At 39.1% G+C, this 103,432-nt stretch overlaps 2 protein-coding genes across 2 annotated transcripts; both read left to right on the forward strand.

The window, feature by feature from the left end:
- The first annotated feature begins 34,609 nt into the window (after positions 1-34,609).
- Positions 34,610-53,502, forward strand: RIPK2 (receptor interacting serine/threonine kinase 2). Its single transcript, XM_088537015.1, has 11 exons — positions 34,610-34,793; positions 36,943-37,096; positions 38,155-38,310; positions 40,575-40,732; positions 42,857-42,906; positions 43,244-43,405; positions 46,819-46,904; positions 47,087-47,182; positions 47,813-47,918; positions 51,405-51,596; positions 53,134-53,502. The coding sequence occupies exons 1-11, from the start codon at positions 34,618-34,620 to the stop codon at positions 53,457-53,459; spliced, it is 1,662 nt and encodes a 553-aa protein (XP_088393141.1). The 5' UTR covers positions 34,610-34,617; the 3' UTR covers positions 53,460-53,502.
- Positions 53,503-60,231: 6,729 nt separating this feature from the next.
- Positions 60,232-78,336, forward strand: LOC104568342 (Y+L amino acid transporter 2). Its single transcript, XM_088537012.1, has 11 exons — positions 60,232-60,316; positions 60,454-60,548; positions 65,662-66,179; positions 68,467-68,592; positions 71,141-71,285; positions 72,228-72,351; positions 73,077-73,180; positions 73,447-73,543; positions 75,026-75,175; positions 76,050-76,233; positions 78,002-78,336. The coding sequence occupies exons 3-11, from the start codon at positions 65,678-65,680 to the stop codon at positions 78,091-78,093; spliced, it is 1,524 nt and encodes a 507-aa protein (XP_088393138.1). The 5' UTR covers positions 60,232-60,316; positions 60,454-60,548; positions 65,662-65,677; the 3' UTR covers positions 78,094-78,336.
- Positions 78,337-103,432: the final 25,096 nt, after the last annotated feature.

Below are 103,432 nucleotides of genomic sequence, written 5' to 3' on the forward strand. Positions count from 1 at the left end.
AGCAGTTCTATGTTGTATTCTGTGTTGCATTTTTCATCTAAAACACTGTTTACCTGCCGTACAATTAGACTGTCAGATCACTGAAAGATAAAACATGATCATAACTAGAGATGGAAGCATAGATCCAAGTCCAAAATGCATGTTTTTATGTACGAGGCTGGTATACATACTTATTTATCCACTGCCTGGATAGCTTTATACTGTAACTGCATGATTTTAGATATGATTTTACAAAGCTACAACACACTTGTAGGCAATACTGCTCAATCCCATTGTTTCAGTTCTTCACACAATTGCAACTCAGTCATTTATCTATGAGACCGATGATGGCTTCTACACATCAGTATTACTCAGCTCTCCCTTACTCAACTTTGCATTGGATTGAGTTACTAACAGTTGTTACAGACCTCGCTAGAGTCCATTCAAGACTTGCTGACTTCAGTGGGCAAAAGAAATCAGGCTTTAGACTATTCTGCATTTTTCAAATAATGAACTCCACCCTACAGAAAAAATTCTTAATAGGCTTCAAGTACATCAGTTTGTACTTTGTGTTCATTTACTTTTGAGGATGTGCCCGGATTATCTTTAATCTCTGCTCTTTCATTACTGTTTAGTGGTCTCACTTATGCTTTCCTGTTCTCTTTTTATTTACACAGCTGAAGAACCTTTTGCTATTTGTTTAATTTCCTTTGCAAGGTCTGGCTCAGACTGACTTTTGGCATGTCTCATGTTATCCTCATACTTCTTGATCTCCTAAAGATAATTGCTTTGCTGAGCAGGACTTTTTCCTGTTCCTGGTGGGGTGTCTACTTACTCCTGTGATTTGCTTTGTGGTGCTTATTCATCCAGTGAGATCTGGAGTCCTTCCCTAAAATTTTCCCCGGAGTTCAGAATATAAATTCCACACAGTTTTTGTGCTTTTGACACAATAAGATTTCAAACCTCCAGATGCTAGTCCCTGATTTTTTCAGTGCAGCTGACTTCACACATCTTAACATGCTCATTCACACCCCAGATGCCAACCACCATGATATTTCCTCAGCAGTCAGAAAACAGCTTCTGCCCTCACAATCAATCTAGAAACTTAGTACCTTCCAACAAAATTTATGCACCAGCCCACTAAACACACAACTCATGTTCCAGTTCTTGGCATTGCCCACTGTGAGTAAGATTCACCTCATCTAGCCTGGCTTCTTTGGTAGTTTTGAACAGCTCTCATTGATGTCAGCCTTTTACTGTTCAGAAAGGGATCCATAGACCCATAATTGAAGCCTGTTCTATACTCACTTATGAATCTTTCTTAAATCATTTACATATAATATCTCCCCTTTTGCTGCACAATATTTGCAACTCTCCTTTCTCTTAACCTTTGAAATATAAAATTCATATTATTTATAGTTTCTAAGTCATGTCAAAAACCAGAGATTTTAATGATGAACTCATGTCATCCAAGAGAGCATTTTCTATTCATATACATCCTATCAGCAGCCAGCCAAAGAGGAAAATTCATCATGCTCACAAACCACTGACCCATTTTCCTGAGGATCCCTAGGAAGTAGACAGTAGGTCATAATAACTTAACTCATGTTAGGGAAACAGGTCGTGTTATCTGTCCTTGGAGACCCATTGCACCAGGACTGCTGTGCACACACATCCCTGGCAGACACCAGGGTTTTGCTAGAGATAACTCATTCATTTTCTGCCAGCAGCTGCTTCCTGAACTTTCTGATAAAAATGTAAGTGTGATGAACTTTGGCCTCTTTCATTGCTGACGTTTTCCCTGAGCATGATGTTGCCTGTTCTTGGTTTGATCAATGTTTCCTCCACCTTTTCCTGCCCTCTTCTTAGGTTTTCAACCAGAAGTCTTTGTACTTTGTGCATGGAGGGCTTGGTACTTGCCAGCCATCCCCGGCTCATGTCCATGGTCCCTGGCACGCTCCAGGGACCAGCCAGGGTTCTTTTGGCAGCACATCCCTGAGGTGCATCTCCATAAATCCCTCTCTCTCCTAGGAAATGGTGAACACAGGAACAAGTCTGGCCACAGCCAAAGCAACACACGGGAGTGAACTGACCCTTAGTTATTTCAAACAATGTGTAACAAGCACTAGCTGACACTTTCAAAATGAATTGCAAATCATCTTGCAGGGCAGCTGGCAAATGGCACTTCCACAGCATTACACTGACTGTAACCACTCAGGAAGGATGGACACCAGAGGCTTCAATGTTTGCCAAGTTTAGATGGACTGAGGGGATGCATCTAACCAGTCCAGTGCTCTGTAAGTGATGTGGAGGAGATATAAGTTCTGTCATAAAGAAGCGGCTGAAGGGAAGAGTGGAGACAGTCACGTGTGCAAATTTCATCTCTGTGATCCTTGTATATCTGCATATCTATATACCTCTTGATTTTTCCAAAGAAGGCAAGACAAGGTTGCAAACCAAGAGATTTATTTTATGCTGTAACAGAACAGTAGAAGGAATAGCTGGAGAGGTGTCCATGCCCCCAAAAGCAAAAATTGTGCAAGATATTTTTAAGAAGTCTTCTCTCTGCACATATCGCTGTTTGGCAAAAGTATCGAACAAATCTTGCCAGTCTTGGTTAAAATGTCACTATCTTTAATGCAAATGGATTTACTTAGTGTATGACCTCACAAGAAGTACAAAAGTAGATTATTGACTCACAGAATAATCCTAGTAAACTTTAAAAAGCAGCAAGGGCATTAAAAAAGAAAGAAAATATCACTGTAAAAATTTCATTAAAAACAGTATCTTCTCAAAATGTAAAATATTTTGAACAACAAATACTGAAAAATTTTCATTATCAGTGCCATACTTACTGCTTATGCTGTATAATTATATTTAAGACTCTAGAAAAGCAAATAAAACTTCTCAGTGAAACTATTAAAACAGCAACAATATTTGAAAAGCAAATACTAACAATGCATAAAAGTAAATCTCATAATAATCTCATAATAGGAGAAGAACTCCTATTATTTCAGTATATGCAATACAGGCATGTGGTGTAATTTAACTTGAATCCCACAGGTCTATCAGGCCAGCCAATGCCCTGAGTAGCTTCATAAAGTATGAGGAGAACAGATGCAAAATAAGATCACTCAGACAGCTTGCTAAAGTTTCATCTGCCAATGGGACCCACTTTGTACAGCCAGAGCCACCTGCCAAGTCTGCTTTCTCACACTGTATGGATGGCTTTGCTCCAGTAGCAGTGTTCATCTTCTATCCAGCTGCTACTCATGCACACGCTCTTCATCTCAGGAGGAGAAACCATATTATGGAGTGGCCCACAAAGAATAAGAGGTCTTACTAAATGTGCCTCTGGAGATCATTCAGCAGTTTGGTAAGTCCATTTAGTCCTGGTGACAGCAAAACCCAGCTTTGTCCCCTTGGTCATGGAAATAGCCCAGGGCAAAGTGAAACTTGAGCTCGAAAGACTGTGAGGACTCAAGAGGAGAACCCAGGTTTAGGATTTATTAATTTCTGTTTTTTTAAATAGAAACCTTGGGACATGATATAAATACAGGTTTTCTTAAAAGTAGCTCTTGAAATCATTGGACTTCTTTGTCTCGGGTATGATATTGCAATTTTCTTTAGAAAATTTTATTTTTTTCTACATGCCTTACTGCAGAGACTTAATTCTTCACTTGGGTTACACCTGTAACACTAGTCTACTTCGAATGAGCCATCCAATGTTCAGGTGTGATGGACCTGCTATCCTTTGTCACGTATGATGTCCTTGATCTGCTATGAGCAGCTGAATGGAGCTCAACTGCTCCATGGCAGTCGTCCCTGGATGCACTCGGGCTCTAGATCCCGCTCATTCTGCACTGTGTTGCGTTGCATTGCACTTCATGGCTAAGTGAGAGCTATCCTGTGTTCCCAGCGTGGTTTAGTGTAAAAATTCACAGCCACAAGGAGAGGCTGCTCAACTGGCTCCAGGGACTTCAGCCTACTCACTATGGCTCTTCCCATAGCCAAGAAAGCAATGGCATGTTTCCTTCCCTTGAACTTACTCAGAGCTGGTGCTGCGCCCTCCCACCGAGATTTTTGTACAGAATAACCCTCCAAACAGCACAATCCACACTCTGAATCCTGCCCTGAGCTGTCAAAGAGGATAAGGAGAGCTATCTGCTGTAGCACACACAGTGCTACACAGGACTGGGAGGATGTGAGGGAGTCCAGATAGCACAGTGCCACGTGGAAGGGGATATCTCAGAGTTTATGACATGAAAATGACTGTGCAGGTTTATTATTGTATCCCATAACTATTCGGTATAAATGAATCTTCCCCCTTTTGTATCACCCAAAAATTGTTCTTCTCACTTACTGGCTCTATGCCCCAAAAATTTGCATTTTCTTTTTATATATGCTGTGCAAGTGATGCATACCTTGCAGTTTTTCTATTTCCTTATTAATGCTGTGATTATTTCTGACATATCTATAGGGAAAAAATCAACATTCGACTAATTTGGAGTAATTTTTTAAGCCAAAACATAATAAATAATGTCTCCAAGTGAAGAAATAATGGTGTAAACATTTATAAATCATGATTTTTCAGAGACATTTGTAATTTATGAGTCTAAAACTCTCAGAAAGTTACAGAAACTCTTTTTGTATTTGTATTAATAAACAATTTTCTCCTCCTTACTTTGGCTTCCAAATGCTTTTAAAAAGTGTAATTGTGAAATGAACCCTTTAAGTGCAATACATTAACCTCCATCAACAAACAGCCTTTTGCTTAAGTAATAGCATTATAACCAAAGACTCCACATTTCCTACTGCAACAAGTCAGCACTTTTGTGACATGCTAATGAAGAGTGTACATGAACATGTAGATCCCATCAGTTATTTTACCAAAAGAAAAAAAAAAAAAAAAAGGCAGCACTTGAATTTCAATTTAGATTTACCCCCCTCAATGAAGCTAATCAATTTCATTTATTGTTTTGGGTTTTTGTTTTGTTTTTGTTTTCTGTGGAGCTATATGATATACTGGCAAAAAAAAATATTGCCTTTTATAGAGCATGAGTAGGGCAGTTTTCTCTGTAATATGATCTCAAAACAGAGCTGAAAGATACTGCTTATAAATTTAGTCTGGTGAATTTAGTGAAAAAATTACTTCTATAGAGAGTTTGGAGTCAAAATTTCTGGATTATGTTCTTGGAGCTTACTAAGTTACTCACAACATTTTTTTTTTTTAATTACTACCAGGGTAAATTATGGTGCAAATAAAGGAGCTTCTTACCAAATCTCTCACAACAAAAAATGTTCACTTAGTCAAAACTGAGATCATTTTCAAACTGTAGCTTCCTCTAATCGGGGATCAACTGATTCCAGAAATACAAATGTTCTTGAGTCTGAATATAAATGCAGAAAAAAACTTAGAAGTAGTTGGGGCAAAATATTTCACCTTGCGAATTTTTTAACACTAACCTAGACATGCCAATGATATTTTAATGTCCTTATAGTAGGATGCAGAGTGAAGTCTAGCACAACTGCACATGTACCGTAAGTGTACAAATGTGCCCTATTCCCTGCACTGTTTGATCTCAGTCTAGAAGAGAAGTAGAACCACATTTAATGACTCCTGCAGCCAGAATTTCAATTTAAAAAAATCCTTGAGGTCTGTTGTTCTCTGCAATATGAAACTCTGCTCATGTACTATAGCAGGACCCATGCATTAAATCACTGAAAGGTAATTCCCACTTGAAACCAAATTCACATGAGTTTGGGATGGTGTTGAATGTTATTCATCTACAGACTAGTGCTAAAACAGAGTAATGTAGAAATTAAGGCTTTTTAGAAGCAACTCCATGAGCTGCTTTATATGTCAATGTCCATAATTGAAAGTGCTCTAAGGATATCATCAAGTGGCAAAGTACTAAAGACACTTGCCAACATCTTGCTTACAAGATCTGCAAGGGAGTATTATTATGGACTACTCATGTGCTGTACCACTGTCACCAAATGTTTTTTCTAGTATCGATTGGTCTATTTCATTTCTTGAGGTGAATACCAGACTCTCCTCTTCCACAAAGTACTCACAATTTCCATTTAAAAGAGAAGCTGATATTCTTCACTCCAATACAAAAAGGATAAACATATCTTCTTTTAGAACCTGATCCTAGCTCCACAGAGAAAAGGGGTCTTCATACATATCCCCATGCTGTGGCAGTGAGGTGAGAGCACAGAAGCAATAGCCCCTTCAGCTGCTCTTCTCCCAGGAAAATCACACATAGGGTAACAAGGGACCAGGTGACAACGTGAGACCCTACAGAACTAGTCAAGAGAAGAAGATAACTGATTTCTAGGTAAGAGGATCCTGAGTATGAGTTTGGCAATAAAGAAAAGATAAAATTAGTAGAGTTTGTAGAAACTGAGTAAAGTAAAGAAAATCAGGTTATTTAGTCAAGCAAAGCATGAGAAATGAGTGAAAACTTTAACTGAGACTCTGTACATGTCAGTCAAGAAGGAGAGTGATGCTACTTTGCTGTGATGGAGCATACGGGCTCTAGTCACAAGGAGTCTGCCTATTTTTCCTGTTTAGCTTTCCTCACTACTTATCTTTGCTTCGTATTTCTTTTCTTCAAAAGGTAGATGACACCAATTTATACTATCGCGAACCTATTTCTGCTATATCCATTCTACAAGTACTTACTTAATTTGAAATGCAAAAGTATTTCTGATTCCAGGACCTAAATAGATAGGTACATGGATGTAGATATTTGCAGTGTATCATGTGGTCTGTGATTTACAAAGCATACAGTGGTAGGTAAGAGCTAACCAGTTGTCTTAACTGAATTTGAAATTGCAATTATAACATCCTTTAAGTGTGGTCATCTCTGGTTGATAAAGATAAATTACATTTCCTGAAACTCCCTGGTGAAGGACTGTGGTTTTCAAAGTGTGGTAGCTTGATTATATTTTGCAAGGAGGGATTTCTGGCTCTGTCACATAGTGAGATAAATCACACTTCATGTATGAATGCATCACTTAAACTCACATAGGTTTATGGCATTCTGTGATAGTTCTTTCTCTCTAGAGTCTGCTGGTAGCTGGATAATGATCCCAGACCTTTTGGTGATTGACCTACGGGGGACATGTACAAGCAAATTATGTTTTCTAAAAATAATAGGAAAAAAACTTACATGATGAAGATAAATCTTCATTTGTTACTAACAGAAGAAAGTGGTGAATGTATCCTCAATTGCTGATACACAGGGAATTTGAAGAACTAAAAGGTTATTTATGCCGCAAAGTGCTGATGGAAAACTGTTTTGGCAGCATGTGAGGAAATGAGGAAGTTATAAAAAAAAAAGACAGAGGATACAGTGCGTGTAGTATTTCCTGTATAAAAATCTTGCATCAATCTTCCTACCTCTATGGAAATTACAAATTAAATGTTTTATCTCTCAGTATTAACTAACTGAAATTTATAAAATGTTTCCAGAATCAAATAGTCATTTATGAAAAAAAAAAAAACACAGCATGAGGACAAGTGCCATGTCAGTGTGACATTGGTATGATCTGATTTGGAATATTATATACAAACCTGCTCAAAAAATTATACTAGGAGGGCTGCAGAAACAGTCTAGAAGGTTGATTAAGTAAATGGAAAAAAATTAAATCATACATTGTAGTGCTTGGGTTGTTTAGCCAAGTAAAATAAGAAATGGATGAGGATATGAGGACTACTTAGAAATATTTCTGTGGATGAATATCGAGGAGTGAAAGAATGGCTTAAGCTAAATAAAAATATTTTCACAAAATCAAATTATTATAAATTGGTCATGAATTAAACTTTTATGGAAATTTCTAACATCTGAGGAGCAGAATTTTTGAACTATTTATATAAAGCCTATAAGAGAAATTTGTTTCAAGATGAACTGTTTGTGGATAGAACTGTAAAACTGAGCAAGAAAATGTCTAGGGACATTTCTGAATGAGAAAGAGCTGAGAGCTCTTTTCAGTTCCCCAGACATGTAGACTGGCATGTAGTGCCAGAGAAGCCCTAGGATATTGCTGGGATATTCCCCCAGCTGCCAGTCCACAAGAGTCCAAGAAGCCCTTCTGCAGTATTTCCCATACGGTGCAGATGTTTCAGCTAATTTACGGCGGTTCAAATGGTGCTTCTCAAATGGTTCACCTCACAGCGTGACTGTGTTTGAGCAGCTATGGAACTACAGGTAGGTCCTGCAGTGCACACCCTAGGAATCTTGACCTCTGTGAGCTTGTATTGCCGCAAGACTTTTACTTGTCACACTGAAGGCCAGGGAAGATCTCTGTTAATAATGCTTTAATTTCTTGGAGAGACAGTTTTTACCTTTCCTTGAAGGTGAGAAGGTTCCCCAGAGCTTCAAGGAGCAAGTTTACACTGTATACTTGAAAGTCATATTGTTGATGGTCAAGAGGGCATTTTTCTCCCAAATCCAAGTGGAAAAAGTCATTGGGACTTTTTTCCTTGCCTTTTTGAGTAGTGAAGAAAATGGACTGTCTCTCAGGGAGCATTTTTTATTTTTATTTTAGCAAATTCTTTGCCAGTAGAGAGATTGGAGATACTCTGCATGTCTCTCTTCCCATGGCACAGCTGCGACAGTTACATGAGTGTAGGAGAGGGTCCTGGGAAGTCCTTTGCAGACTAGGCTATCAGGTGCATATCAGGTCTCTGTAGGCCTTTTAAATAGACATTTTTGCTTGGTTGCTCAGAGTTCTGAGGACTTTGATTCAGATGATCCAGACAGACTGAATACTGTAACACAGATAATCTCTTCCAGTGGTACGCTCCTATTTTTCCCTCCATAGCAGAGTACTAATCCATAAGTAGCTAAATACTGAATTCAGGGAGAAATTGCATTACACTGCCATGAGTTTTCTGCAAATTCTGCCAGTATGTGTTTTGTGATATGTGATAGCTATCTCCTGTCCATCTTCAGGACATATTTTTCCACATGTCAGCATAAATAATTGTTGTCTTATTTTAGATGTTCTCTGCCTTTGCTGTGGACTGGTTGTTCTCATGAAACTTATATGTCAAATGGAAGGATTATTTATTTTTAGGTTTTTAAATAAAAGTCAAATACATGTTGGAAAGATTTGGAAATTTCTCTGGAAAGTGTTGACAAAGTTGAAGATTTTAAAGTTTTCATGTAATTGTGAGTATAAAATGGCAGTATATACAAAGAATGAAACCCACACTATATTAATTTGTGAACATTTTGTTTTATGTGCCACCTAAATACTGACTGTTCTACCACAGCCATCTACATGATTATGAGAAGACAAGTATATTTATACTTAGAAAATAACTTAGAAATAAAACATCTAGAAATGAAATATTTCTGGGAAAAAAAAAATCAAGATACTTACTGCCCAGGCAATTAATGGGAAAATGCATACCTGGTTACCTTTTCCCAGAAAAATTAAAACTAAGTGGTCAAGCTCAAAATGGCCCTCAGAAGAGATGATTTTGTGGAAGAGGGACAACTTTACCCCCAAGGTCATAGCTGCTTCAGGAGACTGAAATATGAGTCCACATGGTCACAGGAATGCAGTGCTGAGTCAGAGCATCCTTATGGGAAGTGTCCTAGTTTAGGATGGCTCAGAGTTTGGGCACGGGTCTAGAAAGGGGAGAGCCTGCACGCAAGCCATGACGCTGAAGCACCGTTCTCCTCACATGAACGAGAAGGAAGCAGGTCAGCATCCAGGTGCAGAGCTGCAACCTTCCTTTCCTGTGGTAAGTCATTAGTCACAGCTGAGCCCTGGGGGCTGACACCATGTGAACCAGGCCAAAATCAAACATGCTAAAATCACACATTGATAGGAATACGCTAAAGGAAGCAGGGATGCAGCAGCTATCATTTCTCAAGTTTTAGTTGTCTCCTCCCTGGGAACAGAGGCGGCTGAAACAACCATCAGCAGATGGGAATTCTTCTCTCTGCTCTACTCTGTCCTTAAGGCACCTTCAGGAGTAGATTCAAGGCCTCCTTGACCTTGTCCTGAAATGGTGCTTACTGAGGTCACACAGGAGAGGGGTCCCTATGGCTGTCTCCTGTTTAGCCTCCAGTGCTGAGCTGAGCAGAAGTCCCCTGAACGAATCCATATGGCTGAATCCATATGGCTGGCCTTTGTGGCCCATGACATGCCAAATCGGGGTTCAAATATAGTTTTTCAGCAGGTATGTTAATGACTGAGTATGGACTTGGACTTCAGTCATATAACCATTGCAGCTGTACCTGATACAGAGAGGCAGGGCCAAGGAATGTGAAGAAGACATTATCTGGCAAACAACTGGAGAGTGTCAAGGACTAAGTAGGCGTATTGCAGTGACTATAATGTATGGATTATTTTACTGCTGCTTTATTATATCATGCAAAGTTCCTGCGAGTGGTATCTTGGAAAGGCTGTTGAGTCACCGCCTGTTCCTGCTCACAGCTCGCAGGAGCAGAACAGCAGGCACTGAGCTTGCCGAGGCAATCACAGCTTAGCAAGCAGCAGTACGAAACCTGAGCGCTCTTCCAGCAGGGGAGGAGACGCTTGGTTTATTTCAAGATAAAAGGACCTCTTCTAGGGTCACATTCAGATGGGGCAATGGGTTGGATTGCATGGAAGTCTGTTTTCCTTAATTTCAGATGTCCTTTTAATTTCAGGTTAGAAAGAGAATAGGAACATCTATATTACTCAGGCTCAAATCCCCCCTTTTATGGATTTATTCGATATTTATAAGCTTTGGTGACTCTTTAAGGAAGCCAGTGAGATCTTTTTCTGCCTTTTTCTTCATGTTAGTTACTTCAACTTTAAAATTACATGATTAAAGACCATCTCTTTAGCATCATTCCCAGCTACAACAAGAACTTTCTGTTACTTAATCTCTCCAGGGAAAAAAAAAAGTCTCCTGAGAAATTAAAAGGTTCACAAAATTGTATCTAACTTCAGAGCCAATGCAATAGGTCTTTTTATGCATTCATCAAACCAAGCAGTGCTATCCTGTGGTGATTCACACTGTACTTTGCTGAAAACACATCCAATAGCAAAGTTCCCATCCTTTCAGGAATCCAGGGGTAAAAAAAAAGAGCTTGTTTGGTTTCATTTTTGTTTGCATTTTTTGCTTACTTTTTTGTTTGTTTTGGTTTGGGTTTTTTGTTTTTCCAAAAACAGGTGCTGGAGACAAGAATAAACTTGATTTTGTGGAGGTATTTCTCTTGCCTGGGAAGACGGGAGCCAGACCACCGGTAGAATTTGTTTCTCTGACTGGCTCCCCCAGTTCATTCTGTACTTTCTATAACATATCAAGAAAATGGTATGTAGCTCCAGATCCGACAACACCGTGTAAAGCAAAAAGGGGAACAAAAAGCAATAGGGAAAAAAAAAGGTTTTGGATTTTTATTAATAGACATAAAAATGCCATAATTGATGTAACTTCAAGCGATTAAGTCAAGGGCCTAAACTCTTATGTTTCAACTTTTTTTGGGGGGGGGGGAGGGAGACTGGAAATTAGGCCATTAGGGATCTGAGCATCAGACTGTTTATGTGGGTATCATCAGCTTTCAAGCTTTATTCTTTCAAGGCCACAATAGTCTCCTATTTTCATTTTGATTTTTATATTAGCGCTTTTCATTATATCCATCGCCAACCATGAGGATAAAGGCTTGATTTCTGGAAGGCAGAATTATGAAGGACAACCCATGGGGAAACCTGAAAGTTTGTGTTTATTATTAGTGTTAGTTATTTATTTTGTACTTAGCTAACAAATCTCATAATGACAAAAGCAGTTTTCATCAGACAAGCGAAAGCGAGGGAGATCTGTCTCAGTCTTCAGTGGTAGCATGTACTCATGCCACACATGGAACAGACCTGACAGCAAATGCCTTGATCTAGGTTGCATCTCGGTTGATAGGAAATGCCTGCGTCTAGCAACATCTACCTTGCACCTTCTGCAGAATTATAAAGAATTTACATTTGGTGAAGGTGAGGTGATGGAGAATGTTTACTTTCAGATATCAACAACAACAACAAAAAAAAAACAGATGCACAACTACAAAAGGGAAAAAGAGCTCATAATGAGGGCTAACTTTGGGCAGCTCTTGATTCCTGTCTCAGATCTCTACATGTTCGCGTCTCCTTTGGAAGTTCTTTTTCAAGCTCAAACAAATTACCGAATTTAAATCATTTAAGCTATATCTACCTTGTCAGGCAGTGTGTTTCAAGAGGAAAGAATCTGTAAGGCAGAACAGTTGGTGTCGTGGTGCACCTGATGTCCACACGTAGTTTAAAGGCTTTGGTGAAAACTGGTCACACTTAGTGTGATCCTGCTCATTCAACACCCATTAGCAGCCAGTGCCCTCCTGCAGCATTTCTTTCAGTTCAGCTTCATAGCAAAGGACTCCAGCCTACGTGCCCCAAGACCATTTCACAACACAGACTGTCCTACGATGAGGACAGTGGGGTGATCTGCAGGCATCCTCCCATCCCAGTGCAGATAGGCACATCCACAGTACATCCAGGTGCCACCCGTCTTTGGGCAGCTACATCCCAACCTGCCTCAATTGCCAAGATACAATTATTGACTATTATAACCCAATAGCTTTTACATTTCTTTGGTCTTGGTTTTACTTAAACTAATAAAACTGAACCATGTTTTCCTTTTTGCTAAGGGCCTGACTGAAAGCTTACTAAACTCTGTGAAAATCTTCCTGCTGATTCCAAGCAGTCATGGACCAGTCACCAAGTAAACTGCTCATTCATCCAGTTAACTGCATGATTTGGATTTTTACATAACTTTAATTGTTATTCAATAGTGCTGCTTTATCTTAGAATTGATGCAAGACCTATTTTATACTGGCATGAACAAACTTTCCTTCTGCTGAGAAGGCAGAATATGGTACAGTGCCAACTACAGTTTCTGTAGTTCCAGTGCTTTTCCAACACCTTCCCTTGCCTTGGCAGCTGCTGCTGTAAAATCTGACCTTAAGCGCAGTATCAAGTATTACATCTACTGCTGCCTGCAGTAGCATCTTTTTCACTTTTACTGTTATTAATTTAGGCATATTTTGTATGGCTTATTTTGTATCTCTCTCTTTCTCTAATAGCCCAGTTTTGATAATAATCTAACTCCATAGCCAATATTAATAATTTTTGCACTTAACAAAGAAACAAAGCCCACAGTTACCTCATGTTTAATATTAGTCTATCTAATGCTTTTTTCTTCCGTGTCCATATTTTTTCCTCCTCCTGTGTCCACTTTTTTTTTTTTTGCTCCATTATAAAATAAGGCATACAACACAATAAAGTATTGCCAGCAAAAGCCACATCACTGTGAATGGAAAATATCTTTTTTCACTCAGCAATTTTCCTGCTGGGTATGGTTCATATCCTCTAACTGAAAAACAGGTCCCTAGAGGAAAATGCCTGCTGTTTGTGAAAATACACTGTCAGACAAAAATGATGCATTCATCAGTTTTAATGTTTAATATGATTCCATGATCACCCCCAGCCCACATACCAGGGACTTCTAACCTAGGCGATACTGGGAGACAAAGAGAATTACGTAAATAAATGTTCTTTTTGTTCAACAAGACACTCCTTATATGTTCTGCCATCGGGCTCTTTTATTGACGAGTTGGTTGTTTGAAGTAAAACTCGCAGTCAATTTTCTGATAAAATAATTATTTTTCAAAAACTGCTGATGTATCAAGATAGAAAAGTATCACAGAAAAACACAATCAATCGTGTTACTTTTAAAGGACAAGGTTTTCTGGTCAAACTCAGACGGAAGACAGATGGTCACTGACCTTAAATGATATTCGAGCAGTTACATGGGAATAGGAACCCAACCATGCAGTTCTTGCTTTACTTATTTCAGCCCATGGATCTGAACCTCACACTCCCACACACCCAGCAGATTTTCTGCTCTGTGGACTATTAAGTCATCATCCCTTATTCTCTCTCCGAACAGAGATGGAGTTATCTATGCCAAGTGGAATATCTCTGTATCACTGAGAGAAACCAAGAGGTTTACTCAGTAATGTAGTTCAAGCATTTGCTTAAAATTCCAGAGCTCAAATATCTTTTTCAGTAAAGCCTACAGAAAGGTAAACACATCAAGTGAAATTCAGGGAGAAACAAACAAACAAAACTTTATGATGGCAGCCAGAAGCTCAAATCACTCAATGTGACCAGACAAAGCAAGGACTTTCACAGAGACCTGGGTCTCTGCTGAACCACAAGAATGTCTCAGTTACATGTTACAGGATAGATAGACTCTCTTCTCTTTTTTTTTCTTTTTTCTTTTTTTTTTTTTTACTAAAAATACTGAAATGTGTTAACACTATTAAATGTAGAATATCAAAAAATATCAAAATTCATGGGGAAAAGGAAAAAAGATTATTTTCACTGAGGTCTTGTTTAACTAAAGCCCTTCTGGAACACAGTAATGGGGGAATCGGGAGTGCTTTGTACTTATATGATCCTTCAAGATCTCATATTCTCTTACAAAAGTTAGTAAATTCATTCTTACGGCATTTTTTGAGATAAGGAGGTAATATTATCCTTGTATTAAAGATGAGAAAAATGCAGTTCAGAGGTAATAAGTTCTCAATATCAAATAAAAAGTCAGTGGCAGAACTGCAAAGGGAACCTAAGTATATAACTCTCAGTCTTAACTATAACATTACCCATTTCCATAAATTGTTCTTTCTAAAGGTATCATAGTCTGAACTAAAAGGTGAGATGCTCTTTCACCTCATCATTATCACTCTTTTTTTTCCTCCTATTATATGATATGGGTTGAAGTCTTGCCTGTGAAGCAAGGTCTGAGAAACTACAGAATTTAACTCAGAGGTGCATGTCATAGAGATATGAATCACGAAGCACCAGGGCAGGAATCAGAGAGACTGAGAGATTTGCAATTCTTTAAATAACCTCTATGCAAACAGCCATAACAGGAGACCCTAAGAAAGCCAAGATTCACTCTTGAAAGATACGCTTGAAGTACACAGCACAGATGTCTTCAAAGATTTCTTCTTCATCATCTTCTGGAACAAGGATGATTTCAACCTATATTTCAGGTGTACCCTCTAATTACATGAGCCCCAGGATTTTGGAGCTCTCATCTCTTTTCCTAATGTTGAACAGAAACTCCACTGTGTACTGGAGAAACTCTTTTATTTATAACAAAATCTTCATTACTGCCATCACACTTACACAGACTACTTCAATGAAGCAGGTTATGTTTAGAAATTTCTAACCTCTTTATTTTGAGAATAAGTTAAAAACCTGGACCCCAACCTTGGATTCCTTCCTGAGGCATATTTCATCTTCTCTAGGATTTGATCTGGTAAATGAATAGTTTTGGGAGTAGGCCTAGGAATAAAAATAGTTATTGCTTATATTCTGTTAGCAAAGTAATTTCATTCATAGTGGAAGCTGCTAGGAACTTATTTTTGACCGCAGTGACATCTACTGGTGCCCAGAAAATTTTCTAGTTATGAAAGAAAAATACACATGCAAAAGGACACTAGATATGAGGATTATCAAATTGAACAGTTTTAATTGTATCTAGGAGAGTAGAAGTAATCAAGCCTTACAAAGCTCACACGTTCCTCCAGGGTTTGCAGGCCTAACTTGCTTCTCTTTCTTGAATAAGAGTGAAAGATCCAAGTGAAGAGCACTCTAGTTCAATAGAGTATGTCAGAAGGGGCAGAAATTTGATTTCTCATACATGGAGAGCAGACAGTTGTTCACTTTCTATTCCAGGGTGAATAAGAAGAAAGGTAAAGACTTGTGCTGCAGGTAAGAGCTCAAGAAGGCAGAAAAGGACTTCTGGAGTTGTGGAAGTAGTGCTACAGTCAGAGTTATCAGTAGGCTAACGACTAGAGCTTTCAGACCTTTCCCTGTCCGTGGCATTGAAATGAAACACAAATACAGGGAAATTAACATTATAATAAGTCGAGGAATTGAAATCCAGCAGAGATCATCCAGGATCATTCAAAACCCCGTCTGCTGTCCTCTCTGCAAGGCATCACACATAAGCATTTATTGCCTCCCCTGTAGAAGGCAGGATCCTGGACTACACAGGGGTTGTCCACATCCTCTTGCTCTTTATTAAATATCTCCAGTTTGGTCCTCAGCTTCTGAATAGAGATCAGGAGCTAGAGCTGCTCTTAAGGCAGTCTGATACTGCTGTGCATGAAAGACACAAATGCTGGATATGGAAAGTGGGTCAAGGGAACAGCTAGAAAACTGATGCTATGAAATGCTTCTCTATATTTTCTAGCTGGCTGACTAGCTCTCCTTCTACTGTGAGGTCTGGAAAGGGACAAATGATTTGCTCCAGCATCACTGCCAGACACAAGGCTATGAATGACAGGGTGCCTGGTCTCTGGCCATTGCTTTCAGGGCATTGAATCAAGCTGTCTGTAAAATAATGTAGGGTACCAAACATGAGCCTGGGTATTAGAAAAAAATGCAAATACCAAGACTTGTGCTACATCATAGTCTCCCAAAGAGTGGAATGGGAGCAAAGAATTAAAAAAAAAAAAAAAAAAAGTTGTGAAACAAAAGCAAGTTAGCAATGAAAAATCACCTGTACAGTTTAGTCCTTCACTCAGGAGATCTTTTAAATAATTTTGAAATTCTACTTGCATTCTCAGCCAATGCCTTGGGTGTGTTTTGTGGCTTTAGGTGGGTCAATAACTTCTTAGTACTTCAGACTCTCCACTGTAAGATGATAATAGTTATTTGTATTTTCTGTGGAGTCTTTGGGGATTTACTATATGTAATAGCTAGGGATTTTGATAAGATACTCTGAGAAGTCTTTTTAAATTCTCTCCTTCAATGACCAGTTACATTAAGTTTACCTGTAAGGTCATAAGGAAAAGTATATAAGATATATTGCGCATATGAAACATTTGAGGGATGCCTTTGAAACACAATGTACAATAACAGATTGAGTAGTTACTTATACATATGGATTTTCCTTACTTTTTTTTATCATTTTTTTTTATCATCACAAAATTTTGTGTCTTTTCATTGTAGGTGCTCTATTCAGTAATATGCAGTGTGGAAAAAGTATTTCAAAATGTGCCCTTTTACCAGAAATGCAGAAAAAACACACAAAGTATTCTGAAAATCAGTACTGAATATGTTCAGAATTTAAATGCTTGACCAGTCCTTCTGAAAGGACTGAGAAATGTATCAAGAAATATTGTTCAATAGCAATAATTTAATGCTAGTCTGAGTCATAAAGCTGCATTGTCTAATACATTAAATTATTTTGCTCCCATGTGCCTTTCAGTTAAAATCAGGAAGATGTACGCTTATAAGATACTGGGCCGTCTCTCTGGACTTTGCAACCATCCACATTATACATGAAACTATCCTGCAGCCATTTGGAAAAGCACTGGGAGCAAATGAGTTATGAGTCATGGGAAGAAGAAAAGACATGTCACAAAAATTGAAATTAAATGCAAGGGAAAATGACAAATACTGAAACTATGAGCTGCCTAGCAAGCGACAGATAGTAAAACAAGGCAAATGCTGGAAATGGCAAATGCTAGAAGAGAAATACCAGGAAGAAAACACAATAAAGTAAGGGAATGAAAACAAATACAGAATTAATGGTCTCATTGATCCTGAGGATTTTGGAAAGCATAATGAAACAAGCAAAGCTCTGGGGAATACACTAAACTTAAGGCGCAGTACTAAATACCTTAGAAGGAGATCAAAATATTCACGTAGTGGCTAGATCTGAAGCATCAGCGCTGTCACTGATGGACTTTGGGACTCTTTCTTGTTTTCTGTGCAACTTTGGGATACTCTGTCTTTTGGCAGATATATTCACAATAGATTATTTTTTCAGTATGGTGGAAGATTTTACAAATATTGCCAGATATTGACCATTGTTTTAAACACGGTCATCCAAACTCTGTTCTGATTTACACCTTAAATAGTCTTAAGGACTTGCAGAAAATACTTGCTAAGCAAGGCAGACATTTCTCCATGTTTGCTTATTGATTGGCTTGTTCCAGCCAGTTTCAGCTGGGAAGTATGGGTGAAGCTAGATGGGCTTCTGATTTATTTTATTTAGGAAACTAATTTTGAAATATTGCCACTGTGAGTGAATTTCAGCTGATGGCACAGTCTCTAGAAAACAAATTTGTAATTAAGAACACTCACTTTAACCTAAAAGGCACCTAAGCTAGGCATCTGCTCTGAATCATACTCTGTGCCAACTTTAGAAAGCACTAAGGAAAAATACAGCAATACTGAAAAGGCAAAGAAGTAGCTATTCCAAACATTTATGGAAAAGGTCATGAGAGTAGAAGGAAGAGATAAATATGTGAACACTGGATATCTTAAGAAAAAGGCAGAAATGAACTTTTCCTACTCTCATGACGAGCTTGTCTGATATCTATAGGAATAATGATGTGAATAAACTGAGAGTGAAACTTCCGTCCTTTAATAAAAGTTGGCAGCACTATAGAGCCTTGTTGATTTCAGAAGACAGTAATAAAGCATGCTAAGACCTGAATTTTCTATCTTAATGCTGTAGTTATGCATCACTATAGCTTCATATATATACATAAAACTAAAAATTTATTTAGGTGTCCAATGGAACAAGACCTAGAACTGGAAATTCAAACTTTTTTTCACTTGCATTGAAGACCATTTTACATTGCTGTTTTGTATTTTCAAGGGACCTAAAGTGAAGACTATTCAAAAGGTACCATCAAAAATACTTTGATGGAAATGAGAATCATGTCCTACGTGTAGTTTATCAGGAGACACATCTCTTTATCCTATTTTAGTGGGACTTTTAGAGTCTTGGGATACTCATCCCAAACCCATATAGTTTGTCAGTTGAAGTACAAAATCTGCTAGGATACCTCACTAGTGTTTTTGAAACACGCTGGTGAGGCCACATCTGGAGTATTGTGTCCAGTTCCGGGCTCCCCAGTACAAGAGGGATGTGGAGCTGCTGGAGAGAGTCCAGCGCAGGGCCACAAGGATGATCAGGGGCCTGGAACATCTGCCCTATGAGGAGAGGCTGAGGGAGCTGGGCCTGTTCAGCCTGGAGAAGAGAAGGCTGAGAGGGGACCTGAGCAGTGTCTATAAGTACCTCAAGGGAGGGAGTGAGGAGGATGGTGCTGGCCTCTTTTCAGTGGTGGCCACTGACAGAACTAGAGATAATGGCCACAAACTGAAGCACCAAAAGCTCCACATGAACTTAGGGAAAAATTTCTTAACAGTGAGGGTGACAGAGCACTGGAACAGGCTGCCCAGAGAGGTTGTGGAGTCTCCTTCTCTGGAGATCTTCAAAACCCACTTGGACACAGTCCTGTGCCACGTGCTCTGGGTGACCCTGCGTGTGCAGGGGGGTTGGACTAGATGATCTCTAGAGGTCCCTTCCAACCTTAAGCATTCTGTGATTCTGTGATTCTGTAATTTCTGTCATTTCCATGTTGCACAAGCCCTTGAAATTATATACTTAAAATGGGCTGCAAAACTACATCTGAGAAGTTGCTACAGCCTAATATTAATGTATTCTGAATAATGATACTGATTTTCCATTCAATGACATGCTTTGAAGAGGATAAGTATATATAATATAGAAATGGATTATATATGTGTTTTAAAATCAAAACAAACAATGCTATGTTAATGCAAACCAACAATACTTTATGTAGTGCTTCAAATACTGTGTCTCAGATGAATGGTAATAAAACCAAAGCTTTGCAATCCCCTTAATATTTCCTTGTGGAAAAATTCACATACAGAATTAACACCACCAAAACCAAGGATGGCGTATAAAGATAAAATCATTTGTACTTTAGGACCTCACTCTTTAGGGATGGAAATCACAAATTTTCAACATAATATTACTTTGCCTCTTATCCGAAGATCTTGATGTGCTTTATAAACTTTAATTAAGCTTCACAGCATGCCTAGCAGTCAGGTAGAAACTGTATCCTTTTCAGAAGTATGGCATGGCCTTTATCCCTTAGGGCTGCATTCGGATAAAATACTGCATTTTCTCCTCTGCAATATACTGTGGAAGAATACATAATAGCAAAACAAAAGCTCCCAATGTGCCCAGCTCCTTTATTCAAACTCTCTTTGCTTTGCTTCATTACTTTTTCAGTAATACCTTTCATAAACTGTTGAAGTTTTTAGCTTTATTAGTGAATATGAAAGTATATAAGTATGCTTTACCTGCATTTATAGCTGTCACCTCTCCTTTCTTTTTTTAATTAGAATGAGTTATAGGTTTTGCTGCATTTTTCCCTAGAATCTAGTATGAAAAATATACCTTGGAAAGGCAAGCAAAGACTGTACAGATTTGTAAATGAACTGCTATGAGAGCTGCACTGTTCAAAATAACCCATACAGAAGAGTCCAAGAATGAAGAGAAGATTATTTCAACGAACTAAAAGACTGTAAACTGGCGACGGGTTGTCTGTTGAGCAGGGCATGAAGGTTTGAGACACAAAGACTGGCTTCAGCCAGTGAGCAGAAATGTAGCAGTGAAGGAATCACAGCTCCTCAGATCTTCATCTCCCCTCCTGCACGTTGCTGCTGTCTTGTCAGGTGGAAGCCGTGAAAATTTCCATTGGGTTAGCATATCTGATTGAGCTCGAGGAGGCTGAAAGGACCTATTATGAAAAAGGTCATTTTAATGCCAGGTTCCTTGTTAGACAACAGCATGGACTCTTGCCTCTTCAGCAACCACTTCCAGTCCACACCAGGCCAAGTAGAGCTGAGAAACAACTTCCACCATCACACAGAGCCATCAATCACGCTCAGCTTTTCCACATGGCTGATATACAGAATAGACATCTCAGACAATCAAACCTAAATCAGAACAATTTACATTATAATATTAAAATTGTAATAAATTTAACATCTGAAAATTAAGGAGAGGATACTAAACACTGTGATGTGAATTTTCTTGCAAAACTAAAACTAAATCCTATAAATCCCAAGGAAAAGACATCTAACCAAAAGAGGCTGAAGTATTTTATATAAAGATGATAGAATATACTCTCAGTTTAGTATTTAAGGTCAATATAGAAGATATTAGTATTTAAAATTTATATAGAGGAGTGTATGTTAAATGATCATTAAAAAGTTAGCTGTAAGGATTTTTAGCTGACTTGTAGATATTGTTTTGTCTTCTACAGAAGCAAATGTATGCAGATGTGTGCCTGTGTATTTGTGTGCTTTTGTTATTTTTCCCTTTTTGATTCTATAAGAAAATGTTATTAAAAAGTCATGTCAAAATGCTGATTAATATCATCTTAAAACTTTATGATCAATAACTTTAAACTATAATGACTAAAGTTTATTTTTATAAAAGAGGTTATCTATAAAGATAAATGTAGCCATCAATCACACACAACTTTTCCACACAGGAGGAGACATTTGGCCTCAGTTTTGTTATAATGGAGCAATATCTATGAAGTATATAAATTTCTAGTGAAGCGGAGAATATATTTATGCATCCATGTGCATAAATCTTGTCACTTACAAGATTTGCTTTATAATGGAGTCTACTAACAAGTCTCAAAAAAAAATCTTTTCTAATTTTTCAATTCTAAATTTTTATAACCTCAATGTTTTCTTTCTACAGGTCTGTCTCATATGATACAGCTCATCAAAATATAATTTTGTATATGCACATTCATGTTATTTAAAAATCCTTCTCCATGCTAACAGAAGAATTAAGATTTCTTAAGGGTCGAAGAGTCCAAATGGGGACTCTGTCTCCAGATTTCTAGGTACCCTACCTACCAGGTTAGTCTCTCTACATATTCCTGAGGCAGTTTGTTTGCCTAAGAGATCATAAGAAATCACTGGCTTTTTTAATAATCTGCACAATTTAAAAATATTTAAGAACACGCTGTCATGGTAATAAGTACTCATGCAATAGCAGTTCCTAAAAATACTCCTGAATTCATTACATGATTAGCATATACGTGATTACTAAAAGAAGCATTTTATAAAGTAATCCATTTAACAGGCCATTGCAAGTGCATTAAATTTTTTAGTGCTATAAAATGACTGGGAAAAAGGCTTTTCTTATGAATGCAGATATTTCCTTTTCAGTCAAGGGTAATCTATCTCATCTACATGATCAAACTATATTTGACTCATATGATGAAAATCTGCTACCTCATAAATGATGGAATATGGTAGTTCCCTGCATATTGTGTTGTATCAACAGCAGAAATGTTACTCTTTTTTTTTTTTTTTTAACATTGCCTTTATTCAGGTCAGACTTTCAGTTTCCAAAATGGTAGACTCAGCTTTTGATTTCGAATAGCTTTTATTTATTCTTAGGTTAATTTTCAGGGATTTCTGCAATCTTATTGACATGTGGAGGTGAAGAAAAAATTGAAATCTCATCTAAAAATTGGTCTCCAAGGAGGTGTTCTGAGATTCACCTAGAGCAGCATTGCATAATTTAAATGTATTTTTTTATATGTGTATATAGGACTTAAGAGCAAGACATATGACTCCATAACAAATCATCATGAGTGCTTCACTTGTAAAAAGTTGCTTGCCTGAGCATTGTGTCAGTAAGTTAGTTATGTTCTTCTGCCTGACAGATGTGGAATAGTGTGAAACACTAAAAGCAAAAAGAGATCGTCATGATGGAGGCTTACTCAGCATTTTTCTGGTGGTAATGTGCATTAAGAGTTGTCACAAAGTATCATGACAAGATCAATGCATAATAAGATCTGTGAGCCACCGGAGAAATTGCCTACGCAGGCACTGTGGATGACTTCTTGTTGAAATGAAAGCCCCGGCGCTGTTCCAATAAGCTGTTCAGGCTTGCAACATTTTCTTGTTGACATCAGAGCCAGGATTTCACCCTTAAACTTGTAGCTTGCATCACCTCTTAATTTAATGATGAAAGTAGCTTTCTTTTTCCTTTTTTCGTTTGTTTCTGACAGCAGTGCAAAAACAACCCTATTAAAGAAGATCCACCCAGATCCTTTCTGAATCTGCATCATGAACTGTAAGAGCTCTTCATGGGCAGCAGAGAGATTGGATCATAGTTACTTTCATTTCATCAAGGGCAGCAGTTAATAAGAATTCTATATGTGGGACATGGTTAGGGAAAAGAAGCCTGACTTGACAAATTCAGGCAAGGTCTGGCCATACGAGCCAGAGGGCTGAACTGTGCATGACTCTCTTGCCAGACGGAAGAGAGAAGGAGGCAAAAGGACTGTCTCGCTTGGTGACATCTCATTGCTGGAAGCCAGCTGCCCCAAAAATGGATCCGTCGCCTCCAGGAGGCATGAACATTCAGCGGCAGAAAGACATGTTTTCTGAGAATATCTATAAATAGCTACTCTATATTCTTTGAATCAAAAAAACCCAACAACAACAACAAACAGCTTATCCGGACTAATCACAGTCCATTCGCACAGCATTCTCCAAGCAGGATCCTCAGCACTCGCCAGTTTTGGTCATGCTGTGCAAATGGGTTGGAGCAGAGAAGATCCCTCCAGCTCCATATTGCTTGTGGGTTACCTTTACAAATGGATTTGTAATACAAATAGCTCTTTACATAAGACTGAATATTTTAAAGGGATGCTATGAAAAGAAAAAGAGAAAGAAAAAGAAAAAGAAAAAGAAAAAGAAAAAGAAAAAGAAAAAGAAAAAGAAAAAGAAAAAGAAAAAGAAAAAGAAAAAGAAAAAGAAAAAGAAAAAGAAAAAGAAAAAGAAAAAGAAAAAGAAAAAGAAAAAGAAAAAAGAAAAAGAAAAAAAGAAAAAGAAAAATTAAAAAGAAAAAAGAAAAAAATGCAGCTCAAAAGCTTTGATTACATTCATGTTCTGCAAGTACCTGAGGTACATGCAGAAAAAAATCGACCCTGAGATTGTTTTAAACAAGGATGATTATTTATGCAGCTGTTTGAAAAGATGGGTAATGCCATCTACCTGAAATGTCACATTCACGTTCTGATATTAAAAACCAGCTAATAAGGCTTTTTCACCTATGGATTTGAATGACAAGAGTGACATCAAGTGGCAATTGTTGTAAATTCCAACTGTGTATTGATATGAAAACACTGCTGATGCTATCCCTGCTATAAAGATAATGCCGATGCATAAACTCCAAATATAGTGCTAATTCAACTGGCATTCCTTGTACAGCAATTATAGAGGTGATATCACCATATATATTAAATGCACAGTGTTTCACAGTCAAGTGATTTAAATACATTCCTATGCATGATGCAGCAGAGGCCCAGAAGTACTGACAGAAGTGCAAAGGCAGTAGGATGGGAGCGTCGTGCGCGTAGTGCCCTGGTGCCCTCAGCAGGCTCTGGGCACAGGCTTGCACGGCCAAGAGGGCTTTGCTGGACAGAAAGAGGGAAAAGATGAGTTCCCAGGGACACACTGAATGCTCGCGTGGTTATTTTGGGTGTGAATCCCAGGATCTTCCTAATCTGCTCTCCGCATGCCCCTCCCTATGCGCAGGACTGAAGTGTGACATAACTTCCCCCATCTTTTTCAGTTCTCTATTACTTTTTTAAACAGTTTGCTTCCTTTTTTAAAGTGCCTTTGCCCCACTGCTCGCTGCTCAGGCTCTGAGTGCTAAGGCTGAAGGCTTTGCCGCAGACAGGTATGTTCTGGCAGTAACAACGTGTCAGAAAGCCATGCGGGTGCACATGTGCGGTTCTCATGCAGAGCACCCCAGATTTGACACAAGTGTCCTCTCTCTGTATCTAGCATACGGACAGGGGACAACATGTAAAACTTTTGAAGCAAAGGGAAACATTTGAGAGAGAGAACTCCGGTTTTTAGCTTTAAAGGAGGGAGTGGCGTGTGTGAGGTGCAACCACTGCAGCACTCGGCGTGAGACTTCATGGGGACTTGGAGGGCCAGGAAGAAAAGGAATTTTTTTATATGAGCTTAATAGTAGCAGCCCATGTGGATGAGCGGCTGCTCCACTCAAAGACACAGTGCGTAAAATGTCCAGTCTTGTGGTTGTGCTCATGTCCACGAGTCGTTACTCACCTGTGTGAGAAGAACCCATTTACACAGCCTTTCTGTAAGAGCAACAACTGAGCATCACAGCAGTGGATAATAACAATGACCCGTAACCTTTACAATCCCTTGGGTGAGAAATGCCGGTGTGCTTGGGTACGGACATCGGCAGACTGAAGCCCTGGGTGTCCCTTTGTGACCAAGAGAGCTCTCTCTTCTTTCGGTTTTCGTAAAGGAACGGAAAAACGACACATGTAACGAGGCTTGTCTCAATCTTCCTTACCAAAGGGACACAGCACATAAGAGCAGTGACCCTCACGCCTAACGCAGCAGCCCTCAGTGAATTTCACACCCTCAGCCTGGAGGCTCCTGTACTCCCCTTCCTTCCTCTTTCAGTCTTTTCACCAGTTTTGTCATGGCTTTTTTAAGAAAAGGGAATTTCCTTTGTTTTGCTTTTATTATTGCAAGTACAAATATTTTTAACCTCAGTATCAGACTAATGATGATAAAAATAAGTGTGTCCCAAAGATAATAATGAATGTAATTTCCTAAAAGAACTTTGAACTTAAACCCTCCCACCCTTTCAGAAGAGGTTAGATAAAGATTTTTAATCTCATTTTGCCTCAGAAGTTCTCACTGAAGGAATATTTAAGCAAGATTAACTTCCTGTCTGTCACCAAAGGTGTAACAGCAAAACAAACTTCTTAATCGTTTTAAACTGCAGTAGTTTCTGATTTAAAATGGTAACTATTTTTCAGGAACTGAAAATGTTTTAAATCATACAATCTTGATGATTGATGATGTTTTGGAAATCTTTTTTGGGAGCAGCTGCCAGGATGTCAATACCAGTATATTGACAACCTATAGTTGTGCTCTTGGCATCTAGAATTTTTTTCTCTATGCTTTTATAATGGGAGCAAAAAGGATTTGCATCTTGCCTAGTGCTGCTTCTGGTAGTGTTTTTGTGTTTTAAGCGTTGGTACATCAGAAATACAACAATATAAATTGTGTCAGATTCAAGGTCAAATTGTAAACTAACATTTTATTTGATGATCTTAAATATGCTTTTGAAAAACTTTTGAAGACTTTTTTTTTTTTTTTTTGGAGAAACACGTTTGGGCCCCACATACTAGAGTTCCTAAATGTGTCTCTTTGTCATTAAGGACCACAAGGTGGCATGTGAGACACAGAGCAAACATACCACTGGAAAACATGCAGAGGAAATCTAGGATGCAATTGTACTAGGATGACCATTATCTGAAAATTCAAACAGTTTAATATGCAATCTACTTTTTTTTTTTTTTTTCAGGAGGGGCGAGAAGGAGAGGGAAGAGGTGGGGAGAGGAGTGCGGAGGAAGTCTTTTCCACTGCAAGTTCGCTACATTGGACAAGAGACCATCATTCAAGTAAGTTTGTGAGTTTTCAAGGGCAAAGGCAAACAATCAAGGGACATCTGTAATGACTTCTTCAATGTATATTATTCTTCCAGGAAAACACTGTGGAGCCAGCTTAGACCTTCTAAAATCTTCATGTTAATATAAATGTGTATTTGAGCATTCTAAAACAGACACTGGGATTTATTACCCATGGAAGTAAAGTTCAGGACAATCAGTGAAAACTTCAGGAAATTTATTCCATGAGTTCCACACAGTGGCTATAAGAATGGCCTATAGTTTATGCAACTGTGGTGTGATAAGCCTTCATTGAAAAAAAGCTCTTATCCTCCAGCAAAAGTCTTTTGTTCAACATTAAATTATATTTTTAGATACAGTAATACGGCATCTGGTATTGTGCTATATAGCATGGAAGGTCTGAGCCTGTTTACACAAATGTGCATCTGTGAAAAATCTTTCACTCATATCATGATCTTCTGAATTCAGCAGGAGACTTCTGTATGTCTAAGACATTAACTTTTTGAGAGTGTTAACTGCCAGCTGTTGGAGTGTCTTCTTGTAGGCTTTATCCCAGATGATAATATCATCTTTCAGCCTTTACTAGTACATAGAATTGCATGTGCTGTTATGTCTTGTTTTCTGAGTTGCACTGTAGGAAAAGACTTTTGTTCTTCGCATCATCTCAGATGCATTTCCAAAAGCAAGAAATGTCTTTTGTCCCATCCTACTATTATCCCAGCCTGTCTGTGCCATGTTTGCTGTGTAATGACAAGCTCTGGTGACCCCAGGCCTCTTAGATCCTTCCAGACGTGCACAGGATAAGTAAGTGGCAGTAAGCTGATGGAAGACTCCCACATAATAGGTCCATGTGCCCTGGCCAGGAGACTTGGAAAAGATCAATATTATCAGTATGGATACTATTGGTATTTATAGGCATTCAGGCAATTCAAACATGTAGGACTTGTGTTTGGTAGCCGTGTATGTGGGCATTCTCACTTAATAGCTACTTTATGTATATACTGTTCATAAAAACATCCACTCCAATTTTTGAAGATTTTTTTTTGAATTTGCTATTACTATTGTGCTGAAAATAAACCTTACGTCATTTGAGGATGACACATGCTAATTACATATACAAACAACGGGCCATGTGTGTATCTCCAGAAGCTAAGGAAATGATTAACAGGGCTGATTCATTCTGGTTTACTACATATTTCTCAATACGTAAGAAGTATTATTGCTAAAACCATGGACTGTTCAGCAGAACAGTTGTCAGGAATTACCTTTTCCTAAATGAATAAGAATGAACCGCACTCACTAAAACAATGGCTAAGATCTGGGCTGTCAGCGTATGGGGCTGAACATCATAGTCCACATCCTTCAGGCTTTTTACCTGTATTTTCTAAATAAAGAAAAGTGCCGGCATAAATACTATTTTTGTTGTTTTTTTTGGGGGGGCCATTTATAAGAAAAATGAGATTTCACTAAAAGTATCTGTTGGAGGCATCTCAGACTCACAAAATTTGCACCAGGCCCATTCAGTCTTGTGCAGTACCAAATACGTTCAGTTTGTATGAGTCTTCATATTCATCCTTTATGAGTCTGTAATGACTGACAGCTTGACAACTATTTGGGTAGAACTGTAGCTATTCAGGTCACAGTGCAGTTTTGTACTTCTAGGAACTAGAATTAAGGACCTGGGCAACTTTTGACCTGGAAAAAGCTTTGCATCAAATTTTCAACACTTGTGCAAGAGTTTAGATTTCAAAAGAAAATGGTGGAGAAGAGAAAAAAGAAAGAAATTTTGTGCTAATGCACCACTGAAAGGACATTTTTCAGTCTAATATTGTTAGGTCATTAAACACCTTTTGTGGAAACATCTAAAGCAATGGCATTTCAGAGACTGAAAATGAAACTAAAGGTTAAAACTGGGGAAATTTGTGGAAATACCCAAGCCTGAAAAGTAAACATAGCCTGATTCTGAACCTAGCAGACAGCTGAGTACTTTACCCCCATGTTAGTATGTTCAAAGGCATTAGGGAACATTTTCAGCTGCTGTAACACGCTCCTTTGTACAACCAAGCTAGCGCAATAGCCCCTTTTGGCCAATGAGAAATATCACTCTCCTAAAGAATTCCTATTCATGGATTCCTGCAGAGCAGGCACCTGGAAAGGGAACTGGCTTCAAAATTGCTAGCCTCTCATCAGTAAGAGGAAAGTAAAGAAAGCTGAGCAAAAAGCAAAGGAAAACCAAGACAACTGAAGTGTGGTGTGTTAAACTGTTGCTACTGAAGAGAAGCATCGTTTGAGAGCACTCCAGATTTCACCCTGACATTATTCTTGTGATCCTGCATCACCATCACGGCTGGGGCACAACGTGCAAATACTGGGCGACTCAGAGGTATTTTACTCCCAGTGCCCTCCCTCCTCCCCTCTCTTCTCCTTCCAAATTGCCAGAAAAGCTCATAGCAGCCCTGACTGTTTATTTAGTCTTTTGGGTGGTATCGGTATGTTGCAACAACCAGATATATGTACATTTATGCTTTTCTTTCTTTTTTTTTAAAATGGAAAATTGTGTAAATAGTCGAAACAGTAGAAAAACATTTCCAAAATAATTCAGACCATCCCAGGAACAGCCCTGCTACTGTTTGGCACAGGGCTTATGTTAGATTGCCTCTGCAAGTGCCTGCAAAGAGCCCTGGCTTCCACACTGGTCCCCTGCTGCAGCTCTCATCACCAAGAGATCTGAGCACTGAGAACAATTTCTCATTGATGAGACCACGTGAAATTAGTTACTATCAAATTCCTGGTATGCTGACGGTGCAAAACATGCAGAAAAAAAAAGTATTCTTTAACCTATTATAAAAATATGTGCATTCTCTTTTCATGTAACAGCATGGAAAATACACAAAAAGCAAGGAGAAAGGTGTTGTAATTATCAAATGAAAATTCATTTCTGTAAAGCATGGTGGTATTTTCCTTTTATTTAACTCTAAATAGACATATAACATCCAGGCACCATCAAGTAAGAGAAGAATATCAGAATATTTAAAATATAGGTAACAGGGTCTGTCATGTTTGAATCTAACAGTAAAAATATAATGAAGTCATATGAGACACAAAATGGGCAAATACATAAAAGACCTTATTCTAACTATCATCATGCTTTGGTATAACTTGACAGGCTTATGCAAATAGTTTTATCTAAGTGACACGGATTAGTGTATTTAAGATTAGCATTTTCTTGTCCTCAGGTTAGTCAGAGGCAATAAGTTTTGATAAGGAATATTAAATAGTACAAGTTGATAGAAAATCATATTAGTGACTCTGCACAAGTGTTGAATTATCTCTGTAAGACATAAGCACCTTTGCTATTTGATTTTAAGTGCTTACCATTAGCTTTATTGCTACCTTGCTAAAAAGATAGCAGCTTGCTACCCACTCCCCTGCCAGAATTTTGTGGGCAAGACTACAGATCTATTTTTGCTGGGCCTGTCATTTTAAAGCCAGCCACAAAAGCAATGCCATTTGCAAAATATCTGTAAATACTGCAAAAAATGAAGCTGCCTAAGAAGTAGAGAAATGTGAAGACATAGCCAAAGTAAGGCTGCATCCATAAGGCAGGACAGATGGTGATCGCCACAGTCTCCATGCCACAGGGTGTTGAGAGCTATTAGTAGATCTCCTTTCTGAATATTGTATCACTTTGCATGGAAACAAGAACACAGCAAGACGAGGCAAGAAGAGGGAGATGATGCTGCCCATGTAGAGCTCTGTCCAGGTTTTTTTCCAGGTAGGTCACAGCTGGGTGACGCATGTAGACTGAGCAGCTGGGAAATGCTTGTTGGTCCCAAAACAGTCATAGCTTAAGCATCTGACAAAGCCCTCCAGTTTTGGGATCGAGATCAAGGAAAATCATTCAAGCGTCTCCTCTGCTCTTCAGTGTAACTCCTTCATTAAGGGTTAATATTTACAGACTATATACAAACTAGCAAAGAGGAAAAACCTGATCCATTCAGTCAGGGTAAATCGTATTTTGGCAACTAGGTATAAACCAGAAAGATCTTCTTTGTAAAGAACAGGAAACACGGAGAAATTACATTGGAAAAGAGGTATTTGAAAACATGACCCAGATTTAGCTAGGGAAAAAATTATCACTCTTGAGCAGGGGGGGGTGGTTTTAGGGATTACAACAGAAAACCATAGGTTTTTTAACAAAAAAAAAAGAAGGAAAAAAGTTCACTTATCTGTGCTCTTGTGGAATGGCAGTTCATCTGGTGAATTTTTACACAACACAACACAATACAATAGAAATTTTGTGTGACACCCATAAAAATGAAGGTTCTACAGCTCCGCTGGACGGACAAATTATTTCAGATTTGAGAAACATGAGTTTATCAGTAAAGAGATGCATGCTGTTTACAGGTTCATACATGCCTGTATAGATATGGGAGCATGCACTTAAGGCCAATCTTGTAATGGCAATAACCAGTTCCACAGCTGCACACTCCTCAAAAGAAAAAAAAAATCTGTATTTTGTACCCTCTTCTCAACATCTGTGTGAATATATTTACAACAGAAATCTAACACGTCTTTTCAGCTTACGCTATCCATAGAGAAGAAAGTAAGGAAAGAGATTTCACCTCAGTCTGGAAAACACAATGAATTTTAATAATAATTTTTGTTGATCTTTTATGAAGAGACACAAGGTGTGAAAATCATTTTGTATGTCCACATGTACTGAAAACACAGTAGTTGCTGGATTTCACAAGCTGTAAACTAAGCTCGTCAACATAACTGCTGTGCTTTTAAAATCAGTTTTACCAAATACTTCTTAAATTCAAGAAAGAGAGGCTTTTTTTTTTCTTTTGCGTTGATTATACTAACAATCAAGGCATGAGGAACATCACAAAACATGTGCCCTTGCTCATTACCTTCAGATCTTCAGAAATTCCCATTGAAGGAGGAAATCAGATTGGAGGCTTTTCAAGGAGAATGAAATGTCAATGACAGAGCCCACAGAAGGGGCAAGCAAGGGAAAAGCAAGGGAAAAATTGAGAGCAGAAACAAAAAGGCTGCTCTTTAATTGCCACCTAACCCAAACATCACTTGGAAACAGGATTTAAGAAAAGCTTTAGTTTTATCAAAATCCTGATTTACCTTGAGGATGCCCAAATGAGTAGGGATCCTGTCTATGTATGAAGAACTTTGGACCTTTTCTTTTAGTACAAAAGAGCACTTTTTTTTATTATTATGTCTGTTAGAGAAGAAGCAATGTGAAAGATGCAGCATGTTGTACCAGGTCATTTATCACCTGGCACCATCCGACAGATGGTGAATTACAGATTACATCACCCACTCATTCAAATGTGACAGCCACAGTGTCAGAAACAGCGTAGACTTAACTAGGCAAAAAAGAAGTATTGCACAAATAACATCAAAGTGTGATTATCAGATTAGCAGTTGTTTTTACTAGTGTTCTATTCGTCTTCTCTATTGCCAACTGCACATATTCAAATCACACTGTAATAGGCCTGTGTTTTGCTAAAGGCCTTTGCAACGAGAAGCAAAGCTGTTCTGATTTGGTCTGACAGGCAGCCCCAGAACGGCAAGAAAAATAAATAATCTGCTTGTCACCTTGCTCCTTGTGCTCAGGCCCTGAGATCTGGATTCCCGCTTTCTGATTTGCATTCTTTTATTATGTCGGGATTACTTCGGTACAATCAGATTAGTTTGTCTAGCAGTTCTGCTTGCTCACTGCTTTAGACCTTCCTACAGGTTTAACTCTTCAGCAAATTTAAAAAAAAAAAAAGTGGAAAAGGCCAATGCTTTGACAATTAAATAAGCTTATTTTGCAAGTGCACTGTATCCCAATAACTGCATCGCACAGGAATGCACAAATTAGCACAGGCACAAGCAGCTTGACTAGACACTGTCTCTAGCAGGGTCTGACCCATGAGGCTGATCACACTTCCCCTGCTTGTCAGGGACACACATTCGGGAAGTTCCACACAGGCTCCTCGCTGGATAGAGTTTATTCCCATGGGAATGAAGTTTGAGGTGGCACCGCTGTTGCATAAACAGCTACAGGGAGTTTAACATGCGAGTGCTTCTCCCCTTGTTCGTTAAAAGAGGAAGCAAAAATAATCAGTCAGCCATTTAGTTACAGACTGTCCTTAAACCAACTATTGATTTTTCTTGCAGCTCGCTTTGCACCTTGCACAAAGGGATCCTGCTTGTTTTTAAGGACACCAAAGAGGTAAAACCATATAGTATGAGAATGTTAAAAGTTTAGACTTTTTTTTATAAGTGATAAACAGCTGAAACAAGATTTGTAGTAATTGAGAAAAAAAAACAGTTCTGAAGGGTTTTTCTCAAAAAATAATTAATAGTGAATGATTAAAAAAGAAAAGCAACTGCATGTATTACGAGTGTAATCCAAGCCTTTGAGCTATGCCGCTGTGAATCAATTTACAGCTGGAAACACAGTCAAAAGGTGTTGCTACACGGCTTTCCCGTACACCATCAGTGTGTGCACAGACCTGACCTAACCTTAATTATGCAGACCTTAATTACACTAGAAATCCCAATACCAAACACAAAACTTGAGTTGACATTATGCTATCTTTAACTTTTATAATCTTAAATTTCAGCAGAATCTCAAATTAGTATTTGAAAGCTTTAATCTGCACTGCAAATATTTTATCAGCAATTTATGCCACATAATTATGAAATCCTAACCCACCTATAAAGCCATTTAACATATCTGGCAGAATACTTTTAAAAATACTGAAGAAAAATAAGGGGGTTTCCCAATGCCGTAATGTTTGGTTCTAATTTTCCCTTTCTAACCCTCTTTCTCTTGGGAATCCCAAGCCACCAATTTACCCTTTTTCTGGAACTTCGATTCAGTGTGTCAGCTCAGCACAGCGCAACATGACGGAGCTGACAATCCTGCGTGGAGTTCCTCTTCCCTTTCCAACCCTCCTGGTAAAACCACGTTTTCAAACTCTGGCTTAACTCCCAAGGACTCAAAGCAGCCGGTACTCGTCCTGTTCTCCTTTTCTGTGATGAAAATGAAGTTAATTCTGCTCACTCGGGTACCTGGAATTGATCCACTGCTGTGTGAAACCCATGTCACACAACCTGCTGGATGCCAAATCTACTGCTGCCTCTGGAAAGCAGTGGGCTCTTTAGAAACAGTAGAAGACATATATAAATTGCAAGTTGCAAAAAAACAATCTAATTATACATCTAAACAAGTTAAATAGAAGACTGCTCTGCCACCTCTTAAATCACATTTCCTTTTTTTTTTTTTTTTTGGTTATAAATATGAACTTAGCAAAAACATGTGACAGTCAAGTATGCAATTAACTTTCTGGAAAGAGTCTTACAGCTCCCAGGAAAGTGACATTCATGGGAGACACGGTACATACGGTGTCTTTGCTCAGTGTTTTTGTAGTATATGCCCACAGGTGGCGTGTACTGCGTATCGCTTTCTTTAAGGAAGGAAATCTTGCTTAGACATCAAGGCAGCGTAGTTAGTAATAGCACTTGTGTGCTCAGCAAAGACAGGGGCACGAACATCAGCTGGATATATATGTAAAACTTGTGCACCGCAGTGCATAAAGATCACTCTCCTGGGAACAAACTAGCATTTTTGAAGGATACAGAATAAAATTATGGCTGAATGTAGGAAAAGTGGAGACTTTTCTATATGAGTGACCAACAGAAAGTTACTAATGCTGTGGTATTGGATATTTAAGAAAAAATAGGGAGAAAGCGGGGAGCAGACAGCACGGATTTACAATAACGTCAAGCCTTGAAAGGCGGCGACATGTTTGGTGCACGGCGCCGTGTCGCCTCGCCCCTGTCACCGTGTCACGGCCGTGCCGGGGGCAGCGGGGAGATCTCCTCCTCCGGGCGGGCGCCTTGGCCTCCCCTGGAAACGGGAAGAGCCGCCGAGCGGCTTCGCTTGGGAGAAAAAGAAATAAATACTTGAATAAATGAGGGCGGTATCGGGAAGTGAGTCAGCGGCAGCTCCCCACCTCCCGCCGCCCGTGGAGGCGGCTCCGACTCGGCGGGGCCGCGGCTGCCGGGGCCGGGGCGGCCGCGGGCAGGGGCGGGAAGAGGCCGCGCCGCGCCCCGCCGCGGGGCCGGGCCGGGCAGGGCAGCGAGGCCCCGGCCGCGGAAGGGGCCGCGGCGCCGTGCGACCATGAGCGGCGGGCGGGAGGGCGCGCTCAGCTGCGCCCTGCCCGCCATCCCCTCCAACAAGCTGCCCGACCTGCGCTTCCTGAGCCGCGGCGCCTACGGCACCGTGTCGGCCGCGCGCCACGCCGACTGGCGGGTCCCGGTGGCCCTCAAGTGCCTCCAGGGGCCGCTGCTGGAGAGGTAACGGCGGGGCCGGGGCGCGGGGGCCCATGGAGGGAGGGCGCGGGCGGGCGGCCTCGCCGCGTGTGCGAGGGGCCGTGGGGTTGCCCTGGAAGGTTAAACATTTCGGGTAGGTTAGCCCAGAAAACTTGTGGGTTTTTGAGTCCATACGCTCAAGTGTAAGAGGAGCTGTTTGGAGTCGGGCGGCCTCTTGCTCCCCAGGTTCATCTCTGAGAACGTCATAAAATGAAGTGGAATCTCAATGCCGTGTTTCTAGTGGCCTTTTCCCTTGCAGAAAACTCCACTTATTTATTTGTTTATTTATTTCTTGAAATGATCTGCTTAAATCCCCACTTAGCAGGAATATAGTACTTATCCACCCAGCTTGGCTGGAGAAGAAGAGTAAATGCCATTTTGTGGCTTTGCTAGGATTTAGATCAGTGTGACACGAAATCCTGGCCACAGGGGAGCGGCGGCAGTGACGACAGCCCAGTGTTGTCAACCCGTGCGGAGCTCGGAGGCGCCACGAGAATAACCGAGAGCCGCAGGAAACGCGGAGCCCGAAGCGGCGGGAGCAGGAGGCCGCCCGCCGCCTCGCAGGCCGGGCAGGGCGGGAAGGGGAAGTTGGCGCGGGCGGCAGCTCCATCCGAGGACGCCTGCGCAGCCCGGCCCGGCCGCGGAGCCTGTTCGGAGGCCGCCGCGGCCCGCGCTGCGCCCCGCAAAGCTCGGGGTGTCGCAACGCGCTTCCCCTGGCGGCAGAAACTCGTGCGGAGCTGCCTCGGAGCCCGGGAAAACCCCTGCTTTCCCTAGCCTCAACTTTATCAGAGGGAGAGAGTTGTGCCCTAGGCTCTTCTTGAGGCCTGCCTTTTCGCTCTGATCATCTCTAGAGTCTTCTAGAGTTTTGTGTAATAGGAACCTATTTTTTGCCTTTTTTCCTATCTTGAAGATATGTTGCCTTCTGTTTCCTACCTGCTCAAGAACCAACAATTTTGCATAGCCCCATTATTTTTTTCCATCAGGAAAGAAGCAAGATTTAGTTCTCTGGGTTTAGTTCTTTTCTTTTGATTGTGAGGCCTAGATCTGCAGTGGCAGCTCGGGACAGGCTGGAATGCCTGTGCTCTGCATCCACATAACCCAGCTCTCGCCTCGAAGGCATATAACCATGGTGGCACAGGACTGTGCTGAGCACGTCCTTACACACATGCACTGTGTGCATCCAAATGGTTCATCTTGGATGTGCTCTAATAGTCCAGTATTTGGGTATCCCCGTGCCAGGCTCCAGTGATGTAAAATGTAAATCTTCCCTTTCTTAGAATTATCTTTCTTAGTCCAAGTATCGTTACTATTAATAACCTGTATGTTCCAAGAACTTTTGAGATGTAAAACATGCCCCAAAATGTCTTTATTATTCTTAGGAATATAACTTTACTATTACTTAGTTTTAAATAACATTTCAGCTGCTTATTTTCATACGCTGCAAGGTTTATTTACACCTCTGAAAGAGGCATCAGTTCACATTTATGAGGAGGCTTGGCCTTAGCAAACAACATTTACACCAGCAAACTCAGGTGTCAGCTTCAATATGCTCTCTGTATAATTAGGTAAAACCCAGTCTAAAAGAATATTTTATGTAACAACGAAGCATGCTTCAGCATTCCATTTCCTTCAGAAACGGAAACTGTATTCCTTTAGCTTATGTTATTTTAGTATGCATCAGTGTGCACTGAGTTAAAACGACTGGGGAACTGTGAGCTAAGTATTAAAATCTCCATTTTATAGTAGACTAACAGTCTGTGAAAACTCAGTGTTTGAAGATGGGCAGTAAAATGGGATAAAAATAGTTAAATGTTGCTGTCATTTTGGTTACGCAGGACGGTGAAAGTTGGAGTTCTGGTTGTGTCCTCATTTACTTGAAACATGGGTGAAACGTGTGGAAATGAGAGGTAATCGTGCAGTACAACAAAACTGAAGAAGCTATCGTGTGCCTGCTTGTGCAGATTCTAATTTGCTTTCAAGTATCTTGTTATAAAATTAGTGTAGTAGGAAGTAAATTTGGAAGGATGATCATACTGCATGCACCAATATAATTAGAGAAAGCAAATTTAATGAACCTTGCAATCGCTTTGAATTTTCTGGTGTTAGCACAGTAATCCCTCCTTTTCTTTTTAAGTGATAGAAACCACCTTCTGAAAGAAGCAGAGATACTGCACAAAGCCAGATTCAGTTATATCCTGCCAATTTTAGGAATTTGCAATGAGCCTGAATTTCTGGGGATAGTAACAGAGTACATGACCAATGGATCATTAAACCAGCTTTTACACGGGGTAAGTTTACTTAAAGCTCTTAAATACAATCCCTGGTTCGCTCAAATCGACTGAGATTCCCATCCTTAAGGAAAGGAATAGAGTAAAGTTAAATAGTACTTCAAATTAAAGAACAATAAGCCTCGGTTTTCATTGCTTCGAATTTCTGTTCTCCAAAAAGACAACTGAAACCTTTTATTATACTCTTTCATTTAATTCTCTGCTCTATAACAGGCTCAATGATGAATTATTATATATAACCACTTTAAAAATCCCTGTTGTTCTCCATTTTAAAACGGAAATAGCAACTTCAGTCTGTGTTTCAGGAATATCAGCCTTATAAACATCACAAAAAGATGTATTTTTTCCACTTGTTTGTTGACCTTTTTTAAAAAAATAATAGACTGTTTGACTCTGTATTTGCAAATCTAGGCAGATATGTACATTTCTGTTGGATCTTGCTCTCAGGAGGGTTTCAGCTTGTGCTGAGCGCTTGGTTACTTCTGGTGGTTTGATCTAAGCATCCGGTGTTCTAGGTTAAAGCTACTGCAGTTCTCTCCATAGCACTGTACCTCTTCTCTACCTTCAGGCAGTGCCTCGTGCCTTAGAGAGCTCAGCTGTGTAGCTTTCATTAAGTCATCACTGTCAACTTTAATGTATAAAATTCCTGCATTTTTTGGTGTTCATATGTTTCCAAAGCTAATTTTTTGGTTGGTTTTGCAATAGCTGGAAAAGACATGTAAATAAACTCAATAAATTTGAGTTGAGTTCTGCCTGTAGAGTGACATGTGGTGGGATTTTGGCCTAGCATGTCCTGTTCCCCTCCTCCCTCTATACCCCCCAGTGTCATCTGAATATATGATTTTTGCTTTCCTTTGGATGGTACTCGTGACTTGTCGGTCACAAACTTCCTGTGGGAGTTATACATCCCAGTTATACTTTTTAAGGAGTTGGCATAATGTGTACTTCAAAAGGTAACTGGTTGTGCATCTCATTTTCTTCTTATTTTAACAGTCTGTATTAAGTTGTTAGATGAGAACAGAGAATTATGTCTTGGTTCTGTGGTTTAATTTTGCTAGAAGGATGTGTATCCTGACATTCCCTGGTGCCTGAGATTCCGAATCCTGTATGAAATTGCTTTGGGAGTAAACTATTTGCACAACATGAATCCTCCATTGCTGCACCACGACTTGAAGACCCAGAATATTTTACTGGATGACGAGTTTCATGTTAAGGTAAAGCTATTTCATTATTTTGTTCTTCAGCATCCAAAATGAGCCAAAGTGTTTAACTATTGCAGAGGAGGAGCAGTAAGGACATGACTGTGTGAAGAGGACTTAATTATATGCCAGGGTTTTTGGTTCATCCTTGCAGACAGAACTTTCCAGTTTCTTTAAAAATCTCTGTCCTGCTCAAGTGTAGATTTGATCCATCTAAAAAGACAAAGTCTCCAGAATTTGGGGTTTCGTGCCGTAAAAGTGTCTGATACTCACTAGTAGAGACACTCTGTATGCACCCCTTCCAGGGGTCCCTTTCTGAGTAGAAAACAGACGTGTTGCTGCCTGTCAGATTTCTCCTGGAGGACAGTGGTACCAAGTTCTAAAGTTAATGCCATTTGATATTTACCATGCAATAAGTGCATATGCTGTTAGCGTGTAGTATAGGAGTATGTATAACCTAACTGAAACTTGAGCATCCTGTGTAATTTCTCTTAGAGCAAACAAACATGCATGGAGAAACAATGTTATTTTAAAAGCTTAAATTTGCCTTTTATACTCTCAGTGCCCTAATATGAAAAAGAGATCGAAAGTAACAGAGAGAAAATTCCATAATTTCAGTTTGAGGCTTTTGTTGTTTTTACATTTGTGACATGGAGAGATGCCTTGCGTTTGGTTTGTGCTTCAGTGGCTAACATCACCACGCGGGCTAGTTTGTAAGTCTTCTGAGCAAATGTCCAGTGCTGATTTCCTAATAGTAACTACTCAGAGGCCTCCATTCCAGAGAGGTTGTTCTTGGCAGCAGGGCAGCTTACGCAGCTTCCTCTGCACTCACACCCTCAGCAGGTCTCTCCTCCCTCTGCTGGCATCACCAACTCTGGAGCTTCCTGATAAACCTGATGGGGGAACCGCTCCAAGTCATTTTTTTTAATGCACATATTTTTTTTTCCATCCCTATTAGCACAGGTGCTATCCTGTACCTGCTTGACCGTGCATGAACAGCAGCTCTGCTAGAACAAAAGAAGGGAATTGGCTAACTCTGTGTACTTTTGTAATGAAAAGGAAATTCAAATTTCCTATCCTAATGGTTTCTACACATGAAACAAAAATCTCTGGAAGTCAGTTTTTAAGGTTCTGTGTGGGGTGAAGCAAGATTGTCTAATTTAGTACAGCTGACAGGACATATAAGGAAGATTATCATATGTGTTGTATGGAAAGAGGTGTATAAGTGTATAAAATTAATAACATTTTAGAGCAATTCTGTGTTCCACATCTGCTAAGGAGACCTGAACAGCTACAGGGAGGAAGTTACCCTGACAAAACTGAGTTGTAAAGATGAAAGTTTGTTTGTTACTATGGATTTTGTTTGCACACTCTCCAGAAGATTTATTACTGTCATCTTAAATATGGCAGTGCTCCCAGAGGCAACTTTGCTCAGAATCATTTTGCTCTTAATACATCTTTTTTTTTCCTGATATGCTGAACTCTTCACAGCTCACAGTGCTGGTTTATTCCTCCAGCTCCTCTTCCCTACCTTTAGCCTAGTGTGTCATTCTGCTCCCTGACTTGTTGATGTCTGGGAATGCAGATTAAGGTCAAGTAAGTCTTTATGGGGGAGTGCAGTAGGCCCTGTAGGAAGTGACAAAGAGATGGCTTTAGGAAAGCTGCAGAGCTCATCGTAAGCAAATGCTTTAGGTGACTTTTTACAGGCCAGAATTTCAGAATAACAATTTTGCTAATTCCAGATAAATGTTCAATAGTTTGGGAGATAACATCTTATCCCCCCTGACTGCCCTACCCTGAATCTGTAAGAGCAACTGTCTCAGGACGTCTGCAGGGTCAAATATGTAGGGCTGTTTTGATTTGTGCTAAATATGTGTTTTTTCCTCACAACCAGGGGCACTAGAAATGCACAGTGGCTTTCTGTTTACTTGTTTTTAATGAAAGAAAGTGATTTTTTTGGAACAGTTCTTCAGACAGGATGGAAACTCACAGTAAATTCTCCAGTGAAATCTTTCCTTAAAAGATCAAGAAGCTGGGGCAGTGTAGCAATAATAAATAAATAATGAATTGGGAATGTTTTCTGAATTGCAGGTAGTGTTTTCTGTTGCTAAGACAATGACATACTTATACATGTCAGGCTAAGGTCCTCAAACTAGTAGTTCTTTCAGGTGTTTTTTTTCCAGAATTAAAAAAACAGGCAAAGCAAACAAGCAACAGCAACAAGAAAATAGATTAACCCAGTTATCCTTCTTCTTGAACAACAGTTTTGTGTTTTCTAGATTGCAGATTTTGGCTTGTCAAAATGGCGTGTGGTGTCTATGTCACAATCACGCAGTGAAATGTCCTTGCCAGAAGGAGGGACGATTATCTACATGCCACCTGAAAATTACACCCCCAGCCAGAAAACACGTGCGAGTGTAAAACATGATATCTACAGGTACCTTGTGTTGCTCTCGCGTGACAACGTCGGGAGGAAAAAACCTTGTTTCTATTCACATACCCTTGTATTTAATGCACATCAGTGACATAATTTGCAACATATATTTGTGGGAAAGAAGAACATTTTTGGAAGGGAGTTAGAGGGGAAAAAAAAGCAAGTAATGGTGGTGGGGGATGTATAGTCAGATACCCACTAAAGGAATAACTTTATGAAAGTTTGGGTAGATCTGCTTCTTTCAGCTCTGCTGAGCAGTATCTGGAAGTAGTGGAATAGTGTCTGCTTCTATTAAACAGGTGATATTAGAGGAATGATCAGCTTATTTGAAGAGATTCAGAGAGCCCAGATGATCTGAAAAATCCTGCAGGGAGCTGTCATGGGGAGGTGGGGACTTAGCAGCCTAGAAGAGGAATATCGCTGTGACAAAGCATCTCTCTGTTGCGCTCCACTACCTTTAGATCCAGCTAAATTTGGCAGGATTGTATTTTAGGGAGATATGAGCCAGTCTCTCGGGGAGTTATTGATTGCTGGAAAGAGCATTAAGTCTTTTAATTATCACCTAAGGAGCACACAAAGGTCTTTGGCATTTCTGTCTGAAGAAAGAGGAGGTTAATATACCTGTTTTCCTCACATTTTAAGGAGAAAATGTGGTCTATGATGACATTGAAAAAGGCTGATGGTATGTCCATGAAGTGTAGTGTCTTAAAAGTCATCTCTTCTGGCTCTTGACTTTAGGGGATTTGAAGTATGGCTGGTGTGTTAAGGAATACCCCATACAGAGATGGGAAAGAGAAAAGGTTGGTTAGAAAAAAGTTGTGTGGAACTGAATGGGAAGAAGTAAGCAAAGATAATAGGAGGAATGTAGTAAACAGTTAAATCAGAAAGGAAAGAGATTATTTGAAAAGAGTGAGAAAAGGAATTAAGTAAACAGTATAAGGAGCTAATGACCATTCAGGACTGGAAGACAAATGGTTGTAGAGAGATAGTGAAGGAAAAGATTACCAGGAAAGTCATATAGAAAAATCTGTGCTTAGTAGCAGAGGGAGATGCTATGAGGAGGAAATAATAAAGGAGAACATGAATAATGTAAAGGGAGGTGATTTGCTGCAGTGTTGTAGAATGGAGAGAATCATGTTTAATTATAGAGAGATTTCAAACTGAATGAAAGACTGGATGGCCAGTTAACTGTTTGCAGCAAATAAAATCTAAATATTATTGAGATGTTATAACTACCTTGTGGGTTAGGATCTTTCTTAAGGAAAAAAATCTTTCAAAAATGCAGTATTAATACTTTTAAAAATAACAATTAGCAATGACAAATCTTTATTCTTGAACTTGTCAGGACTACATGAAAAACAGTCTTTCTAACAAGGATTAATTTTATGACACAAATCACAGATGATTGAATAAGTGATTAGGAAGGCTTAATTAAATGATTGATTTTAAGTGTGAGTTAAATTCTTTTTCTCACTAGCTCGTACTTGTTAAATTATACAAAGCTTTGAGACAATTAAATATAACCTCTACACAAAATTGGCATATAAAGCCTTTCTAAAGACACCTTTTGATTAATATATTGTGATAACTGAAGAGTGCAGTTGTTCTCCTAGAGGTGGAAAAGAAAGGCATGCACTGAGGCGCTTCCCACTGCAGCTGATGTGAGAGGAAAATTTGTCTCTATTTTTGTGTATGAGCAGAGGTGTCTTCACTCAGTCAGCTCCAGGTGTGGGTGCCCCTTCCAAGAGTTTCTTTGCTAAAGCAAATGCTGCGACATCTTTATCTGCGATGTGAAGTGACATCTTTATCTACTGATAAAACCGCATGTTGTGTATTTTACTCTATATGTAATTCACTGTGTGCAACTGAACAGGGCGGGAGCAGTTTTGGAAGGGGCACTTGGCTCCATGTAAGTTTCCTGTGCTTAAAATCTTGAACTGGTCCCTGTAGTACTCCGCGAGCTCTCGTGCATTTGGGCCATCATTGTGGCTAGCTGTAGGCACTGCAGGGTGTAACTTGCAGGATCATTTTAGTGGATTGTTTCTAGTAAAATGTAAAGTTGAGCTCATTGCTTTATCATGTTGCAATTTAAAATAATGTATTTTATACTTCTTATGCTTTAAACAGCTATGCAATTATTATGTGGGAAGTGATGGCAAGGAAACAACCTTTCGAAGGTAAGAACATATCCTTTAATTTATTTTCCTGGCCTTGCATAAAACTAATGCTGACACTTTGGCACCCAAGAACTTCATTTCAGGGATTGCTTTGTCATCATTCAGCTTCTAAGTCTGTTAAATATCAGTTTGAGTTATTTCTCAAATTAAATTCTCTAATTTTCAAGTGTCATATTGTTTCATAAATTCAAAATACATTTTCTTTTTTTGTAAAAAGGAACACTGCTTTCTTTTGCAAGCATAGTATTTATAGTTCAGCAATCTAAACTATTACTCCTGTAATAAACTATTTTTATTGCATATATTTCTAATGAACGCACGATATCTATTTTGACAGAAGTTATAAACCCCTTGCAGATAATGTATAGTGTGTCACAAGGACAGCGGCTAGATTTAAGTGAAGAAAGTTTGTCAGTGGACATTCCTCATCGAGCGCTCGTCACAAGACTGATAGCAAGTGGATGGGCACAAAACCCAGATGAGAGACCATCATTCTTAAGTGAGTTTACTTTGCATAATGAAAAAACAAAAAATAAGTTGCCAGATTTCTGACTAATGCATTGTTTAGGGAGCACTGTTGCAGACGCAAAAGGGAAATGGTAAAGACATCAAAAGTTACATCAGGACAGTCATGAATAAACGTCATGTGTTAAGATGCTTGTCTCTTTCCATATTGTCTGTAAACAGACATTTATGAATGAAACTGTGTATGTGCCATAAAACTTACTTGTTAGCTGCAGCCTTTTGCATTTGCTATGTCTGTAATTTCCTGTGGAAAAGTAACATGGTTTGTTTAACTACTTGAACTGCATGTTTTGTTTATTTTTGAAGGGCAGATTTTGTTCTAAGTGGAAAAAAAAGTGAAGCATAGAGTGAACACAGAGATTATGAGCAATCTGCTGAATACATCAGCAAATTATTGCTCATCAGACGGGCTATAGTGACTTCACCTTGCGTTTGCTTGGTGTTGGTATAATTTTTTTTTTGCTGATACTTAATCTAGAATGTTCTAAATTTCTATTTGTTTGATTGTTCTAACTGGTAATCAGCAGGATCTGTGGTTGAGCCCATAATACACTAAGCTTTCTCATATGCTTTTCAGCTTTCATCATAGAATCATAGAATGCTTAAGGTTGGAAGGGACCTCTAGAGATCATCTAGTCCAACCCCCCTGCACACGCAGGGTCACCTAGGGCACGTGGCACAGGACTGCGTCCAAGCGGGTTTTGAAGATCTCCAGAGAAGGAGACTCCACAACCTCTCTGGGCAGCCTGTTCCAGTGCTCTGTCACCCTCACTGTTAAGAATTTTTTCCCTAAGTTCATGTGGAGCTTTTGGTGCTTCAGTTTGTGGCCATTACCTCTAGTTCTGTCAGTGGCCACCACTGAAAAGAGGCCAGCACCATCCTCTTCACTCCCTCCCTTGAGGTACTTATAGACACTGATTAGATCCCCTCTCAGCCTTCTCTTCTCCAGGCTGAACAGGCCCAGCTCCCTCAGCCTCTCCTCATAGGGCAGATGTTCCAGGCCCCTGATCATCCTTGTGGCCCTGCGCTGGACTCTCTCCAGCAGCTCCACATCCCTCTTGTACTGTGGGGCCCAGAACTGGACACAATACTCCAGATGCGGCCTCACCAGGGCTAAGTAGAGGGGCAGGATCACCTCCCTCAACCTGCTGGAGACGCTCTTCTTAATGCACCTCAGGATTCCATTGGCCTTCTTGGCCACGAGGGCACACTGCTGCCTCATGGTCAACTTGTTGTCCACCATGACACCCAGGTCCCTCTCTGCAGAGCTGCTCTCCAGAAGGTCGGTCCCCAGCCTGTACTGGTGTCTGGGGTTATTCCTCCCCAGGTGCAGGACCTTGCACTTGGCCTTGTTGAATTGCATGAGGTTTTTCACCACCCAGTTGTCCAGTCTGTCCAGGTCCCTCTGGATGGCAGCGCAGCCCTCTGGGGTATCGGCTACTCCTCCCAGTTTGGTATCATCAGCAAACTTGCTGAGGGAGCACTCTGTGCCTTCATCCAGGTCATTGATGAATAAATCGAACAGGACTGGACCAAGGCCTGACCCCTGGGGGACACTGCTGGCCATTTTTTTTCGTTTGAAAGTGTGAGCAGCTTCTTAATTTTCCATTGACTTTTGGCTTGTGTTTGACTATTGAGTAAAGGTAGTGCCACAAATTGGCAGAAAGTAATTGCCAATCTTCAAATGCAAAATTTGCTCTTTTTGGTGCTGGTGTGATTCCCATATGTCAAAGCTGTGACATGTAACTGTCTAGCTGTGCTTGTTTAATTTGAAATGCTATATATTCATAATATTTGCCAAAATCAAAAAATGAATGTGTCATAATATTTACTTGGGCTTTCTAGTTTTCCTGTGTTGATTAACAAAAACAAACAAAAAATAGCCAAAGAAATACAAAAGGCTGTGGTCACACTGAAGAGTAATTGCCTGGGGTATGCAGTAGAGCGTTAGCTCTCTTGGTTTCTATGATTGCTACTATGTTTATTGGAATGGAACGTGAAATGCTTTTCCCTGTTTTTTTTTTTTTTTTCTACTTTACTCTCATAAAAAGAAAGTGGAAGTCAAGGTAGGTATTTAAGTTCCTACAGAAATTTTTGTAAAATTGAGGGAACTAAAGCTCACTGAATGGGAAATTTTGCAATTACCAAAACACAGTAAATAAAATACCCTAACTTTCTTAGATAAATTTTAAATAGTTTGGATAATTCATCTGTTCCTTTTATAAAAGAAGGGACAAAGAGTACCCTTCCTCTCTTTTACATTCCTCTGCATTCATTGATGACTCTAGTCTTGAACTTACATTTACAACTTGATAGTAACCAATAGAAATTAACAATACTTGTACTTCAGTATTGGATGTGGACTGCCAGACCTACAAACCTTGTTTTAGCTGATGCAAGAAAACAAGAATCCCACATGTCTTGAGAAATTACAGTGAAAAAATGTGCTATGGGAAAACTATGTTAAAATTAGAATAAATAATAAAAGCAAGTTACTAAAATTCCATTGTTATTGCTGCAAATGTATTTTGCAGGATTGCTGATGCTCAAGTGGTAGAAGTTCTAATAGCCTGTTAGCCTTTTTTAGATTTTCTTAGAGTTGAGCATTGTTTCTACAATAAGTCATCTTGGAATTGAAATGCTAGTTCTGTAAACGTTTAGGAAAGAAAGGGAGAATGCCACACTTTGCTGTTTGTTTACAGAATTGTCACATGCCCCCCTATGTAAATAGTTGTCTCAGTTCCTCTGTATACTGCTCTTGGTGAGTATGGAGATTGAATGCACTGGAGGTCATGTCACCTTGACTATCACTGTCTTTGTACCTTCCTAGCAGCATCTGTTCTGGATTTTGTTGTGTGGCAATCCTGTGCCACGTGCTCTAGGTGTCCCTGCTGGAGCAGGGGGGTTGCACTAGATGATCTCTAGAGGGCCCCTCCAACCTTGACCATTCTGTGATTCTGTTATTCTTTGCTTATTTATTTTTCTTTAGAATTCCTCTTCTGGAGGGGACACATAACAAGCTTCTCTGAGGTCTTGTACTCTTTTGTCCCAATTAGCAAATCGGGCTTGCTGGGTCTGCAAACCCATCAATCCATTGCAGGAATGTAAGGCTTGCAATATAGCACAGTCCTGGATCTCTTTTGGTATTGGGGTACCCAGGCTTCTTTGCAGGACAGGGTTTCATTTAGTGCTAGAAAAATTATTGCATTTTGAACATGTGAGAGCAAAAACTTCTGTTTAGCAACATAGGTACTTTGATGTGTGTCAATAGAGAAAATCATTTGTAAATTTAAGAAAGCACATTTTGAAATGTTACAAAGCTTTAGCAACATGAAAGCTTACTATCCACTTTAAATCATTCAGCAAATTATTCTTTTTTTTATTTAGAATGTTTGATAGACCTTGAACCAGTCCTGAGAACATTTGATGAAATAGCTATGCTGGAAGCAGTAATTCTGCTAAAGAGATCAAAGGTAAGGAGCTTTTGTTACAGTGATAGAAAATGAGTTGGTAACTTCTGTTTACTGCAGGAAAAGTTATTTCATCTGTCAGTTATTCCACATTTTTAGGCTAATCTTGTATCTAAGCACGTGCTTGTGCAGACCTGTCATCCTGTCTTGTAGCCAGAAGTTAATATAACACATGTCTCTTTCAGTCCCTGTATGAATCACGGTGTATTCACAAGAGTGGAAAGAAAACTAATGCAGATCAGACATTTCTAAATATACCCCTGAATCCTAATCCACAAGAGGTAAATATTTTACATGTTGTATGTGGTCTTTTCTTGATATCTCAGCATCACTGAAGAACTTGAGAGCTTTAAAAGGCAGCAGAGGAGGTTCATTTAGTACGGGGAATTGCTCTGCAGTTTATCTCCTTATGCGGTCAGGAAAGGCATAAAGTGCATTGGCTGAGTCAGGCTACAATGTAAGCATAACCATATAGATGGAAATAGGAAAGGGTGGGTGAAAAGAAATAAGAAGGCCATAGTCAGTATATTCTCAAAGTGTGAGAAAGCATGCCTTCTAAGAGGAGTGCAGCACACAGGTCTGCAATGTGCATTGCAAGAGATTGCCTTCTGCTTCCTTCCACTTTCCTGTACCTTGCTTATATAGGATCATATAGATTTATTTTTAAATTTTGATTCATCTTCTTGCTTCTCTTAATTCTTACTGATATTCCTATAACAGAAAATGGCTGTCAGCTTTGGAAAAACACAGATGTTAGGATTATGTGTAGTTTTTTTCCTGTCTTACTGTATTTTAGTTTTCCTAGCCATTGAGCACTGAAACTCTAGGAACTAAAGACAGTGATGGGAAGGTATTCTGTAAATCACTGCAATTTAACATATATTTTTATTATATAACTGGATTCATTTTAGGAAATGCATTCTGCTTCCATACAATATGATGGACTTCCTCTTCAGAGCATCCCTCCAGACGTATCAACATACAAGTCTGTTCCCAAGTACAATATCCTCTCATCAGGTAGAGACATTCATGACTTCATATCAATTAAGTTACTGTTGTGACTTTATGCTCCCATTTTGACACTGTGTTTGTGCATTAGATAGTTGGATTCCTGTTTATGTCAGAAAAGAAGTGCATTTCATTTCTGTAAGTTTAGTCCTCTGATTGAAAAAAAAGGAGTGTGTATTAGTTCTCTTTTTCTGTCACTTGGTAAATCCCCATGCCTCGCAGCTTCAGTTTTCATATTCAGGGTAAGGAGTGCAGTGACACTGTTTGCTTTTCCCTTCAGACTCTTTGTTTAGTTAGTTGTTTGTGAAGTGCTCCTGAAAATTAAAAGTCTAAACATTCTGAGGGGCTCTAACAGCTGAGTAAACTGAAAATTTCTAATAATGACCTCTAGATCATTTCTCTTTCAATAAATAAAAAAGATACAGTTTCAGAAAAGTATAGGCTCAGATCTTTTCCAGTTATTATCTTTTGTCCCAAAGGTTGAATGAAAGTTGGCAAAATTCCTAAACAAACTTAATTTTGAAGTATTGCTGACATCAGAGGATCAAAATACATGCCTCCATAGCATCAAGATGCAATGGGAAACAGATGGAACAGCAATGCAGTATGAAACTAAATGTGCATTTAACTGTTTCGTTTTGAAAGGATGCAAAGTTATATATTTCAAATAAATGAAACATCCTGTGTCACTGCAGCTCCTGTTACAACACATCTGCAATTCTGAGCAGATACTTAATGTATGAGAAAGATAAAAATGCAGTCTGAAATTCCAGGGAGAATACAAAAGATAAGAAACTTGAGGGATTTGAGTTAGTAAATGGCAGCAAGTAAGTGTACTGAAGTTCCACTGCCTTTCAACTCAAGTATTTATCAACATACATATCAAAAAAATTTTACTAATGAATCTGTTAAACTGTCACAAGCTGCTCATCTTTTATTATAAAAGCCATGATTTTGTCCACATACAAAATACATCAGTGGCTAATGAAAGGGAGCAGTTCTGGTCATGGCATTGATCTGTGATCTATTTCTAACCGCAATCAGAAACAATGGAATTGCCACAATGCCTGTGTAAGCCCTGTCAATTTTGAAATAGTTGACAAGAAGATCTTGTTTTCATATGAGTGCTGCCTAGAAAAAATATATGAGATTCTTTGTATAGTTTCCGCTCTTTGTTCTTTCATTGAATTCTTTGTGGGAGATCACAGAAGATAATATTCCATAATTTATTTGGTGGGACGCAGCTGTGCTGTCCTTGTTATTCTGGCCAATATAGTTAGCTATAGTTTGTCCTAAAAATTTTTCTTTCTAGGAAAACAGGAGATTCATGACGGTGACAATGAATCAAATCAAGTGTAAGGTGCAGATTGCAACAGTAAAACAGTGAACAGTAAAAATCAAAAGCTTGGAACTGTTGTCTCCTTTAACTGTTTAAATGTTGCGTGATTTGTTTCAGGTAGTACAGAAGAAGAGGTACCTCTGTGTCTCTGTTGTTACTAGCAAATAGTTCACTTGGACTCTTTATCTGCAGACTTTTAGCAGCATTCTAACTTTTTAATTTTTTTCCCTTATGTGAATCTTCAGAAATATTTTCAGCAGTTGTTCCAGAATAAAATCTGTTCCCAAGTGTTTTTTGGCAAGAGATGAGTTTGGCATGGCACCAAGGGAGAAGTTAATGACTATATATTTTAGTGGAGTTGTTTTTTTTCCTCTAACAGTATAAGGAAACGTTTTCAGGAACTTGTTTTTTCAGGATTAAAAACTGACTTGCAACTTCCAGCCTCTTTTTTTTTTTTTTTTTTTTTTTTTTTTTTTTTAGTCAGTTTACACCTACTTGGTTTTGGGCTTTAAGCTTGAATGGCCCTTGGTAATCCCTTTGTACCCTTTGTTTTGCCAGGTAAAAAGAACATGCTGTTCTGAAGTCCATTTGTAAAATTGGCTTCTTCAGTCTCCTGGTATCTTGCTGGTCCTGTGTATGTTGTAGCTTAGATGACTAAGCTAAGGCTTCCAGACCACTTAATATTATTAAAGAGGCTTTATGAAGTATTTTGTCATAAAAGTTTTACCTGAAACATATTGGGATTTTATATTTTCTTTCTCGCAAGCATTCTTTGTTGCAGAATACCTAGTTTGTTTGTCCCTCATCTCTATTTGAAATCATTAACCCCAACTTGAAGCAGAAATCTTGATCTTGTATTTTGTACTACCTAATTTCCACTTCTGTCTCTCCAGTCTTCTAGGTCAACCTGTTCTTTCTGAATAACCTCTGCAGTTTCATTAGTGTGTTTCTATTTTTTTATGCCACGGTCACTAGTCAAGGCTGTTCTTCCCTACTGGTACAATCTCAGTAGTTTTCTCTCTAATGTTTAGAGGTCTGTAGCAGTCTATCCCAGGCGAATCTTTTAAAATCCTTTTATGAAGGGATTTTTCACTCAGAGCTGTTCCTTCCTTTTCTCTTTCATGTAGTATATGTCATCTGCTGCATCATATGTATATAGTTCTGCCCCGCCGACTTATACTGGGGCTTCTGTTCCCCTTTTTAATAATCAGGGTGTAACTTATTTCACCTTTACCTATTCCCATTCCCACTTGTGGCCACATTCTTTCACAGGTCAACATCCTCATGTAGGAATCTACCTTCAGGTCCCCCATGAGATATATATATATATGTAACTCCTGAGTTGTGCATGGAGCTGCCTTTCTTCACTGTGTCTTTAGATGCTCATCTCAATTCCTATGTCTGCATCTCAGATCCCTTTTTTTTTCTGAAGCTCTTTAACAAGTGATTCCATGAGAGTCTGTAATGAAAACTGCTCACAGAATTAGGCGTATGCCATGTAATTTGTGGCTGATTGGCTGTTTGTCATCCCTTCTCTGAGTCATCCCTCCTGTTGCTTCATATCCATCATCACCTTTTTATGTGACCTGATCCTGGAAATAGAAACTACTAAACTTCCTATCTAATAATACTATTTTTTCCTCTTTCTTTGTCGAAGTTCACATGAAGTTTCCTTGAAATCCTGTGCTGTCTTGACAGACCAGTGAAAGCTTCTGTTGGCCTCCCACTGAATGTCGCTGTTGGCCTTTGTGTTGTTTCCTTCCACTTAGTCTTTTAACCTTTGTTGTACTGTCAAAATCCATCAAAATTAATTAGTCAGCTTTCACACCACCTCCTAGCTACCTCTCCCAATGATTTGAGAAGTCATTTTTGGTCTTCCAGTCCCTACAAAATCTTGTGTAGAGCAGAGCTTTTTAAAGTTCACATTTACCAGATATGTTTGTTCTTTTAAAATGAGGCAAAACATAAAGAGTAGCAAGCACTCAAAACCTGATAGGAATCAATGGGCAAAAATATACTCAGAATCTAAGTGCAAGGAATAATGTATTTGAAGAGAATTTATGTTGTGCAGGATTTGTTTTATGTAATTCTTCTAAATAGTCTCTGATGCTTGTATTTTATTTGAACACAAAAGTGATACAGCTCTTTCTTTTTAGATGGAAATTCAGGAGATCTTCACTCCCTCAGCAATCAGAGCATGGATGAAAATATTTCTGTTACCCAAAGCGCTAAACTTCTCGTGCATCCGTACACGGATTCGTTTACATGTTCTCCTTCATCTGACAGGAGTATTTCAAGTGCCTCGAATTCTGCTCCGTGCATGCTGCGCTCATCACCAACTCCCCCAGGTATAGCAAACACTGACACAGTTCCCAGGCCCACAGTATGTACCCCCTGATTGAATATATCCTTGTGTGAAATGGAAACTAAAACTGTTGTTATCTGTAAAGTGAAAACAGAGCATGCTTCAAATAAACAATGCACATAATTATGTCCTCAAAGCCATATATTCCAAAGTGAGTAAAATTGATAGATTATTTCACTTAAATACATGTACCTGTGTTCCTAACTTTTTTATTTGAGCAACTTTAATTACTGCTGCTTTGGTTCTGCTTTCTCCCATTCCGTTCACCAGTATTATTTTCCCTTTCTCCTACTGCTCTAGCAAAGCTGCAGTCCAGCAGATTGGGAAAGTAAGTTCACTAGAGATGGGTTAAACTCTCACTTACCTCCAGTCTATGAACTCTCTGGATCTGTGGACTTGTCATTTGCCTATTAATAAAGATGGAGCAAAGAGAAGCAGCAGCTGTCTCATCTGTAATGCTCTTCAGCATTAGTAGAGAATCACTGGACAGTTTTTCTGTGTATCAAATAGCCATTACAAATGTGTTTACAAAGAATGAAAACAAAAAGAAACTTGAGTGGATGCTGAATTATTCAGTGATTTATTTATTTATTTATTTTATGGGTTGCATGATAACTTTGTAAAGATCTGCCACATTAGCCCTCTTCTGAAAGTTACAGTTCTCAATAAATGTCTGTAATGAAATTTAACAGTCCTTCTTTAGAGCACTCTAAAGTTACTCTATTTGGTTCCAGTTTCAACAGTTAAAGGATTCTGTGATTTGGTCTTACATGCCTCATATTTCTAGATGTCTATCATGACCTAAATTTGCTCTTTGAAACTTGTCTCAGATGGAATCTGGAATTTTATTTTGTGAGAAGTGGCATATGCTTTGTTCCATTAAACAAGTTCCCTTCCCTTTTCTGTACAACTGCAGCACAAGAAAAGGAGATGTGAAAAACACACATAAAGTGTGTGGAACACTTGTTATATTTGGAGTCTTCATTCATATCATTACTAAGAGAAATTAAGATTGCTTTGGGCAGTTGAGAATATGGAAAATATTTGACTGAGACTGTGAGTGATTATTCAGAAAGGCACTCACTTAAAAAATGCTTTTAGAAAGAGAGCATTCTTCACTAGAAGAAACAAACGAAAAATGCCATGAGAAAGGACAGATGGTTTTTCATCCATCCAGAAGAGTATCTACACACAATCTGGAACCAGATGCAGGTCCCTATTGTGGTGTGGGGCTCTAGCAATATGAGGATCTTGCACTGTTTCACTGTATGAGCCCTCTGCTTGAAAAGGGTATAGAGGAATTTACAGAGACACTTTCAGTAAACTTCTCTTTCCAGTGGGATTTTTACTGAAATAGTTAACTTGTTTCTTTTTACTACCAAGCTGGGTATTTATCACCAAAAAAAATTTTCAACATTTTGGTTTTTTGTTTGCTATTATTTTTACATCACTATTAATTAACAGATGGTTACAGTGCTAATTACTAATTATTATTATTTTAAAATTTTTTACAGCCTCAGATTTTGTTTTGGAAGCCATGCAACCTAATGTAGCTCACCAATGGATCCAAAGTAAAAGAGAAGAAATTATTGATCAGATGACCGAAGCATGTTTGAATCAGTCACTAGATGCTCTTCTATCAAGATTTTTACTCATGAAAGAAGACTATGAACTTATAAGTACCAAACCTACAAGGACATCAAAAGTCCGACAACTGCTTGATACCTCAGATAGCCAAGGAGAAGAATTTGCCAGAATTATAATACAAAAGTTGAAAGATAACAAGCAGTTAGGACTTCAGCCTTATCCAGACATTGTACCTACTTCTCTGAGACTGCATCTTTGAATTTATTGCTTCTATATGAAGCTGTGTGAATATTTCTTACAAGAAGGATTCTTGTTTCTCTATGGTAGTTTTATATCTGTGCTGCTTTGTCTTTACTATGCCTTTGTCTGGTCTCAGCAGAGACACTGGGTCTACCTAGACTGCATTTGGTGAATTGCCACTTAGTCAATTGGAGGGCAACCATAAAGCCAAACGCTGCATAACAAAAACAGCATTAAGTATTCCCTGTTGTACTTTTTTTTTCGGTTTTTACATAGCCTTTCTTTTCAGCTGACATCACTAAAAAACCTTTCACAAAAGCTTATTTCCTATTTAGCACATCTTCTACAGAAACCACCACCAATGGGAACTGGTCATTCTCCTCCATCTGGTCTTTCCTTTGGAGAATGAGATCTAGGTATTCTATTTACAGGGGCCGGTGTGCTGTTTTACAACAGCTTGCTTTGTCTTAGGCATACTGAGCACTCCTCCCAAGACATCTGAGAACAGCTGCAGATGGGAAGAAGCATATGTTGATTTTACAGGATTTTTATTAATTTTATTAATTAAGTTTATTAAGGTATTAAGTTAACCATGAGTCAGCAATGTGCCCTGGTGGCTAAGAAGGCCAGTGGGATCCTGGCTGCATGAGGAGGATGTTGCCAGCAGGCCACGGGAGGGGATCCTGCCCCTCTCCTCAGCTCTGGTGAGGCCGCACCTGGAGTATTGGGTGCAGTTCTGGGCTCCCCAGTACAAGAAAGACATTGAGCTTCTTAGAGAGGGTCCAACATAGAGCCACGAAGATGATTAAGGGCCTGGAGCATCTATCTTATGAGGAAAGACTCATAAGCTGGGCCTATTTAGTCTAGGGAAGAGAAGGCTGAGAGGAGATCTGATCAACCTGTTCAAGTGCCTGATGGGTGATTATAGGGAGGATGGGGCCAGGCTCTTCTCTGGGGTGGCCGGTGACAGGACAAGAGGTAGTGGGTGTAAGTGAGCAGTTCCATCTCCACGTGAGGAAGAACTTCTTTCTTGTGAGGGTGACAGAGCCTTGGAACAAGCTGCCCAGAGAGGTTGTGGAGTCTCCTTCTCTAGAGATCTTCAAACCCCGCCTGGATGCCACCCTGTGCCACGTGCTCTGGGTGTCCCTGCTGGAGCAGGGAGGTTGGACTAGATGATCTCTAGAGGACCCTTCCAACCTCAACCTTCTGTGGTTCTGTTATTTCGTCTTCCCCATCTGGTTGCTAGGGCAAGCACTTCACTGCACAAGAAGTGCAAGTGTCAGTCAAAGGAGGAACACAGGAATCAAGAAGGACACAGAGCTGATTGATTGTCACTGTTGTGCTAAAAACTGATAGGTTAGAAAGAGTAGAGCCTGATTCGGTTACATCTCCTTAAATTGTTCTTGCAAATAAAGTATGATTAGATCAACATACAACTTGTAATGTGTAAGGGAGCCCTCATTTAGTGCCTGTTACCTTTGTGTCTCATGTAAGTACTTCATATCTCATTTTGCTAGATCAAACTATAGCTATGTGTTTGTTTGTTGTTGTTGCTGTTAGTATTTACAAGGAGCCACAGTTTGGGTCTGCAGAGCGAAAGTTACACTTTGGTGCACTGCCCCACCAGGTCAGGAGTAACGTGCGTGGGGCCTTCTCATGTATTGGGCACCACGGAGGTGGCAGAGGTAACGTTTCCTTCTGAGAGGAACCTGCGGTGTCCTGACCTGCTTTAATCCTCTTTGCACCCCAGTCACCACAACCCTGTTCCATCTAAAAGATGGTGGCAAAATGTTTAGCCACAAATGGGTCCATCTGACAGTTTAAAAAAAAAAAAAAAAAAAGTGTTTTTTTTCTTATTTCAGAAGGCTTTAACGATCTGACTTGGGTGGCTTTAAACACAATAAACAATTACTTTTTAATTTGCTGGAACAGAGCACACGCAAATGACTTACATTTTAAAGGCACTAATGAATAATCACAAATTCGGTTAACACTAGCTAAAGCTTGAGAATTTTCTAAATCTTGGAACAAGAAAGCTAATGTCTGCTCAAACTGTTTTACAAAAAGGAGTGTATAAGCGAGAAGTCCCAAAGGAAGGCTATTTGGAAACCAGTGGAGTAGTGAGATCTGTCCCATTTCAATATGAGTCAATGTTCACTATGTGCAATAGTGGTTACCAACAGCTTACCTTAGCGTTTGGGTTTTTTTTTTTTTTTTTTTTTCAATATCTGTCATAACTTATTTTGTGAACTGAATTACAATGATGTGTAATTTTTGGATGACTCCTTTGTAGATTTTTTTTAAATACGTTCTTGCACTAAACTGGGAATTAGCATTTTACCCTGCTTCTGTGTTTTCATCTCCCTTTCAGCCCTCAGAGACTGCAGAATTCCACCTGGAGTGCAGCCAGCTGAGGACAGGGCAATAGTGTAAAGGATGGGTCTGTTTTTGGTAGAACAGACTTACGTGGCCAGCAGGGAGCTTGATTCCAGGCCTGTGCATTTCATTGCAGAAAACTTGTAACATCCAAGCCATGTTCTGCTTATTATTAGTAACTGCCATGGCTGAAGAAAGATCTGTTTTATTCAAGGTAGTCTATCAGGTAACACTAGCAGGTCTAGGTACCTAGTGCAACTTTAACCAGAATGAACAGTGCCACTGTCTAGAAAACTGGTAGTTCAAAACAGGAGAAGGCACTTGCAAATGCTGAAATTTTTTGATTGCTAAATGTTATTAAATAATTAAGGATGTCAGAACAAGAATGAGGGAAAAGCAGTGAATGTTGTTTAATCATGTGTTAAGCCTCCTGGATTTCCCTTTTGCCAACATAGGTTTAAAATAACCGCAGACTGCTTTGCTTAGTGGTCTATAACATGTTTTTGCCTTCATACTTCTCAGGTGAAGGAAGGAAACTTTGATGGGGCTTGAAGTTGAAAAGCAAGCCAAGTATTGGCAAATTCAAAATCTTTAAATTTCTTCTTTCTTATCCAATTTACCATCAAAATTGATGGGTACTCTGGCCTCCTTTCCAGAAGGAGAATGTAGTATCTCCAGTAAGGAATTCAGGGGAAAAAAGAGCAACAAGGAAACTCTAGTATGCAAAGTATGCAAATTTGATGCAATATCACTTAGTTCATCTTCAAGCAGTCTGTCTAGTAAGGGTCTCTTCTTAGAATTTATAAATACTTACAGTCAAACTGTAATTTTGCAAAATCTCCTTTCTTAGGTGTTTTCTAAAATTAGCCATGCATTAAGAATTTCCCTACATTGTGATTGCCGGAAAAAACGGAAGCTTCTTTATGAGTATCTCTCTGAAAGATGATGCGTTGTTCTTGTAGTACTTGGTATCTTTCCATTTTAAATTATGCTGAAGAAGGCGAAGGTTCCCCTGCAATTTTAGAGAAAAAAAGAAAAAAAGTGACATCTGTTTGTGTTTCCTGCTGTTGAGCGTCCTGGTGCTGCTCCTGCGCCTCTTCCTTGCGCACCTTTGGCACACGCTGTGGCTGCGGCCACCTCGCCAGAGGTGTCACGCCGTGGGAGGAACCCTGGGCAGCAGATGGGAAAGATCCCAGTGCTGTTCCAGGTGCTTCCAGAGCAATTAGGTTAGTTGTCACCTTCCGGTCTCGTCATACGGAAAGGAAACATTAGGCATCAACTGGTAGGACCACACAGTGCTCCTGAGATCAACGGCGACGAACGCAGAGCCTCCACATGTGGGAGGCTGCCAGCCTCCCAGTGTCTGCAGGGAGGGGGAGCCTGCAGAGCAGGAGGACCTGTGGTCTTCCAGGGCCCGCTGCTGAGGGAAGAGAAGGTGCTGCTGCTCTCTGGAGTCTCCCCGCTTCTGCCTGTCTTCAGAGAACTGGTCTGGAGTCGGCCAAATCATCTACCTGCAGGTAGTCCCTGTTGGAACTTTCTGCAGGCCTTTGCTGGATGTGCACTCCTACTCCACGGGAAGCTCCACACGGGCCGTGGCTTTCAGCAGCTGCATGAACTATCCGTGGAGCCTGCACAGCCAGATCCAGGCATGAGGCTACCACAGCTCTTGTAATCACTGTGGGCAGCCCCTCTCCACGCGCCATCCCCTGGAGGTAGCACAGCTGCAGGAGCACTGCTGTCCTCAGTGCCAAACGAATGTACACCTGTAGGGATGAGTGCTGTGATCTGGCTGAAAAACAGCATTCAAGGAAACCCTGGGGGCTCTTAGAAGATTTTGGTGTCTTATCTCACACCTTTCTCTGGCTCCTGAACCCATCCGCCAGGAGGAAGTAGCAGCATAAACCTGCCCTCTCCCACAGGCCAGCACGTACAAATTCCATCAGGAATGAAATGAAGGGGAAGAGACAAAGTTTATGTCTGGAAAAATAAGGAAGAGGAGACAAGGAGAAATCTCCAAGGTAGCCGTGGGGAAAGGAGGATGGAGGCTGCATGTTTGAGCCACTCGGAGTGGGGGAGGACGGTTTGTGGAGGTGGTTACTGATACAAGTTAATAAGTAAAAGTCTGTCTCTGATGATTCTGTTCCTTAATTCCATTAGTGTGAAAGTGGAACAGAGTTTCTGTGCAGCTGCAGCCTTCAGCACCAGCTTCTGCCTGGGGCAGCAGCCCGAGGGGCAGGACAGCCATGCAGTTCGTACACAGCCTGGTAGTTGGGAACTCCACAAGTGCCAGGTTTGCTGCTCTGGGTCTGTGAGACATGGGACCCTCGTCCATGAGGACACATGAGGTTGATAGTGCTAGAGGAGACTGTTAGGAAAGGTGAGTGATGTCCCCCACTTCTTCCAACACACAGCTGTGTTTTCTGCACCCCACACTTCTTCACTACCAGGTTTTTCAGCTTTTCACTCCTAGGAGGACGGCTGCTACTGTCTTTGCTGACAGTAGGAACTCTTCTCTGAGTTGAAATAACTCATTGACAACTTTTTTGCATATACATTGAGGTAAATAAAAATATGTGACTTGCTGCCACTGGATTTCATAAAGCATTCTAGAATTCAGGCACTTAGTACTGCAACTTTTGTATTTGCAAGCAGCCTTAATTTTAATTTCCCTGAATATCTTGTCGGGTTATTATTATTTACCTCCTCCACTATACCTGTGTTCCTTTATAGAAGCTGGAACCCATCTGGTATTGGTGATAGGCTCTTACTCTTCAAAAGGAACATGGTATAAAACACTCTGTGCCAGTGCCAGCCTAAACTGACATGCCCATAGAGTGGAGAGAAAGAGCAGCCACAGCTCATTGCTGCTGTTGCCACATTGACCAAGAGCTGAGTCCTGTGCTGCTGGCACAGCGCCTTGCCGATCCTGTTATGCCTGAGCTAGCCTGTTTGGTACAGCTCTCTTGACATGTTCTGTGCCCCATAGTCTGTCCTGCATCAACTTATGGGACACTAATGTCGCAGACTTACTAGGCAAGCACACTTCCCTTTGCTCCAAGAGCAAAAGTGCATACCTGCAGCTATAATGCGCACTAGAATTGCTATGAGCACTAGGTTGGCACAGGAGATTCCTTATTGCAGAGGTACTGCTCAATTTCTGTAAGATTATAAAAATGAGAAAATATAAAGGAAGTCACATTAGCTAATTTATATGTATCCATCCTGCTTACTTAATAAGCAAAACAGGGATAATGATCCTTTGCAGAGGAACTGGAAGTAGCTTTTGTTCTCACAAAAGAAATGTTAAAGGAAGAAATTGTTTTTTGGTCTTTCTTTTTTCATACATGCTGCCTGCCACATAGAATCATAGAATGCTTAAGGTTGGAACGGGCCTCTAGAGGTCATCTAGTCCAATCCATGATTGCACAATGCTGATTTATGTGCTCTTACAGTAAAGTTGTGGGAAATGGCAAGTACTACAAAACCCGCAGAGTCCGACCAGTAGTATATGGGAAGCATTAATGAAGAAAAGATTTGTTTTGTGCTCCGACACGCAGCCTCTATACAGTGCAAACAACGGAGCGAAGCTGCTGCAGGATGCCCATGGCAGAGGCAACAGCAAGGTGCCCTCTAGCCCTAAGAGGAGGGACCCGTCCAGGAACAGGCTTGCTCCACATAGGGCAGAGTACACAGTCAAAAAAAACACCCTTTGTCCAAGATCTTAAACGTGACAAATTCGACACAGTTCGATTTTTTGAAGTAATTGTGCAGGCTTGAAAATAAGATCACAAACCTGTTTTTTCATCTATAGTCTATTAACGCTGCCTTAACAAAAGAAAAAAAAATCTTAAGGCAGCACTGCCTAAAGAATGTGGGACGCAGCCTCTGTGCTCTTCTAGCAGAGACTAACGTGCCTGCAAAACAATTCTCTTGCCAAAATGTTGCTTGATATATTGTAATGTACGTAACCACAGACTTGCAGGCAGCTGAAATTGTGCAATCCTTTCAGGCAGACTTAAGTGTGTTTTCAGGGATAAAAAACTCTTCTTTGTAGAGAAACAGCTTCTGAGCTACTTTATTTTTATTTAAAATAGTTGTCTCATGCCTGCTTCTAAGAGTGTTTTTAAAAAGCACAGGTCTTTCATGTAAATATGAAGTATAAACCTGCCTCCAAGAAAGCATGTTTTCACAAGATGTTACTTTAAAAGGCAAAAATAGGAGGAGCATGGATGTAATAGGAACTTTGGGGTTGTTTTTATTCTTCCTTTCTGTCACTATGGGTTACAGTATGGATCATGCGACATGATGCAACTCTCCTGCTTTCCCCTTGGATGACTGGGGCTGAAAGGGGGGGAATATCTGCACTTTGATTGAATTATTTCATTTTCCTATAAGGATTAGTGATTTTCATCTGAATCTTGTTCTCTACTGCCTCAACTCAGTCCGGTATTGAAGAGTCTTGATCTGCTGGATCAGCTCCTTCCAGATGCCCTTTGACATGTGAGTACAGATCTTTGCCTGCCTATTGGCCTCATACTTTATGGAAAACAAAAATTCCAGGTTAGTGCTCTTGCACTCATTAACTTTCTGATCTGTCCCCAAGACTTTATTTTCTGGATGTTTGCCTGTTTGGCTAGACATACTGCTGTATACCGTACTGGCCTGTGTTTTCCAAAAGTACTTCATAGAGAGGACCCTATATTATTGCAGAAGACAAAGCTGAGTACTTCGGGTAAGATCTTTCTTTATTTTTTCCTTTTTTATGTTATTTTTTAGAAAAGGTTATATAATAGATCTTTTTTACCAGATCAGCCTGTTTTGTTTATCATATCTCATGTCAGAAAGTATTAGACAAGTCATATATAGAGAATTGTCTGATTAAGAACAACAACTGAATTGATAGTTATTAGGTAAAGAACAGATTACACTGAAAAGAAAACATATGAAAAAGTAAGCAGATAAATACTAAGATACTTGAGATGAAATAATATCTGTATTTTCCATTTAGCTGTTTTCTTTGCTAGTTTCCACAGGAAATAACTCACAGTCGCTCCACTCAGACATTTTCTGCTTGGCCCAGTCATACTGTGAGAATAAATGTGTTCTGTGTGTACAGGATTAATGAAAAGTCTCACTGTGTCTTCTTAAATTAACAAGAGGAATTGGACTGCATTCACTCCAAGTTAAAGTCTAGGAAAAGGTTGTTGTTTTCAGTGATATAACATGAAGGAATATGGATTTCTTTAAGCCCTCCTTTCGTCCTCCTCATTTCTGTCATTACTTTCAGTGGCGCATCAGCTGGTTTTTCAGCTGCCTGTGTCTGCAGGCTAATGACCTCAGTTAACGTTGTTTGGAGAAACCACATTCCAGAAGAGTCTGGGATATTCGTTCTTGAAAGCTCTCCTTGATTTTAGTATTACTGCTGGTGTAATAAAAATAGCAATGCTGAGCAGCGAGTGAGAGAAGAGGCTATTCATATTAGTGTAACTTAGCCGTCCCGGTGAAGCAGATGCCTAGTTATTTAGAGCCACATCTAGGGAGTCACTATTTAATTAGAGCAGCCTTTCTGCTAAAGCATCAGACGTATCAACTACACACTGGTAAGCATCTACCTTCTCCTTTTAATGCTTTTCTTAGGCTTGGAATAGAGTAGCTCCTCTTTAAAATATCTTCCATGACTTGCTTGGGGTGGGAATGGAGCACTTGGGGGTGGAGCGAGTCCTTCCAGCCCCGGAGCACAGCAACGTTATGGGAATACGAGCAGCGTTGTTTCACTGAATGTATAAAACTTGGAAAACCTAAAAAACACCACGAGTGAAAGCTGATTGTTTTCTCCTGAGTGGGATCTATGCTTTTTTAGTGGAGATCAAACTTTTTGTTTGTTCTTTTTCTGGCAGGAGTGGCAAGTTTTCTGGCAAAACATTTTGCTGTTCCTTCATAAGGCATAATCTTGTTTTGTTTGCGTGATCTCTTCTCACACTGGAAAGTGTTCAGTGATGTAAGCTGCCATAAATACTCCCTTGAGAATCTGTTGAAGCTCATGTTCAGCAACACTGTTTTGAAGTTTAATATGCATGTGGTTTTGGTCATGTTGAAATCATGTATTTTTTTCATTTTTATTTAGTTTGGGACATCATCTACTACACACAGAAAAAAAAATTAATCGGTGCCTACTTTGAAAAGATACTGAGATTGCTCACAGCTTTAAAATAGCTTTCTACATATATATATATATATATATATATATATGTTTCTACTGTAAACACAATTGAAATATTTAGAATGTGTTTTCTTTGACATCACACATTTTCTAACTGAAACTAGAAGGCTGTTTTTTTTAATCAATTTTATTGCCTGTTTTGTGTTTGACGGTGTAGCAGAATTTAATAATTGAGAAATTAAATTACATGATTAAGAAATTATACGGTAAGTCACCTCCTTAAAATCCTGCGAAGTTACTTGAAATAGCATTAAATGCAGGAGTAAATCTGATGTCCAGCATATTCTGACATCTTTTGTACAGCGCAACTTTATAAGTGCCCTCAATTTCCAAGGGAATCCCTTGAAACAAAATATATTTGATTCCTGAGAAAGAATATTTTATTTATTTATTTATTTTTAATTAAGAGCTGGGAATTTCAACACAGCCTAATGAAAAGGGACAGTCTGCGTGCAAACAGCTCTTCAGTCATCACACTTCCATAATTCCTGACCCAGCCTTACTTAATCATTTGGCAAAGGTTAATTAACTCCTCAAGGAGGCAATCACCCATCAGGCTGTGGATTCCTGAAGGATGAGAAGTGTTGGAGAAAATTTGTCTTGCCAAACTAGTCCCACACTAACATATTGAAGGTTTGGTTTCAATTTTGGTTTTCAGCTACTAGGCAACTGGTACTTTTTCCTTCACTTCTGCATATGACCGGTGGTAGTGATTTGACCAAAAAAATCATATTTTGAGAAGCATCTGTATATGGAGCATCTCAAGCATCTGCCTTCCTTTCTGTTGCTCTTCGTATATGTGGCTGTGAATTAAATAAGAGACTGCAAATAACTTGGGGACATTATGCCTATCAGTGCACTTACTTAGTGCATTCTGCTTCTTTGAAAGGAAAATTTTCTTCCTTTTGTTAGGGAGCACCTAAGAAAGAGTGGGACCTATATGATAACAGGCTACTGAAGTTCTGTGGAGGAAATCAAGTGTCAAGGCAAGGCACAGACAGGAGTTCACAGCTCATTTACCCTTCTGAAGCCTCAGAGGCGCATCAGGATGTTCAAGTTTGCCTGAACCTTTGACCTTCAGAGAGCAGCAGGTCTTTTCACTTGTAACAGTATATGGGGACCCATGCAGTGGGGAATGCCAGGAAGCCTTTATGTCGTGCTCTTCAAGTTTTATACACAATTGCTAAAAGTGCTAAAGTACCTGTACATATATTTTTGATGCCATAAAATTCTCTTATTGAAATAGGGTTACTCTTTAAATACTTAACCATTCTAGTAAGGCAAGAATACCAGAATGTGAAGAACCTTCTTTTTCTTAAACTACCACATGAGTTAATTCTGCCATGCTCAAGAAGCTGTTCTGAACTAGAGATTCAGCTAGAGGATCCTCTCTGCTAAAGGATTCACTGTAAAGATGTGTTATCTGCTATAATTTAGGATTTTCCAAGTGGAGATGACCTGATCCTGATTGATAGTCCTAAATAAAGAAATGAGTAACAGCTTCAGGGATTGCGACCTCACTGAATGAAATCAGTTCACTGGCTACTGTTAATGGAAACATTGCTGTTGACTTCAGAAGCAACAGAAACTGCAGAAAGGCTCTTGTCCTCAGAGAACTGCTTTCTTGCAGATTTTCAGTTGATATGAATTGGAAAACTCAGCTCCACTCAGAGAAAACAGTGAATATTTCTTACTTAGGAAACCGAATCACTTATCCTTTGACTCTCAGATAACACGTTATGCCTATTCATGCATTTAATTTAGTGTCTGGTTAAAAGTTTTAGTAAAGTGGCATCTCTCAAAGTGCAGAAGTTTGAACTATTCCTTGCTGATTGTTTTTTTTCTTTTCAGAATTATTTTATTCACACCCACTTATTTATGCAGAACTGATTTCCTACACAATTCTGGTTACATATTTTTTTAGAGATCTGAAGGATCACTTCACTAGCATAAGTGAAAAGAAGCAAAATCTGAAGAAAAGAGTTTCATTGAAAAAAATAGTTCTAACCTGTACCTACAAGCTCCTATAAAAGCTGCAGGTTGTAAATGTTGTGTGAGACTTAGTAGTATGGGCAATGTAACTGCTCAAATCCCCTCTAAATATAGGGTCAACCACAATAAAAATGAAAGATGCAATAGAAATTGTAAGGAAGGTAATTGGCTGGTGTATTGGATGCCTGATATTCTTTGCCCAGCCCAAGGTAGATTCTGGTTCTGAGAGGGACAGAGTGAAAAATAAGAGGATTCACTTGTGTGTGAAGAGGATGTCACCTAAAAGCAGCCATTCAGCAGCAGCCATGCTTAAACATCTATAGAGAAACTAATATTTAACCTTACTTCATTGCTCCCATAGTGCTTCTGCAGTTAGAGGATAATTTTTGGGATGAGTAAAGCATTTAATTTTTAAAAAGAGTTTGGCACCTTTTAATCTTTAAACCTCATCTGGCTTCATTAGTGACTTGATCAACTAGAAAACTGAATCCCACCAAATTGGAAAAGAAAGTATATAAATTCATCAGGGCTGCTAAAACAGATACACTTTACAAAGGAAAATGGACCTTCCAGGAAGTTTGCGGGTTGTTTTTGGTTTTAAAGTGGCCATTAACCACATAACAGCATAAATTTGCAATCAGATGCTTTGGACGAGTATCTGCTGGAACAACTTTTGTTTTACTCACAAAACTTTGCTGTAGCTCATAGGATTTTGATGAGGTCTTCTGCAGTGTTTGGGTTGGAGGGTGGAGTAAGAGAAGTAGAAATGTGTTTCTCCAGAGTCAGAAACAAGAAAAGTCATTGTTCTAAGAAAGCGTTATGAGTGCGTGTGACTGTATAGTAGGAATGAGTGTATGCAGAGGACACAACGCGGGCTGTTACATCTTGCCCATCTTTCACCACGCGAGCACCAGATGGATGTGACACATACACATGACTAATGTATGTGATGACATTTATGTAGTTTTCCGGCCACCAGCATACTTGGATCTTGCCCTGTGTGCACTGGAATTGGAAGTCTTTACAGATAAAAGAAGTGTTCTGGCAATAGGGTGTCCAAAACTCAATCCTATGCATGGTAGTGGCTTTTTCCCAGATGTCAAGCAAGGTTAATAACTATACAAGGTGCATTATTCACCATTACAGCAGGAATCTTACCTCTGGGAGTACCTGAAGCTCTCAGATTGTGGATTTTTATTCATCTTCACACTAACGTGCTGAATCTAGAGCTTCTGAATATTTTTCTCTATTCCTCCATTGAGTATTTTTCTCTTGTGATCCTCAGTAGATAATTTTAGATGGATGTGATTTGACTGAGTAGCAGAACAAAGTTCATTCTGGGATTGGAGCAAGATTTAGTGAGGAAAGCTGTGTGTGGTTCTCCAGCTGAAGTAGGATGTCTCCAGAGATACAGTGTCTTTCTTTCCTAACATAATTTACAATGGCTTCATATATTTATCCATAAAAAAGCTACAGTGAAAGGTAAGTGGATTAACTAGTGTTTCCCAGACTACAAGGCAAAAGCAGGAAAGTAGTTGCTCTTTACGCTATCGATGCCTTGTATGCTAAATGTCTTATTCATGTTTCTGATACTACGTGCATTACAAAAGATGTTCTTTCCCCCTGCTTTCAGGTAATGGTAATTGAGGATGACAGCCCCCTGGCGAATATGCTGCAATAAAAAATCCATACCCAGGAATGGAGAAACTGAAATGGACGATATGGCAGACTCGAAAGAAAAAATGCAGATGAAAAAAGAAATTACTTTACTAAATGGAATTTCTTTAATTGTAGGGAACATGATTGGCTCTGGAATATTTGTGTCCCCTAGAGGCGTTTTAATGTATAGCACTTCCTATGGACTCTCTCTAGTCATCTGGGCTCTCGGTGGGATCTTTTCACTCTTTGGAGCTTTATGTTATGCAGAACTGGGAACATCCATTGTTAAATCTGGAGCCAGTTATGCCTATATCCTGGAAGCATTTGGTGCCTTTGTGGCCTTCATCAGACTGTGGTCTTCCTTGCTGATTATCGAACCAACAACTCAGGCAGTGATAGCGATCACATTTGCTAACTATATTGTTCAACCAATTTTTCCACATTGTGAGCCACCATATGACGCAGTCAGGTTGATTGCAGCTGCTTGTGTTTGTGAGTAAATTTATGATTGCTAGAAATTAATTATTATATTTGGAGGTTCCCAGGGAGATTTTTCTGAGATCTTATTCCTTAACCTGTTGTGATAATAATCATTGCCTCTGCGGAACATGTTCAGATGCTTTTCTTCAGATGGACTTTATTTGATACTGAGATATTAGAGGAGGGAAGAGGATTCCAACCATTTGGATGAGGAAAACTGCATTTGCTGATTAAAAATATATAGTCTCTTCAGATCACAGGCCTAATACGCAGTGTTTTAATGGCATCTCATGAAAACCTAACACTGAATAGAAGTGTTCTTCAAAGATTTCTTTAGCCTTCCTTTTCACAGTTGTTTTGCTGTGTTCTTCTTGCAGACCAGCAGCTCTGTCCTCTAGCACCTCTATTTTCTGGGTGCTGAAGCCTTACGTGTGGCAATTGCTGTCTAGTTTCACCTGCCACAGATCTGTGCACCAATCAGGCTTATAACTAACATTTTGAGTAACAGTCCAGATTACTGGTAAAATTACAGTTTTATATTAACTGTGGTACGCAATTTAGGAGTGTCAGCAAAACCATTACTAGTGTCAACCATTTTTGCAAGGGCTCACAAGCAGCAGGTCTAAGTGTCACTTCACCACTGTAGTAGAGAGAACGTGTTAGAATCTATATGGGGCAAATATTTAGTAGAACTTACTGGCATTTCCATGCCAAGATTTCATTGCTTTGAATTTAATAACACTCTGCAGTACAATCATGACACGTGCACTTATCCTCCATAGTGTTTTTAATAGCACTTTTGCATCATCTGACTGCTGAAATGCTCAAGTGTTGACTGAAGTCTTTAACACTTTCTTTATTTCATTGTTTTTAAGAAATAGTCATTTATTTAACTGTTACTGTTTTATACTACGGTACTTCTAAGGATGAGCTCTAAGGAGATTTTTTAAATTATAGAGTATAAAATCTTATTCAATGTGTATGCCACATACACAATATCAAGATTTACAGCAATCCTTTATTTAGAAACAGTTCCAGATTATATCCTAGCCTGACACAAAACAGGAACAATTCAATATATTATCTGAAATTTTATAAAAAACCTGTCCCCACTGCACTACATTGGTATATCAATAGGAAATAGTGGGTGCAAATCAGATCCAAATTCTGAAAATAGTTAAGTGCATCATTAACTTGACAGCTGACTACACTGTCAGCTAAAATGTGCAGAGTTGACTAGTGGTAATGAAAGCAAGAAGTTCTCTGAGTATCTGCACTTGGGTTCTAATTTCATTACTATACAGAAAGGCTTTTGGATGGTTTTCATTTTAAGCACTTGAAAAATTCTTTTTATTTCCATTAAAATTGAGGTCTAGATTATAGACAGAACAAAGAAACAGATGTAATATTCAAGAGGCCTGAGAGAGAAAAAATAGCCCATTCTGATATGTGCTTCAGAGCACACTAATCGCCCATACCACATCTGGCCTGATGTCTGCTCCAGCCATCAGGAGCTGTACTTGGTACAAATGTCCCTGTTCTGAGTTATAGGGCTGTAAAGGAGGTAAGTTTCCCATGGCGTTATGTGTGTGTATGTATGTGGGTGGATTACCAACTTGTCAGGGTTTCGGATGCAAATAGGGAGAAGGAGGGATTGGAGAAGGAATTGACTGAATCCAACCTCTGCAACCGGACTGCTTAGTTTTGTTTCCCGATAGATTCTGCTGGAATCGAGGCTTGAGAGAACTTGTGAGTACTTTTATAATCTTCAAACTTGGGGATCAGAGCATGAGTGACACCATTCCTGCCACTGGGCGCCAAGTAACAGCATGCTGGCCTAGCTCCATCAGCTTCCTGAAAACGGCATCCAAGCATTTTGGTGTAGAAACTGTCCTTACTCTGTACAGAGAGTAAAGTTTGAATTTGCACCATTTTTTTAAGAAAAAGTTCAGTGTAGGCATATAAAAAAAAAAAACCTCACCTTCTGCATGTGAGCAACTGTGCTGACTTTTGTTAAGATTTAAAGATTTAAAGGAGTGGGAGTTAGTTCTAAAATTCAAAATCTGATGTGTTTTCTTCCCACTTATTGATGGAAAATAGCACCCTCAATCAAGTGGCTTTTAAATCAGGAATTTCATTAATCTCAAAAAAAAAAAAATAGATGGTCTTGAATTGTTCAAATTTGATCTGCCTTTGTTTTTTTCTTGAAAAAGGGGGTGGTCTGGAAAGGGATGTTGGAAACGTGCTTTATGTCACGTGAAAGATATAGTTCTCTAATGCAGATTCTTTTTCTCAACAGGTTCCCTAACATTTATTAATTGTGTTAATGTGAAGTGGGGAACCCGAGTACAAGATATCTTCACATATGCAAAAGTTATGGCTCTCATCTTGGTGATAGCTGTTGGCCTTTATAAAATTGGTCAAGGTAAGAATATATTTTATTTACTTAAATTTCTAAAAAAAAAATTGAATCCTCTATGGGGTTCAAAATCTGTGCAGGCAAATCAAACTCCAAAATACTTAAATGTTATTTACTCAGCAAAAAAAAAAATCTGAGAAAGAAGAGAGAAGTTTTAGGGTACAATGAGAGTTTAACTATTCTTCTATCCTTAGTATGGCAAGCCAAGACACAATAAGTTCTCCATTGCTCCCGATAAATGGTAGATATTAGCCAAATTAATATCAACTTAGTGTTAACTAGTTTAAACGTGATCCGTCCTTACGTGAATGAGGATGCTACTGCTATGAAGGGGCCCGCAGTGAGCAGCAGTAGTACTCTGAGGGGGGAGAGAAATCCGGCAAAGGAGGAGGTTCTTCAGCTACGTGAAGAAGCCAGTGGTTTTTGCTGAGAGGATGCATTTATTCTCCCAAACAAGGGAGAACAGTGCCTACTGGTGGGCGCTACTGCCTGATCCCTTGAATCACTGTGAATATCGCAAGACATCACAGGACAGATGAGGCATCTGGTGTCAGCAGCAGCAGTGCTGAAGTGAACACCCTGGAATGCTAGAGATGAGTTTATTCCAGAGCTACCTCTGATCCTTGCATGCTGCATTTATTAATTTGGGCCTCTGGTACATAATAAGCTAAATTAGTCTTCCAGCTCCAGCTGTGTTGCTTAGTTCCTAAGGCTTCTCTTTCATTTTCTTTTCCTGTAAAATCCCTAAAAAGCCATTGCATTTTTAATTAAAATAAAGAAGACCTTCCTATTCAATAATAGAATATTTTCTCCTGCTAAAAATATCTTATAAAACCTAGCAGAAGTGATTGCCTTTCCATGTTTGCTGACCTTCTCCTTCCTTGGCTGCATCTCTAGTAATGCATCAACATATAGAAGTAGTCACATCAGATTTATAGAGTATTTCCATTTAGCCATTATCAGCATATGTCAGTTGTAACTGATTTTTTTCCCAAGTCTCAATAAAACTGAATTGCATCCAACCCTAAAGAAAGGAATGTGAAGTTGCAGGAGATGTGAATGATTAATTTTTCCTGGTAAATGAAACTGCTGCAGTTTTAAAATGGTGTGAATCCATGATGGCATCCTTATAGCAGCTCTGCCCTGTCCCTACTGTCACAAATTAATCTGTGCTTTCAAGCTGCTGCCTTTGAAATTCCTGACCTGTTCATTTGTGTGCAGCTGCCGTGGCACAGCTTGGCATGGGGAGCATTTCCTCTGCTCATGCATCCTTGTAACCCAGGTCGGTTCTTTTACATTTTTGCATGTGGTCATGAGGAAAAAGGTGGAGAGGAAGTATTATTATTATGAATGAAAAATGAAAAGGACTTCTAACAGTGTCTAATTCTCATCTTTTTGAAAAATACTGAGCACTTAAGGAAAGAATAAAGGATTGGGAGGAGAAACAACCAAGGAGGAACAACTAGACTTCTGGAAGAAGTTGTGATTAGGTCCATGCACTCAGACTCAGCAGCTGTTTTAATGAAAAGAACTGTTATGAGGCAGTTTCATGCTGAGATATGAATCCTATTTTAAAACATTGTGAATGTATCTGATCTTATACATGGATTTTTCCTTTTTTTTTCTTTTTTTCTTTTCTGCTTGCAGTTTTCTTCAGCCATGTCCCCAGAGCGTTTGTAGATCTCACCTTCACCTTCCTCTATTCTAACAGTCTCCTGGGAAAGCAACTTTGTTATGAATAAGAAAGAATGGTAGGGACAGATTCTAGGTTACTTTTTTTCCAGGACTGGATTGCTGTGGTGGTATCCATAAATTCCTCAGTTTAACACACAGGGTGAAGTTGCTTAATCTTGTAACAAAGACCTTTCTTTCTTTGTAGTAGGGATTTTTATATGTTTATGTCAGCCTGAATACTTAAACCCACTTCCATTTATATTAGACAGTTTACTTTTCTTCTGCATATGTAGTCAGGGCTTCTTCCTGTCTCCAGCATAGCAGTGAAGATTCGAACAGTTCCACTAACATTTCTTACATTTTGTGGAATTCTTCAGGCGATCATCTCAATTGACTGAACTGTCCTAAAAGAGAATTTTGAGAGTGAGAACACTGTCTCTAGGAGTTCTCCCCTCACTGAGTGCTAATTCATCTGGTGAAAATTAAGAGAGGAAAGATAGCTTCAGGAATAGATTTAGGTGCCCCAGCAGTCTCTTCCAGACAGTCAGGGCACAGCATGACCTGAACGCAGCACTCTCCTTCAGTAGGCTAGGCAAAGATGCCAGCAGAAAACCCGTGAATTCTGGTAAAATTACATATCATATTCAAAAAACTAACCTGGAAAAAAATGTGTTCTGGCTTGAATGTTCCTGTCTGAATATCTGTACTCTGAACCCTTCCTGTTTGCTAAGTGAAAATATAACATGTACGCTTCTGAGTATTGCTGTGTAGGTTGGTTGCCACAGGTCTTATTTCTTTTTGCATAGCTGAGATTTTGATGTATTGGGCTCTGCCATTACACTCTTCAAATAATGACAGTTAATACCTGCCATTTATACAGGAAAAACAGAAAACCTTAGAGCTCCATTTGAGGGTTCAGCAACAGACCCTGGGATGATCGCGTTGGCTCTGTACTCTGCCCTCTTCTCCTACTCGGGATGGGACACGCTGAATTACGTCACTGAGGAAATGCAGAATCCCGAGAGGTAAAAGCATGTTTTGTTTTCAAGGCCTCTGGAAAGGCAGCTGATGGTAGAGCAAGCTCCTCTGTGTTTGCTTCTAATCGGTAATTAGCCAAACTGTTTTATTTACCAAAAGAACCCTCTCTTTTCAAAAGAAATGTTAGATAGGAGACCTCTTCTAATTATTTTCCACTCTCTCGCTCACCGGTTGTATCACACTAAAATGTCACTGTTCGCTACACATATATTTTACACCCTACACTTCAGCAATTTTAATGAAAGAACAAGCCCTTTCTGAAAGCAAGGGAAGTGTGGGTGCATGTAGCTCTCTAAATTGCCTGCTTACTTTCAGTCAGACAGAACAGTTGTTATATTTTCCAGAGCTCGTTTTGTCACCAGTGAAGTAAGATTGCCTCAGGGTTATGACTCTTCTATCTTGTGATCTTCAGCCTTACTTTTTGTGGGCAAGAGGTTTCATTTTGCTACGCATGAAAAACTGAGAAATTAAAAAAAAAAACAACCCCACAGCAGCACTGGAAATACCATCTCCTGTCTGATGGGATGTACAATTCCTGGAGAGTGGTCGGCCTCGCCTATTCAGAATGACACGGTGCACTTTGTCTTGGGACATCCACACAGCAGGAGTCAGGAGAAAAACTGTGGTCAAGAAAACATTTAAGTCTGCTTTTAAATCTCATTGAAGTATTCTCTTTCATTTGATTCCTATAAAAGAGAACATATAAAATTTGCAGGTACAAATGCACAGTTTTTCTCCAAAACTTGCGACAGCCAACAAAGCTGCTTAGGAATCTCAAAATCTTATTTTATAACTCTATGATTACAAAATCATGGAACAGGAAGTTGTGGAGACATCCATTTATGAATGTTTGAATTTGGGAACACTCTCCCATGTAGGTATTTTTTGTTTAAACAATATGAAATAATTTTGCCACTTTCATTTTGTAGGAATCTTCCTATTTCTATTGCAGTTTCGATGCCTATTGTGACTGTTATTTACTTGCTGACTAATGTAGCATACTATGTAGTGTTGGACTTGTCTGACCTCCTCACGAGTGATGCAGTGGCTGTGGTAAGTTACATAAACGATTAAATCAAAAGGTACCATATATATCACTGTGGAAGAATCTCAAATAGCACATTTCTTGGCAAACCAATTCACATATTTCTATGCTGAAAGCTTTTACTTTGTTTTAAACTTTGTTTTTTTTGTGTGTGTAACAGTTCTTGTATAATAAAAGGTACATGAAAAGTGCATATCCAGTAAATCTGTTGTTGTTAAATTCTCTTATATACTATAAGAATCCCTCCCCAGCAGAGGATGCTTTCATTAAGGGCAAAGAGAGAGAGCTATACAAACCGGCTGGCTGGTTTAAGAAACACTCTGGCTATCATTCATATGTACAGCACTCGTATGTACAGCATGCCATGTTTTTAATGCTGCAGACTGCCAGTAATATTTTCAAAACAAAGATATGCAGCAAATTTTTTTTTTAATACTTCAATATTTTTTACAATAATGCATGCTGTGCTACAGCTAGTGTGTTCGTAAAAACACATTAAAGCTAATACATGTTATCTGCTCTCTTCTTGATGTCAGCTTAAAAAAATAAGAAAAAAAATGCAACTGTCATTTTAATATCGACTTTGATATTGATCAGCTTTTCCAAATTCTGATTACATGATGTCATAAGAAGGCATAGGCTATAACACTATATTTGGATGTGAGTTTCTCAGAATCGTCCACATATTTAATGTAATGAGCCTCACTGTATTTTTCTTCTTTTTCTGTTGCAGACATTTGGCAATGAAACCCTTAGTTATGCTAAGTGGATTATTCCGATAGCAGTGGCCATGTCTTGCTATAGTGGGTTAAACTCATCAATAATCTCAGCTTCTAGGTATGAAATATAGGATTTTTTTTAAGTAACTGAAAAGAAATCATTTAATATTAATCTGCATTAGTACACTATAATAGTAACACCTTTTTTTCATTTATGTTCATTTATCATGGAAAAATTGCTATGATTTGGAACGTCTTCCAGTGCCAGCACTCACAGATCAGCATCATCTGATAAACCAAAGCCTATGCATTTATTTATTTATTTATTTGTATTTATAGCAATTAACTAGGTGCTTTTTTTTTTTTTTTTTTTTTTTGTACTAGGCTTTTTTATGTTGGAGCCAGAGAAGGACACCTCCCTCAAAGCCTGAGCTTGATTCATGTCAAGTGTTTCACGCCAGTGCCTGCTCTTCTCTTCAATGTAAGTGACAGTCGACATGGCGCTCGGCCTGGGCGGCCTGGGATTCAAACCCTGGGAGCACTCAACCTCCCTTGCCCTCTCCTGGATTTATCCTTGGTTTCACCTGCACTGGAGGAATCTTCACATGGCTAAAATTTTTAAAAGTACTTGAGGTTTGGGAGGAGGGGAGGTATTTGGGGTTTTTTTGTGGGGGAGACATAGGGGGGTTTCACTGCACAGAGATGGGCCTGATCCATATTTATTCAAGATAAATAAAGATTAGTCAGTAATAAGAATGATAAAATAAATTGAAAAATAGCAAATATGTAACAGTATAGACAGGAGCCATTTTTAAGTCTTTCCATGAGTTTTCAGCGTATCCACTGGGAAGCATGTGACAGGAAGAGGCCTCAGACAGTCCTCTAAGCCAATTTTCTAGAACTTTGAAGTCAGAACATGAGTCCTAAAGCATTTACAATTAAATTCCTACAGTTGGACTCTCATACCCATATTTACTTTGTCCTGCTCTCACTACAGAAATGAACCTTGGGATACAACAGCAAGAAGCCATGAGGTACAAAATTAGTGCAACTAACTTTAACGATTTTAACAGATAAACCCTAATCTAGTGGATTAAAATAAGAGGGAGATTGTGCACAAATAAAGAAGTCATTCAAAGTCATCATTGTTGTTCATTTGAACATGTTTTGTATTTGGTGTCTCCTCTTGACCTGTGTTATATAAACTGTACAAGTAGGTGAGCCTAATAATCCGGCTTAATATGTAATAGTTTAATTATAGTTATTATTTCATTATTTCATTATGAATAGTTTTCTTGGGGTAATTCTATTTGCACCACTAAGATGAGCTACTCCTTTACACACCATGATTTCCATTTATCATAGTAGATTATTTTCTACTCATCAAAAGACTGTATTCTTCTGTTTGTTCTATTTGGTAGAGCAGCTGTTAAATTCCAGGTATTTTAGGTCTAATTTCACCCTTTCCTTGAAGACAGAATTTACTGTAGTGGTGCTGTAGTGTACTCAAGTACCAATGTACTGTGAGAATTTCAAAAAGTGAAATTAAATTTAAAAAATAATATTTTTTCAATCTGAAGCCAATCAAAAGGGCCAAGTAAGCTGCTGCCTACAGGATGCTCCTCAGCAGTCTTGTCTGTAGGGAGCAGAGGCTCCCTACACCACATCTGTCTTTCTCAAGGGCATTTTCTGCTAGTAGAAGAACAGCTTCACAAACCTTAGCTACAGTCAGCCGAGAATAGAGTTGTCACTAGTACATTTGAGGAAGAGATACCAGTGGTTTTTGTGCCAATGTATTTGGGTATTTTTTAGAGGTCTTAAGTATTTGCTTCTTGCAAGGACATGGTGTTCCACGTCCCATCAAATATCTGTGAAACATGCCCTTAATATAACCTTACTACTTCTTTATTTTATTAGACAATTATTTATTTTGCCATTGAAAAATTCCCATTATTTTCTCTAGGGCTTAACGACTTTGCTTTATCTCCTTGTGGAAGATGTTTTCCTTCTCATTAATTACTACTGCTTCAACTACTGGCTCTTTGTGGGTCTGTCTATTGCAGGACTAATATATTTGAGATATACTCAGCCTCACAGACCACGGCCTATTAAAGTAAGTAAAAGAACAAAGGAAATAAGCCAAAATACTCAGATAGTGCCCATGTTTATGCACATGTAACTAGGGATCCATTATTAGTTATGTTATATGCTATTCCCTTCAACCATAAAAATCCTTTTAATATCCAAGATAAGAAATGAAGGAGTAAAATGTATTTGAGTTTTCACAATAACATATTTTCTGATACTTTTGCTATAAGGTTGAAATGAATTGTGTGGGGTTTTGTTTTGTTTTGTTTTCACTCAGCTTTAAAACCTTGTTTATTTCAAAATAAGTAAGAAATAAACAAGTGCTTGGGATTCTTACATACAAATAGCAGTTTTGCTATTGACTCTACTAGAATAAAAATTACAGTCATAATAGGTAATAGGTAACGATTGTTCATTTCCTATGACCATTTGCCAACTTAGCCATACTTTGCATACACTTTTTCTTTTTTTTTCAAACAAAATGGCTTTAAATCAGTCCATTAGTTCTGTAACATTAAGCTCTTACTTGAAAGTCTAGCAGAGTTAGTTCCTAGTCAGATTTCAATGACAAATGCAATTGAAGTTAGAGGGGATAAAATACTGTTGAGTTTTAAAGTTCTTCTTTCAAAGATCGATCTCTAACTATTGTGGAAAGGAACTCAGTTTTTGCAGAGCTGAAAACAAGCAGGTGGTCAGATATTGAAGTATAAGAGAGTTCTACACAGTTCTACAGACTGTGGCCATTCGTAAGACTGGTATGTAATAGTCAAATAGTCAGTAGTTATTTTTGTTATTGACTTGTCTAATTTTAATCTGTAGAGTCTGTCAGTTTTCACATAGAGTATGTCACTGCTTTTTTTGATCAATATTGATCTTTGATTGCTTGTTTGTTTCCACAGCTTAACCTCCTCTTCCCTATAGTGTACTGCCTATGTTCCCTTTTCCTGGTCATAGTCCCTCTCTACAGTGATACAGTTAATTCCCTTATTGGGGTTGGTATTGCCCTCTCAGGCATTCCTGCGTATTACTTGGGAGTCTATCTGCCAATTGAAAAAAGACCTAAATGTCTACAGTGGCTCTCTGGTAAGCAATATAGTCTTGTCTTAGTGTATCGAAGTCTTTTTAATATTTGATCAGATGATAGAAAAAAAAAAGTTTTTCTTAGAATTCTTTTTCCTTTACTGACTGGATGGCAGAGGCTAAAGAGTGGTGATAAATGGGGCCGAGTCCAGTTGGAGGCCTGTGGCCACAAGTGTCCCCCAGGGGCCAGTACTGGGCCTGGTGCTCTTCAACTTGTTCAGCAATGACCTGGACGAGGGCACAGAGTGCACCCTGAGCAAGTTTGCAGATGATACAAAACTAGGAGAAGTGGCTGACACTCCCGAGGGCTGTGCTTCCATTCAGAGGGACCTAGACAGGATGGAGAGTTGGGCAGAGAGGAAACTCATGAGGTTCCACAAGGACAACTGCAGGGTCCTGCACCTGGGGAGGAATAACCCCAGGCACCAGTACAGATTAGGGGTTGACCTGCTGGAAAGCAGCTCCAGCTCCACAGAGAGGGATTTGGGAGTCCTAGTTGACAACAGGTTCACCATGAGCCAGCAATGTGCCCTTGTGTCCAAGAAGGCCAATGGGATCCTGGCCTGCATGAGGAGGAGTGTTTCCAGCAGGTCGAGGGAGGGGATCCTGCCCCTCTCCTCAGCTCTGGTGAGGCTGCACCTGGAGTATTGGGTGCAGTTCTGGGCTCTCCAGTACAAGAGGGACATGGAGCTTCTAGAAAGGGTCCAGCATAGAGCCACAGACATGATTAAGGGGCTGAAGCATCTATCTTATGAGGAAAGAGCTGGGCCTGTTTAGTCTGGAGAAGAGACAACTGAGAGGGGATCTGATCAACATGTTCAAGTACCTTAGAGGTCAATGTAGGGAGGATGAGGCCAGGATCTTCTCAGTGGTGGCCAGTGACTGGACAAGGAGTAATGAGTGCACGTTGAAACATGGAAGCATGGAAACATGGAAACATGGAAGTTCCGTGTGAGGAAGAACTTATTTACTGTGAGGGTGACAGAGTACTGGAATAGGCTGCCAGAGAGGTTGTGGAGTCTCCTCTGGAGATGTTCAAACCCACCTGGATGCCGCCCTGTGCCACGTGCTCTAGGTGTCCCTGCTGGAGCAGGGGGGTTGGACTAGATGATCACTAGAGGTCCCTTCTAACCTCAACCATTCTGTGATTCTGTGACTCTTATGACGTTTGCTATGCTATATACAGCATGTCTGAGACCACACACACCGATACAAAATATTCCACTATGGGGACAAAATTAGTGTTCTGTGTCATCTAATATTTTTGGTATTGAGCCATTTCAGTGTGTTGGCTCAGTAAAAGCTTTGTAGGATTCTGCAGACTGTTTATTATATATAAGGATGCAATTTGATGCCTGGGAAGACAGACATCATGACACCATTGCCTCATTTTCTGCCTGCGTAATAGGATAGCTGAGTCAGAGGAGTCTGTGCATCTTCCTACATAATGAAATAGTGAGTTACTGGTTTGAAGAGCTGTTTTCACCCGTGAAATTCAGGCAAATTTTGAACAGAAAAAAAAATATTATTCAGTTTGAACTCACTTATCAATCTGTGTGTCGATAAATATCTGATTAAAGAAAGACTTTATATTTTTAGTCTGTTTTTGCCTTTTATACATGTCTATACTGTGTGTTTAATCCAATTATTTGAAATGTTTTAAAATTTTCCTAATATCTGCATAGTGCTTTAAAAGCCATGAATATCTGTATATATGTCTAAGAGAGATTTAGCTTTGTCTCAACCATACATTTTTTTCTCTGTATTACAGCTACAACAACAAAATACGTGCAGATACTCTTCTACTGTGCTCCGACAGACCTGGACATAGATAAGGAACCTACAGAAGCTAAGAGTAAATAGAGTTGTCCGGACAGTTCTTCTCTGGAGCAATTTCTGTAATCTGAAGTTCTCCCCCTGTGTTTGGTTGCACTGAAGCACTATGTATTGTGCTATACATCAGTTTGATGTCTGTTAATTTGTGCTTGTTTTGAAAACCCATCACTGCTGAAGGCACTTGCCAGTCCCTGCTTGAATTTTTTTAAAAGTTCCTGTCTATTAATAGTGATTAAATAGCTTATTGAATAACACTTTGCAACTTATAAAGCACTGTGTGAACAAACATTTGTTAGTACATAATTACCAAGTTAATTCTAAAAGCTTAATAAAATTTAAATCTGGTCAAAATACTGAGAAAAGAATTGATAAATGTAACAAAAGGCAGACCAGATATTTCAAGATTCAAAATCTGAGAGATGGAAAGGCAGGGAGGAAATGGTTGAGCCAATATAGCATAATAGTTACTACCTTTCCTAGAAACAGATGTAGGTTTCATCAGCCTATTTAAATGCCTGGAACCAGAAAATAGAAAGGGCTAAAAAGGCCAAATAGAGTTAGATACTTTCTTCTGACCCAAAATTACATTCCTACCTTCCTGGAAGCGATGGCCCAGGTACCTTCGCTTCTCTTCATTGATTCTTTCCTTCTCATAGTGTGCCATTCTCTTTGTCACTTCTGTCTTATTCTACTCAAGATTCCTCCATGTGTCTGCTTGATCTACTTTTTAATAAAAAATGCAATACAAAGAGAGCTTTTTATTATTTTTGATTATTTTTGACCATAGCAGTGATGTCAGTCATATGACAGATATTAGAATTAACAATCTTTAATGCCAGAAGGGTTACCAAATGACCGTTTTGACCTATCCAGCTCCCCTAAGAGATTCTCTACCATGCCATAATTATCTTCTAGAGAGGGGCACTGGATCTCAGCCTTGCCTGCTGGATAGCATAGAGAGCTTGCTGCTCACTGACAGACTCCTGTGAGCACCTCTAAGCTGTCAGTGAATTTCATAAAATAAAAGGGCATTAAGGACTAGATTTGATCTTTCGAACATTAAATTTTTCAATGTGGTACATTACGATGCAAGCCACCAATCTTAATTCCCAATCTCCTGAAATGGAAGACAGTAACTATATATATATATATATTTATATAAAAGGAATGCAACATAAACTTAAAAAAAAATCTGCCCCAGCTCTGATCTGCTTCTTTGATATGTACAGCCCTTCGTTATCCTTGTTGGCAAGTTGTACTTTCTTTCTGCAGCTATACTGGAATATATCATATAAGGTTTGTAGTTTTAATGTAATCATTCCTATGGGTTAGGGTAATTTTAATCCAATACAAGTTCCTTTAGCTTCTTGTTGATGTGTGCCCACAGAATGAAGAATCTGGGAAGGAAGAGGGAAGAAGGCACAAAACCTTTCTGTTTGACACAAAACCTTTCTGTATGTTCTCCCACATTGCTTGGTTATTTTCAGGATTGTGGTTTGGTGCATCTCCAGCCCAGTGCTGTTGACAGGGCTCCCATGTAAAGTGATACTTGCATTTCAATGCCATCTACTGTGGCTGTTTCTCTTCCAGGTGGGCTCTCTTTTCATGCAGAATATGGCAATAAAAATGCACTAAGTTAAGGTAAGCACAAAGATCGTAGAGCTGCATGATTTGCTTTTTGAAAGCCTCAGCTTTCAACTACTAAAATGATTTAAGTATCTCAATAGCAAAAATGCTAAGAGGGAAAAAGCCTTAGCATTTAGTTTGCCAAGGATGCCCTCATGTAATCTTCATATAACAAGTCTCTACTGAAGTCTAGCACCATTTAGCTTCAGCTCTACTATTATAAAGAAGAACTGAACTTTTTCCCAGCTTTTACAAGTCACTGGTTATTTATGTATTATGGTTATGGTTATTTATGGAGTCAAAATCCTCTCTCTCTGATGTGATACAAGCCCTATAAGCCAGTACATGACAGTCGCTGTCTCCACAGAGTTCAAAGTCATGTTTGGTGCTGAGCTGTGTGTCAGAGCTGCTTACACCAGACAGCTCTGTGACAGCCCCTGGGGCTTCCTTTACAGGACCAAAGTGACCAAGGGGTTTGAAACAACTGAGACAACACCTGGGGGGTAGCATATGGCAGTAACTAAAGGTGATGTAACAAAGACTGTATTCCGAGACTGGTTACATTGGGAATTCTGGGCTGAATAGTGGCTTCCTTTGCTTATTATTTTTATACCAAGAGTCTAAATCTGTTGAATTCCTGGTTATGATGCACAAACCTTCATTCTCATTCCTTCTGGGCAGGAGAGAGATGGAGGGAAATTACACATGCAAAGCTTAAAAAAGATGCTTTAAAAAAAAAGATATTGAAGTTCTGTATGGGCCGATCAGTTCTGTTCATATTAATATGTGTTCCGTTGATTTTTTCACTCCTCCCAGATATGCGTAAATTATTGTTAACTATCTAAAGCAAGTTATAGGTGCTAAAGTATCTAAATAAATAAACATCTGATCCCTGGAAAATGCTGCAGTTTTGTGGTTTTAAAGTAAAATCAGTATTGCAAGTCAAATTTGCCGTATGATATATCTGATTGATAGTTTTGTTTTAATAATATCATGAGAGCAATAAGATACTACTCTTCTTTGTGTTTTCTCTAACAAGTATTAGTAGTAAATACAAGTAAAACAAGTATTTCTGGAGGAAAAAAATGCTGCTTGCTTCAGCTGGGACACCTTCTCAGTAGAGTTATGAGCAGTAGTTTACTTAAGCACTTTCTTGTACTAAGACTTAGCATATTCATTATATGCAGTTTCCTGACTATACAGCCAAACACCTTGTTTTCAGCAAAGGTCTTGGTATCCAGGACAGTGACTTTTCATTACACGGTGATCTATTAGGAGGCTGTTTGACATCCAGTGTACCAGCTGGCATGTCTGTGGAAGAAGGGGAGTACAGGTAGCACTGATCAGACGAGCAGCGTGGGAGAAAGATGGTGTGTGCAACACTTTGGTCGTTTCAAGAAACATCTCTTAAAATAGTTTTCAACCTCTCTGTAAAAGCCTGACAGTAAAAGGCAAAGTCCTACACTGTGATGCTAAATGGTTTGTAGAAAAAAAGTTTAGTCTTTGAAATATGTGACTCGTTGAGACCCTCAGAAGTGTAGTGAGCTGCAAGGCACAGCGGGTACAGACCAGGGCAGCCTGGTGCCAGCACTGCTAAGAACAGCCTGCATGAGAAGCTGGTTTCAGGAGGCAAAAACTGGAGACTACTAGGGAGTAGTATTAGCTCTTCTTTAGGAATCAAAAAAATATGGCATTCCTGCTTTTTATAAATAATCACAATTCTTTGAATAAGAGGAAAGTATTGGAAAAGCAGTATTGGTATCAGATTCCACTTCTGTATCAGCAAACAAAAACATCTGAAGAAACTGTCTGGGCTTTGCATGAGCCTGAAGACCTGGAAGGGCTGTTGCTGTAGATGGAAAAACAGATATTAAAGTGGAAAACAACAGTGCATGTGACCTGCACTGGTCCAGGTTACAGCACTGTTACAGGACAAAATGAGTCTGGTAGGTAGGTAGCTTAATGCTGCTGAATATATCTTGAAATTTACTTTCATGTGCAAACAGGAACTTCAGAAGTTCTATCCCACAGTCTCTGTATTTGTGATGCTGGATCTGCCTAGCCCCTGTTTTGCAGCCAATAAGCTGTGAGACTTTGCAAATCTTTCTGTAGAATTGATTTTTCAAGCAGTAAGAGAGTGGCCTCCAAACGTCTATGTGAAATGCTATAATCTTGCAAGCTTCACAAAGACTCTAAAATTAAAGCAAAGAGAGAATAAATAAAATTCAAGAAGTGAGCGAATAAATGAAATACATCAAAATGCAAAACTAAGTAAGATGCTGGGCAATAAGGGGAGAACAACTTCTGCAGTTGTTTTATGTATCAATTAGGAGTCTTGAACTGGTCATAACCAGAATAATTCGGAAGTGCTTATTTAGAAACACAATATTTAATCTAATAGATGTCACTGAAGCACATGAAAGATGAGTAGGTTATCAAAATGTCTATTTATTACCTACCTACAAAAGACAGTATTAGACTCAAAGGAGTGTTAACAGCCATGGTGCTTAAACTGACAAATGACCCAGACTTGATCCTGTCCTAACAGAATAAAGGAGCATTAGCTGGTGCGTGCTATAATCCAACAAAAAACAGAGCAGAAGCTGGCAGGTTTTTAAAGAGCTGGTCACCCATAACGTGCTTGTGTCAAGTGACTGAACTGAATACATAAGAATGCAAACATAGCAAAGATTCATTCAGCAACATATTTAGTTTTGAAAAAACAGAGTTAAGGAAGATATGCATACTGGTTTGGGACTGTAATAAATCGCCCTCAGAAAGGCAGTGCAGTTGTTTAGAAATAGGAGGCAGGAGACTTGACTGTCATGACCATTAGCCCAAGACTGAGTTTCTGAACAAGATGCATTTCTACAATTGCACAAAGGAAGAATTTCAGAGCCTGGATGTAATATAAAGTTGTAATTATGCCTTTGGATTAAAATAACCATTTTATGATGGTATTTAGATTTGATTAGCCATTGCTCTTGCCCTTACTATGCCATCATATAAGGAAAGCCTTAGGTTTTATGACAGAAGCACACATGAAGTTACATTTTGCTCCACAAGAGGGAGAACAACTTTGCCTCATGCTTTTCAGTGGGAAAAAACAGTTTTGAGACCTTCTGCTTGGTGCCAATACAATGCAATGCAACATGTTTATTGCTATCCACAATGAGATTAACTCCAATACTGCATGTCAGCTACACAGTCTGAATAACGCAGTGTAACGGTTTGCTGCAAATTTAAATGAAAATTAAAACACTCCTCCTTCCTTATAGGACTGTCTTTGTGCCTGTATCAGAAGACAGATTTTGTTTTTTTCCTATTGACTATTCTCTGTGTACAGTAATATATATGGATATGTAATTCAAAAGGATGATGAACACCTTTCTGAGAACCTCAAAACTAAGTATAAATAACAAATACTAGCCATTTCATGGAAATATTAAAAAAGATATATCTCTCTTAATATCCAAGCAGCTCTCATGCGTCAGACTTTGCCTTCTTACTCCTCACCTTTTTCTCAGATAAAACCTGTCAACTCTCCCTAGGTGGTGAAAAGCTATTTATAAAGACGCTGTCCTTGGAAAACACAGCACTTAAATGGCATGTTGCACTCCTGCCAATATGATGTCAGGTCTGGCAGCTATGGCCTTTGTTCTATATATATATTTATTATTTTTCCATAACACTCTCTTGAATAGCTGCCTTCAACTGCCTTCTAGAGTAATGCCCTAGCTCTGCCCACTTAGTTGGATATCAAGCCATCCTTGCCTTTCATCTCAGCTGCCAACTCAGTTTGCTACCATCTGCTGCTGGTAATTCTATCAAAACACTGAAGTACCCTGAATTAGCTCCTGCCAGTAATAGCTGCAAGTGAAAAATATGAACAGAGTAGGCGAGTCATCACCAGCAAAAGGTAGCAAGTAGGAAAGGGTATGGATGTTTCCTCTTCCCTTCCTCGATTTTGTTTATTTTCCTCTGAAGCTGAACATCTGCATTAGCTGTGCTGCTTGCCGCTCCCTATATCTCAGCTATTCATCTCAAACCAAAGCTTCTAGTAGTAGCACTACTTAAGTGCTATTAAGTCTAAGTAGTAGCACACTTGACTGCTCCTGGTTTCAATTTATGCCTGCGTGCCACTTACGATGTCCTTTATGATACCTTCATCGCCCTGCTTTGCTTGCACGTGAACTTTGACTCTTCCTCCTTCAGTGGGAGACACGTTTAGGGGGACATATTTGCACTCACTGCATCTGAAGAGGAAATTACTGCTGCTAGAGCAATTCCAGATAACCAAAAATGTAGTTCCTTGCCTTCTCCCTAGCCTTCATGAGTACATCAGCACTTCAAATATTACACTAGCTCCTATTTAGTTGCACATTCCAGTTACTGCAAATATTCACTCTTGCTAATAGATTAAATCCCAGATATAGTAAATATCAAACTGACTCTTATGAATCACTAAGATGTTTCTGCTTTGTGGGGCACTGTAGATTACCAGATTTAGAATCACAGAATCATAGAATCATTATGGTTGGAAAAGACCTTCAATATCATCAAGTCCAACCATAAGCCCTTCAACACCATACTTGCCCAACCATGTGACTCATCTACATGTTTCTTGAACGCTGCCAGGGACAGTGACTCCACCACCTCCCTTGGCAGCCTGTTCCAATGCTTGACTACTCTTTCCGTGTAGAAATTCTTCCTAATGTGTAACCTGAACCTCCCTGGTGCAATCTGGGTCTGTTTCCTCTTGTTCTATCAGGAGTTATTCTGGAGAAAAGACTGACCTCTGCCTCACTGAAACCTCCTTTCAGGTAGTTGTAGAGAGTGATAAGGACTCCCCTGAGCCTCCTCTTCTCCAGACTAAATAACCTTGACTCCTCCAGCAGCTCCTCGTAAGGTCTGGACTCCAGCCCCTTCACAGCTTCGTTGCCCTCCTTTGGACATGCTCCAGCACCTCAATGTCCTTGTAGAGAAGGGCCCAGGCCAAAACTGAACACCGTATTCAAGGTGCAGCCTCACCAGTAGATGGGGAAATATGTGTTTTGGTACAAGAACAGCAGTCTATCTTTCTAAAGATTTTAAATGCTTTTTTGAGAGAAGGATTTATGCAGAAATCTCTAATAGTAACTGTAAAAAAAAAAAAAGCAGGTTCAAACTTTCATTCTACCTCATATCTTAAGGAGACTATGGATGGGAGAAAAAAAATCAGGAGTTCCTCCTCACTCCAGGTAAGATACTGGACGTGCAACTGTTGGAGGCCATCAGACAACTACCAGCCTGACAACCCCTGGATATTGCTGCCAGCCTCCTCTTTCTGTGATCAGCATGGGCAGCGAGGAAGAAGTAAGGAGATAAAAAATCCCACTGGGGAAGGAAAAGAAAAGAAAAGAAAAGAAAAGAAAAGAAAAGAAAAGAAAAGAAAAGAAAAGAAAAGAAAAGAAAAGAAAAGAAAAGAAAAGAAAAGAAAAGAAAAGAAAAGAAAAGAAAAGAAAAGAAAAGAAAAGAAAAGAAAAGAAAAGAAAAGAAAAGAGAAGAGAAAAGAACCTATTCAGCAAAAGGCAATTATTTTCTTCCACAATCAGATGCTAAAGCAAGCAAATCAACCGAGTACCTTCTCCATGATAAGCATAGGTTTAGTTTTGCAAACATAGGGAGGTTGAAACCAGGTAAGACCAGAAGGAGAAATGTGAGTGTTTTTGTCTCTGCACCTCTGTTACACTGACTTGTGCTCATACAATTTAGCAAGACAACCTAGGTAAATATTTTGACTTTGAGTGCAGAGAACATTTACTTGTACAATTTTTGTTGTTGTTTGCACAAGTGATCTAGTTGTCGCCTGTTGGACTAGGATAGAAGCAAAGTAACTGCCAAAAGCACCACGATCCTCCCCTGTATTCAGACAGGAGCATGGTCATCCACCCTTGCCTTTTCTCACAGCACTGCATGTGTCTGATTCAACCAGGAAATCTAGCAGAACTAATAGGAACACTTTCTTCCACAACTGAAACAGGTTTAAACTGGATCAGCTTGCTAAAAACATTGCTGAAACTGTTCCAGTGGAGCACTTTCAGCCACAAATACTCTCTCAGTAACATTATTTTAGCTCAGGTGAATCCTAAAGAGAGGAGTTCATGAGCTGCATGAGCACAGCTACAGTCTGGGGCTTTCAATGACTACCAATGGCTCCTCAAGCACAGCCCATGTTAAGTTCCTCAAAATATTCTAGAAACTATTCCAAGAAATCTCTTCACTTGCACTGTGCTGTGTCTCCTTTGGATGTCCTGAGCTCTCCTCACCAGGTGGCAGGTGCCTGAGCACCAGGATATCAGTGTGAGGATCAGCCCAGACAAGGGCACCTGGAAGATTATGATATCTTCTATGGCTAGTGATGAATGTCTGCCACAGGAGGTCACACAAAAACACATTTTCAAAGGTCAGATAAAGGAGCCAACTTGTTTAATTTCCATTTTTGTGGCCAGATTTCCACTTCCAAATGCAGATCAGAGTTTAGATATGATCTTCCCTGCTAAAATTGTCTTGCGTAACAGAGACAGAAAGAAATATAATACATTTGTTTTCATGGAGTAATGAGACATGAAGCAGAAAACAGGAAACAATATTGATGGGATGCTGGGATTCACCAAACTGTTTTATGACAGTTTGCATAAAAAACAAACCCAGTATATTAAGCTCTCTGATGAGCTCTATTGCTAGTTTTCTTAGCGATACAGACCATTACAGAGAAATCATCCCTGGCATTCAGGTATTTTTTTTTTTACTTTCCCTTCTCTTCAACTCCCTATTTGTATCTTTATGTTGTTTGTATTATACATACACTGCAAATGACATTGAGAAAGGGTGAGAGCACAGCCCTGGATATTGACTTTTACACAGGTGTGTCCTTAATGCCATGCTTCACAGCAGCCTTGTCCAAATGCACACATCAAAGATTGGAAGATGCTTAGATACTTCAATAATAAGACCTTGATGTGTACTTTCTTAAAAGCGTTGCAGTGCAGAACACAGGCAGACTTCTAAGCTTTCTAAGGATATGAGTTTGCACTAAATTTTCATCTTGGCAATTGCTTTATATTAAGACTGTTAATTCAAACTTACTTCCACAGGTTATCAGAACAAAATCAGGCTTATTACTGAGGTTTTCTGGAAGGAACATGAGGTTTGGTTTACTCAGAAAGGTCACTGCTAACTGGGATGGAAGCTTTTGCCTCTTCTGTCAACAAGGAGAACGTGAATTATGTGCAGGAATGGTAACAGACTAACATAGGTGGACTGCAACACTTAAGAAGAGCAATCCTTCAGTCGCAACATGACATGCAGTGCAGGTTTAGATTAGCCCTGGTTGATTATCCTTTACTCATGGACCTGTCGTGTGATGGTTGCAAGCTGGAGAACACGGAGCAGCCACAGCAGAGACCTGTCAGAGCGAGTGCGGCGTTTGCTGCTGTGCTTGTCACCCTTCAACACGGGAAATCCAGGAAAGAAACCTAAAGAAATCATGAAATCCAATCTATTGAATGCGGGGGATATTGTTCTATTATTTGTTGAATAGAATTGAGAAATTCAGATGGGGATTTAACCAAAAAAAAAAAAAAAGCATGAAATATAGTTTAAAGTCAGAAACAAAATTGCAAGCTTTTAACAATTACATTAGTTTTGATAGTTGAGAAGGAGGGGGACAAGGAGGGGGCTGTAATTGCTCTGCCTTTCCAGGTCTGGCTGACGTGTCACTCCTGGCCGACCTTCTCAGCACCGTCCTTCACCTGCTTCATTAAAGGCCTTTGAAACGTCCTCACAGAAGTGCTCAGAGAGGCAGCAGGGAAGTCGCTGCTAGGGAACCAAGAATGAAATAAGGGCGATGGACATGCAAGGACAGCACCAACCCTCTTGCAGCAACACGACAGCGGAACATACGCAGAGATTACGAAAGCCATAATCCTTTGATTTGCCTCCAACAGCTTGCTTATCCTTTTCAACTTTTTGCTTCACTATGTTTTTTTTTCTAATATTTCTTTCTAATTATTTCACTACCATGGCTAGATACACTCCAGATTGATTTTATTTTATACAATAATAATAAGGGCAACAATTTATTTTCATTGCCGCTTCTTTCCCTTCCTCCTTCCCCTCAAAATTTCTGTAATGACACGTCCTAATTAAGCCTGAAAACGTTTCTTTCTTTCTTTTTTTTTTTTTTTAAATAAGTGCCTAGACTTTCTGTGGCATGATCACTTAACCTGTAAATTATAACTGCAGGTTTGGTGCCCATGTAGACTGATCATTTTAATTGGTACCTGCTAACTCCCTTTCAGTTTTCATTATCACTTTAACTACCAAGGAAGCTAAGCCAGTTCTATTTTAGGAATAAATTAGATCCACAGTCCTAGTGGGCAACCTGAAGAATCATTTTTCTCTTTCAAACGAGTATTACTTTCATATAATCTTTCATTTAACTTTTAAAAAGAGATGCTATTGACTGATATCTGGATGAGTGTCGTAAGGATCAGACCATGTTTTGAAACAAAACCAGTACTTTTCAGGGTATAAGTGGAGCAAAATCATAGGGCAGGCTGAGAGAAGTCAGTCTAATGTTTGTGGAACACAAAATTGCTTTCAAGATTTCTCCCTGCATTAATTAATCTAGTCTTCTTCACTGAAAGGATTAGTGATGAATGTTATAGCTTTTATCATACTAACTTAACTTCCTTCCTTGAAGGGAGCTATTTAAGAAGTAATGACTTGGTAAGACCATCCCTCAGTACAGATATAATTAAAAACCAACAGAACTGAGGTTGCTTTAGGAGAAAGGGTTGAATAACGAAGTGAAAGGAGGCTCTAGAACAGACAAAATAGGCTCAAAAAGTTTGTGGGTTCTGTTTGGAAAAGTGTGTAAATTCTGGATATGTACACAAGGCCTTTTGACCCTGCAACGTTGCTTCACAAATGCCATTAAAATGTGGCACTTCTTTTGCAGAAAAAAAAAATCATATTACTGCAGAAAGTTTTGGACATGACATAATCTAGTAGTCTTCCCAAAACTTGGTTAAAGTTTAATTGTTGAGGAATGAAGACTCTTTCTTTCAGTCACTCTGAACTCGGGTGAGGTTTTCCTTCTCTTCCCTTCCTGCTGTGCTCATTCCCGCTTGCTGCTGTCCGGAGGATTCCCGGCTATCCCACTGTTCCCTCGGGAAGCACATTGCAGCCTTCCTCCTCCCTCACACTCTCATGTCTGCAGGCTCCCTGGGACAGGGACGTCTCCTGTGCGGAACGTGTCACACTGCTGCTCACTAGTGGTAGTTGCAACACGCAGTGCCAAGCAAGGCTACTTGTATTTGGTTATTACATATTCATAAACGTGCAGTCAGACAGCATCCTTCGTTGCTCTTTAAGGAGAAGAGAAACTCTGCTGCATCACAGGATATGTCTACATGGTCTGGATAAATATAAAGCTGTAACAGTATAGCCATTGCCAAACCTTTCACAATGGACAGTGTGCTAAAATAAGAAAATTTACAGGCCTGCTGACAAGGTTATTTTGGTTGTTGTTACCTAAGTGGCAGCGGGGTCCTGCAAGCAGAAAAGTGTGTGCGATTTTGGGGAGAAGAGCTGGCCAAGTGCTGGAAGTTCCCTTTGCAGCACAGGGGGATTCATTGGTGGGGCAGGATGAAAGGCAAATGCCGCCAGGCTGCAGAGGTCTGGCTAGGAAAAACCCAGCTGCTAACGAAGAGCAAAGCACAAGATACCCTGGACCGGGAAATCCACCAACATGGATGGGATTGGAGCCGGAGGGGCCACCAGCATGTTGCCCTTCCAGCCCTAGTCCATTAGTCTGGACAAGAGCACTTGAAAATGGTCTATACCCTCAGAGGGGCAAGAGTATTTAAAATGAATTAAGAAGACATCAGTGATGAAAGATATGTGTTAATAACTGGTAAAAAACGCTGAAAATAAAATCTGATATTTGTATGGCTAGAGTACAGTTTCCTTCAGAAAGAAGTAGGCTGCTAGGTCATGGAGTTTAGTTTATTGATTGTATGGACTCTGGCTTACTCAACTAATTAAAATCCTCATTAGTGATCTTAACTGGAAATCTGCTATTTTCAGGTCAGGCGTCTGCCTGCATTCGTTTGTATGATCCCAGGGTTAAAGCGCAGGGACTCTGCTGCAGAAAATAACTATTTGAGTTATATCTCACTGTCTTCTGGGGCGACCTTGACAAATGACAATCCACGTGACTTTCTTTTCCACATTGTAATGGAAGATAAGAATTTCATGCTTGTCCAAAATGCAGAAGCTAATTTACTAGTACTTGAAAAATAAGCTGCCAGAGAAAAAGGTAGTAGATTTGTTTATTTAGCCCCAACGCTGCTCTGCTTGAACAATTTGTGAGCATTTGTGGGGTTACTGGGTAAGAATCCAGAAGACGTTACATTGCAATAGATTTAAAATTGTACACGCACAAGTCATAAAAGCTCTTTTAAAACCTATTTTTGAGGTATCTAGGAAGAGTGCTGTTGTTTATAGGCAACATAGACTTGCTTGATTAAGAAAAGCTGCTGGGAGGACTTGCACACTTGTGTATAACATAGATGTAGCATTAATACTGTTAAAAGTCAATTCCTAAAGCTACACCTAAAGTGCACTGATGGAATAATTTTCCCTTTGTTAAACATGTCTTTAAAGGTTTTAACACACTTTTTTTTTTTTCTAGGTAATTTCTTTACACTGTTTTTGCAGTGCCTGTCTCTTCAAGGTTTCTACTTTTAACAAGATATTTTCTGAGCAAAGCATATTGAGTATTAAGATTCTTATTTTGGAAAAATAAGTATTTATTCAACTTGGATCAAAATTTCTCTCTGAGACTCCACTGTTTGCAAGTGAGAGCTGGAAAAGGAATAAAATAACCTTTGATTGGCAATTCTTGTAACAAAAGGCTCCTTCTGAGCTTAAAGCTCCTTTCTTTTTTCCAGCTAGATATTTTCAGTTCCATTATTTTTTATTAGTGCTTTAAACTCAGATCATTTTTAATGTTGGACTTGTCATTCCAAGTATACTTATCTATGTTTAAGCATTGACTACTGATCTAAGGAGTGTGGAAGAACAGAAGAGTTTACTTTAGCAAATAGAACAAATTACATGCTGATTGTAACAGCTGATCTCCATTAAATCAGTTGAATATGCCTATTTACATGGTATTAGAGCTTATGCCTTTCACCTCCTTTCCATTGCTTCTCCAACAAGTTTAAACTGGATCTAAAATTAGCTGATGAGTTTGTTTCTAGAGTGAAAATCTTGTCCTCTTGTTTCATCACAGGGATGCTCAGCAGCTTGTCTGCCTCTCCAATCCATATGTGAATATGTGTAGTCCACAGCTGCAGACTTGAATAACATCATAGTGAAAAAGGCTCTGTGTTTCTTTAATGTTTATATAGTATATAAATATTTATACATATTTATCTTATATATTTATATATTGCATGTCATCTCTTTAAACACTCCTCACTAATGCGTCGTTGTCTAATTAATCATTACTATCAATTTACTGTTTTGATAGGGGGAAATTACTCTTATGTAGTAAATAGCTTGTTAGCCATTGCTTTACCAGAGGACAACTATATAGTACTCAGCTAGTAAGAAAACTACGAATCATCAGGTTTTGGTTGTGTTGTTGGTGGGTTTTTTTAACATGAAACAATAGCTCTTTTGCAGATTATAAATTCAAATACTTTATAAATCTATCTGGGAAATTTGAACTTTTTTTCTAATCGCAGGAAAGATACAATTACTCAGTCTAGGCTGAACGAGAAATACCAATCAGGGAGGGGGGAAAAAAAGCTCTAAATGAAAGGAATACAGACTTCATCGCTCAGCTAAGTGAAGCATTATAATTTTAATTTATGTACCATATGATTCATTTGCAAAAGAATGAAAGTGTTTCATTAGCTAGATGGTTGCATTTATTTATACAATATTTCAACAGTTCTAAGTGTTGAAATTAACTGTAAAAAGCTGTTCGATAGCATTAAAAATGAACAGTTTCTGTATATGTGCACCCCACAGGCAACAGCCATCAACCCAGCTGCACCAGCCAGGCTGGCAGAGGTTGGGTGCCTGACTGATGTAACCAAACCAGCCGCCTCGTTATATGGATATGGGATAAGCTCGTGCCTGTGGCTTGCTGTAGAAATGCCTCCTCTGGGGCCATCCGAACGCAGGGCAGAGGTTGCCCTGAGCTCCTGGGCTTTGGGCACCGGAGCCCGGGAGCTGCCTGCAGGGACGGGCCGTCTCCAGCGCCGCTTCGTCTGCAGGAGCCTCTCCAGCTGCAAACTGCTCTCCAGGGACTGCTTTTCCTCCAGAAGAGCGCTACGAATTCATCTCCTGTTATAAACGGCATTAAAAATACCCCAATATTTTACTCATTTTTTTCCTCTACTTGAGAAGAAGAGAATAAAAAATTTCAGCCAGGCCCAGCCCTGAGTTACTCTTAATTAAATAAGCTTTTATGAAGTGCTGAGAAAAGAGAACACTTGCACACTTCAGTATCAGCATTAAATTCCTCAGGATTTTTCATGTTTCTCATGTTACTGTGAGACAGAAAAAAGGAAAGGCATTTCAGAGAACATATTGTCCCAGCCCCAGATAAGAAAGTTCTACATCTGAATTGATTTGGAGAAATTGTGGTGAGAAACTGAGTGTGATACAGTTTCAAGGCCAGGAAATACTTAAGATTAGGAACTGCTACAACTCCCTATGGTATGACTTTCTTTCCTTCTCTCGCTTTCCTTTGACTTTTCCTGCAAATAAGTTATTTCTCCAACTTCCCAAATCCATGGCCAACCTTCCCCCCAACCTTCACCCCTTCTTAACACTTAAATGTTTTAACTCATCACTCCTCAGAGGAGGTGCTGCCCATACTTACGGACGCACTGGAAATTTCCAGGGTCACGAATCAGCAGCTGCCGGACAGCACAGGGCAAGGCTGGTTTTGCTGCTGCTCATGCAATGACTTTGAGCTCTTTTCTCTCATGCAGCACTATGGAAACCTGCAGCTTTAGGAAAGTTCCCTTATAAAGCACTGCCATCCCCAAACACTGCAGATTTATGAATCAAGCTTCCTAAAATCCAGTAGAAAAAATTAAAATAATAAGATTAGCATCCTTTTCTATTACTTTTATTTTGCTGAACTGATGGGTCATATTTGGACATTTTTTCTTCAAGGATTTTTATTGCATCTGACTTTCTACTTCAGAGAAATCTTAAAAAAAAAGCTGTGACTGTGATAAAATTTTAAGAGTTGGCAACTGTATATGCATTATTTATATTTGCTTGTGTTATTTATATTTCTATGCTTAACCATTTAATAGCAACAGCAAGATGGAAATACTAAACATTGGTTATCTCATTTTAAAGATGGTCAGAATGAGAGAGGGAAAAAAAAAAAGTGAGTGCTTTTTCACCGGGAGTTTCCATCCTGGGCAGCCCTGTGGAGGCTGTGGCTTCATGTTTCACTCAGACCAGTCCTGCAGGAATGAGTGGGACATGGAAAGCAGCACAAAAAAACAAAAGTTTTGGTGTGCCAAAATGTACCAGAAAATACAAATTGAGTGTATAAAGCAGGAAAATATGAGAGCTATAAAGATAAGCTGGACAAGCTTTGAGCATCGATGATTCTGTGGCTGTGTACATACGGTATTGCACAGCTCCTAGACCCTCCAAGCATGTGGATTGGTCACAAAAGCTACTAAAAAGGCATGTGGTGGCATAATTTATCCCTTCTTCTTGCCTGTAGTATCTGTTTTTCGAAAAAAACAGACACATTCTTCTTGTGAGCATCATTCTCTTCTTGAGAATATCCTCAAACTCTTATATTTTCAGTCACAATTTCGTACATAAGAACCTACATAGGAGCACTCGCTGAAAGATAAGGATTTATTAGAAGACAATCCTATGCTGAAACAATGTCCTCTAGAGCAGCTGTTCTTCTTCCTGCACAGGCCCCGCAATCACCAAGCTCATTATCCAGAACAAGCTGCCCATGGCCAAAGTCAACTGCATGAATTTAGGCCCTGTTTGAGGACAAGATGTAACCAACACCTCTGGACTGCCAGCACAACAAATATAATTTAAAACAGAGCCACAGCCTCCCCGGGTCCTCTCCCTGAAGATTAAAATCTCAATCCCCTCCTGATATCCCTCTTCCTCAGGTTCCCCTCCCTCTTTCTGTTCCTCCCTTAATATCTCTGTCCTTCTAAGATATCAACTACTTTTTCTTTGAGGTGATCATAGACATAAGTAGTGTAAAAACTACAAGACAGTCTTCTCCATTTTTATATACATTTGAAGTCTGCTGCTTCTATTTCAGGCCTGAAGAAGGACTTGCATGCCCAGAAACTTGTCAATTTTTTTCCAGTGACAACAGTTGGTCTAATAAAAGATAATACAGTATTTAGTGACTATGTCACATGACGAATAATGATGAGGGTCCTGTAGTTATGACAGCCTAAAGACATGTTCAGACAAAGTTTCTTTGTAGAGGTAATATAGAGGTAATGTAGAGGTTTGTAGAGGTTTTTTTTTTTTTTCTTCATGTGATACAGAATATTAGAATAAACTAATAACTGGGCCCAGAGGAGAGAGGGCTCAGAGAGAGAATGGGGTGTCCCTCCCCATAGTACTTCAATCTGTAGAGCATTAATTCAGGCAGAAATTGTGGAGGGGTGAGAGCACACGGTAGAGGGCAGGAGTGGTGGTGGTTTCAGAAAACATACCCAACCAACTGAATTTAAAATAATTAAATTCAGAAACAGAGTAAGGTAAGAACAAAGAAACATACCCAACAAATGGCATCTGAATGTCAAAAAAAAGCCTCTTGGATTAAGTTGGAATTAGTTGTGGAAAGCTCATTATAATGTTGAGTTAAATTTAATATTATGCTTAGCTGAATGCAGAGAATAAAAGGCTGAATACTTTGGCTTCCAGGCTTTTTCTTTTTTTTAATTCTGCTTTTGAGGCCTAACATCTGGCAGGAATGACTTCTTGAGAAGAGACAAGAAAGAGGAAAAATCAGTTGTAATAAGGGAAGAAAATCCAAATCCAAAATGGAGGGGTGGGTGGGAGGCAAAATACAAGTATAATGTGAAAAGGAACATAAACAAAAGAACCCAAAAGAAGTGGATGAATAAATATATGCAGCAGGGGAGGGGAATAGAAAGAAAAGTACAGAAGATATGCAAATATTTTCACTAGAAGATAAAAAAGACAAAAGCTGGTGCATCTGATGAGCCTGCTATAGATCAAAAGAACCTCATGCAGGAGATGTAGGGGAATGTCACGTAGCTTGATGTCAAGAGAGGAAGCGGGTTTCTGTGGCAGAGCCTCCACCCAAGATCAGACAGTAAAACAAAACACAAAAGAGAAAGAACTTAACTAATAATGGATCAAGAACATAAATTTAGGAAAGTTGAGCTTTAAACACTGGTTTCACATAATTTATAAAGGTTAAGATTTCATCTCATTTACATTCGGATGCTTAAATGGATGTTACAAACCTCAGTTATTTCTCAACCTGTTATACTTCACATACTCTGATTAATTTGCTTTATTAAATTGCTAAAGTTAAAGCAAAACTGTCGCATTAAACTTCTTTATTGACTACTGTATTGCTTTAAATGAGTAATGGAGATCTGTTCACCAAGTTTACTTTCCTAAAAAAGCTGCCACTTTAGAGACATATATGATGTGATATTCACATATATTCAACTTGATCCATCAGAGCTTTATTTACACATTCATTCTCCAGCTTACTTTAAAAGAGATTCATAAAAAGCAGACAGTTCAATTCCAGCATGAGTGTGCATTTGTGTCAAGCATCATCTTCTGTGTCAGCCTAATGCCTCAAGTATGCCTATATCAATGCTAAACCACATAGAACCATGGAGTTTAAAACAAAGACTTTGTAAGGGGGTATTACCTATTGTATTTGAAAGAATATTATGCTCCTTTTCATATATTTATAATATGCTCCTTTTGATATATTACTCTGAACAGTAAGAAGCTTTTTTCCATTTCTCATTTTATTTCAAAGTCTTTATGCACTCAACCCCACCCATGCTTGCTACCTATTATCATTTCATCTACTTTTTTTTTCAATATTGCAGACATCCTGTAAAAAGCATAGCATAAAAAAGTATAGAGAACACTTCAACTTTGATGTGACAATTCTAAATCCACCACCTACATGCGCTTGAAATGTCTACCTTGCTTAAAAACTATAGACAAAGAGTCCCCCCCAAAACTGACCTTTGGGGATTTGAGATTTTTAAGTATTTTTGTTAGCATAAAACCTTGAAATTCAGCCATAGGCTTGTCTCAGACTTGTCTATTTCCATGGCTTGTAAGCCCAGTTTTAATTGCCCCGGGGCATGAATAATCATCAAGAGAGAACCTGTTGAAACCCTCATGTACTGTCATTCTTTCACTGCATCGTAGCAACTCGCACATATCCTGAGCTAGCTACATCAATTGGTTAATATAGAACACAGCATTTTCTTGAGATGATCAAAATAGCTAAAGATACTAGCATTTTATAGGAACATGTCTCCTTTCTTAAAATAACACTGCCATACCTTGTTTCATGGCCTGGTTCTCTACTGCTACATCTTACATAGATTGTGGAGTTTGGCCATTTTTAAGTTGTTTCAACAGGGTGTTTTGGAGTGTCGTACCATGTGAACTGCACCCGCAGTTCATTCGCTCACAACATTACCCAGTGCCACAACAAAGCATGTATGGTCCTGTAGGCTGCATATGGTGTCCTCGGGAACACACCTGAGCAAATCAATGGCTCGAAGCAGAAATGCTTGGATGCTTCTGAAAGCTCCATTCTAAGTCTCTTTCTTTTTAATAATGAATAACTTCTGTACTGTAAATTCCAGAATTCAAAGAAACTCAAAAACTTCATTTCTCTGAAGATCTGATATGTCTCTGACAAGCTAAAACACAAAGCAACTCCATATTGTCCTTAAAAAGCATCAGACAAGCTTTCTTTAAGACAGACTCCTATTTTAAACCTCTGTGGACTTGGTTTCAGTTCAGGAGTCCCTGGGTAGCTCATATTGATGTCCGTAGGTTGTCTGTATTAGACAAAAACACAACAGACTTCAGCAGAGTCTCTGCTGGCCTAAGGAGTACAGCAGCAAATCTCCTGATGATTTTATTTCACCATCTTTAAGAACACAGAATGGTCAGAAACACTTTTTGGAAGCTTTGGAATTTTCTGTTTTGTGTTATTTTTTTTAAGAAAGGAATGATGATTAGCCAAGTCATGGGCCAGTCTGCAGGCATCAGATGTGACCTCTGGCAAAGGCAAAAGGGTTTTTTTTTTTTTCAGAAATTCCTGTTGGATTTTCTGCTCATGTTTTTCTTTCTGTGTTCATGTAATCACACTAATGAGTTATTTGGGAAACAGCTCTCCTTCTCAAGAATGAGGCGCAAACTGAGTTCATTTGTAATCTGAAATATGTTCACTTAGCAACCAAACTTATAAAATAACGAATTAAAATTCAAAACTCTTGTGTCCAAAGTGACATCTGGAATGAAGAAATCATATCAATTTATTATAGTAATGGAAAGTTTAATTGCAAATATATGATACCTATGTAAAATGACCTATTTTGGTAAATTTTGCATTAAAACTCTGAGAGCTGGAGGGTACAGATTATTATACAGAATATTATAAATACTCTTTGAAAAAAAAAGATCAAGAAACTAACAAAATATCAATATTTTTGCCATTTAGTATTTCACCACTAATTTCTTACCTCCACAGGTTAAAAAGTCTAGTAATGTAATATATACAGAAAATATAAATTTTCACAGCTTGTTCCATATAATAATTAGTTTTGCTGTGCACCTTTTTTATCATCACTTATATGTTTAAACTGTGAAACACAACCTAACTGGTTGTGTAAGGTAGCAGGACACTATTTAGCTCTCCCAATACATAGCAATTCACTCATTATCTAAAATCTGCTTGCACACTAGCTCTTTCTTGACTGACATGCATTAAAGCAATTATTAACTTGCTCATTGCAAGGCACCTCTATTGTATGGCAGCTGTCCGGCTCTCCCCCAGGTGACCAAATCCCATCAACAAACTTCCCTTGCATTTCAACCATCGAGGGTTTTTGGTTTTTGCAAGTGCCGCCAATTAAACTGTCTTGCCATCATGTGGCATATTGTGAAAGAAGCATTAGATAAGGTCCGGGATCTAAGCAAAAACCCATTGCAGCTACACTGAAAACGTGGCCTGTGTTGGAGTATTGCCCCGGCCTCAAAGTTTGTCATTTCCCCATGCCAAAATGAATTATTAGCAATACTTGTACAACAGACTGCTGTCTGAAATGTCTTGCTGCCTTTAGTTCAATGGCTTCTCTACCAGTATGAGCTTGTTCAAGACTTGCAAACTGGAAGAATTTGTACTAACAGCATTTTATTTACTGGCATTTGGACAGGTATAGTCTCATTCCTATTTCTGACTATGAGCAGATTGTGCAACAACATATCCATCACTTAGGCTATATTTCTTATTTAAAATACCATTAAGCTTGTTGATGGGCACAGATAGTTCATCACTCTGTGAACCTCTCCATTAAAGTAGTGTTGTTGTTCTGCTAATAAGGTCCTCTGAGGGGCACATTGTATTTCTTGGACACGTAAGCATTTCGCTTATACAGTTGTCCTGCTTTCGGTGAACTGAACTAACTCTGGACTACCAGCAGAGCAAACATCCATATATTTCTATGTGTAAGCATCATTGTATTTTACCTGCAATGACAGAAGATGCCTTATGTCACATGCCAGTAGATTCCAGGTAGATTCTGGCACAGCACTGGACATGAGAATCAGTGAAGAAATCCTGCAGTAACTTTGAAAACACCATTTTTTTGCAAGACTAATAAAAATGAAAGAATCAGAGGCTGATGAGGTTGACAAAACTGAGAATCCTTACAAAAATGTTGCTGCATAAACCAGCAAATCTGATACGGACACAGCATCCCTCAGCTTTATGCAAATAACTTGCATTGTTTTGGCAGAATTGCTCATATGATCTGTCTAGCAAAGGTGACTTTTCCCCGTAAGCATGTGCTCTGTTGTCAACTGATTGAATTAAACTGGTAAGTTACAGCCTAGTGGTAGATGGTTTGTTTATGAAGCTATAGTTTACCTCTCAGGAACCACACTTTACATACATGTTCTTTATTTTTTCCCACTGCCTTCTGCTCCCATCTAATAGCTCTTCTCAGTGGGTAGTGGTTCTAGAAAAAAAATCTTTTTTTTTTTTTTTACCAGGTCTGGACTAACAGCTTTAAGGAAAAATGTGTCTGCTAATTACAGCTGAGTAATTTAAGCTGAACTCAGCTGGCTCATATGAAATGACAAATGGGCATACTGGTAAGAAAGATGCCCAGCAATTCACTGGTCCCCAGCTGGCCAGTTTAACAGATGAAGTAGGGTCAATGGTTTGTTTTGTGGGAAGGGAAGAGCACAAGTCTCTGAAAGGAAAAACAATATTTGACATATAGACTTGTAAGTGGAACAAAATATGTTACTCTTTATATCTAAATGATCATGAACAATATGTAATGTTGTGATAACACACTGCAAATAAAGGTGTGCTGACTGATATAACGTAATTGTAGGACTTACTTGTAAAATAATACGTATGCAAAGTGCAGGTACATATGCTTTATATCAGGTCTTTTATCACAAGTAATAGACTTGAGAATGTGCTGGGTAACTCAACTGAAAAGAGTCTCTTCTGCTTTAAAATTGTCTATTAATTTTGTAACAAACAGGTGTATTTTTTCCAAAGAAACTACAAATGGAGTATTTATAACTATGGAAGATATTAAAATGTTATACTGAGAACACTCCCTTCGTTATCAATTTGAACAATGTGCACTTCTGTTTTTGTTTTTCTTTCTGGGCCAAATCCCTTTTTACTTACCAGCTGAGTGAGTGGTCCTGGTGGAACAGTCAGCTGCAAAGCCCTGCAATCATGAGACCATGAGACTTTTTCAGTTATTTGAGTCATATTAATCACAATTCAGCTAATTAGCAATTTTGAAGGGATCAATCCACTAACAAATTAAACAAAGCATCTCCATACAAAGAGCAGTTGTTCTTTTCAGCCTTGTTCTTGCTAGTAATAAATAAAAACATCTCTTGTTTAAAGAAGGGAAACACCTTCTCTGTAGGGATAGTTATTCGTTTGGGAATGATGCAGTCACAGCCTCTGTGTTCTCACTGTTTTGTGCAGAATGTTTGGTTTTCTGCTTATTGAGAGTGAAGGTTAAAGGCCAGAGGCTGAATGATGTCCAAATGCCTTACAGGCACTGCATACGAGAAGACGGTCAAGCCGTTCAGGATCATATCCCAGACACTGAGGGAATACTACCCGTGGATGTATTTTTGCAGTCTACAGCATTTTTTTAAAAAAAGAAATCAAATTGCCAATGTGAACATCTTTGAAAATATTGCCATAATCCTCTCAAAGGGATATGCTGCTATTCTAACACAAAGAGCAATTCTAGCATTGGCTTAATGCCTCCTTGCCCCGAGCATCATGGTGTCTTAAGGCTGCTATGAAACATTTCAGTTTGCCTGGGAGTTGCACATTGGCAGTACCAAGTATGTGATTTTGGCCTCAACAAAGCATTTTTTCTCTTCTGGATACAGCTATGGAAAGATTTTTCCTAGGAGATTAGATGAGTCTAGCCTGGGCATCTACAGTACTATTTTTTTCTCTGATGGAATGTAAAACTTTTGATCAGGATGCAACACAAGTTGTAATGAGAGCCCCATTGGTTTTCCTCCATCAAAAACAGAAAAAAAATCCAAAGACCCTAAACTAACTCCCCAAATATGCAGCAGCAAATTTGTACAACTCAAAGAAAGAAGAGCATGTTCCAAAAGAGGATTGTTACCAGATGTTCAAAAATTCTTCTAGAAGCAAACCACACAAACCCATAAAGCATCCTAGTACCACTTAGTAAACTTATTTTAGTAATTTCAGAATTAATTTAGTAACTTCAGCACTTCTGAACACCTCAGAAGTGCTGTGTGCACCATTCATTGACTTCCAGGGGCTGGTGTCAGGCAGTAGGGAAACGAGGGCAGGCCAGATCCTAAGGTCCTTATCCCACAATCAATTTGTGAAGATTGTACAAGTGAGCATCAGAACAGCACAGGTAGATGATACTTCATCAACTTCTAACAAAAACATTATGGAAATACATTGCACTTTCTGTACTGAAACCTATGGTGCTCTCTCACCCAAACAAGCTCTATCATTGCCTGCCAATATCTGTAAAAAGACCTTATAACCTTCTTCCATGTTCAGCATGAAAACCCACTGCTGCAGTTGGTGACACAGCAGAATAGGCAAAATTTTGGCTGGTGGAGCTGAAAGGATTATTTTTAAATTTTTGAGTAACAGTCTAAGAAGAAAATGAGAAAAATCCAGTAGATTTTGAGTGCTGCTGTTAGCAGTTATATTTTGCTAAGGTTAATAGATAATTTGCTAACTTGATGAAGTTTTTTTGTTTTCAGCTGAAGTGTTTCTAAACTATACATATTACATGAATTACAGTGAATAATAACAAATAAATGAGAGGTATTACCATTAACGACAGAGAAAAACATGAAATTTAGGCAAATTTAAAATAAGTAACCTGAACACTGATGTTCGTATACTGAGTTGTTGAGATAAAAGGGTTAGAAAAAGGGACTGAATAAATAATACAAGTTTTTAAGGCAGGGAGGAGTAGGCTGTATGATATCTAAAACAGTTTATCTTCAAGTATTTAAATCAAAGTCATAAATAGCTAATGTTGTGGGGAAACTATTTTTATAAGGAACATAGCAGAAAAAGAGCAGCAATAAACTAGGCCAGATGAAATAAACAATGAAATTACAAGCACCTATCGTCTATCAATTAAACGTAACAAAAAGCTGCTTTTCCTGCTAAGAATTAGCAAGGTGAATAGTCTTAATTACAAGTAGTCACTTTAGCACAGAAAAAAAAATCCCTCTATTAGATCCTAAGCAGACAAAGTCTTGTTTTTTTTTTATTTTTCCCTAGGCTAATATTCCCTAGGCTAATACAAGAGGGGCATTTCTGGCCTTGTGCGAGCTCCGTGCCCGCATTCCTGAGTAGCTCCGTCTTCCATGGATTGAAAGGCTAAAAGCTTCCAATTGTTCGCTGTGACATGCGGAGAGCCCCGGGTTGGCAGGAGAACAGTTAAGCCTTTATTGTTACTGGATTTAACGTTTTCAGCAAGGTTGAATAAAGCCATTATCAAGTGACAAGCTTTTTCCGACTGCTGTTCCAGTAGTAAAACATGGGGTTTCTTTAACCGAAGGTAGAGATCTATACACATCACCGAGCCCAAAACAAAATTGTACTGGAAAAACTAAGTCCCATAAGAACATATAAAATTAAGGTCCATGTCTGCTTGTGGTCCAATCGTTAACGTTAACTTAGCCCAATCCAGTTTGTTGCAGTCCCACTGGGGAGCCTAGTAACTGTATTTTCACCATGCCCGTAGCCCAGAATACTCTTGGAAGATGCAATCCAGTACATTTGATCATGAGCAAACCGTTTATGACTATTAACATCAATAGTCTGGAGGGTATAACTGATTTTGTCTGGTACTGAGTACTGCTTACTCATTTAAAGTATCATTGTAAATATGTCCGTGTATTCCCTGGGATTACAATCAAGACTAAGGTCTAATGGGACTAGATGTTGTACAAGCAAAGAAGTAAACACAGATCCCTCTTCAAAGCAATGACCACAATCTTGTATGCGCTAGAAAAATGCGTAACATCTGTCATAAGCATTTTTAAACGTAGTTATTAATTAAATATCCATTACATTTGTATTCCCTTCTCCAACCATCTAACTGCTTTATTTTATTTTATTTTATTTTATTTTATTTTATTTTATTTTATTTTATTTTATTTTATTTTATTTTAATTTTTGGACATTAGCTTCACTACCTTAGAGTGAAGGAAGTCTTAATGCTGGCAGGAGGTAATGCTTCATAGTTCAGTTTGTCCATTTTGAATTTCTTATGTAGTTTCACCATTGCTGGGTTGCCCATACAGATGTAATACAAAAATCGTATAGGCTGTTCAGAAGGGAGGAATAAAATAAAATAAAAATTAGCTTTACCTCAGTAAATTGTGGAGTAATCTATTTATCCTTACATAGGAAAACATATACCCAACACTTAATTATTTATGTGCTTTTTGCTACATGTTTTCTCAAACTGGTCTTTAAAAATGCCCATCCAATGCATTAAATACTTTCTTTAACGAAAAAAAAAAAATGGTACAGATATAGGTATTATTGGCAAATACTTTCAAAAATTTTGCCAGGTCACCACCTAATTCAAATCCCATTCTTCTCCCAAATGCATATAAAACAAAAAGCAAGTGGCATTTCATTTAAAAGGTTAAGCAAGCTGTAGTCAGAAAAAAAATGAGTTAGGAGACAGAAAAGGAGTTATAAAAAAACGAGAAAGGCTATGTTTAAGCACACCTATAAGGGGCCAGATAATATATTTGGTCCATGATAGAAACTTCCAGTGATTCCTGAAGCTTTTTGCAATACCTGTTCATTGCCTTGATTGCTGCTGAGGAT

This window comes from Tinamus guttatus, unplaced genomic scaffold, assembly GCF_059628265.1.
Source record: "Tinamus guttatus ecotype Peru unplaced genomic scaffold, ASM5962826v1 Tinamus_guttatus_pri_ptg000713l, whole genome shotgun sequence".
NCBI classification, from domain to species: Eukaryota; Metazoa; Chordata; class Aves; order Tinamiformes; family Tinamidae; genus Tinamus; species Tinamus guttatus.

Excerpts from the sequence above, each read along its gene's own strand:
- RIPK2 (XM_088537015.1), top strand. The coding sequence starts at position 34,618 with ATGAGCGGCGGGCGGGAGGGCGCGCTCAGCTGCGCCCTGCCCGCCATC. Across the intron at positions 38,311-40,574 it reads ATGACGAGTTTCATGTTAAG|ATTGCAGATTTTGGCTTGTC; the intron begins GTAAAGCTATTT and ends TGTGTTTTCTAG. Across the intron at positions 47,183-47,812 it reads TGAATCCTAATCCACAAGAG|GAAATGCATTCTGCTTCCAT; the intron begins GTAAATATTTTA and ends GATTCATTTTAG.
- LOC104568342 (XM_088537012.1), top strand. The coding sequence starts at position 65,678 with ATGACAGCCCCCTGGCGAATATGCTGCAATAAAAAATCCATACCCAGG. Across the intron at positions 66,180-68,466 it reads GATTGCAGCTGCTTGTGTTT|GTTCCCTAACATTTATTAAT; the intron begins GTGAGTAAATTT and ends TTTTCTCAACAG. Across the intron at positions 73,544-75,025 it reads TGCCTGCTCTTCTCTTCAAT|GGCTTAACGACTTTGCTTTA; the intron begins GTAAGTGACAGT and ends TATTTTCTCTAG.